General features: G+C 44.4%; 3 long non-coding RNA genes across 4 annotated transcripts; all 3 read right to left on the bottom strand.

Moving 5' to 3' along the window:
* Positions 1-3288: 3288 nt before the first annotated feature.
* LOC129385616 (uncharacterized) lies at positions 3289-70777 on the bottom strand. 2 transcript variants are annotated; one of them, XR_011895535.1, is made up of 5 exons: positions 70583-70777; positions 65240-65311; positions 25913-26024; positions 15809-15937; positions 3289-3565 (listed from the first exon to the last, which is right to left on the bottom strand). It is a non-coding gene; the product is annotated as an uncharacterized lncRNA (long non-coding RNA). The 2 variants fall into 2 exon arrangements; XR_011895534.1 differs by having other exon boundaries at positions 25938-26024; positions 70583-70767.
* Positions 70778-80637: 9860 nt separating this feature from the next.
* LOC126533832 (uncharacterized) lies at positions 80638-95811 on the bottom strand. Its single transcript, XR_011895819.1, has 5 exons — positions 95705-95811; positions 94822-94980; positions 90017-90106; positions 82307-82408; positions 80638-81173 (listed from the first exon to the last, which is right to left on the bottom strand). It is a non-coding gene; the product is annotated as an uncharacterized lncRNA (long non-coding RNA).
* An 8045-nt stretch (positions 95812-103856) lies between these two features.
* On the bottom strand, positions 103857-116897 carry LOC129385367 (uncharacterized). The gene is made up of 5 exons (XR_011895536.1): positions 116809-116897; positions 115940-116098; positions 111742-111831; positions 109644-109745; positions 103857-105539 (listed from the first exon to the last, which is right to left on the bottom strand). It is a non-coding gene; the product is annotated as an uncharacterized lncRNA (long non-coding RNA).
* Positions 116898-139544: the final 22647 nt, after the last annotated feature.

Here is a 139544-nt window from a genome sequence, read left to right on the forward strand (position 1 = left end):
GTAAAATAATTTAATCCTTAAATGTGAAAGAGGGTGTAAATGTGTCTATAACTCATACCCTGAGGGTGTCGGTTATGCAGATCACATTTAAATTATTTTACAGTGTAGACATAGGTAGACAACCAGTGATTGACGTCCTGCTCATCCGTACCGCTGAACACCGCTGCATGACGTTGCGGGACAGAGCCAGAGAAGGCAACGGCGGGTGGCGGCGACGTCGGCTAAGGAGAATCGGCATGACGGAAGGCAGAGTCCGAGACCGGAGTTCCAGGGTGTAGATGGTCTTCAATACCCCGCACCTCCACCAATTGTAATGGGGTGTATTGCACAGTTCAGATGGTAGCGAATGTTCATAACCAAGAAGGCAGGTGACGCAGCGCAGGAACAGCTGGTTGCCCGATCGGCTCACACTCGTGCACCGCACTGGCGATCCGGCTGGCCCACTGGTTGCACTCCAGTCATGGAACAGACGACCTGGCTGGCCTTGTCCTTGTGCTCTTCTTCATTACAAAGGCAATATAAGTGGATGAAAAAGCAACTTGCCGCAGGTGGGTAACAATCCCATGTCTTCGCATTACGCGTGCGATGCTCTAACCTATCATCATCAATCCCTCAAGCAACCGTTCACTCGCCAATACACTTGTGAGCGCCACACATAGACGTCGCTCGGATGCGCTATATGTGCGAGGGTGCGTGCAGGTCTCTTCTCGCACGTCCAACAATGGGGCTTCGAAAGTATCGCATCAATTGGAAGAGGATGACACGCGACAAAATATTTGCAGTACTAACCATAGGAAGCGGTTTGGAGCATGCGCCCTGGGTGTGGTTTACATGATTCCCTTGACTTGCGGAAAGAAATACGTTGTCCAAACAGGCAGGCGTTTAAAATGAGCGATTGAAGGAGCATTTTTACAATGTTTATACCGCCACGCAACGTCATCTTGCCATTCACTGCAGAGAGTGTCATTGTGATCCTGAGTTTGAAAACTGGGTCATCATTTACAAACACCGAGAGCAGATTACACGTCAAATCTTAGAGGCTGACAAGATACAGCGGCTGGGTGGCCTTTGCTTCAGCATGCTGTATATTGCCCTCACACAAAACGAAATCAAGTACCTGGCTGTAATGCAATAGGGTTTCACGTGTGACCTAACAAAAAATTTGGTTTTTCATTGCTTTTGCTCATTAATATAGTTCTTGTAATTTCGCTAATAAAGGTAAGTTGAAGTCAGGGCCTGCGTTGCGTTCTTCTTTCAGTCCTCGTCTTTTGCGCTGTGCAAACATGTCGATATTGAATCACCAACTCGCCCAAGCTTCCACCTTACGATATAATCGTCGTTCCTGCTGAAAATTATTCAGAAGTCTATCATCAAGAAAAGAAATGCCGGGATTTTTTTTCCGTGGCACCGTCGAATGGATTATTTAAAAGACCGGTGAATTATGTTATAATGTGTTGTGCGTTATATGATTAGCTACAAGAAACTCACACGAAGAAAAACCACATGCCTGAAATTTTTGGAGTGTTACAGTTACTACGAATTTTCTGGACATGTCACTGATTGGAATTAAATGTGAGATCTTCAGTTTCTTCCATCTTCTACAACGTATTAAATTTTGCCTGTATGCATAAAATGTAATGCACAGCGCAGAATATTGCTTCTCTGCTCTCAAAAGTTTATGTAAATATTTATTGGCAAATAATACAGTGATCTGGGTGCTGATATGAGTGCTCAGAGTTACTTGCTGTTTTGTCACGCAAGCGCCTGAGTATAGAAGCACGTGGCTCTTTTGTCCCTCTCACTGGTGTCTGTGAGTCACTATGGGTGCTCCGATGCAGCACGGGAAACGTGTTGCAAAGCCTGTATGACGAAATGGAACCTAGTATCTTGATGAAGCAGGGCGTACGCGTGGTGCCACCTCACGCAGACTTTTATTAGGAAGGTACGCGAAATGTAGCGTAGCTTATTTATGAAATGGCTCGCCCAAGAATGATGACTCAAACTTTACAGCCCGGGAACCCTGCTTCAGAGTTTACCTGCTTCCAAGACACACACTGCATGATTTGCAGCGTAGAAGTCCATATTAAGGCCAGTAGAGCAAAACTTGCCACTTGAAGCTGACAGTCGATATTGCATCTACATGTGGTAGAAGACCGTTCTGGCTTATAAGGCTGTAGAAGGTTTTTTGGTGGATTACCTTCACGAATTAGTTCGAACGTATTGCTTTAAGCATTGGCGGCTGCTAGCCTCATTGGTGTGTTTAGAAAAGTTAAACGTGTTGCAAGTTAATCTATAAAGCAGTTTTGTTATAGTAGTGCAAGAATGCTTCAAACTAAACAGTACACAATACTTCCAAAAATATTGTTCATTTTTTTTTGAATAGCGTGCCATAACATGAAAAGGTGAAACTACTAACGGTCTAGAGACGCAAGTGGTCGTTTAGGAGATACATACTTGCCATTACTCCCGAATTTGTTATGAATGTTTATAGATGATGCTTTTTACGATATGGCGAATGTTGCATAACGTTTTACGTTAAGCAAGCTGTTGAAAAGTAAAACCCTGCAATGTTGAAAAGAAATACAAAGGTGCCAATAAATTCTGGCGATACCTGTGCCGCAGTATTGTGGCAGCCCAAGACGCCATTCCCCTAGAAAGGTACTTCGTACGAACTATCTTATTGAGACAAGTTCCTGATGCCAGGCAAATCGGCAACAGCAAAGTCGTTCAAAAAATCACATTATTATTGAAAAAATGATGTATTGCTTGTGATTCTGCTGCTCAAAATTTGATGCTGCCTGCGTGGCGCGTCTAAGTAAGAATCGCCGTGAGGGAGACAGATATACATAAAGCAAGGACAGGGAGGTTAACCAAGGTCTTGCCCGCTTAGTGGCTCTACTTGAAGGGCCGGATGAAAGAACGATAAAATACAGAAGGAGAGTCACTGTGCCTACAACTGCAGATGAATGTTCAATAACGAATATGTTTGCTCATGTTAATTGTTCACTCCATATCGCTATTCTAGTCCGGTTATACTGAATAAAGCAGATTCGAGGTTTGCTGGCCTTGTAATTCTAGATGTCTGCACCTAACGACGCAGCGTTTTACCTACCAGCAGGTCAATTATCAATAAATAAAGTGTTTATTTATTCCGCAGGGAAGTGTGTGCTTAGAATGAAGTTGTCAAAAAACAAAGGTTTGCGTTACCTTCCATCCGCCTCCCTGGCCCTTGTAGCAAATTCGTGATTGGATTGGATAATTTTTATGAAAGAACTTGCAGGACATGCGTCAGTGCGCAGCGGGACCTTTATTAAAACTTTATAAAGATGATAAAGTTCACAGGTTCGCAGGTATAAGCATGCACAGTGTTCACGGACTGCCCTAAATCGTGAGGATATTTTGCCATCGGTAAAGAGAAACGCAGTTTTCTAGTCAGTGAAGATCCCAGGTCTCAATGCAATCTTGAGACCATGTGCCCGCACAGAACTTCAGGGGGAGCCTTAGTCAGTGCCTGGGGTTGCGCACTTGGTTTACCGGCCCGAATACTTTACAGCAGCGAGTGGTTCTGCAAGAGAGCGTGAAAATGTAAGTTTTCTTTTATGAAGAATCAAGAAGCGTTCCAACAGTTTCTTTTTATTTTTACAGTTAGATGTGAACTGAAATACTCCCTCTCACAGCTCCTGCAGAGGTGTCGAAGAGCACGCCACGTGTTTGCATTTTCTTTGTGAGCTACGTCACGTAAACGCCAGAAATTAATGATATGCACCTTACGGCAGTTTAATGGTTACATATAACAACTTAAGATGATGAATCTGAAAAGAATGTTCCTGCAAGTAACATCACTTTGCGGAGGATCCTTGCTCGCATAAAATAAGTACCTTCAACGTTATGCTTGCGAAACGATACTAAACAATTTATCTACAAACCATACTCTGTAAATGGCTTTAGTGTACCTGTAGCAATATTCCAAGGAGCACTCTCATTGAATAGCGTAGTGGTTTCCAACTCACACTGCATATGAATAAGCCTATTCAGTTATTTGAATAACTGGTGCCCCTGCTCTAGTTGCTCAAGGGCTAATAGCTGCTACGGAATGTTAAAATGTAGCTCTAAAGGACAACCCCAATTTGAAACACCTTGGACCAGCTGAAGGTTTGGAATTTTACACGCATCGGACCGACATGCTGTCCGCCTATCCGCCCTGGCACAGTGCTCGTTTTCTGGCTCACATCAAATAGTGCCTAATTCTTGTAAATACACCCCCTCCCCACGCAACTTTCATATGCTTGTTGGATGCGGACCCTTTTCGTGGCATCACTCGAGCGCCCCGACCACATCCAATCGCCGTCGTATTCCAGTTATGGTGTGCAGGAGCGCGTCTACCACGTTCCCGGACCTGTCAGACTAGTTGACGACCCCTGCCTCAGGTGCCGCACATCGAGCTGTTGCCTCCATCCCTGCTTGACTCTTCCCGAAAGTGCAACGGGAGCCTGGCACAGTTCCGGGTAGTTGATCTTGGCCCCGAGCAAAGCTGTTTTGCAGCTCTGAAAGGTCGTTCGAAAACAACCCATCTCCTCCAGCTGAGCGCTTTCAGGCGGGGAGGCAGCACCAAGGCGATGCCGGTGGTAAGTCACCCGTCGGACAGTGGAGCCCTTAGACCGACCCCATGTGCCGAATGTGATAGCTTTTGCACGGGCGCCTACCATTGGAGAAAAATGGCGACACCAGAGCGTACTCGATGATTGGCCGAAAAAGACGTGACCCCGAGCGACAGAAGAGGTTAAAAGCGAGAAACAGTGAGAAGAGACCTGTATTTTTTCATTGATTCATATTTTTTCGTTCTTTTTGCCGCGGACCATAGCGTCCAATTTGCTGCCGGCCGTCGATGACTTTATGACTGTTCATTACTTCGTGCTATTACTGTAAATATTGAAATAAACCTTCAGTTTCATCTCAAGATACTCCTCAATGTCGGCCAACTCCCGCACTGTACGGCAAGACCCGATAACTGGTGGCACCGGTGGGATGAACCTTCGTCCAAAGAAGTCCTGAGGAACTGCGAACAGCAAAGAAAGAGCCTTCGACCCAGGGAGTCCTGAGGAACCGGGCACCGCGGACCAACGAACTAGACGGCGGGCTGCTGCATCAGTGAGTGAGTGCGCGGTTTTTTGCTTTTGATTCGCCAGACTTCAAATTTCGTGGGTTTATTTTGAGGGCTCTAGGAATCGGCAATTTGTTGCATATGTTGTGTTCGCACAAAGTATTTAAGGAAAACAGTTCTAACCAGCAGTCGGGGCAGCCGCCATGGATCTTAAGAGGTTGACGAGGTCAGGCTTGTTATTGTGCGACGTGTTGGGAGTTGAGGCGGACGAAAAGATGAAAAAGCCAGCTATCCAAAAAGCAATTCAAGATAGTGGCAATAATTATGAAAGCATTAGGATTGCTTGGGAGGTCACACAAAAAACACGGGCGCGTGAGCGTCCAGAACGTGAGAGTGCGTGAGCGTGAGCGTCAAGCACATGAGTGTGAGCGAGAACGGTAAAAGTACGATAAATAGATTTCAGCATTGAAAAAAGAGATACAAGATTTGCGGCAGCTAAACGCACAAAGACAACAGCTGCCTGAAAATTCTGTAGGTAGTACAGAGCAATAGAAGGAGGAAGTATCTAGCGGATTTTCGCTAAAAGCCGACGAGAGGAGAAGTACCTGTCAGATTAGCAGCACATTCATAGGTCAACGGAAATGGCTAGTTGCTAACGATGTCTTAGTGTCAACAGAGGCCGTTAAAGGTCGTAGTGAGAGGTACGAAATGACTCCCCAACAGAGCACTGTAGAGACAGCAAGGCCAGTTGGGAAGGAATTGGCACAGTCACCGCGCGTGTGCGTCGCATGTAATGTTGAATGAATGTGTGGTGTTCGGTGGCGCAAGGGCCAGGTACGGCCAAAGAGCGCCAAGCCAGTCGAATGGAATGTTAACGAGTTCGTTAACGAAGTAGAGAGTACCGCTGACCCGTCAGACACGGGCACCCATGTCGAGTCGGATCTCCGTGCTGAAGTGCAGTTGCAGCTGGACAATACAGTTGAGGCAGTTCGCAGGATTGCGAGCTGCGTAGCTCGAGGGAAGACAACTGCATTGTTTAGAGATTGGTGCAGCTGTCCGCCAGTATAGGCAGCCAAGGGAGGATCGTATCATCATCGGAACATATTATGTAACGATATAAAATGCAGTCGTCTGCGAAAATGCGTACGTGTGAGGAAATGTAATTGGGTAAGTCGTTATTGTATATTAGGAATGGTAATGGCCAAAAAACGCTGCCTGTGGTACACTAGAAATAAGGTTCAAATGAGGAGAGCAAAACAAATAACTGCTGTAGACTGCTGATGATTAAAAACGAAATTGCGAATCCATGTTAGTGTAAGAGATTCTAATTTAGGAGCAGATAACTTCAAAATCAAACGACTATGTGCTACGAGGCCAAACGCTTTTGAAAACTCTAGAAAAGCCGAATCAGCTTGTACATCCTCTTTCATTTTAGTAAGCAAATCAGTTGTTAATTCCGATATTGCGTTTCACAATAGAAGTTTGTCCGAAATCCACGTTGGTTAGAAAAGAAAAAGTTGTTGGCTTCCAGGTGACTGTAGAGAGTTCATACAATTACATCTTCTAGCATATTGTAGCATATAGATGTTAATGATATAGGATGGTAGTTTTCTGGTGCGTGTTTATTACCTGACCTAAATATGGGTATGACCTTCGCCATCTTCCAATCTGAGGACAGCACGCCAGTCTCTAAAGATTGCCTGAAGATGTGAGACAGAATTTTACTAGATACTATGACGGTGTTTTTTTAGAATTTGAGAATGTTTGTTGCCAACGCCAGAGGATGTGGTTAGCTTGAGGTTGTTTATCAGGCAAGCGACACGTTCAAGTGTTGTTTGAATTGGTGACATGTATTGGTACTTTACCTCCGATACATTCGGCAGATCAGGCTGATCTGCTGTGTTGAATATGGAAGAAAAAGAAGTATTTAATGTAGATGCACAGTGATTATCTGGAATGGGAATGTTATCATTGTTGCGTAAAGAAATCTTAGAGTGGTCCTGATGTAGGCTTATAATGTGCAAGGACATTCTGTGATTAGATTTTAGAAGAGATGGTAGGACATGAGTGAAGTGTTTATCTTTAGCTTAAGGCAGGGCATAAGATTAATTTTTTTGACGGCGATAGTTTGAAGATGCTGGCTGACGACAAGCGGATAATAAGGCTGGAATGAAGACGATGTTATGACAGTGACCATCACAGTGTGCCACCAGTTCAGGATAACATATCTTTGACGAAAGCCTACTGACGGTGATGACGTAACACTAGCATAATCACGATACAAGGATGGAAGCTTAAATAGAGCAGAATGACCAAGAAAGGATGGTATCTACACAATGACGTCAACAGCTTCACGACAATTGGTTGATCTTACTGAAGTCATGAGGATGGTTAAACGACAACATGACAACGACGACATCATGGCAATGGTATGACGACGACTGTCTAACGATGATGGCGTGATGACGACGACGGCAGTACGAAAGTCGGATGACAAATTTAGAATGGTGACAACGAAATGACCATGACAGCATCAGCATAGTGGTGTGACAGTGCATACATGGCGGCTATAATTATGACAGCGTAAGAATTATGAGATAATTTAGGCTAACAAAGGTGGAATGCTGATGATACAACAGCTACGACGGCACTAGGGCCATGCCAATGCCAATGGCCAATGCCAATGGGCCATACAATGCCAATGATCGTACCTGGCATGCCAATGGCATGCCACGTACGATCATGAAGCCGGAATAACGACGACTGAACGATGACAATAGCTTCACAGTCACGTGATGGTCGTGGCGAAAAACGTTTAATGGCCATATATACGAGGGAGTTGGGGAAGGTCCTGAGGACCAACTCCTAAAAAAGTCTAAGAGGGGTAACTAGTCCGGGACCCCTGTGGCTTCCACGGCGGCCCGGGCCCTAGCCATGAGAGCTCTTTCGCTCCATAGTAGAGCAGCCGAGCAGGGCAGCCTCCCAGCTCTCTCGCGTGGGTGAGGGAAAGGGGGTAAGCAGGGTTCTGAGGGCAGGTCCACACCATGTGGTAAGCGTCCGAGAACCAAAACCCACAGTGTGGGCACTCGCCATTATATGCAGGATTAAAATGTTTGAGTACTGCCTGACCAGAGTACTGTGTTGGTGTAAAAGCAGAGAAGCCAGCGCTCCTCGCTTTTAGATCGCCCTTTCGCGGGGAGGGGGTGAAAACGGCTATGCTGATTTGGTATGGCGGAGTGATTTCTTTAAATGTAATTGCAGGGGTTGGTGAAGAGATATCAGGCGGCGGTTGTCCAGGCGATTCCCATGGTTGAGCACGCGGGTGGAGGCATCGACTGCCTCATTTTCCTCGAGTCGCGCATGTGCTGGGGCCCTGATGACGAGAACCTATGTAGTTGCCCAAGCAGGTAGACAGCCTGGGCCAAGCTGTCGGCGTAAATAGATAGATAGATAGATAGATAGATAGATAGATAGATAGATAGATAGATAGATAGATAGATAGATAGATAGATAGATAGATAGATAGATAGATAGATAGATAGATAGATATGCTCAAAATTCAAAATGTTGGGAACAGGCAAATAGCGTTAATCACGTTGAACACCAATATTGATTATACCACCTCAGAAGTAAATGGAGCTGGTGATAACAAGGAAGGGAAGTGTGGGATAGGATTTGTTTTTGTGATGTACGCAACCTCCTTTGTGTATGCAACAGTAATGGTTTTTTGTGAAAATCGTATTACGTACATGGACAAATTTTACCATTCTGCTATTCCGCTTTACCAAGTAAGGTATATTTATTCAGGTAAAGTGCACCACTTTACGCGACCATTTATTGACTTATGTTTGTAAAATTATGATGCTAAAGTTTTTTTCGTTAGTGACAGCTGCACACTTCATAATTTAAACCCATTCGTCTAGGAAAATCTTGCTACACCTATTTATTTTTGTTTGATTTATGTGGAACACTCACATTTCTTTGTTTTTATAGTCCAGTAGGAAAAAGTAAATGTGCCTACATGCTTGACATAACTGTTGTCTAACATTTCAAATTGCCTTCGATTTTGAAATATTATTGAACCTATTTTGGTTATTGGATTTTGCTGCAATAATATCGAGGATGTTGGTGAGGAGCACAGTTACTCTGATAAAGGCTTTATAATTTTTGGGAATTCGTTGTGGATGTCCGACCTGGAACTTTGAAATAGACTTCAACGCCAAAATTTCTGGATGCAGCGCCATCTTCAATAGCTGAAATTTTTTTTCTAGATTGCCGATACAGGCAACTGGCAGCTGTGAATATTGTTAGCTACTGGAGAAGCTACGTGGCGTGGTTGTTATGTTTACTTTCGACGTTGTTTTTAATCAAGAATCTCATTCTCGGCACACGCTTTATTGTAGGCATGTGCCTTGTTTGAGGCTTATCATCTTCATGGCTCTACATGCCGCTGAACGGTTTTTTTCATGATCATGGCAACCACGAATTTTTCGTGAATCCAACGCCATCTGGTCATGAGCGATTTCAATTTCATGCACATAATGTAATCCCCGTCCAGTAAAGTATTGCTGGTTGTGCCCTCCAAAATATATTCATAGGTGCGACTCCTTTTAGCGTTCGTGTGGAGCGCAATACCTTACCCCAATTCACCAGCAGCGTTGTTGGGCGATAGGTCTGCCAATAGAAAAGATATGTTATGATGATCTGCGAAGGTATTCATTGTTTTAGCCTCATTATCAAGAATGGTAGTGACATACTCTATCTCGAACGCGTGGCTAGGACATGCTGACGTTGATCCACTTGCGCATGTCTTCGCTGCTTTAGCTACAAAATACCTACGAGTACGTGCGCGGCTTGATACATCCCTGTATCCTTTAGTGTGCATTTGTTGTACATCTGCCTTAACGTTATAAATGTCGTCACTGTCATAGTTCTATTGGTAATGAAGCTGCAGCTGAACAGTTTGTCTCGTTGTTGCCATAGATAAGTCAAGAAAAGCGTCATTAGATTTAAAGTGTTTCCATTGCACAAGTTAAAGCAACTAGTCACTCGCTAGATAAAAGCAATACACCTGGGCCTGCCGGCCCAGGCGTTTACAGACTTCAATAGGTAATTTATATACAGACTTCAATAGGTGTTTTTTCCTCTGTTTTAGCTCCTTTCTGCTTAAGGTGTGTAAAGAAGGCTACAGATTAGAGCACCTACAAGCCGCGCTCTATAAACAGTACACCCTACTCATTCTCTGCAACAGGATGAATGGATGGATGAAAAACTTTATTAGGGTCCTTTAGGGTGCGCACTAGCGCGCAGCGGGCCGCTCCCATGTGGGGACAGAGAGGCCTAGCCTCTCCGCCGCGTCGCGGTTCCCTTGGACAGCCCATAACTGTTCTTCGTGGTTGGGGCTGTGTAGGACCACATCCCTGCGTGAAGAAGTGTTGCTTTCATCGCCGCGTAACGCGGGACATCACCAGAGCATGTGAGGTAAGTTCGCGAAGTCATTGCATAGTGCACATGCATTTGTTGTCTGAATATTGGGGTACATCTTGTGAAGAAGTAGGGGGTTGGGTATGCCCCCATCTGTAGAAGCCTTAGTGTCTAAGCCTGAGGTTTATTAGTTTGCAGTGGGGGGGGGGGGGGGGGGGGACGGTAGATCATCTGAGCCAAGTAAAAATGCTTAGTAATTTCGGTGTACGAGGGAGGAGAGTCCCGATTGTCAGTACCCCCAGCTGCCCCGTAGCTACGCGGTTGATGATCACTCGCGCAGCTCCGTGTGCCGACTCATTGAGGTTGCGCGGGGCACCCTCGATCCATGTAGGCTGGAAACCAGATCAATGTGTGGGGCTTGATCTCCTTGCTTCCTAGTATCCCTAGGGCCAGCTCGGATATGGTTCCTATGGCAAATGCACCAACAGCTGATATCGAGTCACTGTAGATTGATCTCCTCTTGTCGTCTAATAAGGCCATCGCTATTGCAGCCTGCTCTGCGATTTCAGAGGACGTCGTCCGAATCGAGATTGCGTTTGTTATTTGCATTTCATGATCTACGCTAACTACAGCGAAGGCCTGTCCGTCGGCGTAGTGCGCTGCGTCTACGAAACTGTTCTCTCAAGCTCGTTCACGAGCCTTTTCCAGGAGAGCCATCGCGCGGGCCCGACGTCTTCTCACGTTGTGTCTTCTCACTGCAGAACTTTGTTTTGATTACTGTGGGGGGAACGCCCAGCTCCTATAAGATGTGTCTTCCAGCTTGTGTGGTAGATAGCCTGACGAACTGGGCCCTCTCCTGTGCTTCCGCTATTTCCTCTAGCGTGTTATGCATGCCAAGTTGCAGTAAGCGTTTGACGAACGGTCGTCTGCGTCCGCGGGCTCAAACGATTGATCCCTGTTTTGTAGACTCTAGGGATGCCATATTCTGTGGGACATTCTCCAAACATAAGTAAAAAAAAAGGATTTAGATGTCTGACCAAACACAATGTTTCCTGCTTTTCAAAAATTCATGTGACGCAGTATATGACATGCTCAGACTTCGCCTGCGTTGTCTTCGATACACCATAATGTGTGTTAGGCATGCTGAATCAACACGCTTCAACCGGTCGTTCAATCGGGAATCTGCTGCTTGCGCTCATATGGTGTATGCCACTGAAGAATAACCGCTAAACTAGATATGTTTATTGGACACTGCAATTTGCTTGCCAGTTATTTTTGTATCGAAGTATTCCTTGCGAAGTTAATCCATTTTGAATTTGTCTATCGAGCCTTCTACGTCATGATGCAATTGTGTTCGTTTCTCGAAGTAGATACATATAAAGATAAGCATGTGGCAGAATGACATCATGCCTACATAGCATACATGACCCGAGAGGATATCAATGGCATGGCTAATTGGTTTTAGCATGTACTTCATGACATAAATGATATGATCATGATGCCGTCGAGGTTCTTTCATCTTGATATATATCAGGATATGCATGGAGCGCAACACCATGCCTGTATGCATAATACGAGTGACATAAGTGGCGTGACTGACGTGATGCAATCACCGTTTTTTCAACTAGATATATATCAAAGTACCTATGGAGCGCCATACCATAATATGAATGGCATGTAACGACATTAATGACATTACATATTTGACAGGGTGTGTATGTTATAACTTAAATGGTGTCAATGTCAGGATTCCGTCATGGTCATTTTTCAGCACAGTGTTTATCAGTATATGAATTACATGAGATGCATACGGGACCTGATATAAATAACATGACATACACGTATTGACATGAATATCGTATATTGCATGACATAACTGTAATCCCTAGACATGCATTAGCATGCCATTCCATGTCATTCTTGTCATATATACACATATCTGGCCACACAAATCTTGATACTTAAGCAGGTAAAGAACTGACCACCACGCCATAACCTCATGTCTCTTACGCCATCCATGACAATCGCATCATGGACTGCATGTCATCCAATTTCAACGAAGTCAGGGATATTCTACTATATAGCTTGATAGAAAACGTAACTGTAATGAATGGCATGCAATGCATGTCATGAGACGAATGTCATAAAGAAGGTGACTATAGTAAATTTACCAAGACATGCATTTTAACTGGATATATTCTGAATATGACGGTCATGACAAGCATGATAAAAATAATGGCATGTCATGTCATGTATGTCATGAATCCCACGAATGTCATGACTTACATAAAATGTATAAGATAAACCATGGCATGTAGACATGCACGGTATGACATTACCATGACAAGAACGTATACCGACCAAGTGGACCAAGTTGTCCGCTATCTTAAGCCGTTGACATCATGCTTGTGCTCGTGATGCCGTGATTGTCGACGCATCGTCATTGCAGCTTCACAATGCGACATTCGGCTCTGATTTTCGCGCGATTTTTGTACTCTAGCCAGGTTGCACGCGTAAGAAGCTTCGGGCATCTAGGCAGCAGAACACCGGTGCGTGGGTGCATCCTTTCAAACAGCGCTTGAAAAGCAATTTATCCACGAGCTTTGATTTCCCAGTATCGCATGACAACGCGCTACCTACTCGTTCCTCCTTAGGCTGGGGCAGGACTTTCATGGCCCTTCTTGCCGTTACCAGTCGCCTAATGAAACATCAAGACGTGGCCTTTTCTAGTCGACATATTTTAGGAGTATGACAATGCTGCGTCAACTTTCATTGTAGCAACGTCATCATGACTCGGCCAAGGCAACCATTTGGACCACTGCAATTGTCTGAATGGCTATAAATAGACGCGCGCTTCAAGTAAGCTTTGCTACCTTTCGACCTTCAAGCGAGCCGTTCATGTCCTCTGGGTGACACCACGTGATGGTCCCAGTGAGCGCCTACTTTCTGCGTTTCTTACTCATTTCACAGCCCTATGCCGCATACTCTCGTCAGTGCGATTGTTGGTAGAAATCTTGCACCGACCGTCGTATCGGTGCTGTCATCACACACACACAATGAAGTTAAATATTGGTTGCTGTAGTCGCGTAGCCTACCCAAATACTGAATTTTCCCGAACGGTCAACCTGGTAACGCTTGTAGAAACTGCAAAGCAGCTGCTGCAAAATGCTTCGTATGACGTCCATTCCTACCGTGCGTGTGATCTGCACAGTTTTTTATGTGTAAGTTTTATGGTCACTTTAAACTTGGGCAGCACTCACCTTTTTATAGGGTGTTTTACTACAATGTAATAAGAAAAAAACCTAGTGCTATAGCGTTGATGTTAGATGGCTCATTTCCAACAGGCACATATTTTCGTTGACTGGGGTTTAAAGCCAGTGGGACCTGTTGTGAGAAAATTCTATTTTTCGCCATGCTGTGGCAGCTTCAATACTGGGAATAATGAAATTGCTTGACGGCGACAAGAAATATTCCTTGTCTTTTCCCAATGGCGAAAGTGGTTGTCATTTGTCTAACAAAAAAAAAATGTCTTCTGAAAGGCGAAGCATTGACTGCGATAGCGAATTAGTAGACAGCTATACGGAGTAAGGATAGTTGTTTCATCTGCGCTATATATTTATAATTATTCTCTTATTCACTCAAATAAGCATGGTGTTAGCGCGCACAAGCAAACATGAAGACATCACACGCGATGAGCGCGGCCACCTGTAGTCAAAACGCCGGTGTCAGCAAGCGTGGCAGCAGCAGCAAGCGAAGGGATTTTCGTGCTGTCTATCGGTTAACCCTAGAGCTGCGTAAGTAACGCGCACAAAGGTATGAGCCCTCTGCAGATCCTTTTCAAGATAATGCGCGGGCGGGCACGCAAAGTGCGTACTTGGCGGAGGCGAAGCCGCGGCGCGTTCCTCCTGCACTGCGTCCCCGCTTTTTTCGCTATCGCACGCGTGATCATCAGTTCCCCTTGCACCCGGGCACGAAATACGCAGTTGCTGCCGCGGCACAACGACGCCCCTCCAGACCCTTTCCCATGGCACTTCGGGCGATGGAAGATGGCGCGTTTGCTCTCCCCTTTCCTCCTTCTCGCGCGCCCGATTCAGCCGCGATTGTCGGCTTCCCTTGCGTGCTTTCACTCGCACGTACAGCATACGACGCGCGGCGACGATGTTATCGCCTTTGGAGTTATTCAGAACATCGCGAGGAGGGTGACGGCGACGGCGAAAATGTGCCTGGAGTATCCACATAATTCTTATCGCAATAAATGGACGCGCGGGCAGGACGAACGGGCAAGGCAAATTCGACTTCGAGTTCCTAATTGCAGTCGCTATATTGTATTAGAGGTACTATTCACCAGTGACGCAGAATGCAAAAAAAAAAAAGATATGGCGCTCCCGCCGATTCAAGAGGCCCTCTATTTAAGCAGATCACTCATCTCATGACACCAAATTCATCTAGATGTGTACGAAGCTCGTGTGCACTCGCCTGTACTGCGCATCCCGTCACATGTTTGTGTCCGGATACACACACATCCGGACACCGAAGTTTGTGCCCTGCGTTACACCTATAATAGGAGCACATGGGCCCAGCGTTGCTGTGGCGTAACATATCATTGTCGCTTTCCAAATGATTTTTTTTTCAGACCAGCTTTCTTATGTGCTGTGTGCTTTAATGCAATGCTTGAGTTTTTATTATTTCATGTTACGCTATAGTAACATATCGTGTATCCAAGGGTGAGCTGCCATGTTTCCTACAAATACAAGCTAACAGGTATTGTTATTTTGCTTCAAAGGTTGCAAAAAAAGTATATAACATAGGCATGTGTAATATTACCTATATTAGCAGTATTTACATATGCATACGCTATTTGGGTCATCCGGTTGAATATTTCTCTGAATACAAATTAAATCATGATACAGATTGTATTGGAATGCTTTTGTATTCATCACCTAAAATGTAAATATTGCAGTGGATAATCTAAATCCTTTTGTACATCGCTTTTTCTTTGTGCCCAGTTGCAAATTCAAGAGGAAGCAACGGACTTCAATCACACATAAAAAAGCTAGTGATTACAAAGGGCATTATTTGACAACGCATCTTTTTATTTGGGACCTATGCTGTTTGTAAAAGTTTTTTGCGTGCAAGTTTGAGCCGTTATGGTCATGCTGACGACACATTTTAAACTAAGTAATTGTAAAGAAACAAATGCTTTCGACAAGGATCATTCATTCTCGCACTTTGGCATACTTCGGTATTGCTTTGATATAATGAGAAAAAAATTGTAATACTTACTGCAGCGGCATGTGCACACAAAATATTCTGCCAGAAATTGCCAACCTTGGCACGTAAGCGAATAACCATTTTCTGGACAACCAGTTGGAAGCTCCGACCTCAAAGGGGGGCAATTGGTCGTTGGCGGAACTAAAGAAATAAAGAAATACATTGAACTTCATAAAGAAATTTCTAAAACTCAGGCGTATTCAAAGTATGTGAACAAGTGCGCAACAGAAAAGAGAAGATTGAAGGGAGTGGCGCTAATAAAATAAAGAAATATTAGAAACAGCCAATGTCTCTTTTCACATGCTCAAGGTATGACACCGGTGTAATTAGATCAATATGAATTTTTTGTCGCCCAAAACCCGCGCTAACGCAGATTAAAATCACAAGTGGCTGCAGATGAAGCTTTGAGTCTGTGAGCTAAGTGCCATTTATTTTGCTCTACTAACCGCTGCAAAACCGGCCACTTTTGTTTTCCTCTTATGAGCTAGATATTTGTTGTGTCATGGACTATGCTGCAAAGCATGACTGGTACGTAATTGTTCGACACTCGTTTATAATCGTCGTGCTAGCAGGCCTCCACAGCGCCTGTCGATAAGGTGTAGTTTCACGTTCCGAAAAATACCAAACACTTTGAATAAAATACACTGAAATATCATCAAACATTCTTTCAACATCAGTGAAATTGATGAGTAGTCAAATGTTGTACGTATACAAAAAAAATTGAAATTGTGCTTAGACTTATTACTTATTACTTAAATAACTTATTAGACTTATTAGACTTAAATTAGACTTATTAGACTTAAAAGACTTATTAGACTTAAATTGTGCTTACCAGTTGATGCACTAAAAAGAACATATACAATTTCGCTAGAAAAGAAGCACTCTTCACTTCATGCTTTGTTCTGCGAGATCGTATATGTCCTACACTGTTTTTTTCTTGGGATTCAAAGGACGACGAACGTATTGCATACACTTGGAAGCTAGAGCAGTTGTGGGAGCGTTACTTACTCTTAACAAAATTATTGTTCATTTTATTAATTTTTCTCTAATACTTGGACAAAGATAGCTAGCCAAATAACAGGGAATGTCTTCTGTTTTGGCCATTCGTAAAAAAAGCACAAGATGAAATGTTGGATCTCGCCTGGGAGGCACTGGGACTCGGCAAGTCTCTGTAAACCTACTTTCTTATGGTGGAGTCGGTGCGCACGTTCCCATCTAGTCCGAAAATTTGAACACAACGCCATTCTGAAGTATCGATATGCAACTTTAAGGTACATGACAGAAGATATCAGTGTTCTATCACATGGCCTAGACGTATCATACTCATTCATTTCCATTCTTTTATTCGAGGAGTTATTTCTTCACCAACCGATCGTTTCCTCTTATTGAAACACTGAAATACTACGTCAATATCTGATTCACGCTTTTTCGCCTAAATATCGTTAATAGGATCTCTGAATTCAGCTCCTTTTCACCGTGAGACAAACATTTTTGTGAGCGGTTTTAGCACAAATTAGTATGTACAAAATCTACCACCAGACTTACGGTTTGTCTTATTGTGTCCAAATAGGTTTATTTCAGTAGCATACATTCACTGTGCCACTGCTGAAATTTTCTAACCAAAAGCTGCTTCAACATCAAGAAACATGCAGACTTTAAGAGGTATACCTCTCTGCTGTTAAATAGAGTTAGCAACTTAGTGACTGCTCTTGCAAAATCGTTAGCTGTTTGATGGCTGCTTTTGCTATAACCTCGATAACTTCTGTCCTACTATAATGCCTAGAAAATACTGGCTAGTGTGCCGTCCGCAGCCTCCCGGGTGGCACCTGATGCAATGAATGCCGCGGCTGCCGCTAGAAGCGCTCCAGTGCAGGTGGGTGCCGCGGCACCACCCCGCCATCCGGCATTCGTAACCCGCCGTGTTTCCACAACATCGGCAGGCGGACTGCTGCGCATGTTGTTATTAAGCCGCACCAGCAGCACAGTTCAAATGTGGGCAGCTGATTATACTAGGGTTTGTTTTGATTACAACAGGCTTCTTTAGCGCTTGTCGCGTGCGTGAAAACCTTGTGCTAGTTCAGCTCAACTTCTAGCGGGGAACCTCACGTGTTTCTACGCTGGCAAAGAGAAAGCGTAATTTTTAAAGCAGATGCCTTAGATTTCCATGTTTCAAGGTCGTGTTGTGAGGTACAGAACGTATCACACGATCCAAGGAAGGCCAGAAGCGAACCAAAGCAGGTCCAGTCATGTACAGGAGATGATTAATGATTAGAAAATTTAATTATTGATTAATGATTGGATTAAGGCGGATTAGGTTGAATTATAGGGATTAAGTTGTATTTATTAGGATTAAGGTGGATGTAGGTGAATTACAGTAGAATTTACAAGACGTTCACATTGGTGTCTCTTAGGCGATAGCTAAGGACGCTTGTTTTTTATTCTAACGATGATGGCAGCGTAATTTTTAAGGGAAGGCTTGAGGTTACATTTTTTATTCTAATAAAGTAAAAGAATTCTAAGGTTACGTTACTGTTCTATTAATGCTATATTAATGCATAACCATTCAAGACCGCTGTAACCGATCATGTTCTGAAATGACTCGAATTTTGCTGTTATTCCTCTTTATGTTATTTGCTGCTGTTTCTGCCTATTTATCTTATTGTTGTCCTAATAGGTTTGAATGTTTTAATTTTTTGTAAACCATGTACCCATCCCCTCATGATGTTCATTGGGCCCGGAGGGTATCATGACGAGGAAATAAATTAGTTTGTAAAATGGACTGTGGTGTTCCGTGTACTATGCGTTCTTATACCTGATAAACACGTGAAGAGTTCTTTTCATGTCTTATATACGTGAACAAAAATAGGAAACCGATCTTTCATTTAGGTGTAACAAAGATTTTATTCAAGTGTAACAATGGTGAAACGCAGGTACAAGACAGCACCAGATGAGATAAGGCACACATACATGAAGAAGATAGATCTAGTGGCAGTGACGCAGTTTTAGGAGTTTCTGCCTTTGCCTTAGCTCTTCCCTCTCTTTGTTGATGGATTTCACAAAAAAAAACGAAACCTCAAGAAAACATAGAACTTTACAACTGCTGTCAAAGCTAGTTTTTCATGCTCCGGGCACCCTAATTGTGGAAAGTCCAGTGTCTGCAGCTGACCTGAAAAATCCGCTAGACTTGCCACATGCAACTTGTTTGTGCTAGAAAACACAGTAAAACCATCTTCCATGGCCTTTACAGCGGTTGACAAGGCCTGACTAAGATAGACAAGGCCTCCATTGTCAAAATGGGTAGTGCATTATGAAGCAGCGTCGGCACTAGCTTCAGCCTTACTTACGCAAAGGAAGACTGCACAGTGTGGTCAAGAATTTTTGGCAAATATCTTTCATGCAACATAAGCTTCAGTATAGTAGATCAAAGCATTACCGCTACTTCTTTCTTGTTTTACTTTTTCCTGGCACCCACATAGGTATGGCGTATGGTTTCAGGCATGGTTTATCGCGGGGAATCTCGTGGACAACGCTGTTCACGGTAATAGAGAACGCGTGCTCGACTAAACTGTTTCCGAAATGTTTTTCACAAATCACAGCAGGTGGTGCCAGCGTTCTGTCTGTTCTCCTGATCATTCTTGCCCATTATGCTACCGCTTCGAGTCAGATAGTGGAGTGAACAAGGATACACGCCCTTTGTTTTAGCGGTAACCGATTCTACGCAACGGCACAAAGTGGGTCCTCCTTGCACTGACTCTTTAGCTTCGGCATTTTTTGACCGCCACCGCATAGTTCTCGTAATGACAAGTACACGAACACAGCAGCCACACACTCACTTTTTGACAAACCAAGAACAAGCAGGCAACACTGTAATAACACTGAAAACGCGAACATAGAAACCATCGCAACCGCAGCGAAACTGATGTGCGGAGCAGACGACACGAGCAGTCTGCACACACCCGTATGGCAGTGACCTCTGCCGGCCAACGTGGGCATTCATTGCAGGCGGCGCCACGGGGGAGGGGGGGGGAGGCACGGCACACTAGCCAGTATATTCGAGGCACTATAGTCTTATTCAAATAATAGAAAACACCACAACTCAGCATTGCATTACAAGCAGTATATATGCGTGAATATAATAACTTTAAATCTACATCGCAGCAATTTATAAAGTTGATCGAGCAGTGCCACTGGTGGTCACACACAGTGTCGGCTGACAAGCACTGGCCAAGTGTGCGCATGTAGAATAAAAATATTGGCAGTGGCTTAGCTCGGTTACACCTGGCTATAAGTAGCCAAAGCTAAGGCATAGCATGGTTAGCCTTGGTTAATCTTGATTGCAAGTCCAGATTAGTCTGGTTGTCTAGCTATGTTGCGGCGTTTATCCAGTCATTCGGCGCGCTGTTCGTCTGTTTCCTGGGCGATTTATTTCGTCTTCATCTCGTTCCGATGTCGATTCCAGGCCTCCTCCTGCTCCTCCAACTGTGGTTGCCGCGCACGCGAGCTCTCCTTTTCAATCCTCTAACATGTTGTCAGGCATGCGACGCAGCTGGGCAAGCGAGCGGAGGCGAGCGCAATGACGGAGAACGCGGTGTGATGTCATACCAAACGGTGTTTGCGGCCAGTAAAGCTTTCGCTTTATTATCCGTGGGGAGGCGCGCGTTGTGACGTCATGTGCCTCCTCAGAGCACCGCCATGGCGAAATCGCAAGTTCGCGGCAAGTAAAGCTTTAGCTTTAAAAGCTACCACGCCAGAATAGGTAGGGGTGGCATCAAGGTCAAAGCCTTCTGCTTTCTGGCCAGTATTGGGAGACGGTCTTCATGCAGCGGAGGTAATGCTCATATCGTAGACTAAACCAAACAACAGGTTGGCGGCTGCTATGGAAAATGTGGTGGGTTCTCAGCCTGATCTGATGCTGTATATTAGCCAGTTGTGATTGTTTTGAAAAGGGACTTTCATATAGAACCTGATTTTGTTGCTTTAAGTGAGACATGAGTAACAATGGATATCAGGGATGCTGAAATCACACCGCCAAACTACGTAATCACATGGAAGGAACCATTACCACGTGGTGGTCACGTTGCCTTATTGATTAAAACGAAATCCCTTATATCGTGTTACCTCATGTTCACAGGAGTGGAAGGAATCTTTTGTAAGCTAACATTTTCTACATGCAATATTGTCGTCGGCATTATTTAGCGTAGTCCCTCATGTGAGGTTGAAGTAATGGAAAGACTGTGTTTGTATGCGCAAAATGTTGTGTTGGGGGCCAGACTACTACTTCTAGCTGATTTAACCCTGCCTAATGTGTACTGGCAAACATATAAACACCACTCACCAAGTGCTGATATGATTTTCGATCTTATGCGTTCATTGAATCTTAGCGAAATCGTAACAAAGCTGACACGTTTTTAAAGAACTACTTCCCGCACCCTTGATTTAGTTTTTTTGAGCCATAATTTCCCGTTAGACGAAACGTATCTTGAATTCATCAATGGCATATCTGATCATAAGATTACTTTATGTGTTGTGAGTGCTCAAAATACTACATTTTCTTCCCAACCACGTATCACTTACCCAGACTTTAGTAGAGCAGACGGTACCAGTATTATTGACTATTTATCTAACAAATTTACCACCTTTGAAGCACTTTCAATGCGTCCGACAAAAAACATCAAAGCGTTGTGGCACAGTTTAAAAAATATGTTTCATTGTGTTTCCAAGTATGTACCTTCTAAAGGTAAAAAAACGAGGAAGCACAATCCATGGATCTCACGTGACATCATTCATGCCAAGCGTCTGAGAAAATCAGTAAAAATCGCACGTTATTCTTCATCTCGAAGTAGTCTTACTCTAGCTATTCAAGGCATGATATCTAAAATAAGGACAGCGAAGTCAAAATTTTACTCAAACACACTTCATGGATTCCTAAGAAATTCATCGAGCAAAATCGGGAACTAGCTTAAACCTAAGGCATCAAGTGATCCCTTGGTGCCACCCGAAACTAACAAAGAAAGCGCTAATTCACTAGATAACTAGTTTTTTCTGGCTTCACAACTGCCGATGGGAATCTACCGCAAATTGACATCACGGTCAATAGCAGATTAACCCTCTTACCATCACGGAGGTCGGAGTACTTAACCTTCTCCTAAACCTGGACACGAAAAAAGGGCCAGGCGCCGAAAGAATACCAAACCCTTTTTTTTTAAACGATGTACCCTTGTATGTAGCAAAGTACCTTTGTATATTATTCGACAAATCGTTATCATCATCTGTTCTTCCAAAGGTTTGGAAATCTGCAAAAGTTGTCGCAATACATAAATCAGGCTGCAAAGACGACTCGTCCAAGTTTCGGCCAATTTCGCTTGCGAGTACCGTGGCTAACTTCTTGAAAACAACATACTCAAACATATAAACGTTTATTTAGGAAAAGAGAGTATCATATTACCATATCAACATGACTTTCCCAGATGCCTCTATACAATCACTCAACTACTGGCATTAACCCAAGACATATCATTCAATATCGAGCAACACAGAAAAACAGGCCTCATCCTACTCGATTTCTAGAAGGCATTTGATCGAGTATCACACAAGAAGATCATAAAGATACATGCGATTACATTAGGCCGAGACCCCATATTTGACTGGATTTACTAACCGTACCCAATTCGTAGAAGTGTACGGACACATTTCCCAGTCAGCCCGGGTAACATCGGGAGTCTCCCGAGTAAGCGTTCTGGCTGCCCCTTTATTTCTAATTTTTGATTTTTCTTAATGACCTAACAGCAAATATTATAGGAAATATTAGACTATTTGTAGACGACTGCATTCTTTATCCAAATATTAACTCACAGGATGACCACATAACATTTAAAAACGACTTGAAAGCTTTGTCTAACTGGTGTGCCGACTGGGAGATGACCATCTATACTAGAAAATCTGCTGTTCTTTCAATCACTAAAGAAAGTAACTCATGCTTCTGTGTATTTTTAACGACGTGCCACTAATATGACTTCATGATCACAAGAACCTCGGATTAACATTCACACATGTCTTCAGACGGAACTCCCATATAAAATGCGTTACAGCGCCTGCATTCAAACGCCTTTTCTTTCTTGGAAGACACCTCCAACTAGCACCAGCCGATACGAAACTTCTGGCTGACCAAACTTCCTCAGGTCAGTCTTTCAGTACGCTAATGTTATCTGGTTCCCATACACTAAACAACTCTACGTCTACGTATATATTCTACGTAGACGTAGAATATATACCTCTACGTTATATATTCAATAAACAGACACTAACAGACTCACCCACCGAACTACTTAACAAAGTCGGAATCTCAACAGTACAAAACCGTGCAGTACTAGCCCATTCTAAAGTTATGCACAAGCTCCTACAAACCAAGCGCAATATTGATACATCTAGATGCATCTAGAGATACATCTCCAGAAATAAAACACGGCCAACGAGGCGTAAACACACACAAACACTCAATAAGTATTCTTCTCATACCGATTACTTCACGAATTCATTCTTTCCTTGAGCGATAAGAGAGTGGAATAAACTGAGGCAATCCATTAGTAACAGCTCCTCATTAGATACATTTGCTAATTGAGTAGGAAAACATCTCGTCGCCTTACAGCTCTGATTTACTTACTGCGGGTTGTTACTGATCTTCATAATTTACCACTTTAATCTATAAGTTTTCTTTTTCTATTATTTGTATGGATATGCATGACTGCCTCCTGTTTACCATATTCATTAGTTGTTTTATATCACATGTGCTTTCAGGTATATTTTTCTTATTTGTTTTCTTCTTTTCTCAGATCCTTCTTGGTTACAGTATATTGTACCCACATATTGCATTTGTGAAGAAGTACTAAATTATTTTGTTTAGCGAAGCAAAAGCATTTGCAATAGCAAACTCGTCATTATATAATGTATTTATATTCTTTGTTCGCAAATACTGCCATTTGTCCCATGCCATTTGTCCATTTATAATTCCATGAGGGATCGACAGTACTTGATATAAGCAAATAAATATTATGCAGGCAGCCGTGTTCTTCTGCAACCGTGTGCAGGTAGATGAGCAGCCGTGTACATTAGCGGAGGCTGTCAGCAGAAGAATGTTACCACTTTAAGTAGACTGACGGTAGTGACTCAGATTTTCTTTAACGAGATCGTTGTACTACAAATGGTATTGAGTAGTCTTAAGGTGGAAACCTTAAGTGGCTCGTTGCGATGGCTCATACCCGAAAAAAGTGACGTCTATTCCTGGACGATAAAAACATCACCATCAGGAATGGCTTATACCCCCTAAGCAGGCGAATGTGCAGTGGCTAAATATCAATAAGAAACGAAAGAATGAAAGAACTCAATCAATAAAGAAATAACAAAGGAACGAAAGAAAGAATGAAAGAATGAAGGAACAAAGAGCAAAAAAAAGACTGAAAGAGGTAACGAAAGAAAAAATAACGAAACTACTTTTGGGTAGTGCATTAGGTGGTCGCATGTGTCGTTGAGGACGTCGGCATACAGCGCCATGCGTTCACTTCAAACTGCAGCTCGTCATATCTTGCAAGAAGTCTGACCCCTTCGAGCTTATAGCTTAATGCATTAACACGTGTTGCAGCAGTGTAACATGCTGCCAAACCTTCTTTTGCTACTACTGTTAGCCACAATGTTGACATAGTTTTCTCTATATTACGCCGTTAACATCGGTCAAGTTGCAAAGATGAGACCGCTGCTCTGCATTAGGCAATTTTATATGAGTACGAAGGAAAACGTGTGGTGTGAAGTGCGATGGGATTTCCGCAATAATATCAGAATGGAAGATGAATATCTTATTGAACGAACCTAGTTAGGCTTGGTTTTCCGTAAACTTGCTTCGTTCCAGTTGTTACTGCCATGAAGACGACATTTAGTACGGCAAGCAACATAATAGCAATAAAAATAGACACATCTGCTTTAAATCCAATATTTAATGCCACTTCGACAATCATGCCGCAGAAAAAAACGCTTAATGATATGCAGCCAAATAAACTATCCCACAACCATACAACACAACAGCGAAGATAGCAACAAGGTACTCTTAATCAAACACACTTTTAGGCTACTTCAAGCATGTGTCTTGATCACAAATACGGCCTGACAATAAGACCACGGACGACAAAAGCAGCGTTGGCAGTTGCACATATAAAAGTGAATCATTGCCGAAGAAACTCGTATTACATCGATCCCGCACTAAAGAGGGCTATCCAACATGATGAAAACAAAGAAAATATTAGAAGTAAGTAAATTCATTATGGTGGAGCACGACAAGTGGCTCACTTAGGGTAAACTAGCTTCCATCTTTATATTCTAGACATCGGGATACTTACGTTCACCTAGTCACGACTTCTGTGTGGAATTTTAGTCGTTAATAGCAACGGTTATTACGTGCAAGTCTTACAACTGTGGGGCAGGTGCGAGAAAGTTCCATTCCTTTATAAAATTGATCACTTAATTTTCAGCGATTTTCCTCCAAACCCAATATACTGAATTTTTTATCTTGTAACAGCGTCTCCTCCCAGAAATATGAACCGCAATATCTTTGAATATTGGAAAGAGCGCGAAAATACCTGCTATTCACATTTTATGTTGAACTGTGTAGCAATTTCGTTTTGAACACTTGGCGCTCCAGCAGCGTTGTTTCGTTACTGCGTCATAGGCGACCAACAGAAATGTTTCAATTCCAGGACATCCGAGTGCATTGCACCCCTTTTGTAATATTTAGTGATGTACAGACACTGAAACCATCGCTTGTTTATCACCACATCTTGGACACGATAATTCTTAATACATTATCATAAAATCAAGCCAGAAACTGCCACATGATGATGGACTTGAGTACGGTATTCATAACCAATTGTTCGTGATATCTTCAAGGGGAAAGAAGTAGAATCACCTTATTTAAACAATTGAGAAGAAGCTGTTATATTAAAAATAAATCTTACTTTGCACACACATCGGTCTTTTTTATAGATATTGCAGGTGTGAGCAACAACATGTAAACTGGGTGTTCAGAAAATTCCCCTCACATTGAAGCATTGGCATAAATAATTTCATGCTCACCAAAATAACGCAGATAAATATTTACCACATGTGCACGTGCAGTTGCCCGTCGGGCCATAGAGGCATAATGGTCGCCTCCGTCCTTCACAGTTCAGCGTACATGAGGTAGCCACTGCATGTTCGAACATAACCAGAGGGTTTGGTTATGGCAGTTGCACCTAGAGGAGCCACTCACCTTCAAGGTGCAAAAGCACCATGAAGGTGAACTTCCAGTTACTCGGCGCGTTATAACATGACCTACGATGTTAGCGCAAGCCTCTACCCGAAACATCGGGCGCGCCAATATTTTCTGTTTTCACAAACTTCATAAAACGGCGGTTTCGTACTTTTATTGGATTCGCGCTCTTTTTCATGATTATGAACGCTTACTATGAGCTGATATTGGGCCGGCAATAAAAGCTCAACCCTTGTTGCTGCACAATCTTCATGGTAAAAAAAATTACGAAATAGCGTGCCAGGTGAAACAAAATAAGTACGTTCTTTTTATTAACTGTAGGCACCCATGAAAGACTAAACCATGAATGACGAGCGACGCTTAACAGAATTTACTTGCCATACATACTTCAAACTTTATCACAGACATTCTAGTAAATATCCGCAACACTTCTAGTAAGCAGATGCCGTTACACTGAAGAATTTTTGGTGCACGTTCTCTGCGGTCCTTACATGATTCCTGCGCCAAGGCAGTTTGCAGATTAGCATATTTTATTGTGAAGTTGGATGGAACTTTGGTTCTACAGTTAATAAACGCGGCCTACAGCGCAGATAAGTAGTCTGCGTTACAGTGATTACGACGAGCGTTACCATAGCTTTCTTTATGGCATCCGATGTCATTAGTGCTACGGTCGTCGGTGCGGTTGGAGTTTGTGGTGGAAGACTGCAGTCAGTGCATATATATATATATATATATATATATATATATATATATATATATATATATATATATGTACACTACATGTACCTTACAGGCCTTCCAGAAAGCATTGTGTAAGGGGGGAAATACGATGACACATTAGTATGGAATCGGGGGAAAAAGGTAAACATCAATACAGTGAAAGGAATATTCACGCAACATGACAATTTAGTACGACAATAGCAAATACAATAGGTAGAGCAATAACAATAAACAATAAACAGTAAACACATTAACATAATAACATTAAAAACGTTTTTGCATGTATACTGTAGTAAGTTTAGTAAAAAATACGATCGCTATAACTATTTGATTAACTTGTAGAAGAATGCTGGAAATAAATGAAAAGAAGGCAAGACCTGTTAAACGGTTGAAATGGCATATTGATCGATTAGATGATGTCGAAATGCACTGTGTTTAGATTGTTAAACGATGTTATGTGGTAGAGCGTTCCATAAAAGGACCGCACAGGTCAAAGCTGAAAAATTAAAAGCATGTGTATTGCCATAAATTCGGGTGTAGCTGAACTGATCGTTCAGTCTTCGTGACTCCGAGTATGCTTTTTCCAGGTTTCATAGGGTTAGGCCAACTGCGTGAATGAATCTATGAAATAATAATAGAATTGCAATCTCACGGCGAGTAGTTAGTGGTTGCAACGAAAGATCAACTGTTACTTGGGATACACTTGAGTGGTTACTATAATTTTTTGAAATGAAACGGCTCGCTCTATTCTGGATGCTCTTCAGGAGTTCGATGAGGTATTTTTGATAAGGAGACCATATACAAGAGGCGTACTCAATTTTTGGCCGTACAATAGTTATCTAAGCTAATTTTCATGGGGGTGAAGGCGAAGTGCTTAAGTTGCAACGCAGAAATCCTAATGATCTGGAGGCGTTAGCGGAAATGGAGATGATGTGATTAGTCCATGAAAGATTGTGCGTAAGGAGCACTCCTAAGTACTTATATTCTGTGTTGCGGTCAGCTATGTTAGAATCCAAATGATAAGAAAAGTGAGAGTTAACAGTTTTTCGAGAAAAGGAACCGACTTTGCACTTCGACGTTTAGGGACATGATCTACGTAGCACGCCAATTACTGATATGTGCAAGATCATTTTGGAGGGCCGTGTTCTCAAAGAACAGTTAATCGAACGGTATAGAATGCAGTCATCAGCAAAGAATCGCACAGAACAGGATATATTGTTCGGTAAGTCGGTAATGTAAAATAAAACGAGAAGAGCTCCGATTGCACTGATTTCAAGTACACCGGAGGTGACGTTAGACAGGGCATAGGAATAGTTGGCAACAACAGTGAACTGTTCGCGATTAGAAAGAAAATTACAAATCCATGGTAGGGTTAGTGAGTCAAGTTTAACTGCAGAGATATTTTATATTGTTACGGTGAAGAGAAGGACGAAGTTGAATTAGACTAGAGGAAGACGAAGTCTGGCAGTTGCCTGAACGCCATATACCTCTGTTGTAAATATACAATATTTTATACTCGTGGGCCTGCTTTCTTCCTGCAATATTTTGGTGGAAGGTGCGGGGTACAGTCACGGAACTTCGCAGCGGACGTCATCAACCTGCCACCACAATGGCAAATCAACCGACACAAGCGACAACGCCTCAGCAGCCCGTGCCAACGGTCATCCTCACTCATCCGCGGGACCCAGGGACATCTTGTGGCACAGACAACGCCGACGTCGAGGACTGGCTTAAGATGTACGAGCGAGTGTGCGACAACAACAGGTGGGATCCAGCAATGATGCTAGCAAATGTCATATTTTATCTAAGAGGAACTGCGAAGCAATGGTACGACACACACGAAGCTGACCTAACGAGCCGGGATGTCTGCAAAGAAAAAATGCGAGACCTGTTTGGCAGACCCGTCGGTCGTCAGCTGGCAGCAAAAAAAGAACTAGCGTGCCGCGCTCAGACGTCCACAGAATCCTATGTCATGTACATACAGGATGTGCTGGCCCTTTGTCGCAACGCTGATAACAACGTGACCGAGGCAGTCAAGATTGGTCACATACTGAAAGGTATTGCAGACGATGCCTGCAATCTCCTGATGTGCAAGAATTGTGCCACTGTGGATGCAATTATAAAGGAGTGCCGGCGCTTCGAACAAGCGAATGGCCGCCGCGTCACTCAAACTTTCGACCGATTGCCCAATACCGCCGCGACAACTTCTTGCGAAGACCCTCCGAGGTTCGTTCAGCCCACAGGACCGGAAGATATCACGCGCATCGTTCGCCGTGAGCTTGAGGCCATGGCTCCGGCTCCAGTTCGTTCCGCCTGTCGGGAAAGCTTGCCCGCTATCTCCCTTATACAAGCGGTCGTTCAGGAGGAAATAGCAAGTTTGGGCATTCCATCTCTCTGCTCGGTCCGCCATACAAACAACTACCAGATTTCTCCGGCCGCTCGCTCCAACACGCAACGCTTTCCGCCACTCCGTCGCAACCCAGCTGACTGGCGCACAGCGGATGATAAACCCATCTGTTTTAATTGCTCCGGTATTGGACACATCGCCCGTCATTGCCGCAACCACCGGTCGCCGCCTCCTCGATGGTCGTCTCCAAGTCACTATCGCCAAGTACCAGACAATCGTACTTTCTCGCCCTATACGCCGACTAGGAACATCAACGCCGACAGTGCTCCACCAAGATCCAGCCGCTCCCCGTCTCCGCAATGTCGTAGGTCTCGTTCGCCTCTCGTTCACCGCTCTTCATCCCCTTCTGCAACCGGTCGCTTCGCTTCGGGAAACTAGGCGGTGCAGCTCCCGGAGGTGAAGCTGCAACTCCGACCCGGCCCACAAATCCTCTGTTAACCCTGCCTACATGTGAAAACCTACTGGACATTGAGTTGATGGCGTTCCTGTTAGATCTCTGGTTGATACAGAAGCGCAGCTTTCAGTTATGAGCGCTGCTCTCCGCCGAAGGCTCAGAAAGGTTCTGACACCCGCCGTACCGGGCAGTGTGCGAGTCGCCGATGGGAGTACTTCACCTGTCCTTGGAATTTGCACAGCACGTGTGACCATTGGGGACCATTATACCGTTGTTCTATTTATCGTTTTTGAACACTGTCCGCACTACCTAATTCTCGGCCTCGACTTCCTTTCGAAACACTCTGCCCAAATTGACTGCTCCGCAGGTGTTGTACAGCTGGATCTGCCACTTCCTGCCGACGCAACAACTTGTGCTTTACACCGCTTATATTCGGCTGAGTTTGCAAGGCTGTCTCCACAAGCGCCTACAGATGTCCTCCTGACGCCCTGGCCTCCCGTACCTGATGGCGAGTACGTCGTGTCGCCACTTACTGACGTGGTTTTTTCGCGCAATATTGCCCTGCCGAGCACCTTAATCCGGATCCGCGAAAACTACACTCGCGTGCCCGTCCTCAATTTTGGATTTTCGTCGCATGTGCTGCCACACGGTATCGCCATAGCGCATATCACTCCTTTGGAAGAATTTGAGGTTTCTTCTCTGCCCTCTAAATCCTTCCTCAGCACCAACGGACCTTTGTCACCCACTCCTGCGTACTCGACGCCTGCGGACGACGTTTCTAAGATGATGGCCCCTGACCTTCCTTCCGAGTAAACAGCAGCTCTTAGTCACCTTCTGTCATGTTATCGGGACATCTTTGACATGGATGACCGTCCACTTGGCCAGACATTTGTTGTCACGCATCGCATCAACACCGGCGACGCCAGCCCCATTCATAGGCGGCCATATCGTGTCTCCGCAACAGAATGGGCCATCATACAAAAAGAGGTAGACAGAATGATCGACAAAAACATCATTGAACCTTCCAGTAGCCCGTGGGCATCACCGGTTGTATTAGTAAAGAAAAAAACAACTGTTGGCGCTTCTGCGTTGACTACCGTCACCTCAACAGGATAACAAAAACGGATGTTTATCCCCTGCCTCGCATTGATGATGCTCTTGACTGGCTTCACGGATCCCAATACTTTTCATCAATTGACCTCTGCTCCGGCTATTGGCAGATTAGCGTCGATGAGATGGACCGCGAGAAAACCGCCTTCGTCACACTGGATGCTCTGTACCAACTTAAAGTAATGCCCTTTGGTTTATGCAATGCTCCAGCTACATTCGAGCGAATGATGGACTCTCTCTTGCGCGGCTTGAAGTGGTCTACATGCCTCTGTTACCTCGACGATGTGATTGTGTTTTCGCCGAACTTTGAGAGCCACCTGCGGCGCCTCACAACCATACTCTCCGTGTTTCGCAGGGCTGGCCTTCAGCTAAACTCCTCCAAGTGCCATTTTGGTCGCCGTGAAATTAACATGCTCGGCCATCTCGTAAACGCCGCCGGAATCCAACCTGGTCCACAGAAAGTTCACGCCGTGCGAAATTTTCCTGTACCTTGTTCAACAAACGATGTCCGTAGTTTTCTGGGCTTATGCTCTTATTTCCGGCTATTTGTGAAAAATTTTGCCGACATCACTCACCCTCTCACTGACCTTCTTAAGAAAGACGCCTCTTTCTCTTGGGGACCACTGCAGGAGAAAGCCTTCTCTACTCTGACTGAGCGGCTTACAACTTCACCAATTCTGTCACACTTTGATCCTTCTGCGCCCACTGAAGTACGAAGTGACGTGAGTGGTCATGGCAACGGCGCTGTCCTCGCTCAGCGTCAACAGGGCCAAGACCGTGTCATCGCTTACGCTAGCCGCCTTCTTCCCACGGCCGAGCGAAATTACTCCATTACTGAGAGAGAATGTCTCGCGCTCGTATGGGCGGTCGCGAAGTTTCGGCCGTACACTGTAAACACAAATGAGCCCATATGGGCGTTTTAACAGTTGATATGCCATTTTTCCCCCCTAGCTTAAAATGAGTACGCCCACGAGAAGAAGTAAAATAAGCTAGAACCATTATTATACCCCCGACCCCATTTGAAGGGGCATTGCGGTTGTAAAATGGGGGTTTTCAAGGAATAACGGTGGCGTAGGGGAAATTGAGACGAGCCAAACAGAGAAAAGAATAACTCAGCCATGACCAACAAGGCAGTCAGCCGCAGCGACAATTTCAGTAGGATTATTTCTGCAGTCAGATTCGAAATATCCCGCGCAATGTGTGTCGGCGCTGTTTTTCTGTTCGGAGTAGCCGCGCCTTGGTGCTGCAGAGGACGCCGAAGTCGGAACTACGCGCGGAGGAACACCAGCCTTCGGAGCGCGCGCGCGCGCGTTGAAGCAGCTTTCAGCGACGGCAATTCGACCAGCGACGGCACATTCTTCTACCGTGGTTGATGTTTCTCACTGCTTTGAACCCCCAAGACTCCACGGTAAGTGACTTTGAACGATTATTACATGTTCTATGAGTGTGCATGTGTTCTAAGTGAGGAGACGCGCTGATATGACTTGTTGAAGGTCTCGATACAACATGGCGCGACAGTTGACCGTCCAGAACCATTTTGCACGATCACTGTGTTTCTTCGAGCTTTGTCGTAATCGAGGCGACTTGAGTGCTCAGAGTCAAGCGAGTGTACTTAAAAATGAGGATTTTATATAATGAGGGACTTTGCCGCGTCTTTAATTGGGCGGATGTGAGCATTCGACATGATCCCCGAAGCGCAAGCCACTACCATAATAGTTACGTGCAGTGCGAGGTGAGCTAAGCTTCGCCGCCTAACCGCGGCCTGAAAATGTGGCGGCTCGTTAAGGGCTTACTGCGGTGCGCGTGTGTGAGTGTTTGTACAGCGATCATTTGAGCGAGAACCGGCGGCGCTTCTTTGTGCGCGGTATCTGCTAGCTGGCGCGTACGTGGCGCCAATCCCCTAGCTCGTGCGATTGTGTGCAGTAGGTCGCCCACTTAGCGCGCATTGTGCAGATTTGCCAGTACGCTCCTTTCTATCGTCTGTGTCTCTTCGCGCCCACGTCGTTGATTGTGCAGACAGTGCGCGACTGCGGCACGTAGCATGTAGAGCCTGCGCCCGTCGACTTTGATCTACGGGCGTGAAATGTCGGCGGCGCGTTTGTGGTATTAAAAGCGTGTGGTGAGCTTCCAACGGCACTACGGGTCGACGCCGCATGAGCTGCCGGTCAGAGTATAAGAACCTCTTTATTGTTAGCGTACTGCTTGGCGGTAACATGTGTCCTGCTTGGGTTCAGATTACTGGATACGCCGTCACTTGAACCTCGGCGGCCGGAGCAGGTGAGTACCAGTGGCGCCGGCACCTCGGCCGGCAGAAAACGGTGCCCGTGCCGTGACGAGATATATCAATTTACGCGATAGCATTGCCGGTGATAGGTCATACGGGCGCGTCGCTCCATGCCTGTGTTCTTTTCTGAGGCCGCCACTACGCCTGCGGTGCACTTACTACGTTATATCTATATAGTCGATGCTTGTGCAATGTTGTTATTCAACAGCTGGCGCTGTGCTCTGGATACCTGAACTTGTTTAATGTTTAATTACTTTGCTGCTGTGCCATTGCCTATTGGGTACAGATATTTAGTATTGAATTCTAGGTGCCAAATAAACACAAAGAAGTTGCGCTTTTCAACTCAGGATCATATCACACATCACAGCGTCATCCTATATTGCACGAGTATTAATAACAAGATTTCTGTTGCTGGTGAAAAAAAAAAAGGGCAGACCGATCAACCTGTAACCTGTATCTGTGAGAAAAATGTGCTTCAAGTCCGCGATTGTCTATAAAAAAAGGTACTACCTTGGTATTCAATGTCAGTAACACTCATAAGTTATGCATCCTTTTGTGTGAAATAATTTGTCTTAGAAGCCATTCATTGTAAGGGATCAGTAAACATCTCATAGCTTAAGTAGTGCATATGTGCATGAGTTGGGCAAAGGTATTGGTTTGTAAAGAGCAAAGCCATTAAGATATGAAATATTGGCAAGCTTAGTTTAACAATAAGCTGACGAATATACAAAACCTAATGTAGCAGCAGATGTTCTCCAAGATAAGCTTGTGACCAGCTTTTTTGTGTTCTGTGTGATCACTGTAGTGTCAAATTTTTCATTTTTATTTCAGGACTGCGGCTGCGGTCGTTTCATTGCCAACTGTGAGGATGAAGCAGCTTCATGGCCGGAGATCGGGCGCCTCCCATCAGTTTCCCTTTTCAGCAATAGAGGCCTTGGTATGCTCTTACCTAGAGTTTGCTTTTTTACCCTGTATGTTTTGAGCGCAATGGCTAGTTTAGCGGCATTACTTAGAGTGATTGGTGTGACACCTGTTCCATAGGAGGTATGCAGGTTATCCCACGTAACTCTAGCAAACTTTTAAAAATATGAATATGCCATCTAGCTGCACAGAACCTATGTAATGTTGTTTCCTGTCTCTTGGAAATACTTGGATTTGCTGCATTTTGCCTAATTACCTAATTAGTCTTAATCAATTAATCAACTTCTCAAATGTAATTAGATAAAAAGTCTCAATTATAAAATTGTAGAGCAACGTGAAAATTTCCCAGTACAGCTATCTGTGGCTCAATATGTGCTACATAATGTGTTTTTAGAGCATGAAAGAAGCCTGAGAATCTCGCAAAGTGCCTTGAGTATGTTTCTGTGTGACAGCGCCTGTGTTGTGTTCTTCCTTCAGTCCTCGTCTTTTGCGCTGTACTAACAGTCGACCTCGAGTGGCCATTCCCGTGGCAGTCTTGGATGTATTGAGTGCTTGCCCTGTATAGGCATGTGTGTTTCCAGTAAGCAAAAAATACTGAAGGAGCCCAACGTGATGTATTTCAGGACAAGTGTATGGTGTAAATTACTATGTGACAATAAAATAAACTGAAACAAGACTTCACAGTAGAGGTATGCAGGTGTGTGCATCAGCATAATGATGAAAACCTCATGCAAGTTTAGAAAAATATTCATTAAGTTAGTTTCTGTCATTCTTCTCTGTCACATTATTATTGCAAAAATGTGCTCTCTAGTATTGCACGATTAAAAACACAGTTCAAACACATCATTTGCTGGAACCTTGACATTCATAGCAACATAGAGAGGAATGGTTAAAAATTTGCTTTGCTTCTCTGACCTTCATTTTAGGTCTTTCTCATGTTTGCTAAGCTTCTTAAACTATCATAAACCCCTTCCAGGGTTTACAGGCAGCTTGAGCACATTGTGCCAGATTGTGGAGAAGCTGCAGAGGTCGCAGTGTGTATAATGGTGTGCGGTAAATGCAAGTTTATTGCAAGATGCATTATGCTCAGTACCAATTATATTAAGTTATAATTTTAACAAAAATCTGTTTTCCAGATATATATCAATGTGTCTCCAAAGAACTGCACTTTTTAAAAGAGTTGCTCATTCTCTGTCTACTGTTCGGTGTTGTTAAATGCATGTATGTTGGACAGCATAGTGCTTGACCTTCAGCTAAAGGTAGTAGTGTAGGTAGTAGGTAGTAGTGTAGAAAGTGGTAGCAGTAGTAGCTTTATGCATGTGCATAAAGCTGCAGTAAGCCAAATGTGAAAAGATAAGGGCTAATACGATACAGCCATGTAGCAAAATTTACACAAGCAAACTGTTTGATGCAATCCCTAGGAAACTAAGCAAAAATATAAGAATGTGCTTATATGATAAACAGTACCTATGTTTCAGGCGCATGGCCTTCTACCGCCATATTCCATAACAGTTCATTATTTAACACTTTAAAACTACTTGCCCTGTTTATGTCTAACTGCTCTAAATTCGAAAATTTTCATTGATTGCACTATGAAGGTTTTGGCCGTGGTTTAAGTTACTGCCAGAATTAAATTTATAGTTGTGGCCGTCCTATGTGTGATAACAAAAAGCCATTTTGGAACCAGGTGACTGTTATGCAGTATGCTGAGTGTGCGTATTAGAACAGCCACTTATATTTTCATTGTAACCATGTATAAAGTATGTATGTACACATCTCGAAGCCATAGACTGTGTACTGTTAATTGGAGGTGTTATTGTGTGGAGTAGGTTTTTTTGTAAGCATTGTCTAGAATTTGCACTACATTAAGGTGTAGTGAAGCCAAGCGAAAAATATTGACAAAATGGCTAAAGTACATTCTTAAGAGTATTAAGCGCACTTAGATGACTTTACAGCATGTAGTAAAACAAGAATGGGAACTGAAGTGCTTAATTTTTGTTCATTATTACCATATGGCACAAACATGCAATGAAGACAAAAGAGGAAGAGAAGTGAAGTGCACTAAAGGGCAACTCGCTCCTGATGAGAGCTGCATTCACATCTACATGATGCATGCAATCTTTGAGTTATAGCAGCAGCTAACCACCTGTTCACATTGTTGCACATTTGTATTGTTTATGTACTAAGTCTGGCCCTGGAAGTGTTAAGCAGTGCCACTTGTGGCATTGGTGCTGCATGCAAGACATCCTTCTAACCACAGGTGTTATGTATTATGTAAACCTAAGTTCTTTTAAATTCATGTAACCCACAAAAGTTCCATTTGAAAGGATGTGCCATATTTGCCACTATTGCCATGAGTAGCATTGGCTGACAGTCACAGGGCGAGACGTTAACCTTGCTCAGCTATTATGCAAAACTATTTTACATACAAATGTGGTAATTAGTATACATGCCGAAAGCCTCACAGAATAAAATTTTTTATTCGCATCTTACAACGATTGTTATTTTGCTTTAACTCAGGAGGCCTTTCTACCTGCGTTGCATCCTGTGGCTGGACCACTCCCACGATCTCGGCAGAATCGTTACACAGGTGTGTTCTTTTGTGATTCTCAGTACTGATATTTTCTAGTTTACGTTCAATGTAAATGCACAGATCAAATGAAAAACAGGTTAAAAGATGAGCTCACAGGCACTGTATCCAAATGTTTGTTAGGAAGGAAAATCTTTTTTACAAGTTGTCGTTATAGCAACACAAGAGAGTGTGCACATCACACCACCAGTACCTAGCAAGCAACAGCATTATACCGTAGAAGAAGCCAAAACATCAGGCGAAAACCTGTACTAAACTAGGGACTGTATTAAGACCTTTTCGAGGCTTGAACTATTTCTTGGGTTACTCTGTCTAATTGCTTGAACTGAACTGACATGTCCTGCAAAACAATTTGCATTCGCATTTGATACAATCTGCAGCAAAATATGAACAAAGGGCTGCAATACTCTAAGGGCCTACTATTGAAGTTGCAACCAGTCTTCCCAGTGTACTGCAGCCTCAGGAACATGAAATGTGGTACACTGTACCACATGCACACACAACAAATTTTAATCCATGGGCATCTGTACACTGTGCTTGTGCAGGACTGCGCAACTGGCTGTTTATTCGTGACTGAAACAGCTACGTACATCAAGACTGTATTGGGAAGCCACCATCTTTTTCAGTCAGTGTAACAGTCCATAAACATATGGATTTCCATGAGCATTTTGTCTGCCACACTTTTCTTTGTCGTTTTTTTTGCACTCCAGCTTTGATGGCTGCAAGACACTTCAGGCTGGCTGAAGAGACAGTGGTAGCCTAGTCGGTGGCCTCACAAAGTTGTTATTTTGATTTTTAAGAGCCGACTTGCTTTGGACAATGCTGAATAACACATCAAAAGGCACGGGATTATTGACAAGGTTAGAATGACTTTGAAAGAAGTTTAAGGCTTCTTTTAAACTCTGATCTGTCTGCTGAGACCAAATCATGTCAGCTTTTAATGAAGCAATGTTCAGGTTCGAAAGCTGCAAGGCTGTGTGGGTACTCAAACACCATCATTGCTTCATATAGCTGAAGTTGCTGTGACATCAAGGCAGAAGGAAATGACATGGCAAAGGAAAGGCTGGTCGACAAAGGACTCATTGGCAATTATGTAGGTTCAAGGGCTATTGCACTGAGTAAGAAAATGTGTTCCTGATACAGCGTGAACAGTGTTAATGCTGAAGAACAAACTGGCACCATCTCCCCATTCCTACACAAGCACGTGCATAGAAAGGGATGCCTGTTGGCCTTGAGGGCCACCACTGGAGGGATCACCTGCTATCGCTATGACATAGAATGTGACAACAGATGACTATAGTTCACACCTTTGCTGCAGCTCGCTGGCTGGGCAATTGAAGCCTTGATTGTAAGGATGAAAAGTTCCAATCACAAGGTGGCAATTTAGTTGCCAACTCTTACAGCATGGTTCACTACTCAGTGCTGCAGTGCTGGACGTATTTGACCAAGCCTGGTGCGAGTTCTCATGAGTACCCATGTTCAAGCTGCCGCTAGATACTTAGTTGATAAAGTCACTGAAAATGAAATTTGGTCATCGAAAGAGTCATGAAAACGATGCACACAAGGCTTGTAGCGTGCTTACTTGGTATGACCTCAGTCAAGACACCCTGTGTAGAGATGCTGGCAAAAGTGCAGCAGAAGTGTGGATCGAGGAGACAAAAATATAAGCTGTTCAAGTTCCACATATAACAAACTGATAATAAATCGCCGTTCAGCAAGAACTCCGGCAAAAGGGGCAAGCCGCACTCCCCACAACGAATGCTATAAAAACAGTACTGTTATTGCAGCAAAATTGCCTATAGCTCTTTTGATAGCTTGATAGCTGGTAGCTACTTCATGGTAGCACTTGATAGCTGGTATCACACAATGTTTTCTATGCCACGGAAATATTCCAGCATGTGGGGGCCACAATTCTCCTAGAGGCCAATACAGACACAGGTTGCCAGCAAGCATGGACTAAAGATTTTTCCGTTTGCATTGATGTAGTCTACCACATTTTGTTTTCTTGGGTGCACAGTCACACTGGGGTAACAATTTTCTGCCTGAATATTCATCGCAGGGAGCACTGCAGCCAGCTAAAGCGAGTTTTTTGTTCACACCTTGCCACAGATGCGGCAAGATGTAGACTTGACCCATTTTTCTAGGCACATTTGTTGGGTTCAAGAAAGAACACAGAGTAGCTTAAGAACTTTATTCCTTCTAGATTTAAGGCGTGGGGCCAGGTATTAACCATTGTTTTAAGAATTTTCCCAAACCGGGAAAGATTCTTTCTTGAAAGTCTTCTCATATCAGCTTGATACAGTCCCTGGCTTAGTATGGGTGCATGTGCTGTGGCTTTGTTTTAGTCTGTTTAAAAGGTTGTTTTCCTTTTGAGTGTTCCAGTCGCAAAGAAATCACAAATATATTTTGATTTCAGGAACCCTTGTGACATTACATAATTCCTTTACATGTTGCAACCAAGCTTATTTTTTAAACGCATGCCTTTCTTTCAGCATGAAAAAAACATCTTAGATGAAACAAGGCAAAAATGGCTGCTTATGCATTTGTACGATATTCCAACTGAGAGGGGTGAAAAGTAATAAAATGTTCTACTTTCATAATTTTTCTACCATGTGTACAACATTTCTTAATAGGCATGAAGCAAATTCACTTTTATCACTAGCCTATTACAGAAACAAAAAATGACAAACTGAGCTTTTAAGGGGGCCCTCAGAAGGGCCCAGTCCGTGCGTCTTCTTTTCTAGCGCCATAGCTGTGAGCGCAGCTGAGCACATCTGCAGCCTGCACACCCTGTTCTAGAGGTGATCTGCTGCGTGTGGAAAGACTAGACGTGCTGATATGGCGTGGTATTATGTGCACAGTCTTCCCCCGTGTTTAGTACACGGGGTCGCATAATCTGTAGTTTCAGAGATGCATTGAAGTTTGATACAGACAAAGCATTCACCTCCACTGCCAGCACTTTTCATGATGGTGTCGTTCCACTGTGTGTGGCAGTATCAAAGAGGACAGGGTGGATGCGAAAGCAAGGCTGGGTTTGCTTCATGCTACCTATGTGAAGGTATCGTTAACACACCGTGAAACCGTATCTTTGGTCGCTGACTCTCAAATTCAAAATTTTTTTCTCATTCAGATTTGTGTTTTCTGACTGCGGCCCTTTCCGTGGGAAAACAATCCATTTGCAAATGTACTTATTTGACTAAACGGTCGAATCTGAGTACAACAAACCAAATTGCTGATTTTAGTGCATTCATTATGTTGGAGTTCCTTTGTATATGACTCCAGAAAAAGCCGACCATTGTCTGCTCACACTCTGCCGCGCCCACCCATGTAGGAATAAACTTAATTTTGGTTGGCCACGATGCTTATCGGTGTAGTAGCTGTCGTGTGTCCACCCATACACATTTTGTTGGCTTCCCGAAAACCTCAAAGAACAGCGGTATTTTGCTTATGTGCATTCACTAATCAAATAAGTACATGTTTGCTAGAATCCCCATAATATTGAGTCAGCTGGTCTGCTTGAAAATGTTCAAAATATGGCAGTTAGATTTGTAATAGGAAGTCATACTAAAAGGCTTTGTATTACTGAGAGTAAGGGTAAGCTGCAATGGCAGGATTTAAAAGACTGGGAAATCTCTTCAGTTAAGATTATTTCAAGCATATACTGTTCCAAACATGTAGAGATAGAGAAATTCATATCAGGCTATCATCATACCTCACAAGAAAGAGATTACACTAAAAAGGTTTATTAATTTCCTTTACTTATAGGTGATGCCTCACATTGTTTTTTCCTTGGACCAAAGGGACTGCAAGGTTTTTCAGCCTGCAATTGTTTGCATAGTTTTCAAAGATAATTCCCTCCCTGCTTTGTGTGCGTGATTTGAATGTAAGTTACATTACACAGAATGTATACCCCCCCCCTGCAATGCCAGTACAGGCGAAGCAGGTACTAAATGAATAACCACGAAAGGATTTTGGAGCAAGCAAAAATGGCATGTGCAATAGATATGCGTAGATGTCCCGTTGGTGTTGCTGTCAAACAAGAAATTGGGATATCGAGGAACTGAGCAAAGTAACTACATGTGTGCTTGCCAAACTATAGCTGTCATTTACACCCTGATTGTGACTTAGCTGCCAAAAGAAGTTTTTTTGTCTTGTTCTTTTTCTGTTAAAATGTACTTTTTTCTTTGTCTACTTTCGTTTGGGTTTTTGTAGCTATATCGTGCACATGTGACCAATAATGCCGTGTGGAAGTTAGTGGTTGTTGGTATTTCTCACTGCCTGTCGTTTGTTCAATGTGTGTACTAAACTCAATAGAGCACCAACCAGTATAAACTAGTGTGTTGAATTTGTTTTCTTGTTTTAGTACAAATGATCTGACTGGTTATGTGCCCAAATAAACAATTAGATTATGAAAACAAAGTTCATCAGAACATGTCATGCATTTTACTTATAATTACCCTATTTCAACTGCAGAACCCACATATTAAGGCATGTAGATTTAAGTGGAACAAGTCTTTTTGCAATCCTTAGTTCTGAATAGGTGAGAGCAGTGCTAAGGGCACAAAGTGAGTCCACATAGATAAATGGCATGGTGCACTGTGCACTGACTAATAATTGATGTGTTTTTGCAACAGACAAGCAAATAAATATCCAGTAATGCCTTGTCAGAGGCACGAAAGCACATAAAGAGGCAGGGGGTGGTCAGATACAAATGTGCTGTGGTTTCAGGTTTGTTAACAAGCATAACACTTTTCTGTAACTTCAGAGAACAGGTGCTGTGCTGACACATTAATCTTTTTTTTTCTTGTTGTTATTTTGTGGGATTTGATTAGTTTCTGGGTTAATGGTTGCTGCTTTCGCTAACATGTTGCACTTATGAAATTTGGGCTGTCATCTGCACTGTTTACAGTGTATGTACTCTTATGGTCACATTATAGTGGTGCTTAATCGTGAAGGCTCTCATTCAAATATAAGCTTGTCTGGTCTACATATGCTTTCCTTCATGCCAAAGGAATAAGATATACTATGTTTATGTCAGAAGGAAAGAAATTGAGACTGGTGTCTATTATTGCACATAAATCTATGCTTAGTTGCGTTAACATTTTTGCATAATTTCAACAACTTATTTAGTGCATTTCTGTAACATTCACACTCTTTCTTATCCACTTAGGTGTAAGGAATAAAGGCAAAAAAGTAAAGCATTGCAGTGGATTTAACTTAATGCTCTTGATTCTTGTTACCTTCTTGATAGCTTTTCTATTTGGAAGAGCATATGTACAAAAGCATGTTTTGACCAAATAGGCTGCTGTTTGGGAGGCTTTGCAAGCACCACTATAACGTGACAAAAGCAGTGTGTGGCCATTTGGTTATATAAATTCTGGTGTAATGACACCACAAAAAGTAAACAAAGATATGTACGCACATGACACAAGCACCGGATCTCACTTCAAGCTTTAAAATAAGGAAACAGGCAATATTTAATAACAGGTGGAGACATGATGTGATGATATCTGTTAAAAGAAATTCTTTATGCAGTGCAACTAATGGATCACTGATACATTCGTCATACTTTTTAAATGTTGCAAGCCACAATTACCTTGCATGTTGTCAGGTCGTAATACCTGGCTACAACGCAAGTTTTGTGGAACACAGGACCGCAGTCACATTCTTTGCAGTATTTAACATTGTGTGATGGAGGATTGTTTCACACGGATGACTCATACTCCCTCAATTTCCCTGATTTCGCATTAATATAGCATCCCATCTGTCCAATGTAGGCACGGCCTTATGATGGCAGTAGACTACACAACGCTTGCGGCCTAGCTCATTAGATGCATATTGTGCTTCAACCACAACCAACCTTTTCCTTTTTTTGGCTTCTGCCTTTTATTACAGCACAAAACTCTCCTAACAAGGGCCTGAGAAAACAATGATTTGCGCAACTAAATTAGGCATGAATATGGAATATAATGAATGAGATGAAGTAAAAAAGTGGTTGCAGTTGTTTCGTATGCATTTGTAATTTTCATGGGTGATTGTGTAGCTGGTCTCTACGGGCAAAAATTTTTTTTCTGTATGAAACATGTGATGAGAGATTTGCTCTGATGAGAAAAAAAAGACAAGCCAGGAAAACAAATTAATTTGTTGCGTGCAGCACAATTTGCAGGCGGTGCACTGTGCAACGGAGGTTATGTACAGTCAGCCATTCCCATCCAGTCATGCTTGCATTGCATACACACATTGTATTAATTTGAGATTGCGGCTAATGAAGTTTGTGTGGAATAACTCTCATTCGCACATAGTGATGCACTGCAAAATAGATTGGTTCGTTCCTGTGTTCATCAAAACTTGTAGCCAAAAATTATGAGCAGATGTACATAAGATAATTAAGCTTTGGCAGATTAGCACGAAAAGGACAAATGCATCAGTCATTCTCAGCTACATTGCACAAAGAACTTGTTTTTGAATTAATGACATCACTTCCTGTCACTATGTGATGTATATGATGTCTGTTTTCTTATTAAAGCGAGAGTTGAGGTTAGGCACTTGTGTCCTGCATGTCTTTGTCTTCGTTTGCTTCTGTGGTGCCATTACACCAGAATAAGTCCATGACAGGAGCTGCCAGGAATGCAGTTATACTACATTGGGCTCAGTACGCCTGGCGGCCTGAATGTGACGAGTGCGAAGTAGCAGTAAGAACTTCAGAAGGGTAGAATTTTGTGTCGGTGGTGCATATTACAGTATGGTGAAGCGCTATAGATGGAACAGTGTGAGGCGAGACAGATGGGAAAGTGCTACAGACAACTGTGAATGTTTACTGGAAAGTTTCGCTGCAGCGGGACAATGCATGCGTTATCCTGGTGCAGCAAAATTTGCCAATGTTCATAGTTGTCAGTAGTACTTGCCCATCTACATTACACTTCACCGTACACTAGTAGCAGTAACAACATAAACCAACTGACCCGAGCAATAATGAAAGCCCACAGAATTGCCAAATTGTAGGAGAAATGTTTCAGTGTAACACGTGTTTTGTTAACTGACAAGCAAATGGCATACATGTCTGCGAACCGATGATCAGATGCATTTTTCATGCACATACATTATTTTGTACAACTGCTTCCTGCTTTGGTTTTTTATGGCTTTTAGGAAGCATTCCAAAGTACTTAACTGTTTGTCTGTTCTAAAATTGAATCTGTTCTCAGCCAGCACTATGTGGCATTACTGCATAAGCCCTTACTTCGTCAGTGTCCTTCGCACTGTTCCCAACTAAATATGAATAACCAAATAACCATGTTTTTAAATTTTCAGATTATGAAGAAATACTCTTAATATGTATTTCATTAGAAAAATTTTCTCAATTTTAGGAAGAAGTCTGGCTGGCCCCAAGCCTGGTGCAAAATGAAGAAATGGCACTCCACATCAATTCATGTTTACTTGTCGTCATAACCAGTCTGTTAGCTTAATTTTTGGTTCTTCCTATTGAATTCTCAAGAAACGTACCAACTCTGTCATTCACTCTGCAAACAAATTTTTGCACTTGGGGATGCAGCCATGCACAAAGCCTTTGAGCTCATTAATATCTTTATTTTTTAAAGAAAGTGCAGCTGCTGCGTGGAGCAATAGGTTGAATAAGACAAGGGTAAATGAAAAGATGGCGAAATTAGTCATCAACAGTTGTCCAACAAAGGAAGTCTCAAGCTGGAGGCAACATCTTTGCAAGAGAACCAAATGGCTCCAGCCTGAGACATTCGTTGTTCAACCTGGCAAGTCTCCTCTAAATATTTCCTCTAGCCTGAGACCTATATCCATTCCACCACCCTTGACCAACAATACACCTATACATTTGGCAACCCATGGAAAGGTAGCAAATTCACATTCAAGGAAAGGGAATGTAGTGTGCACCCTGGAAGGTAGCATGAACAGTATTTTATTTACTTAATGAAATGCAGATGTGCTATCCAATTACTTTATTTTGATCCCCGTTTTATATTTGGACAGCATGGTTCCTCAGAGAGAATAATAATTCGAAGCTCACACAATTTTGCTCCTTTATGTCCGTTAAATCTGTCCTGGTTGCTACACTATCAGCCCTGTCTGCGATTGCGTAGCAGTGTTTTGAGCATGCATCCAAATTCAAAAGAATAGTTAGGCTTCTACCTCAGAATGTTTGCTACTGTGTTGCAGCTCGAATTCTATGTCTAGGTGGTCACTGTGATGCCATGTTCTTTTTAAATAAGACCAATATGCTATTTGAAGGGCAATTAAATGCAATCTCAAATGACCTCAGCTCGGGGAATGACACAATTGGAGGTCAATGTGATAAGGAGGATTTGATTTCTGAAAACAAGGCACTTAAACGGGAGAAAGCATGACTAATTTCATATAAAGATGCTGCTTTTGGATATGATCAGGGAAGGTACTTGTTCGTGACTGCATTTGCAACATGTTACATTGCTGGCTTTATATATTGCACTGGGTACAGTGAAATGTTGCTGCTTGCACAATATTCAACTAAACATGGTAGCCATGCTAATGTGTCCATGCAGAACACAACTCATCCACTATTATGGACTACAGTGGAATCTCGATAAACGAAAATCGCTTCGAAACTGCCGCTTAAATAGGACACTATCCTGATAATTGGTTGGCTCTCTGCAATGTCTCTCAGGAAATATAATGCCTGGTAAATGGAACCAATTTCCCTGGCACCTTGAGGCTCCATTTAAAGAGCACCCACTGTAAAAATATAGGGGGGATCGTGTTTGGAACTTTCGTAAATGTAGTCTTAAACAAAACCGCATTTCAGTGGGAGCGAAATGCAAAAGCACCTGTGTACTTAGACAGGTGCATGTTAAAGAACCCCAGGTTGTCCAAATTAATTCGGGTTACTCGCTATGGCATGTGTCATAATCAGAAGGTGGGTTCTGGTTCATAAAATACAATAATTTTTAATAGCTTGCTCAGAAATCCAGCACTAAATTATGTAGCTTGTTTGTGTGATGAGTCCCAATTTCTTAATTTAGTACTTTGACATTTATCATATTTGTGTGCTAGTCCATGCAAAATACCACTGATCGGCCTCATTATACCAGCCACTGTTAATTAGGAATGGCTTAGTCAAGCAACTTAAGCTTACAGCACAAACACCTAAGACGAACCACAAAAGGAAGATACGACACACACTGGTGCTAACTTCTTTATTTCTTCGTCGTCGATGCAATATAAACCCTAGGCCACACTACCGCGCAGGCACTCAGATTACATTACAGAGATCTGCCAAATTATCACATACGCAAGCGTAGGAAGTCAAATTCAGATGGATGCAGGGACAAAGATATCTTACTAATGCAATTATCGCCCTGCCTTTCTTGTGGTAAGCCTCTAAGGCAAGCCGCACATGCTCATTCTTGCTTTTGCCAAGAATCGACGTCCCATCAAGTTGTGCCTCACAATTGTTGCAAGAGTTTATATGCGCACCAAGGTGCGCTCCTCTATCTACATTTTTGTTTACTTGTTGCGCATGTTCCCTGAGTCGCTCATTGATGCAATGCCCTATCTAGCCAAGCTATGTCTTAGCACATGAGAGTGAATTGTATAAACCACGCCGACCGCGCACAACACGTATGAAGCATCATGCCGAATTCGGCGTCCTCCTCTGCCCTCTCCGCAGGTGCGGGAGCATAGCTAGGAACACTATGCCTGCAAGCAATTTTCTTGAGTTGATAGATGACCTTATGTGTTTAAGGGACCGCGCAGGGAACATGCACAAAAAGTAAACAAAAATGTAGATAGAAGAGTGCACATTGTTGCGCATATAAACTCTTGCAAAAATTGTGAGGCATGACTTGATGGGACGGTCGATTCTTGGCAAAAGCATGAATGAGCTTGCGCGGCTTGCCTTAGAGGCCTACGACATAAAAAGGCAAAATGATAATTGCATCAGTGACATAGCTTTGTCCCTGCACCCATCTGAATTTGAGTTCCTACGTTTGCATATGTGATAATTTGGGAGATCTCTGTAATGTAATGTGTGCGCCTGTGCAGTTGTGTGGCCTAGGGCATATATATGCATCGACGACGAAGAAATAAAGAAGTTGTCAGTTAGTGCCAGCGTGTGTCGTATCTGCCTTTTGCGGTTCGTCTTAGGTGTTTGCGCTGTAAGTTTTAAGTTCAGAATTATGTGCCAACTAGGCCAAATGAAGTTTTACTCTTAGTCAAGCGAGCTCAATATATAGTCTGTGCAAAAGTGTGGAGCGTCAGTACAAAGTAACAGTTCAAACACATGGCTCTGTAGTTACAGTTCAGTATGAAACGAGATAAGATTTCTTAGCATTTCTTTCATTTACTAATTTCATTGTATTAGGGCATGTAGAATACTAGCAACTGGCATGCTTACAATGTACAGTGCTCTTTTTTAAAATCCAGACAATTGTTTTACTGGGGCAGAAATGTGCTTTCTTTTGGGCCCGGATGTGAACATATTATATTTCTTACATTTGGTGTAAAATAAATTTTCTTCACTGTCAGTGTGTGTCTCGTGCATTTTTCCTTTCAGCAAGTAGCAACTGCTCTCGAAGGCGTTTGCTGGCCTCGGAGGCACTGCCGATAAGCTAGGACGACTGTATAAAAGCTTTGCAAAGAGGGGCTCTGTGATCAGCGAAAGGGAAAAAAAATGAAGACGTGCGGTGACGGGTTCATTCGCCATTGGACCACGTGTGCGCGTGACTTGGTCGATTCAGCGGTGGCCCTGTGCCGTCGATTGGACCACGTGTGGCGAGCCCGCGGCGAAATGCTTCGTGGCGGTACGCCGCGCCTATGCAGCAGCAGACGGAACACCGCAGGCCAAGGTGTCGGACGCCGGCGTTCGCTCCGAGCAGGTGCGACGCCTGCTCGGGTGGCAGCTCACGGACGGCCGAGTTCCCTTGAGCCTTGATCGCCGGCGTTCGACATTTCGGCCTGCGGTGTTCCGTCTGGTACTGCGTAAGCGCGTGACCCGCGCCACCATGCATTTCGCTACGAGCTTGCCGCACCTAAACTAAAATGCCTTTAATTCCTTCACAATACTCCCATTGTACCTCCCAGTCAAATAGGGGGGGGGGGGGTGAAGTGGGCGTATACGGTACCCCCGTTGTGTGCCCAATTAATGCCCACGTCAATGGGAGTTTTATCGTACGCCCTTTCAATGGGAGCAAAAAGATGTACAAAAGGGAATGCGCTAGAGGACAAGCAAAAAACGCCCATCTGGGTGTTTTTTTGTTTACAGTGTACCTTTTCGGTCGGAGCTTCTGCGTCGTAACCGATCATCACGCCCTCTGCTGGCTCTCCTCTTTGAAGGACCCAACTGGACGGCTTGCACGTTGGGCATTGCGTCTACAAGAATATCCATTTTCTATTATCTATAAGTCAGGGCGCCTGCATAAAGACGCTGACTGCCTGTCCCGCAATACCGTGGATCAACCGGACGATACGGATGCAGACTCGGACATCAGTGTTCTATCCCTCTCCGGCTTCCTCCATATTGGTGACGAGCAGCGCAAAGATCCTGTTTTTCGAGCACTTATGGAACGCCTAAGCTCCTCGCCCAATGACCCGTCCCTCCGGATGTTCGCCTTGCGCGATGGAACTTTACACCGTCGTAGCGTTCGCCCTGACGACCCGGAGCTCCTACTAGTCGTTCCCAAGCACCTTCGACTCGCCGTGCTCCAGCAATTTCACGACGCTCCTACTGCTGGACATCTGGCCATGACTCCTACATACGACCGCCTGCGGCGCCGCTTCTTCTGGCCCGGCATTTATCGCTCTGTGCGCCGTTATGTCGCTTCTTGCGACCTGTGTCAGCGCCGGAAGATGCCTGCTATGCCTCCCGCTGGTTTGCTGCAACCAATAAATATCCCTACGGAGCCCTTCTTCCGTGTGGGCCTAGACCTCCTGGGCCCCTTTCCAATTTCCATCAAAGGAAACAAATGGATTGCTGTAGCAACAGATTATGCCCCGAAATATGCCATCGCACGAGCGCTACCAACCAGCTGCGCTACAAATGTCGCCGCCTTCTTACTATACGACGTCATCCTGCACCACGGCGCCCCTCGCCAGTTGCTTACGGATCGCGGCCGCTACTTTCTATCGAAGGTCGTCGATGATCTTCTCCGCTCCTGTTCTACAGAACACCAGATTGCTGCCGCGTACCACCCTCAAACGAACGGCCTCACCGAGCGACTCAACCACACGCTAACTGAAATGCTGGCCATGTACGTTTCCGACGATCACCGCGACTGGGACGTCGCTTTACCGTACATCACTTTCGCATACAACTCGCCCCGTCATGACACTGCCGGATTTTCACCATTTTACCTGTTGTATGACCGCGACCCCACCTTGCCCTTTGACACGTTGCTACCTTCTGCAGTGCAATCACCCAGCACTGGTTACGCTCGCGATGCTATTGACTTAGCCACCCAGGCCCGAGAAGTCGCCCGTCATCGCCTCACAGTCTCGCAAGCTTCTCAAAAGCGACGCTACGACCTTCGGCACCGAGACACCCATTTTTCACCTGGTTCCCTTGTCCTTCTCTGGATGCCTTCACGTCGCGTCGGCTTGTCGGAAAAACTACTTTCGCTTTATTCTGGTCCGTACCAGATCTTACGCCAACTGTCCGACGTGACATACGAGATCGCCCCAGTCGGTCAGCCTTCAGTGCCTCCCAACGTCACTAGCGATGTTGTTCACGTCGTCAGGCTCAAGCCCTATGTCCCCCCATTAAGTGAGGCTCTATAACTTGCACCGGGACGGAGCTACTCCGCCGGGAGGGTGATGTTACGGTGAAGAGAAGGACGAAGTTGAATTAGACTAGAGGAAGACGAAGTCTGGCAGTTGCCTGAACGACACATACCTCTGTTGTAAATATACATTATTTTATACTCGTGGGCCTGCTTTCTTCCTGCAACAATATCAGGCGACTATGGGCTACACAACCGAATGCGTTCGAGAAGTCTAAAAAGATGCAGTCAGTTTGTTTATTACTGTTCTTATCAAAGTTCAAGTCTGGCGTAAATTCTAGTAGTTGGGTTTTGCAAGAAAATCTTTTTCGGAAACCATGCTGTTTCGGGTAAAATGTTATTATAATCAGGATGAGAGTATAAATGGGATGTGATAATGGTGTTCAAACATTTGCCAGAAAATGCACGTTAGTGATATAGGACGGTAATCTTAACTAGAACCCTTGTTACCTTTCTTAAAGACAGGCACTACTTTTGTTATTTTCCAGTCTGCCAGAGCTATCTTCCAGTCTGCCATCTATGCCAGAGGATGAAGACATCTTAAGGTTATCTATAAGATCGACTACGCATCTTAAAGTGATAGGTAGGATTTGAATGCTGTTCGACGTTGAGTGTCAGTAATAGGTGAGTTGTTTTTATCCTGCAATGAAATATTACCGCACTTATTACTATTGTTATCGATCTTCTTGAATTTTCTTGGATTCCTTGTCAGAATTCATGGTAGGTCTTTTGAGAAATATTTATCCTTGGCGACCAATGAAGCTGTACAGTACCCTTTTAGATAGCTTTTGTATTTATCCCAAGGCAATGTTGTTTGTATGCGCTTCGCGAGTTCATATAGGCTTTTTTTTTGTTTGTAATTCTGCGGAGAGTTTAGTAAACCATAGGTTTGAATTATCGTTAGTTATAGTAACATGATGAATGTGCTTTTCAATTATTGCAGGCAACTTATCTCTGAATAGAATGCAATTTTCGATGACAGATCTGCTGTAAAAGGATGACTCCAATGCAACAATAAAGAGGTTGTCTAGTTTTAAGTTGATGTTACTATAATTACTTTCAATGTAGTCTTTATTTGATTTGTTGTGAAACCGGTGGACGCGCACGGATTATCGATGGTCACTTGGAGTAGCTGGTGATCACTGAATCCATCTAAGTAAGGTATATGTGTGACAGTGTCTGGCGCTGTTGTTAAAATGAGGTCCGAAAGATTGGAATTCCGAGTTGGTTGATTAACTACTTGAAAGAGGTTCGTCTAGTTTTAAGGAAATAAAGCTTGTGCATATATGACAGGATGAACGTTAGGATTAGGAAATGAGGATGTAGGATTCTGATTAGAAAACTGGTATATATATATTGACACGTGTACTTATATTTAACGGGCAACCACGTTTCGCCGCCTAACAAATGTTATCGCACAGCGCGGGACGCGTCTGCATGTATCCGAAGTTTCTGGAAAGTTATCGATGCTTCTATCCGCTGTCTGTTGTCGCCGAACCTTGTATTATCTGATTTCATCGCGTGACTCGAATGTTGTAGAACTTTGTGGAAGGCATGCGGGTCCCAACGATTAGTCTGGAACATTCGACGACTGTTGTATAAAAGCCGACGCGCTCGAACCGCTGATCAGATTTTCGACGATCGCCGACTGTGTTCGCCGCTATCGTTGTGCTTTAAGTGTAGCCTGTTTTGTGGGCACAGGTTCGCCCAATAAAAGCTAGTTTTGTCTTTCACAGTACTGCTACTGTGTTCTTTGGCGTCACTACCACGTGACATCTGGTGGAGGTGCTTTTTGTCCATGTACCGGACGCCCCCGACAAGCCGTGATCCAAGCCCGGACTGCAAAAAGGACACCAACGTAGTCCCGGACCATCGAGCAAGCCGCCGTCTTCAACAGCTACCCCCGGAGCACGGACTTCTACTTGAGAAGACCAAGAAGATTGTGGCCAAAGCAACCCCAATGGCAGCCCCAGCGTCCCCCATCGTGCTGCAGCAGCCCAGGGAACCACCGACGTTCCGCGGTTCCACATTTGAGGATCCGGAAAGCTGGCTGGAAACATATGAGAGGGTCGCTACGTTTAATAGCTGGAACAATGACGACAAACTGCGATATGTCTTCTTCGCATTGGAAGACGCTGCCAGGACGTGGTTCGAGAACCGCGAAGCCACCTTGACGACCTGGGACCTGTTCCGAAGCGGCTTCCTGCAGACATTCGCAAACGTCGTACGCCGAGAACGAGCCCAAGCGCTATTAGAATCCCGGGTGCAGCTACCTAATGAGACAACCGCAATCTTCACGGAGGAAATGAGCCGTCTATTCCGTCACGCTGACCCCGAAATGCCCGAAGAGAAGAAAGTCCGCCTACTCATGCGTGGTGTGAAAGAGGAACTTTTTGCCGGAATGGTACGAAGCCCACCGAAGACCGTCGACGAGTTTCTTCGCGAGGCCACCAGCATCGAGAAGACACTCGAGATGCGAAACCGACAATTCGATCGCCGCACGAACTCTACAACCTACGCCGGGGTTCAATCACTGGCTACCGACGATCTACGAGAGACTATCAGAGCGGTCGTACGGGAGGAGCTGCAGAAGTTCTACCCAAGGTCGCAGTCCCAAGTGGATCCAATCACTGAAATTGTCAAAGAGGTTCAGCGATCGCTTCGAGTGCCTGAGGTGCAACCACGATCACCGCAACCTCAGCCAGAAGCAATGACCTACGCCGCCGTCGCCCGCCGTCAAGGTCCCCCTCCACGACCGCGCCAGGGCCCTGTAACGCCGCAGTTCCGTCGACCACCGCCGCCGCCGCCAGCACGCCCACCCGTCGCGCAGCGCAGCTACCCGAGGAAGACAGACGTTTGGCGCGCTCCTGACCACCGCCCGCTCTGCTACCACTGCGGGGAAGCCGGCCATGTGTACCGTCGTTGCCCATACCGCGACCTGGGATTGCGAGGGTTCGCCGTCAACGCACCGCGGCCTCGGGAAGGTGAACGTCCTCGTGACATCGCCGACTACCTCGCCGCTACTCAGTGGAGCCCTCGACGACCGTCCCGTTCGCCGTCACCAGGCCGCTACCTGTCGCCGCAGCGCCGTCCATACACTGGCCCAGCCCGGGGCCGGTCAGCGAGCCCGTATCCGGAAAACTAAAAGCAGCAACCGATGGAGGTGCGGTTGCTGTTCGTCGAACTGACGAAGATCCTCCGCCGCCGACGAAGATGCCGAAACAACTACCTCGACGACATAACGACACGCCGCCGTCCCGACGAAGTGTGAAAGCAAAAAATACGACGACGAAAAACGACCTGCCGACGCCCCATATCAGCCACAGGTCAACGCGACACAGCCGTGATCCGACGCCACGACCTAACTGTAACGCAAGACAAAGAACCACCGACCTCGACGTGTTTCTCGACGGCCACGCAGTCACCGCCTTAGTGGCGGTGACTGCCACTAAGGCCACACAGGGGCCGATTACTCCGTCATGAGTGGACACATCGCCACCCAGTTGAAGAAGGTTAAGACTGCATGGGAAGGCCCTCAAATTCGGACCGCTGGAGGACACCTGATTACGCCGACTGGAATCTGCACGGCAAGAATTACCGTTCATGACCGGACTTACCCTGCCACTTTCGTTATTCTCCAACAATGTTCACGCGACGTCATTCTCGGCATGGATTTCCTAAACCAACACGGCGCAGTCATCGACCTGAAGTCGAAGTCGATAACCCTGTCTGAAGATCAAGCGATACCGCCGGAGAGCTCTCGCAGTCATCATGCCTTAAGCGTGCTCGAAAGTCAAGTCAGCATCCCGCCTCGCTCCAGCATTGTCATTTCCGTCGGCGCCAAAACAACTGCCGACGTAGAAGGCGTCATCGAGGGTGACCAACGTCTACTACTAGACCGTGAAATTTGCGTCGCAAGAGGCATCGCTCGACTGCATGGAGGGAAAACTGAAGTGTTGCTGACAAACTTCAGCCAGGAGTTCAAGCACATCAACAAGGGCACGACGATCGCATACATCGAGGAAATTCTGGAAACCAGCAATGCGTTTGTCCTCTCGGATTCTGCCGCATCTACCCCGATGACCGCAGTCCCCGAACCAGACTTCGACATTAATCCAAGCCTCCCCACGCTTAAGCAACAACAGCTCAGAAGTCTACTTCTACGATACAAAGAGTGCTTCTCGACGTCATCAAGGAAGCGACAAACACCAGTCGCAAAGCATCGCATTATAACCGAAGAGTGTGCTCGACCACTCCGCCAGAGCCCTTATCGAGTTTCTACGCGAGAACGTGAAGCTATACGGCACCAAGTCGACGAAATGCTGCGCGACGACATCATCCAGCCGTCAAAAAGCCCATGGGCATCTCCTGTAGTCTTGGTAAAGAAAAAGGACGGAACCCTACGTTTTTGCGTTGATTATCGTCGTCTGAACAAGATCACGAAGAAGGACGTATACCCCCTCCCACGGATAGACGACGCATTGGATCGGCTCTGCAACGCTAAATACTTCTCGTCGATGGACCTCAAGTCTGGCTATTGGCAAATAGAAGTCGACGAAAGAGATCGCGAAAAGACCGCCTTTATCACCCCAGACGGCCTCTACGAGTTCAAGGTTATGCCATTCGGACTGTGCTCGGCGCCTGCAACGTTTCAGCGCGTCATGGACACGGTGTTAGCCGGACTGAAGTGGCAGACGTGCCTTGTTTACCTGGATGACGTCGTTGTCTTCGCCGGAAATTTCGACGATCACCTTAGGCGGCTTGCGACATTGTTAGAAGCCATCAAGTCATCAGGGCTCACTCTGAAGCCGGAAAAGTGCCGCTTCGCTTACGATGAGCTTTTGTTCCTAGGCCACGTGATCAGCAAATCAGGAGTACGCCCCGACCCACAGAAGACAGCTGCCATCGCAAAGTTCCCGCAGCCCATCGACAAGAAGGCAGTGCGTAGATTCCTTGGCATGTGTGCCTACTACAGGCGCTTTGTCAAGGATTTTTCACGCATCGCGGAGCCGCTTACGCATCTAACCAAAGGTGATGTCGAGTTCAAGTGGGAAACGCCGCAGGCCGATGCATTTCAAGAACTCAAACGACGCATGCAGTCGCCGCCGGTACTTGCACACTTCGACGAGAACGCCGATACCGAAATCCACACTGACGCCAGTAGCCTAGGCCTCGGTGCCGTCCTAGTCCAGAGGAAAGACGGACTTGAACGGGTGATATCCTATGCTAGCCGGTCGCTGTCAAAAGCGGAAGGCAATTATTCTACGACTGAAAAGGAATGCCTCGCCATCATTTGGGCTACAGGAAAGTTCCGCCCTTACCTATATGGGAGACCATTCAAAGTCGTCAGCGACCATCACGCGTTGTGTTGGCTAGCTAACTTAAAGGACCCTTCAGGACGGCTGGCGCGGTGGAGCCTCAGACTGCAGGAATATGACGTCACCGTAATATACAAGTCCGGAAAAAAAACACTCTGACGCCGACTGCCTGTCACGCGCCCCCATCGATCCCCCGCCGCAAGACGACGAGGACGACGACGCCTTCCTTGGAATAATAAGCGCGGAAGACTTCGCCGAACAGCAACGAGCAGACCCGGAGCTAAAAGGCCTCATCGAGTATTTGGAAGGGAACACCGACGTTGCCCCTAAGGCATTTCGGCGTGGGTTGTCTTCGTTCACACTACAAAACAACCTGCTCGTGAAGAAGAACTTCTCACCAGTCCGCGCCAGTTACCTTCTTGTTGTACCGTCAGCGCTGCGTCCAGAAGTACTGCACGCCCTACACGACGATCCAACCGCTGGGCACCTCGGATTCTCCCGGACGCTGTCGAGGATACAGGAAAGGTATTACTGGCCGCGTCTGACCGCCGACGTTGCCCGTTACGTCAAGACATGTCGAGACTGTCAGCGACGCAAGACACCACCAACAAGGCCAGCAGGATTACTACAGCCAATCGAACCTCCTCGCCGACCATTCCAGCAGATTGGGATGGATTTGTTGGGGCCGTTTCCGACGTCAACATCCGGGAATAAGTGGATCGTCGTCGCGACGGACTATCTCACCCGCTTCGCTGAAACTAAAGCTCTACCAAAAGGCAGCGCAGCCGAAGTGGCGAAATTTTTTGTCGAGACCATCCTGCTGCGACATGGTGCCCCAGAAGTCCTCATCACTGATAGAGGAACGGCTTTTACAGCAGAACTCACACAAGCCATTCTGCAATACAGCCAGACAAGCCACAGGAGGACAACTGCCTACCATCCGCAAACGAATGGTCTCACAGAGCGCCTGAACAAGACCCTCGCCGACATGCTAGCAATGTACGTCGACGTCGAGCACAAGACGTGGGACGCGGTCCTGCCGTATGTAACCTTCGCTTACAACACGGCGGTGCAAGAAACGACACAGCTCACGCCGTTTAAGCTGGTTTACGGCAGGAACCCGACGACGACGCTCGACGCCATGCTGCCGCACGTCACTGACGAGGAAAATCTTGACGTCGCTACCTATCTCCAGCGCGCCGAAGAAGCCCGACAGCTCGCCCGCCTACGGATCAAGAACCAGCAGAGGACCGACAGCCGACACTACAACCTCCGACGACGCTTCGTCGAGTACCAGCCCGGCGACCGTGTTTGGGTGTGGACCCCGATACGCCGACGAGGACTCAGTGAAAAACTACTGCGACGATATTTCGGACCCTACAAGGTCATCCGACGTATTGGCGCGCTGGACTATGAGGTCGTGCCAGACGGCATTTCGCATTCACAGCGGCGCCGCACACGATCTGAAGTGGTCCACGTGGTGCGTCTGAAACCCTTTTACGGACGCTGACGAACTTCCTTATTTTTGTTTTCTTTGCTACGGGTGTTTTTCTTTATTGCTTTCGTTTGTATGCAGCATCGGGTCGATGCTTTTTTTTAAGAGGGGGGTATTGACACGTGTACTTATATTTAACGGGCAACCACGTTTCGCCGCCTAACAAATGTTATCGCACAGCGCGGGACGCGTCTGCATGTATCCGAAGTTTCTGGAAAGTTATCGATGCTTCTATCCGCTGTCTGTTGTCGCCGAACCTTGTATTATCTGATTTCATCGCGTGACTCGAATGTTGTAGAACTTTGTGGAAGGCATGCGGGTCCCAACGATTAGTCTGGAACATTCGACGACTGTTGTATAAAAGCCGACGCGCTCGAACCGCTGATCAGATTTTCGACGATCGCCGACTGTGTTCGCCGCTATCGTTGTGCTTTAAGTGTAGCCTGTTTTGTGGGCACAGGTTCGCCCAATAAAAGCTAGTTTTGTCTTTCCCAGTACTGCTACTGTGTTCTTTGGCGTCACTACCACGTGACAATATATATATATATATATATATATATATATATATATATATATATATATATATATATATTCTAAGAAACCAAAAGAACGAAGACACCAAAAAGCGAACAGGGGCAATGACATATACTTATAATTAAAAAGGAAGGAATGATAAGTTAATTGAGATGAAATTGGATTAAAACTGACTGCTGGCGAGGCACAAACACATGTCTACCCAATACGTGTGCGATGCTTTTAACAGATGAGCTACCACGGTCCCGTTTCTCCCTCTGCTTTCAAGGGTATTTTTGTTTACCTATTGGGGCAAAATCTGGGACTGTTAGGCAGCGCCATACCTCACGACCTTGACAGCGAATGTGGAACACCCTTCTCTGTCGCAGGCGTCACATGTAGAGGATCATATATGGATGAAGGCAACTGGTCAATACATAGTATACATATGCATAAACTTTTGTTTACTTTAAGTTGTAGTCCAATAGCATCGAGGAGATGACCCAGCAGAGTAATTTCGCAGTGGCTCGAGTGACATTTCATTAGGTTGTGTAATAGCCTCACCTTGTAAAAAATATCAAGTGTAGCAGAAACACGCTCAAGTTTGGGTGTACAACGTCATCTAGAAGATAATGACGACGTCGAGGTAGCCTAGAGATGTTCATTTAAAGTGCTGCAGCAAAATGTCTATCACGCGCTCGCACATGGTGGGAGCATTGCATATCCTACATTAAACGTTACATTAAACTGGTAAATGAAATTGTGAGTTATAAGCACGGTAGTCCTTGTACAGCAATATCCAGCAAGACACTCGACATCAATCTACTACTATCGAAGGAGAACATCAATTGCGTAGAAGTAACTGACACCGTAGAAGAAGCCAAGGGCATCGTTTGTAGTGACAGCACCTACACTTCTTTCTTAGTAAGTTGGCCTTACTTCACCAGCCAGTCTCACATTCCGTCCTTCTTTACAGCCAACACCACCCGCTATGCCATAGGACTGGAAGAAGGCTCCATTATGCTTTAATGCGCAGCATTTTTCTCCGAGTCAAGCGTGTTGTCCCCTGTACCTCAACTTTTTCTTTCAGCCCATCCTGAAGACATGGCAGGCTAAAAGAAATTCTCGGGCAGTTGCCTAAACTTGCGTAAGCATTGTGTCACTTAATCATCTCCACGCAGCCGAGGTGTCATTGCCGATGTTATGAAACTTGATACAACTAATATAAACCACAACGCTATGGCAACACGTACTGATGCGGGCGACGACGCATGGGGAATCGATGAGGCAAGCGAACTACTGCAGGTGGCAGCACTAGGTGCGCTGATGACATTTTGATTAGTATAAGCTGGTATCGCTTTTTAGTGCAGTCGCGAACTCAGGGGTTGCAGTGGAGTGCCAGAACTAGAATACTTGCGTAGCAGCCTCTTAGAACGCACTAGCGCGTGCCGTGCTTGTGCCGCGAGTACGCGCCGCCCAACTTTGTTTTCGTGCCAAGCGTAGCGCCGGGCTTTACTGTCTGCGCCTATCGGCGTCGGGGGGCGTTACAATGCACCCGCCCAGACGGAACTGCGAAATACACTTGTCTACGAAGTGGAGCTGTTGCTTTCTTAGTTACATGCGGATCGACGGCTACGCCGAAGACATCCGTAGGGAAGCGTCTCAAGGTAGGCTGGTTTGAGGTGGTCTAATGAGACTACCTCTCCACGACCATTCAATAGGATGGCGGCAGACTTCGCCGTAATCTGGAGGACACGGCATGGCCCATCACAGGAGGGTGTAAGAGTTGCCTTTACAGCGTTCTTCTAAGAAAAACGTGGGTCGAAGAAGCAAGGTACGGATGCACAAAGATGCTGTGGGCCGAAGATTGAGGCGGGGCGGGGCACAGTCGCTGAATGCAGTGCTGTAGGCATGGAAGGTACTGCAGCGGCTTGCGCGAGGGGTCAGAAGGAACGAACAAGTCTCCAGGAAGCCACAGTGTTGCGCAATAGAGGAGTTCAGCTGGAGAGCAGACACGATCGCGACGAAGGACAGCGCGTACGCATAGAAGGATCATAGGAACGGGGTCGACCCAGTGCTCCCGATCCAGGTGCGCAGTAGGGCGAGCCTTGAGCTGGCGGTGGTACCGCTCTGGGATGATATGCCGAACTGGGATGATATGCAGTGTTGTGGCAGTGTTTAGCGACCACCAGGCAGTTGAGGGAAGTGAAGAGAGTACAGTCAACCGCGCGGCCGCGATGGATTTGCGCATGGGTTTCAGCGGGAAACCCATGCTGAAACAGTGGCTTTGGTGAGCGTTTCCGCCGTGATGTGCGGATTGGGCACGATTTCGGGCCAACAGGTGAAGCAGTCGATCATCGTTGGAAAGTACCGACAATCGTGAGAGGGAGAAAGTAGGCCAGCGAAATCAAGATGGGCGGTGTCAAAACGACCGCCAGATGGCAAGACAGACTGCAGGGGAGTCTTCGTGTGACGAGTGACTTTGACAGACTGGCATGAGAGGCCCGAACGTGCTCACTGGCAAAGATTGGTGTTAATGCTTGGTCACACGTAGCGCTGTGTAACGAAGCGCTGCGTCGATCGGATGCGGAGATGGCAGATTTCATGAAGGAATTGAAACACCGCATGACGGAAGACAAGCAGAATGAAGGGGCGAGCTGAAGCCGCTTACATGTGGCACCAGAATGCACAGGGTACAAACGGGTGAGGAACTAGTCGTAGACAGAAGGAACGGGTATGGTCACGCCATGCTTGCAGCTCACGGTCTTCCATCTGCACCCGAGAATGGCCACATGGTACAAACGGGTGAGGAACTAGTCGTAGACAGAAGGAACGGGTATAGTCACGCCATGCTTGCAGCTCACGGTCTTCTATCTGCACCCGAGCTAGACGTTCCTAGCTAGCAGTTGATGTAGAAGTACTGAGGGAGGATATGAGAGAGAGGGCCTGAGCTGCCTCGTTGTAAAGGATAAAGGTTATGTAAAGGATATCCGCAGTGAACTCCAATGGATATAGACCACGTGACGAAGTTCACGTGCACAGTACCTGGAATAGTTTGGACTGAAGACATACACCAAAGGCGTATGATCCGTTAGAACACAAGATGGCTGGCTCTCCAAGAAGTGCCGGAAGTGTTGGATAGCGGAGTAGAGAGCAAGAAGCTAGCGGCCAAAAACGCTGTAGCCAGTCTAGGCGTGTTGGAGTTTAATGGAGAAGCCCAGTGGACGCCACTCGTAGTTGATTTCCTGCTGGATAACAGCGCCGATGGCCACACTGAAAGCATTCACCATGATACGAGTAGCATATTAGTTTTAATGTAGATGAGAAGCACCGAATTGGCGACGGCTTGTTTAGCAGCCTTGAAAGCAGGTTGAGCTTCGGGAGACCGGGAAATCGCGTATGAGGACCCCTCGGTCGTGAGAAGGTAAGCAAATGGGTGCAGAAGGTCAGCGCAGTACGGAATAATGCTTCGCGAAAAATTAGTCTTCGGGAAAACCATCTTTGGTATATCGGCAGGCTCAATGGGAATTTGATGACAGGCCTTTGATAGGCCTCCACTTTATTAGACTTTGCATCCTTCCATTCGGCCTGTGAAATCTTTATTGTTTAAAAGGGGATAGCTATCGTGGACCGTGTGAGCATTGAGCACCCGGTAGTATGCGCACATACGCCAGTGACCCATTCCTTTCTTGGGCATCAGATGGAGTGGGGAGGCCCAGCTGCTGGACGAAGGGCGAATAATACGTACCTGCAGCATGAGCTCGAATTCCCGTTTGTCAATAGTCAGACGCTCACCGAAAAGGCGGCATGAGCGAGCTGCGATGGGTGGACCACGAGTGACAATGTGGTGGGCTACGTTGTGCTTCGGTGGCTGATTTCAATTGCAGGGTCTAGTTACCTCAGGAAAGTCTTAGAGGATGCGAGCGTACAGATATGGTCGAGTCCGCGTGCGAATGCCAGTGGGAGCGATAGCCGATAGAACTCCAGGAGTAGAGAGCGTCTTGCTGCCAATCAGGCAATGGTGGCACATGCAGATGCTGAGGTCGAAATGAGTCAGGAATCCGGAGCCGCGGATAGGGTAATTGACGTCGGCTGCGATAAACACTCCATGGAACGTGCGCCGCATACCAAGATTGAGATGCCGGGACCGTAGACCATACTTGCCGATGGACGTACAGTTCGCCGCGGGAAGCCCCGGGCCAGGTAACTCGTAAGCGCCGTCATGCTTGAAGGACTGCAGTAAGAAGACCTCAGAATCGGAAGCGCAGGTCGTAAATGCAACCCATGACGATGAAAAGGCGGTCTAGTTGTGAGGCAACGTAAGCTGCCGCCCTCAGTGATGTCGCACTGCATTACCGGACCACTGGTATGGGGACTTGCACTGGCGGGAGCCGTGCTGGAAAGTGCGATGACACCAGCAAATAGGCGAGCTTCGAGGACTGCGCGAGCGGGGAGTGCTCAGGGAATAGGGACGGAGGCTGGGGCGGGAGGACGAGCCGCTATGCTCATGAGAGGACGTACGAAGGGCGTTGATGGAGACGGCGAGCTAGTAGATCCGGGTCCGTAAGCGGGCCATGATAGACAACTCTGGTGTTGAAGAGAGAGCGGCGCCTGATGGAGAAGTCATGTCGTCGGCTCGATCACCGAGTTGGGCGAAGCGGTGGAGGGTCAAGTCTCCTACAGTAGCCAAGCCAAAGCGGGTGGACGGCAAGCGCTGCAGGAAGACCTCTTTCAACATTTCACCGTTAACGTCGACATTTTTGCTTGAGCCAAGCAGCAGTCGCATGCTGTTGAGCAGATTTGAAGGGCGGCGATCTCCGAGCTCCTCGGAGTTGAGCAGGTGTGGAAGGCGCTCGCTCTCAGGGAGGGAGAAAGAAGGAAGATACAAAAAAAAAAACAGAAATTCCTCGAACAGATGTCATTACTGCGCTTTTCTTCTTCCCCAGTTCCCGCCTTTCGAGCACTCAGGAAGTCAACGAGCCCCATCCACCTGAGAAGTTTTGTTACGCATGGGCACGCTGCTACTTGGGTAAAACTCTTGCTTGGGCTAGTTCGTTCATGATTGAATGAGTAAAGGCAAGGCGCCGAAGACCAGGACTGAAGAAGGGCACAACCGACAGGACCTGCTACTTGGGACAGGGAGCTGCCGATGATATCTGTGGTGGCAATATTGGTAGTTTAAGAATGGCCCCAGCTATCAGAGACAATATTTTTGTCTGATAGATACTGACAGGCAAGTTGGTGATCCATGATATGGAAGCAGCGCACTTAAATGTGATACGTTCACGCAAATATAAAAACACATGTGCATGAACGTGTCGCATTTAAGTGCACTGACTCCATATCATAATTTTTTTGCCTTTGATGAAACCTGGCAGGAGGTCCTGCGCACTGAACCGCTTTGTGTAACACTGAACGTGGTCGCTAACAGAACATCCGAGTTGTCTGCAAGGTTCTACAACCAGCAAGTTTGCGTTTTGGTGTATGGCGCAACTTGAGGCTCCACAGCATTGTAGCTGTCAGAGGAAGGCTAGTTGCGGATCTCAGACAAGCATATCTTGACTAAATGTCACCTACCAGAAACACCAAACCGTCCGTGCAAGGAGTACTGCCACCGACAGAAGGTGAGTGCTTGCGTTGTACAGTGTGAAAGGCGAAGATGTTTGCTGGGATGGTCTCTTCTGTCCTTCTCATCACGACAATGGTAAAGCGATGAACTTGAATGTTTGAAGCGTTGCGGCCCTGATTGCTGTTCCTTGGAGCAACATTCTCCTCCTGGATACCACTGCGGAAACCACCACGTCCACCGCTTTGCGCGGTGCCGGTGCGTACCCGTCGTCCACCACGCCATCGGCAGTTCCCAGTGATTCTGGCCCAGCAGAGGCTTCTGCCTACACCGCATCAGCAGGTTCCATTCCGGAGATTCATTTAAAGGTCGCACCATACTATTTTAGGACTGTTACAATGGCTACATACCGTTGGTCATTCTTTCGCCCGTCGCGATTACGCATAGTCGACTGCCATTTAAATACAGGTAGACCTCATCTGCGACATGGCTTCTAATATATTTGTTCAAGCATAATCTTTGGTTTGGCAAGTTGGTTCATGTTTGAACGCTTAGCATAGGATCGCTAAAAACGCAGTGGGAGAGCCGCCTAGTATAGCGCCCGTCATGTGCACTATGTGTCTCTGTACCGGTGTTTTTCAGGGCTTCTTTCTCAACCGTCCATACATACCATTGAAATATTAATGACTGCCGATTACGAGGGCAACTTTCACACTTGGCCAGAAACAGTGAGTATACTCGTTGAGAGTGGCCACAACGCGATGCTACTAATGTGTGGAACACTTACGAGAGATACATATGCAGGTGATGTTATGAATGGAGTAGGCTTTCTTCGCTACTTCCAGACCTTCCAAACCTGCTTATGACAATTGCTTTATGCAAATACAATCCCCTTTAAGTTGCCTAATGTAGAGATTGCTGTCTTCGTATAGCACACGTTGAAGCTCCTGGACAAATTCAACATGACCTGGAGTGTCCGGCTCCTCGACACAAATGTGTTGAAATAGCACAGTATGAAAACTGCTTAAGTCATGTGATAAACAACTTGAGCAGCCGTCATACCGCATCCACTACCAGGAGTATCCATTTCTGCTGCTGCTAGTTCGAGTGGAAGACATTGTTCATCTGTCCGCAGTCTTCGTAAGTGGCAATGAACGAACATGTCTTTTTGAGCGCCCCGCTCTGGCGACTGTGCAGCCATGAACATAGTCGCCATTGCGGGGTGTAGAGAGGAGTGCGGTACCAGCGATTATGCTAGACATGTACATGCACCAAGATCCTTCAAGGTGCAGATAGAAAGCTCCTTCAAGTGGTTATGATGCTCGAGGACATCCTTGCGGTCTTCGTTCACTTGGTGTGGGAACATGTATGTCTCATTTATAAGGGCGACATTGAGCGACCAAACCAATCAAAGATATGTTTTTTCACAATGTATGAGGTCATGCACTTGTTCCTGGGAGGCACCTATTTTTCTTATGGTATAAGGACTGCTACTAAAGGCTCTCGCTGCACCACAGATATCTTAATAACTGTAGAAGTCATAGCTCGTAACCGTTACCTCGCAGAACGTGGGTCATTCTTGGAGCGTCTTCTGACAGCATGACCTGTCACAAACCCCTCCGCCCTCGAAACGAAACGGCAAGCACGTGGGAGTAGCTGTTGCATCTGTCGACGGCATCGGCAGAAATTTCAAAGTCATATTGCGTGCAGGCACGCTCAGTCGGTGTCACAGGGGCGACCAGCAGGAATACTTACATCTTAGACCAGTTTATCGCCTCAAATATCCAAACCCCACACTACATTGGGGTTTTGAAAACCATACACAGGAGGACACATTGGTCAACGATGTGCCTCGATCGTTGCAGTACATTTCACACTCGAGAATTCAATATCGGGGCCAGGATAGAGGAGAAGATGAAAGGACGTGCTCTCATCTGCCGCCTCCCTCGCACCCGCTTCATTACCCCCGCCCACTTGCCCCATTCGCGCACTTTAACGTGGGGCCTCCAACATTGGGCGCGCGGAAGGACATCGCATAAAGACACCATCGTTCTCAGCTCGTCCTCAAATGGCTTTCCTCTCACCTACAGCATTAGGCGCACGTGGTGAGATCTTATTGCACTTGGGCTTTCCACAGAACCTCATGATCAGATCGAGTCGGATAATGTTGATAAGCACCGAGGAGTGTTAATGAGGGTCGAATGATGTCTGATAAGGTAGATCAAGACAGATAAGAGTTCATAAGGATCGTATCTATTGTGCTAGCGTGGAGAACGACCGATGAGGGGCTGATCTATTCCGATAAGGTTGATAACGACCCATATTGGTTCATAATTTTCCATACTAGTCAGATCGAACTTGATAATAATGATAACGACACCAGGCTACATGGAGATGAGCAAGTGGCATAATACTTATGCATACCTAAACAACTCCAGTGGAATTTATGCGCTAATTGTCTCTCCCCGTCTCTCCCTATCGGAAAGCAAGTACATTTTCGCTAGCATAATTAGTTTTTTGTATAACATGACATAATATTTGCAAAATAATAAAGAGGATTCACATTGGTGATGTTTCTTAACATTTGGAAGAATTGGCAGGTATGAGTTCAGCAAACTTCCCAGATAGTTTCGTTTATGAAATAACTGCCACCTATGTCCAGGATCCGCTAATTTTTGGCGGCGTTAGACAGTTCTTTTTTCACTTGTTATGTTGCCTAAACCTGAAATCTTGCAATTAAATTTCATTTTAGACGCCCTACTGATTCTGCATGAAGGCTCAAGGACACACGCGTAAAACAAGGGGGAAATCATTTTGAAACATTGAAGGCAAAATAAAAAACACTAACACTTATAAATAATCTGAAAAAGCAAATTAAAATATTCTCCTGGACTCAACCAGCTAGACACAAGCTGGACAAACCTTGCTTGTGTTTATTTTCTGAGCTGCAGACATTGATCTGACCCCCTGACCACCTCTATCATGCAGTAATACTCTATCAGGAATACTCTGTCATATAGTAACACCCTTGAGGGTATAATAAATGTAATGTACGTACGTGGTATAACGGTAAGCAGGATGGCAGCCTGGACGAACAAAGAAGTGAGGCACGCTCGATTCATCAGTGGCTCTACAGAGAGCAGATGAATTTGAGCATAATGTCTTATTGAAACCATTCTGTATCCTATATAAAGGATTCTATGAGGAAAAGTTATAAAGTCATCAAGATAGAGCAGCGTAAATGAAAAGTAAATGGCTGATTTACTTTTCTACTTTAGAATGTAATTTGAGGGGTCTCTTGATTGACGGGTTCCTTTATTTTATCCTGCAAAGCAAATGTACCCTATAAATTATTCTTAGGGCGTTTATTGAGCTCAGTGTGTGCGCTCAAGTACAAACATTATAGCAAGGTTCTCTGGAGCTGTATTAATCACATATTTTAGGTTAACCGTAGGAAAGCGCTTGATCTATCTTGAAATAAATTATATTTAGAGTGAGAAGCGGTAAGCTGGGGGGGGGCGGCTATTATTATATGTTTAGCATAATCAAGTGAGCCCGTAAGCAGTGTATGCTGTTTGGGGACCTTGCAAGCAAATAAAATCTGCGTTTAGCGAGCTCATCTCAAAAATTAATGTATAAGTTACCTATGTAATTGAAGAGCTGGGCAGAAATAAAATAACACATAATTAGGCTTTCGTCGATGGGTGGTAAGAATACCTTAATCTTAACAATAACATTTCATCCTAAGTCGCTTTCCTCTCTTGGCGACAACAACTTGATTTTTACCAGACTTAGTAGCGAAATACAATTTGATAGATATATGAGCGGTTTGCAGAACATTTTAGAGGATTGTTTAGTCTTGACCTTCTTCACACAGGCACGACAATAAAGTATGGGTTACGTGGACTCTTTTCTTGGTACATTCCAAAATTTCGACTTCAATAATGCGACTCCGCGATACTCTCAATGAGAATAACCATTATTTAGGGGTGGGTGAATATCACATTTTTTAGATAGGAATCAGCTATAAATATTAAAGTTCGAACATCGAATCGAATAGGGTACAGTGAAACACAAACATGTAGAAGGATACCAGGAATACTTATTTGGGTATAATTGGGCACCACAATTTCATTGGCTATTCAAAAAAGATGGCCACTCATTCTGGACTATTGGGATCAGTTTTAAACGCACGATCACTAAATGTCCATAAACTAACTGCACTAATGCACTCGCAAGAATTTCATAGCGTGGTTTCAAAGACGATCTTTCCAGTGAATAGCTGACGCATCACAACCATTTCCGAAAAGATACATAAAGTTTTGCAGAGAAAGATCACCGGTTGTTGAACCATAGAATTAAAATGTTCCTTAAGGATTTGTGTGCTCCAGAAAAATGTAGCAGGGCCTGTTTCGAGCGAGGAATCCCTGGTGGTAGCTTAGTAGATTGCTAATGGATGACTAGAATGCAATAAACACTAAATCAGAGACTACAGTAAAAAATGGCACCTTGTCATCTGGGCTTCCACCATGAAACAAAAAAAAACCTTCGAATATCGATTTTGTTTCTGCATTGCTTCGAGAACTTTTTTCTTTGTTTCATCTCTGAAATCCGCGATACTTTCTTTAAAAGGCGGATAATATTTATCCTACTATAACAGTCGGTTCTTGCATAAATATTTGTTTCGTTTTGATATTCGAAAACACGAAAGCGTTAATTTTTAAATAGGAATACAAATAATTCGTGTGTAATGTTCGATTTATATTGGGAAGTGCGGCTATTTGCCCACGCCGTTTCAATTCGTATCTGCAGGTTAATTGTCTTTCACTGTGCCTAGATTAACCCCTACAAAAATGTGAGTTAATCCCGGACGGCGTGCTGTCTAAAATTGCTGCCTGATATGAAAATGTGCAACTGAGCCTATACCCATCTTTAATCATCATCATCATCATCATCAGCCTGGTTACGCCCACTGCAGGGCAAAGGCCTCTCCCATACTCCCCCAACTGCCCCGGTCATGTACTAATTGTGGCCATTTTGACCCTCCAAACTTGCTGATCTCATCTGCCCACCTAACTTTCGGTCGCCCCCTGCTACGCTTCCCTTCCCTCGGAATCCAGTCCATAACCCTTAATGACCATCGGTTATCTTCCCTCCTCATTACATGTCCTGCCCATGTCCATTTCTTTTTCTTGATTTCAACTAAGATGTCATTAACGCGCGTTTGTTCCCTCACTCAATCTGCTCTTTTCTTGTCCCTTAACGTTACACCTATCATTCTTCTTTCCATAGCTCGTTGCGTCGTCCACAATTTAAGTAGAACCCTTTTCGTAAGCCTCCAGGTTTCTGCCCCGTACGTGAGTACTGGTAAGACACAGCTGTTATACACTTTTCTCTTGAGGGATAATGGCAACCTGCTGTTCATGATCTGTGAATGCTTGCCAAACGCACCCCAGCCCATTCTTATTCTTCTGATCCGGATCCGGATCATGATCTCATGATCCGGATCAGCAGTCGCTACCTGTCCTAGGTAGATGTATTCCCTTACCACTTCGAGTGCCTCGCTACCTATCGTAAACTGCTGTTCCCGTCCGAGACTGTTAAACATTACTTTAGTTTTCTGCAGATTAAGTATTTGTCCCACCCTTCTGCTCTGCCTCTCCAGGTCAGTGAGCATGCATTGCAGTTGCTCCCCTGAGTTACTAAGCAAGGCAATATCATCAGCGAAGCGCAAGTTACTAAGGTATTCTCCATTTACTCTTATCCCCAATTCTTCCCAATCCAGGTATCTGAATACCTCCTGTAAACACGCTGTGAATAGCATTGGAGAGATCGTATCTCCCTGCCTGACGTCTTTCTTTATTGGGATTTTGTTGCTTTCTTCATGGAGGACTACAGTGGCTGTGGAGCCGCTATAGATATCTTTCAGTATTTTTACATACGGCTCGTCTACACCCTGATTCCGCAATGCCTCCATGACTGCTGAGGTTTCGACTGAATCAAACGCTTTCTCGTAATCAATGAAAGCTATATATATAGGTTAGTTATATTCCGCACATTTCTCTATCACCTGATTGATAGTGTGAATATGATCTATCGTTGAGTAGCCTTTACGGAATCCTGCCTGGTCCTTTGGTTGACAGAAGTCTAAGGTGTTCCTGATTCTATTTACAATTACCTTAGTAAATACTTTGTAGGCAACGGACAGTAAACTGATCGGTCTATAATTTTTCAAGTCTTTGCCATCCCCTTTCTTATGGATTAGGATTATGTTAGCGTTCTTCCAAGATTCCGGTACGCTCGAGGTCATGAGGCATTGTGTATACAGGGTGGCCAGTTTTTCTAGGACAATCTGCCCACCGTCCTTCAACAAATCTGCTTTTACCTGATCCTCCCCAGCTGCCTTCCCCCTTTGCATAGCTCCCAAGGCTTTCCTTACTTCTTCCGGCGTTACTTGTGGGATTTCGAATTCCTCTACACTATTCTCTCTTCCATTATCATTGTGGGTGCCACTCGTGCTGTATAAATCTCTATAGAACTCCTCAGCCACTTCAACTATGTCATCCATATTAGTAATGGTATTGCCGGCTTTGTCTCTTAACGCATACATCTGATTCTTGCCAATTCCTAGTTTCTTCTTCACTGCTTTTAGGCTTCCTCCGTTCCTGAGAGCTTGTTCAATTCTATCCATATTATACTTCCTTATGTCAGCTGTCTTACGCTTGTTGATTAACTTCGAAAGTTCTGCCAGTTCTATTCTAGCTGTAGGGTTAGAGGCTTTCATACATTGGCGTTTCTTGATACCCATCTTTAATGATCCCCACTGACGCAAACTTGGGTGCGTGCCCCCGAGGTAGCTGCCCCTGTGTTCACTGGCGATGCGCCACTGGATGAACGCCTTTCAATGAACATCTTAGACGCCAAAGCCTATAATGTGTATGTGCAGCTGGGTATGGGTGAACTTCACAGTGGCTAATTGTACACTTAGGAAGCAATTATCTATCAATGTGCCGTAATTTCTCCATTCGGAATCATCTTGCACGGCCTTTCAGCAATACTGTTGCAAGTGCCGATGATACTTCGTTCAAGCTTATCGTGTGAACTTTACTACAAGACAAGCATTACCTTTTTGACTACATCTATTTGCGAGTAATCACTGAGCATCAGGTGAGGTTGCAAGTTTCGCAAAACCGAACTCATCACAAATGAAGTTCTTCTGCCAGCTGCCTTCTAGCTTTCTTTGGGTTTCTTTCAGAACGATACTTTGTTGCGTATTCAACCCACTCTGTGGGTGCTGGTTGCGGGTTGATGACTCTTTTTTACCCATCATATAACTTTCGCAACTCTATAGGTGCGCGTATAGAGAACTTAGGTCTCTAAGCCTGTATCATTCGTACGTGCACGAATTGAAACTTAGATCAGTGGTTATTTGCAACACGCATATGGCACTAGTTTAGTTAAAATTGTTGACTGATTCCCCTAAACAAGTACGTGGAATCATATCTGCCAATCAGAACAAGATGCGCGCAGTTAAGAAATCTGGGAGACAGAGAAGTGAAGAAAACGGTATCGAAAGCAGCCGAGTGCGGAGAAAGAAGTAAACATAGGAAAATGGGACCAGAACATGTATTGTTCGAGGAGCGTTAAAGTAGAGAGAACTGATGCCCGGAACGAGATTGTGGAGAAAGAGATTAAATGAATGAAATCGGGCAACATAGATATATCGAGGAATATTTAGCTACGCAGAACTAAAACAGAAGGCAGGAGATTCTCGGAAACATCCAAGAAAACTTAGCAAGAAAACTCCGCATGCTCCCGGGATGTGCGGATCTTACATAACCCCTTATTTATGGAAGTTGGCTGAATCTGTCATAATGATCTCCCTGCGCATCTGCGAGCTGCGAGTCGCGAAGTATTGTTCTATGTTGAAATAGTGACTTTAGTTTATATCAAGATGTCTGTAAGAGCATGAAAACGCTATTGCTATAGCAGAATTAACGTTCCCATATTTCTTTTTCTCGTGCGACCTACCATGATGGCGTAGCCCCTTTGCTCTTTCGTTGCGAGGCCCAAAAAGGGCTGGATTGATACCCGGAGGCGCCTGCCGCAATTTGGTGGGGTCAAAATGCAGAAAAAAAAGAAAGAAAAAAAAACGCCTGTCTACTGTGACTTGAGTACACTTTAATGAACCCCAGGTGCACAAAATTATTCTGGGGTACTCAACCACTGTCTGACTCCTAATAGTGTTCTTGTATTGCCTCGCAAACCCCGGAATGCTGACTATTTAAAATTTATAGGTGGTAAAACAAACGTATCAATTAGTCTGGAGTGGAACCCCCTTCAGCGAGCCTCAGAGAAAACTACAGCATGCAATGCATATGAAGTACTTTTGCAGGAATACCTTTCGCTTGCATTCTAGCAGCGCTGGAACGATGTGTAGGTCATAGGCTGTGCAGCTGTGGGAGAAAGTTTGCAGCAACACCGCACAGGTGATGTGGAGAGGAAGCTTTGCAACAGCTGTTTTATTTTAGAAAGCCGTAGCTTTTGAGAATCGCCATAGCTTTTGAGAATCTCATGAGCTTTTCTTATTGCGCCGCGCATCCTAACAAAACACCTGCATTTACATTTGCCGTGTTTTTCTCGCTTGCTACGCGGTAGGCTAGAGATGAGTACGATGTACCTACACAGGCGTTGTCACTGAGATAACTGTGCAGGAAAACATACCGTACCGTAAACGTGTGCTCATAAACAACACTATCTCATGGGGGGTACGAGAAAGCTAAAATGCGGTATGGTTAATAGCATTTTAACTAGTAATCACTTAGGCGACCGCGAACACAAAATGGATGGTATGTAACTCGCACATAACTGTGCCGAATTTATCGCAAAGTTTATAAATGTGGTCTCATTTTAAGATTTTACTACTATTTCGCCAAATTAAAGAAAATAATGTTTGAAAAATGTATCACACTTTGGTCTCTATATCTTCCTATGCAATTCTTTAAAGGTGAAAGCATGAAAAAAGCACTTATATCGAGCAAATATATGCTAACTAGCTTGAAGCAGGTGAAATTCCAAAGCTAAGTCACTCAAAAGGTCGCTGTGATCCAGAAAGAATTTGTTGCCTGTAATAAAATTTCTTTTAAGTGGTCGTTGTTACTCGACGTTCCTTGTTACCCTATGCTAGGTATACTTGAAAAGACGTGTGCTAACGGTGAACTTAGACAAAAAATATTCTCAGTGCCTTACACTTTCTGAACAAGGAGCACCAGCGAAGCTGTGTATCTGGGCCCCCTTAATGGCGAACTGCACCTCAGTCGCGGGTGGCCCGGCATTGGAGTATCTTAGGGATCGGCCCACGTATGAGGAGTGCTTCCCACCTTTTACAGCTCCACCATAGATCGGCACCGCATTGCATTATTTTCGGGATCAGCCCACATACGGGGAGTGCTTAACGGCCGCTTCACCTCCGTCGCGTGTCGGCCCGGAATCGCACAATCTTAGGGATCGGCCCTCGTAGCTCCACGCCTGCTTCACATCCACCACTGGTCGGCGCCGGCAAGTGCGCGTGAAGAGGATCCCCTCTTAAAGCACACTTGCAGTCTCCGATAAGGAGGGAGGCTCAGTTAATGGCGACCGGAGTGGTTTGATGCCTAGCAGAAGCAACTTGCTCTTCCAGTGAACTTTGTGCGCATGCGCTACAACTGTTACAACTGTCGTTACCCGGCCCTGACCGGCCGGCCAGTCGACGCTGGCGCGGTACTGGGAATGTGAGCTGTAGTGTTCTACGCAGATGTGTAAGTTGGTTTTCCGGCGGTGCGTTTTGGGCGCTCACGGACGAATTAGTGAGACATAGAAAGCTTCGTTTTAGAAGTGTTTTTGCGAGCGTGAAAGAAGCCCGCAAATGCAAGTAAAATTGCCGTATTCCGTATTCCAGATTTGCCGTATTGCGTGTATTCGGGGGCATCTTTGACGCTGAGAAAAAACACTCTTATGTAGCACGTATTGAGGAATGAAAGGTGTATCGGGTGTTTTTCATGTCGCTCTACAATTTTCTTATTGAGACTTTTCATATACCTATAATATTACAGAAATTTATTAATTTATTAAGGCTAATTATCTAATTAGGCGGAACGAAAAAAAAATGTTTGAGTATCTGCACGCAGCAGCAAACAATATTATTTTTGTTCCGTGCAGCTACGTCCATTTGCATATTTTTTTACCTTGGGCTAAACTAACAGGGACACCTTGTCAATTCATAAGCTTTAAAAACAAATATTTTACCAATAAAGTGTGGTAAAGTCCACTATAACATTTGCTTATAGCAGGTGACATGCGTCTCCCTACCTCCTTAAAAATGACATAACGCTGGAACTTAACTCTAAATTCCACAGTTGGCAAAGTATGTCTAACCTTTTTACTTGTCATTGCAAAACTAAGTGTTATTTCAGATTTTTACAGTTTTGATGGATGTATATTTCATTTCCATCGTCAATAGACTAAATAAACTATATATAAAATTAAGTTCTTAGGCAATCAAATTAAAAAAAACTTTTTTATTAACACGTAGCACTGTTTATGTCTGGTTTCTTGCTTGGAACCTCTGTATTCTTAGTAGTGATTAGTATATTATTTGCATACTCGTAATTTGCAATACAATATCGCAATTTCCTTACACCTGCTTGTTATTTTTCTTCTTTTCTTGTTATTATTCGCGCATCTTATCTAAGTTTCCGGATCGTTTTCTTGATATCGGATAGGTGTGCTTGCAATAACAACAGGAGCACCTTCTGGCAGTTAAACCTGTAGGACCTGCTGCTGCTGGAGGAATTATTTATGCTGCACCAAAAAACAGGTATTGCAGTTCTATAAACACTTCATCGCTTCATCATCATCATCATCATCGGCAGCAGAAGCAGCCTATTTTATATCCAGTACAGGACAAAGACCTCTCCCTGCGACGTCCAATTACCCCTGTCCTGCGCCAACCAATTCCAACTAGCCGCCTGAGAATTTCTTAGTTTCATCCTTCCACCCTGTTTTCTGCCGTCCCCGTTTGCGCTTCCTTTCTCTTGGCCCCCAATCTGTAACCCTACTGCTCTACCGGTTCTCTGACCTACGCATTGCATCGCATTTCTTTCTCTCCATTTCTACACCGCTCTATTCCTGTCTCTTAACGTTACGCCTAACATTCTTCGTTCCATCGCTCATTGCGTGTGGTTAACATGTTTTTGACCTCTATGGTGAGTCTTGAAGTTTCTGCCCCATATTTCAGCACCGGTAGAATGCATTGATTGTACACTTTTCTTTTTAATGTTAATGATAAGCTTCCGGTCATGATCTCACAATATCTGCAGAACGCGCTCCAACCCAGGTTTATTCTTCTGTAAATTTTTTTCTCATGATCTGGGTCCCCTATGCATTGACCTAATAAACAGACTCCTTCAAAGACACTAAAAGCTGACTGGTGATCTAGAAATCTTGTTCGCTTTCCCGGCCATTGATCATTACCTTTGTCTTCCACATATTAATCTTCAACCCCACTTTTACAATTTCTCTGTTAAGGTCCTATATAAGTTGTTCTTACTTGTACCCAGTGTTGCTGAACAGAACAATATCATCTGCAAACTGAAGGTTGCTAAGGTATTCGCTGTTAATCCTCACTCTTAACACTTCGCAGTTTAATAGCTTGAATATTTCTTCCAAGCACGCGGTGAATAGCATTTAAGATATTGCGTGTCCATGTTTTATCCCTTTCTTTATAGGCATCTTTCTAGTTTGCTTGTGGAGGATTCAGGTAGCTGTGGAATGTCTCTAGATATTTTACAAGATATTTACGTAAGCCTCCTGTAATGCTTGATAACGTAATGCGTCTATGAATGCTGATATCTCTACTGAATAAAATGCCTTTTCATAATCTGTAAGGGCGATGTAGAGAGGCTAATTGCACTCTGCGTGTTTTTCGATTACCTGATTGATGGCATGGATGTTATGTTTTGTAGAGTATCCATTCCTGAAGCCAGCCTGCTCACTTGATTAATTGAAGTTTAGTGTTGCCCTTATTCTATTGGAATTTATCTTGGTGAATCTTTTATATATTACTTGCTTGTAAGCTAATGGGCATATAATTTTTCAATTTTTTACCGTTTCCCCTTTTGTGAATTAGTATATTCTTGACATTCTTCCAGTTCTCTGGGAGCCTTGAAGTAGTGAGACATTTCGTATAAGCTGCCGCCAGTTTTCAGGCATATTCAGGAAGGCTCGACGTACCGTCCACTGCGAAGCTCCTTGACGAGGTACAGGGAACGTCCACCTCCACCAGATATGTTACGTAGGAAGACACCGACGAAAAGCTATTTACAAGTATATTTACAAAGCAATACGCCGCAGTTGGCCAAGAGGCAACAGCCCGCGCTAGCTTCCAATCGTCGTCGTCGTCTTCTTACTGCTCGGCTCTTCGTCATTGTAAATACTATGCCGTAGCAATATCTCTTCCGTCTTTCATGAAATCGGCTGGTATTTGATCTTCTCCTGCCGATTTTCCCCGTTTCATGTACTGCAAGGCCCTTCTCACCTCATCACTTGTTATCGAAAGAATGTCTGTGACCTATTTATTACTACTTGGAATGGAGGTATTGTGGCTGCTCTGGGTACTGTACAGGTAAGTATAAAATTCTTCCACTGCTTTTACTATATCTTGGAGACTGCCGATTATATTACCCTGCTTATCTTTCAGTGCATATATCTTGGTTTGTATTATGCAGTCTCATTCTCACTGATTTCATTTTGCGTTCATTTTTGACTGCTTTTTCAGCTTTGTTACGTAAAAATTTCGAATATCCGATATTATCTCCTTGTTGATCAGTTTTGACAGTTCCGCGAATTTTATCTGATCTCTTGAGTTGGACACTTTCATTTTCTGTCGTTTCTTTATTAGGTCCCTTTTTACTTGGAAGAGTTTGCCTATTGGTTGCATTGGCGCTTTGCCTCACACTTCGATTGCTGGTTCTGAAGCCAGCATATTTACAGTGTCATTCATTACATCTATGTCATCTTCATCTTTCTCTTGAAAAGCTGCATATTTGTTTGCAAGTTCTAGCCTGAACCGGTCTGCTTTAACCCTTACTGAATCTAGGTTGGCCTGTTTCTTCCTGACCAATTTTACTCATTCTCTCATTAAATTGAGGAGAATACTAGACCTAGCTATCCTATTATCACTGCACTTTATACTACCTAAGACTTCTACATCGTGCACTATGCTGGCATCGGCAGAAAGTATGAAACTATTTCATTTCTCGTGTCCCCATATGGCTTTTCCAGGTCTACTTTGTGTTGCTACGCTTCCTGAAGAAGGTGTTGATTAATCGCAGCTTATTCCTTTCTGCCAATTCCACCAGTATTTCCTTCTCTATTGTTCCTGGAATTGACGCCGTAGTTGCCAACTGGTCGTTCACTAGCCTGCTTTTCCTCCACTTTTGCATTGAAGTCACCCATGACTACAGTGTACTCAGTTTGCACTTTTCTCATGGCTAATTCAATATCTTCATAAAAATTATGTACTTTCTCATTATCATGGCTGGCGGTTGGAACGTAGGCTTGTAGTACCTTCATTATATACCTTTTAATAAGTTCTATTACGACTACTGCTACGTGCTGAATAATACTGTAGAATTCGTCAATGTTGTCCGTTATATCATTATGGATTAGGAATGCTACCCCGTATTGCTTCTTAAGTGGGAGTCCTCTATAGCAGAAAACGTTGCCGTTATTCAGCACTGTATAAACCTTACCAGTCCTTTTAACCTCAATAATTCCAATGATATACCATACAATGCCTGATAGTTCCTTAAGTAGTCCTGCTAAGCTAGCCTTCACTCGAAAGAGTAATTGACAGTAGAGACGCTATATGGGTGCTTGTTAGCGCTTTGCAACGAATGGCCCACCTGTCTCGCAAAAATCTAGGAGCATCATTGACGGCACTTTTGAAACCTAACTTCAAATTTTCTTATGATCCTACAACCCAAACTCACGTATACGCGTATGCATGTGATGATCAACAGGTAAAGCTATTCATCAGCGAATATAATTTGACTGGACTCGATTTGCCTTTTTTCTAACAAACAAGTACACCAATGTACATCTGAAAACAGCAGGAAAAATAGCTGCATTGAGAGGCATGTTGACACGCACTGGCTTGCCTTGCAAATTTTGCCAAACAGTCTGCTTACAACTCAACAGACTTAAACACATTTGATATGCATCAGCATGAATAGTTCATAGAACATAGAGACACCTGATCCCATACGGCCTATTTAAAGCACATAAAAATTAAATAATGTTATATAATGACAGCGTGACCTAATTACTAGTAAAACCCGGCCTTGTCTATATAGGTTACTTCTGATGAATAACAAAGATTGGTTTACTTGAAATTGGAATATTTGATTCAGTTGCGCATTTCAAACAGAAATTTTTTGGAGAAAAGTTACAATTGTACCTTCAGGGCAAAGCATTGAAGCCGACACTAATGCTTAGCGTTGCACCCAAATTTGTCCTATATTCTTCTAAGAACAAGCCACACTTGAGAGCACGTGATGCGATAGCCGCTGAAGCGTTAGTCAGTCTAAAGCTTCCCTAAACCCGGCGACAACTTTCTGTGGTAACCGATTGAAAGCTAGGGAGTCGAAACACACTTTTCTGTTTGCTACACATGCAGTACGTGAAAGTATGCGACTGGAAGCTACGCAGCTTCAAACAAACAGTAGCCAAAATTATTTTAGTTTTTTGTTGAAGATTTATTTCATAATACATAAAAACCTTGATTGGTAAGATGATCTTCTTTTCTTGCTGTTCCTTGTTTTATGGCTTTTCAGTGTCCATGTGGGGTCTTCCTGGCCCTGTAAGCTGCGAGCAAAACGTCGGCACTACTTGGCGTAGTAACACAAGAGCAGTAGCTTCTCACGTGTTAGCGCGTCCTCGTTGCTTTGGCTTTGCTACGGTGGCTGGATGGATAGGTGCGCCGAGTAGCTTCTCCGGCCCGGCTAGCCACCGTAACCAGTAGGGCCCTGGAAGAGGGGCTCCACCCTACACTCTACAAAATTATACTATACAAAACAACCTATAGCACGATAAACGTTTACTCTCTCTCTCTCTCTCTCTCTCCGCGGCAGGAGTGGCGCTGTGGTTGGAGGCCTGTCGTGAAGTGCGCGCCGTCTGCTACTCGATCGGTTGAAATAGCGCGTCTGTTTTAGTTAGCACAATTAGTCTTTATTGTCGAACACAGACGAAACAAAATGGTTACATGTTCTCAGAGTGCACAGAAGAGTGATAATTCTTACAGCAATGAGTCATCTTCAAAAACAGTCATGCATATCATCTCATAACGCGTAGGCGACACGGTGCGCAGCGCCCACCGTCACAATAGTTCTACATCTTCCAGTAATTAACTTAGAATATTAAGTAGCGAACTGAATACTGTGTAAGATGCCCGTGAATACCAACCGTTTTAGTCTTCGAGACAGTGTGAAAGTGTTTCTGCACTGAAGTGAACTGGCTAGAGGAGCACCACCTGCTTTGCACCGAATCGTAAGTCGGCTGCTATAACAGAAGCCACGGGCTAATTATCGCTGATTTCGATGCCCTGAAACCCATTGCTCTCCGAGAAACCTGAGCTTGCTCTTCACTGTGCTGAGACTTTTGAACCGCATCAGTGATGTGCGACCGCAACTCCTAGGAGCATTTCATTAGGCGTATTGTGCAGATTCCGAAGGTGTATCTGCGGCCAATGACTGACACTGTTCCTTCGAATCTACTGGGCGCCCCGGCTTACATATCCTTGAAAATTCCGGGAAGAAGGACAAGCTAGACCAGGACAGGATGCCGGCCACTGAAATCGTAATGCCACAGTGAGCCAAACTTACACACATTTCACGCAACTAGAAAGCGATTGAAAAAGACGGTTGTTCAATAAGTATTTGTACTCGAGTGAAGAAGGGAACCTCTTGAAAGACGTTCGTCCAGCTGATTCTTTGTGAGAAGCTTGCAAATGTTTTGTGCACTATTGTCACAGATATCAACAGACTCACTGCACCAGAAAATTCAGCTTCATGTGGCACAGCCCCGGTTCACAAGAAAACGATTGCTGTGTGCACTGTCCCTGGCAGGTTTTTCTTCCTTTCTTCAACTCATGCTTTCTGGACCCGCGCTTTCGAAAAAAAAAACACGAGCTTACGAACACCATCATCATGCTAATACATTACTCACCTGCGCTGCCATGTGAAGAGCAAGAACATGCCTCCTGAGCCTCAGCAGTAACTAAAAACCACCTGACGCTACGACATGTCATGAGCGATGTAATACTGTGTAATACTTCATTTAAAGCTGTAGTGTAGTGCCTAGAATAGCTATAGGTCGCTCTTGAAATATGGCGATTCTCATTTACGCGTGCGATCAAAAAATTACCCTATTTCATTCCAACATACCTATACTATCATCATTAGTCTCAACTATTATTTTGCATGCTACAAGGTACTCTTCTCTGGAGTTAATCACAGTTACCAGAACAATGTAAGAAACGAAGGTTGCATTTATATTGCAAAGGTGGAGAGCTTCACACAAATTAACATACGCCTTGGTAATAATTGAAGAGATTCGCGCAAGGAAATACAGCCACAGCGTTAATTTTTAAGAATGTCAATATTTATTCTATCGTAATTTCGATTCCTTCAAGCCAACTCATTTGGATAGTGCGTTTCGGAGCATAAGCGCACTCAGGCCCTGCAACAAATACGTTCGGGTGAAGCACCTACATGCCATTTCGCAAAAAAAATTTGACTCGCTGTACACGAGCTGAAAAGGCGCTGTTTCGTCCGTGCGGTATTTGTGCTCCTCCTTGCAGACTCAATTTTACATGTTTACCAAACTAAACCCCATTACAAGTTTCTTTATATTTTCGCCTCCCACCTGTAAAACAAACCGCTGACGGAGAAAGCGATATTTTACTTTCGGGAGTGACAGATCTCCGCCGCATTCAGAAATCTGTAACTGTCTATGGCGTCAATGCGAAGACGGTTTTCTGTTTAAAGACAATGATTAATACGCCACATTTCAACTGTAATACGGCCGCCTAGCACCAGACACGCGCCGCTTGAGACAGGCCTCTGACCGCCGCGCCTAGTTTGTCCTCATGAAGCGGAGAAGCGCCGAACTACCCAGTCGGAAGAAGGCGCACCCACTCACCGTGCCACCATAGCTTTGCAGCCACACAATGTTGTTGTCGGCCATAGCTTCCTACCAGAGGAAGCGCTCCGGCACTCACCAGGTATCTCGCAACGTTGGCGTAATGAGGTATGTTAGTGTGTAACGTTAATTTGGAGCCTAACTTCAGTTTTTTGAAGCGAAGCATTCTTTGCCTCTTCCTTCGAGTTTCCCACCGCTGCTACTGTTGATGCTGCTGCTGTGGGCTGATGTCGCGCACACCGCATCGGGGAGAAAAAGCGACGGGAGAAGGTGGTTTTCACACCACCACGTCGAATGTGAACAATGCCCTCTGGAGTTCCCTGGCTGTCGCCACATTGGCCGCTTCACAGCTGCATTTATTCGTGACTGCCAAGATTGTGGTGCTTTAGCCTCGCTCGAACACATGCTCTGGTCTTGCGAAAGAATTGAAGACTCGGCGATCAAGGATGCGTCCAGGTGGGAGGCTGCACTTCGCAGCCCGGACCTGGATGAACAATTCTGGGCTGTCCAGCAGGCTCACGATGTGGCCGTGAGGCTTGGCCTTCCGGTCCCAACGTGGGAGCGGCCCGCTTAGTGATTAATTATGACTACTTGCAGGACCACATAAAGTTTTCCTTCCTTCCTTCCTTCCCCTCAGAAGTATTGTACAAACTGCAGTGCTTCCCTTTCTACTAACGTGCGAGGCCCGAGGGGACGCATATGGAACGGTAGAGAGCAGAAGGAGAGGGAGAAGAGGGAGTTCTAATATAAGATAGGGGGGAGGTGACGTGAGAAGGCAAGAGAACCACGCTACTATACGACAGAAGTTGCGTGGAAACAGTTTAAGCTTAAGTTCAAGTAACGGTACAGTACGCTGCTGCTATTTCTGAAAAATAAACGCCTTGCTAATATGTCAAGTGGGCAAACATAACCTGGGCGTGCAGAAGCAGAGCCGCAATAATTAAACGCACCTCAGGGTCCAGGAGACACTATGGAAGCGGTCGACGTTCGAATCAACACTTCTGTGGCCGTCGCGTTAGCTTTGCGGCTATGGCATTGCTGATGGTCGTAGATTTGATCCCAATCGCAGCAGCCGCATTTAGACGGGGGCGAAATAGAAAACGCACGTGCACCTAAATTTTGAGACATGTAAAAGCATCACGGTGTAAAAATTAATCCGGAGTCCGCCACTGCGGCTTGCCTCATAATCCGAGTGCGGTTTTGGAACGTACAGCCCCATAATCCAATTCAAGTTTATTCCTTCTACCACAATGCAATGTGCCATGCGAGGAAATGACAACGCTCAACCCTCTAAGAAGTTATAAAATATGGCGCACAACAATGCCTCAAACAAGTACTTCTCCCTGTGTGTTCTGTGTGTTACGGAAACAAACATCAACTCACGGCTCTCGTGTTAGCCAAAACGTTGAAGAAATTAAGCTTTTGCAGTCAACATCACCGCTAATTATCTTTTATCGAAGCATCCAGCACGAGAAGCTTCCCTTACATCGATTGCCACGTGCATGGGATCTGCATAATTTTTTTTCCAACATTTCATTTCAGTAACTTGCCTTGTAATCGCAAACATGTGCTATGTAGAAAGAGCCCTTGGATATAAACAGCCTACAAAATTTCTGAATTTTGAAGTTTGTTGAGCGCACATAGCTGATAATGGTATTACGTAGGATTTTGAATCACTGGTGTGCTGACGGCTCAGGTATATATGTGTGAAAGGATCCCAGGTCAGCCTAATCCAGCCTTGACTCCATTGCTTTCTGTAAAAAGACAATAATAGGTTCAGTTTTCGCAAGAATCGAGCTGTCTTCAACAATGTTTCATATTGCACATATGAATATATGTTTATTCAAAGTCTACTGAGCGCTCGACTATACAAATTTATTTCTAGCGGAGGAAGGCAAGCACAGCAATGCCACACATGACCTAATGTCACCGCCATCTTGCATTTCACGCTATTTAAATCGCGCTAACAGGCCTGTCGGCAGTGCATGTGCTCTTTATTGCATATACCTTCTTGTGTTTCTGCATGATTGCAGTGACTGGTGCCATTGATTTAGAGCATCGGGGTGGTTGTTTTTGATGTGGTGCGAGATCTCGCCCCATGCGTGTTCCATACAGGCTCGGGCACTTCATATCTATGCACAGATTCGTAACCGTGTTTCTTTTATTGCGTATTACCATGCTCACGATATTGATGGCGCATGTTCGGTGGACATCACATTTATTTCTGGAAACTACAGCAAATTACAGTGCATACCGGAACAAAAATACGGAAGTAGATAAGCAAGTAGATAAGCAAGTGGATACCACATACTAGTATTTCCATCTTCATCTCGAATGCTTCTCGAAACTTTAATGCCACACGCATAATTATGGGCGTAAACAAGCACCGGCCCCTTATTCCATGACAACCGACCACACTTGCAATGACTGCTCCTGACGTATATCTTATATTCGAAGGCACAATTGCGCTCGTTATCTTGTTTAAAGATTATTCTCGGCACGCTTGTGCGCACTCGTACCCATTGGAAAACACAATGTTGCTAGGGAGTTTTTCACGGGAATCTTCGTTCTACTTCTCAACTAGTGCTCGACACATAAATTTGTGTGATATCTTGATATGACCACTCTCCTGCATTAACATGTGACATGTGCTCCAGTATCATGTTTTTCTGTAGTTCTCCACTGCATTTTAAATATCACTTGTTAATTAAATATCCATCTTTCTGCCAAACGCTATATTTGGATGTTCTACAAACGATGGAGACCCGCAAAGTAAATATTTGTTTAAACATCATCGAATTATTTTGTTTCAACGCCATCGATTAAGAACGCGCAATTGTGTAGCATAGTCTATTTGTATCTGCAGGTGAGTCAGTCCCACACTTACCACATGTGCAAAGGCACATAGCCGAGCTAGATGTCGATTTGAAGTGGACGCCAGTCGCACACGCATTCCTTCCGACAGGAGGGCATGGATCATTGGGCGGCACTGCAAGAATAGGCTCGATCGTTTTAGAACGACAAAAGTGCGTTTCTTACCCACTATATTCAACCACAAATTGTACATTTCCTGCCTCAGAATGAATGGCAAACATGAACTTCATTTATTTCAAACATCTGAGAAACATCATTTATAATAGGTACATGTGTGGCATGAATTCACGTGGCAGAATTCAGTATGCCGCCTGAATTGGGCACTATTCAGCAGAAATTTTTGTCTCAAGTTTAATTTTTGGCTCTATCTCCTGAAAGTAGCGCGTAAAAGTACTGCCGCGAAATCACACAGCTGCAACAGAATTTAGCACAAGCTTTTTATATACATTGGGGTAGGCATTTCTTATGTAGAATAAATTTTCATATACATATGTGCTGTTTTTTGAAACAAATTTTCCCGAAGAAAGCCCACATACGGGCCTTCGTGTTAAGACAAACAGTCCTACTCGCGTTCATATTTTCAAATAACATCTTTTGTGATTATTTATTTCTATAAATCTTACTCCTTAACCAGTACTTTTTTTCAGATAAGAAGCAGCATATTTTTAACAAGCCTGCTAAATGTACGTTCCCGCAAAGTAAAGTGTTGTACTGAGCACCCTCTGGCAAGCGGACTGACCTTGTCACGGATGCCTTTGTACAAACGTTTAAGGGCGTTTGGGAGTGTGTATAATGTGTGGAATAGTGTGACTCATCAGAAATTCAGTTATATAGCTGCAAAATGATCAGTGTGGTCAACGCCAGCTCGAACGAACACTTTAGCAGTATTATGCAGAGAACTTTAGTCATATTTCATCAGTTTCGTGTTACCTTTAGCGCCAGGGGAGACTACGCCCATATAGGTACAAGTAGAGCCTAAATAGATCGCCGATTTCACAGAAGGCGCTTTTTAATAAAGAGGTTTGTTTTTCTTACTTTCCCACTGCTCAAAGTTACCAATATCAATTTCGGAGTACTTCTACATTCCTTGTTGCGGTAACCACTGCCTTTACTTGCAGTGTTATCTGGAGATCATTGCTATTGGAAACATATAAGAAAGGCGTCACTTTCAGTTACGTAGCTATTTCACTAGGAAAATGATGTAGCAAAAGTTTAGAGCCTCCATCAGCTGAGAGCTAAATGGACGCTTCAGTTTTCGACCCTGTGGCAGCAGTCTAATTTTTCTGCTAAAAAAGGCTGCGGTACCAGGATTTATGCTTAACTTCAACAACTCTCGCTGTGGTGCCTTTCACTACCCTTCGGTTATTTAAGATGGTAAGTTTAGAATATATTTTTACTTTTTTTTGCTAAATGTCGCTGTCCATTGAATTTAGGCAGAAATAGGTGTTTCTAGGCTAACGCAACATTTAAGGTTCAGATCAAGAATTGAAAAACTTTCAAACAAGGTTGTTTTGATTATGCACAAAAGATGTTCTGCAAACTTGAAGAGCAACTTATTGTTGTCCTTGGAAAGTATGAAATCGTCGCACCCTACCTCAAGAAACAGCTGAAAGTAAGGATAACGAAAAGCTAAACACGATCACAGAATGCACTTAGATCAACCCAGTGGCATCACCTGGGCGTTATTATTTGGAAAAGCTATCATGACGTTGTGTTTTGGTGTCGGTTCGCAGGAAACGTTTATATGTTAAGAGGATTGCAGAGAATTATGTGACCGCTGCTGAAGGAGGAAGGGGTGGAACAATGTATAGATTTAAAGCTTCTTATGATCAAAGTTCATAGGGGGACTTAGGTTAGCCCCATACTTTGAGCTCAATATTTGGGCCAGGAAATTATCAGTGGCGCAACATTTTAGTCACGCAAATTGATTTGATACGACTAGGTGTTAATCGAAGGCAGTGCATAACAAGGTAGCTACGTGGTCATTGCTGTGTAGAGAACGTTCGTGATGGGGAATGTCTAACTTTGCAGCTGCTCAGTATGCCTCTAATAAATATTGTGACAGGCCGGTAATTTCCGAGCTGTGCCTTTTCACAGCCATCTGACCTAAGCAAGTGGGCTACAAAGCCCACTAATACAAGCAGGGAATGTATTTGCCGTGGAGCACATCGTATTCTTCACAAAAAAAGTTGTGCAAGAAAGAACAGCATTTTCTTAGCTTTCGGAACTGACGCATACCTCTCAGGGGACAATGAAAACAGTTTTTCGTGAAGACTATGCTCTGCTAAGTTATCACGCAGGGCTTGTGTAGAAAACCTGCATGCCACCTTCGTCCAGAAAAACCGGCCAAAAATATTCACATAGCCCAAGCAGCGATTTGACAAGGATGCCGAAAGCAGTACTAGAAGGAAAACTCATCTGCTACAAAATGTTGCGTCAATATATAACGCCATATTTCGAAAAAGATAACTTCGGTTGAGCTCAGACACAAGAACTCCGCATCATCGAAGTATCTAGTGGCTTAGTAATCTGAGAAACTCATGGTGACCATTGTTCGTTGGACGAGCGTGGCATCATTTCTGCGTTTCCTCTCCAGCAGTGAAACCATCAACATCAAATGCTCCATCGGGCTCTGCTATCTTTTTTTACTCAGCCCTCGGAAAAGATCGGTCTCCTATGATCAGTATGGCCGTTTTGCTACCGCACATCATACGCCCCACCCCCCACTCAATGAGCAATTCGCGATATCTTGGCTGAGAGCTATCGCTGAAAACACAGTACAATCCAAAACTCGCTTCAAGGTGACCATCTCCTGTTGGACCACAGAAAGAGTTCCTGGAGGCCGCCAATTTTTGAGCAACGATAAGGCCAAGCAGGCTGTTATTTATAGTCATGTTGCAAGTAGCGATTTCGCTATACTGCTAGAAATCGCCTAGACAAATAAGCAGTCTGGGTTTCACATGAATGCGACTCTATGATCCAGCAACGAATGCGAGTATGAAAGCTAGCAGCTGCAACTTCAGGAAAGAGGTAGACGGCAAGCAAAAAAATGACCTCAAAATGAAGGCGCAAACAATGTTAGAAATACATGTACGGACAAACTCTCAAGTAAAACTGGCAGTTGGTATTCTAGATCAGAATTAAAGGAAATACTTGAATGAAAAATGACGTTCCACTTTATCATGTCGACAAGCAGATTCATAATCCAAACAAAAAATTATTCCTGCCTAGCAAAATGTAGGGGCTGAAGTTTTTAAAATACGGATAGGCTTGTGTACAGGAACCTGTTTGGGGCTTGAAACATCGGGTGTTGTTTGGCTACAGGAATCGGTTAAATAAATCTTGCTAAGACCATAGGGACAGTATTCATTATCGTGTTCTGACGACTTTCTTTTTTCGAGCCATAATATATTACAAATATTCGACGCGATGGCTTAGTCGCTGACTAGCACGAATAGTGGGTTTGATGGCTGTCGGTGGGTGCCCAAATTGCGGTGCACTTTGTAGAAGGTTTTCATTTAAACAATTGTGGTTTTACTGAAGCAATATCTACTCCTTTATTTGTGCTCTCCCTATTCCTCTCCTAATTATTGCAGGATTTCCTCAGAAACCTGGTTTTATACAAAAGTGGCGTGCACTAGAATGACCTTGAATGGTAGTACATGTTACTACCGGAATGATTATTTATATTCAGGTTGTGTTCATGTGCGCTTTTATTGTCATATGCGTATGATAGTGCAAAGAAAGGATAATTACTACACTACGCTATTCTTGCACTAGGCATATTGTACCTTCAACTCCTAGGGCAGGGTATTTTCCCTCCTGGTTAGTCAATTTACACGAAATCCCTAAAACTTGGGTAGACACAGAATAAAATACATATTTACCCGCCGTGGTTGCTCAGTGGCTATGGTGTTAGGCTGCTGAGCACGAGGTCGCGGGATCGAATCCCGGCCATGGCGGCCGCATTTCGATGGGGGCGAAATGCGAAAACACCCGTGTACTTAGATTTAGGTGCACGTTAAAGAACCCCAGGTGGTCGAAACTTCCGGAGTCTCCCACTACGGCGTGCCTCATAATCAGAAAGTGGTTTTGGCACGTAAAACCCCATCATTTAATTTAATTTAATTAAAATACATATTTATCACACAAGCAGGTGAGGTTTCTGACGTTCGTGTGACATCTTATGCATATTATCTATTACTTGTAGCTTTTTCATTTCGGGGCTCGTCATCTATAATTATCTTTTTAATGCCGTTGTATATTCTTTCGCACACACGTGTTATAAAAGAAAGCAAAGAACCTGGATTGCATACACCTCTCAAGCTGATTTTCAACGCTGACTAAACACCACTTTTTATTAGCAGCCTGAATGCTATTTTTTCCGGTTTGGAATAATGAACTTGAAGTGAGAGTTGGCAAAAGGCCACAAGTTCTTTGCGATTCTAGGAGTATATTTACTAGACAAATGACTTTCATAAGAAGTTTTGTTGGGATCGCGCAATACAATATTCGTGTTGTACTGTAGGTTCACTTTTGATCAATGCTCGGAATGTTGCCTAGAATATAGGGATCACTTTCGTGCTATGACCAAGTTCTCGAAAGAGGTATTAACGACTTTTTATAGGTCGTCATCGATTGATCAAGCCGCACATGTATATTGAATAAATGAATAGTTTGATATAGCATATCAGCTTGTAAGATCGAGATATCCATGCGCCTTCATTTTTTGTCATTTTCGCGCTAAGTAGCACCAGCCGCCGAGAGCACCGATTCTCGCTAGCAGAGAAAGTCTCATCAGTTAGTAATGTATCGCCCTGTATGCTTGACCGGTTTACAAGGGTCACATTGTATCTAACAAGGGTCACGATGTCACATTGTATCTAACGCACCTGCAAAGGCACTTTGCCGCGTTAACCGCCATAGCGTTGAGAAAAAGAACACAAAATGATGTTCATGTTGTGTGGTAGCTAAGCGTCTCTTACTACGTCGTCGAGAAAGTAGGATATAAATTAGGTGTTATTGTAGCTCACTAGAATACCAAAAAAGCTGGTTACACTTGATGCGCTATTGCCAGACGCTCCTCAAGAAACAAATAAAAAACACGGTGCTCTTACTAAGAGTCTAACGGTTCCATGTTTTGAAATTAGCTTTACCAAGAAGCCAGGAAAGTCAATAACATCTTGCCACTCAAATTGAATTTCCTAGGGCAAGGCGTCGTTTGCGGTTTTACATGAAAAATAAACAATATTGTCTCATCAGTAGTGCAGGATAAAACGTTGTCTTGGCAAGCTTATAGCCGCTGTTATAATTCTAGCTTTCTATATATTTTTATAGTTTTGCAGCAAGTTTCTCAGTTTTGAGGAGTTAACGTCTAAACATTCCGATATGAAGCTGCATTTTGCGTATGTTTAATCTATGTCGCTTATTAAACTTCACCCTTTAAAACTATGTTTTTATTTCTACGTATTGTATACGTTCCTTTAACAGAGCTTTTGAATGCGTAAAGCACGCAGAAAAAGAAGTCTGCGGACATAGGAAGGAGAGGGAGGTAGAAGGGTACACAATTTGAAAGTGGGGACATGACGCTTGTTTCATTTATTTGATATTCGCGGGCTTGTTAGATGTCTTCGCGCTATCGACGAGCGAACGGAGATGGGGGTGAATTCCTTCGTCGAGAGGTATAACGAATGCAGCTATAAAATTAAAAACTAACAACAATAAGATGAGTTTTCCGTCGGCCTCCCTGTGTACACAAAGCCAGGTTAGCTCCTTGATCTTGTCCTAGATCGAGATTCTGGGCAGCCCTATCTATCTATCTATCTATCTATCTATCTATCTATCTATCTATCTATCTATCTATCTATCTATCTATCTATCTATCTATCTATCTATCTATCTATCTATCTGTCTGTCTGTCTGTCTGTCTGTCTGTCTGTCTATCTATCTATCTATCTGTCTGTCTGTCTGTCTGTCTGTCTGTCTGTCTGTCTGTCTGTCTGTCTGTCTGTCTGTCTGTCTGTCTGTCTGTCTGTCTGTCTGTCTGTCTGTCTGTCTGTCTGTCTGTCTGTCTGTCTGTCTGTCTGTCTGTCTGTCTGTCTGTCTGTCTGTCTGTCTGTCTGTCTGTCTGTCTGTCTGTCTGTCTGTCTGTCTGTCTGTCTGTCTGTCTGTCTGTCTGTCTGTCTGTCTGTCTGTCTGTCTGTCTGTCTGTCTGTCTGTCTGTCTGTCTGTCTGTCTGTCTGTCTGTCTGTCTGTCTGTCTGTCTGTCTGTCTGTCTGTCTGTCTGTCTGTCTGTCTGTCTGTCTGTCTGTCTGTCTGTCTGTCTGTCTGTCTGTCTGTCTGTCTGTCTGTCTGTCTGTCTGTCTGTCTGTCTGTCTGTCTGTCTGTCTGTCTGTCTGTCTGTCTGTCTGTCTGTCTGTCTGTCTGTCTGTCTGTCTGTCTGTCTGTCTGTCTGTCTGTCTGTCTGTCTGTCTGTCTGTCTGTCCGTCTGTCCGTCCGTCCGTCCGTCCGTCCGTCCGTCCGTCCGTCCGTCCGTCCGTCCGTCCGTCCGTCCGTCCGTCCGTCCGTCCGTCCGTCCGTCCGTCCGTCCGTCCGTCCGTCCGTCCGTCCGTCCGTCCGTCCGTCCGTCCGTCCGTCCGTCCGTCCGTCCGTCCGTCCGTCCGTCCGTCCGTCCGTCCGTCCGTCCGTCCGTCCGTCCGTCCGTCCGTCCGTCCGTCCGTCCGTCCGTCCGTCCGTCCGTCCGTCCGTCCGTCCGTCCGTCCGTCCGTCCGTCCGTCCGTCCGTCCGTCCGTCCGTCCGTCCGTCCGTCCGTCCGTCCGTCCGTCCGTCCGTCCGTCCGTCCGTCCGTCCGTCCGTCCGTCCGTCCGTCCGTCCGTCCGTCCGTCCGTCCGTCCGTCCGTCCGTCCGTCCGTCCGTCCGTCCGTCCGTCCGTCCGTCCGTCCGTCCGTCCGTCCGTCCGTCCGTCCGTCCGTCCGTCCGTCCGTCCGTCCGTCCGTCCGTCCGTCCGTCTGTCTGTCTGTCTGTCTGTCTGTCTGTCTGTCTGTCTGTCTGTCTGTCTGTCTGTCTGTCTGTCTGTCTGTCTGTCTGTCTGTCTGTCTGTCTGTCTGTCTGTCTGTCTGTCTGTCTGTCTGTCTGTCTGTCTGTCTGTCTGTCTGTCTGTCTGTCTGTCTGTCTGTCTGTCTGTCTGTCTGTCTGTCTGTCTGTCTGTCTGTCTGTCTGTCTGTCTGTCTGTCTGTCTGTCTGTCTGTCTGTCTGTCTGTCTGTCTGTCTGTCTGTCTGTCTGTCTGTCTGTCTGTCTGTCTGTCTGTCTGTCTGTCTGTCTGTCTAACCGTTTTCTCGCCATCTTGGGTGACTGCGTGTTACCACACCATCAGGTGCGTGCCACTCTACAATGATAAAGAAGGTGCTTTAAACTAACCCAATCCTGGGAGCAATGCAACCGGTGTCACACAGTTTCCTCAAAGACAGCAACCCCATCCTTTAACACGATAGCCACAAATCAATGGATATGTGCCGTTTTGAAGTAAATCTCTCACCAACTTGAGTTACTGTGTATGTGCCACTGAATTTTCGGCAATTGAGGAAACACTTCTAAGTGTCGCTGTATTATTTCAATGCTAAGCGCATTCCCGTTGACAGTCATCGTGAGAAGGGTTCTGGAGAAATTTTTTTCAGCAATCCCGTGAAGAAGTTGATATCGTGAAATACTTCGTGAAATACTTACCGCAGGCGCACATGCAAGCCTTCCATCCTGGGCTAGTAAAACAAAGAGGTTTTCTCCCTTTTCGACATTCCTTCGTGCAACTTGGAGACACTAAATTCAGTAATAACAACAAGAAAAATTTGATTGGAATTGGTTGACCAACAAAAATTTATGTGCGATCAGTTCATTCTTGAAAAATACCTTGAAACAGCACTTTTTACATTTCATCTAAAATAAAACGACAATTCATAAACGTTGTGGAACATGCAAGAAAAAGCTTAATTTCTGGTTCTTCGATTAACTCATCATTAGCTATTGCTTCGTTCCGAATTTACACGCTTCTTGGAAACATAATGATCATTATAAAACTGGTGAGGGCAATGTGACGCTTCCAATCCAACTTTATAGTCTAATTTACAATTAAGCAACACCACTTTATAAATTTTTTACGGCATAAAGAAAACAGTAAAGCTCAATGATGACCACTTCCCGTAACAACATAATGTGTCGCTCGAATATCTCTCCTTGGCGTAGTTGGCTAGGAATACTAGAGCAGTCTTGATAGTTGGGGGAGATTGTAAGTGTCATTGTGAAATTTGCAGTGCGCACAATAGACAAGGACGCAGAGAAGGTTCGCTTACTCACAACTATTACTTACAACACTACAATAAATGAGTAAGCTCATGTACAGCAGCAACTGAATTTTTTTTTCTGATTTGCGACATAGAGTGCCACGTTCTACATAACACTGGAGTAATAGGTTTGTGTTGAGAGAGAAGTTCTCCAGTGTCACCTTGCTATTATTGTTACACTCTATGTTGCAATCAGGACCATGTAGGCACGACTCTATCAACCGTTTCGTAAACGCATATTTGCTCGTAGACAACACATTATACATACCCTAAAGTTTTGTTACTGATATTGAGAACTTATCTATTTTCATTTAAAAGTTACTACGAACAATTGGCAGGCGGAATAACACTGTTTTGAAAACGGAGGCATAATAATGGTATACTCAAATTACGAGTGGACATTTAGTGAAGTCTAAAGATTCAAGTAGGTTGGAGGCGTGCAATCGGCCATTATAACGTCATAATCGTTCCCTCGTTGCCTCCTCCATGTCTAATGCCAATTGAAGCGAACCTAATGACTGTCATATTTTAGATAAAAAACGTGCCACCGCTCTTCTTTCCGTACGGAATGGTCACGCGATATACGACATATAAGCATGAGGGTACCCCTAATTGGCGTAATTTGCTACATATACCATTCGTCAGTCTAATTTATAACAACTATACGGATAATTGCTGCTCACAGCCCTCAGCCAAGAAAGAAAAGGAAAGCAAAATTGATGTTTCTGTTACAAAATCGGCAATAGATCAATGTAGCAGGCAGCGCTACCAATGATTCACCTACCCAAGGTGCCGCAGCGATAGGAATATGAATCTCGGCGAAGCTACCTGACCTGGAGGAATGCGAAACATTGAACAGCAAAAATTTTTGCCGTTTGGGCTAGCACAAATAGATAAACTTGTATGCGCGCTTGCTTGTGTGTGTTTTAATAGAAAATCGCATGTGACCTGCACGGTTGGCTTGGCAAACCAATACTGCTTTGTGCATTTTTTTTACTATTTTGCTTAGGAACTGGGGGAACATTGATTTTGTGCCCATTTCAGTAACATTATTCCTCGCAAAAAGAAAAGTTTAGCTTCCTAGGATACAACATGGGGTTCTACTCCTGTCTTGTATCCTCAAGCAGGGGTCTTGGAGCCTAAACAAAGAATCAGTGGAATTATCTATTGTGAAAGGAGAACGCATATATATCTGTTGTAATGCCTAACATATCGACTATCAGAGAATCTGAAAACACGATTTGTCCCTTATCTAAAGGAGGGAAAAGTCCACTTGACGCCGACAAAAACTCTACGAAGATTTTGCCGAACATGCGTACAGCACTAACTATAGGGGATATTGCGCTGTGAATGTCTTCCAATCATGCCTCAATATCGATGGCATTTAAGTACTACTTGTAGAAAACTATAGTACGCACGTAGATATAAATATTTACTCATTTAAAGGGTACGTTTAAAGCAGGCTACGAGCATCTGACGTTGCCCTAACAGCCGGACACTTAGTGCACGTTGATTCCTCGACTGGAAACTTCACCGGTTTGGCCACAGACAATAAATGTACATCAAATTTCTGCAGTTTCTGCACGATAGCGTTTCATTTCATGTTTTATTTTTATTTATTCCACACACTATGTGCCTCAGTTCCTCGAGAAATAACAAAATGTAGTTTTGCAAAGATTTGGTTCGCGTTAATAACAGTCATCCTTTTCAGCCTACCACTTCTTGTTTCTGTTGATCTAGAGAGCATGTCTTCGAGTTATAGCGAGGAATGCGGGAGAAACTGCAATCAAAATTTACAACTGCCTGCTGCCATCACTTCTGCTTTCATAACAATGAAGTAAAACATTTCTAGCTCTACTATAATCGAGGTTAGATGTAAGCATGAAATAGTAACGGCAAAGCAAAATGGTTGCAGATGATATTAGCCACAAACTTTAAGTGAGTGTAGGAATATGTTCGGAACGACAAACACCACCACAGCACGACATACTGTGCGCTAGTAAGAACGCTGCCCAGCTAGACGAAGAAAACCAGCTGAAGGCCGCAGGACAGAGCGCACTGCAGAGATTGAAGAAGAAAATCGAGTGTAGGAGGCGCCACCCAGCGTTGCACTATCTTCCAACGCGACGCAAAACCCACACCGCGGAACTTTCGGACCGCCGGCGTCCAAAGGCAACCCTGTTTTATCGCCAAAAGATGACGATGAAGTGTATGGTGCCCTGTATCTGCCTTCTGAACGTCGCCCATTGTAAATGATAAATAAAACTTGAGCGTACTAGAAGTTACAGCGTCAGTGATATTGTGGGACCCTTGAACAAATTTGTTGGACCCCAATAGTGTGTACTTTGCAATTGTATACGTTATTTATAGCAAATAAACTTTCACACCCTAAACATCAGCAAGAACTCTAAAGCAATGTTCTTTTGTAATTTGCTTGCGCAGTACCTAGCGTGTGTTATGTGGTACTCTACAAAGGCTAGTGGACCAGAGACCGCACGTTCTTAGCTTTTGGCGGCTTGGTCGCGTAATCGTTTGTTGTTCTTGCAACTTGCCCGGGTGTTCTCATTTGAACGCCCGGAGAATGGGTGTGGCTTTAGCTTCAATGCGAGCTAAAAGCATTTCAGCCTTAATATAAAGGTTGCATCTAGAGTGAAGGACCGCGGTCTACCCGATTGTCTAAATTTCATTCCTTGGTATGCTGCAGTGTTTTACAGTATATAGCGAAGATCCTCAAAATCCATTTTACCTTTAGGTTTTTTTCAGGCAGTACATTCATGGAGTTATCAAAAAGTAACTGCCAGTCGTTAGTACTTTATACCTGCAGTTGCATAAACACCTGTGTTCACCAAACAGGTCGTGATTACGACGATAAAAAGCTGAAGTTGCCTTTGAAATATGCATTTCAGTTCTTGGTGATTATAGTCAAGAATGAAGACGCAAAACTGTGCTTTTTCTCATGCACGCACGCAAGTTCGCATTTGATGTACAATCAAGAACTAGTTACAAATAGGGAAACACAGTTTGTTGCTTGTCAGACACCTACCAGAGACCAGGATTCAAATAAAATAAGATATTACTCCATTTTTTTTATATTGCATGTGCACGAAATGGTGAAAATAAATGAACCAAATGCAAAAAGTGCTCATTTGTTAATTAAATGATCATTGACAGCAAAGAACGCTGAAATATGCGCTGCTGAATAGTTTGAATTATTGTATGCAAGTCTCTCGTTTTATTTTCAGCGCCTCTTTCTACGTAATATTTTTGTGGAAACCTGCGAGGGGGACAGAAGTAATTAAGGGAAATGAGACATCCGCTAATTAGTAGCAATTGCTAGAAAGGAAACCCATGCGATTTCCTCAAAAGAAAAGCCTCACGGATGAAGAAAAATTCGTCCTGGTCTGGGACTCTAACCTGAGACCACAGCCTTTGCGGGGCAGCCGCTCTAGCATCTGAGCTAACCATGCGGCTATCAGAAGGCAGGGCGAAGTCGAATTTGTCAAAAACTTGAAGCAAAGGCAGGAGTTTGACGTAATAGTACTGTGCAAACTCGCAAGGTGGAGAGAAGGAATTAATTAGGAGAAATGAGACATCCGCTCATTCGTAGCAATTGTTAGAAAGGAAACCCATACGGGTTCCTCGAAAGAAAAGCTTCGCAGTTGAAAAAAAATTCGTCCTGGTCCTGGACTCGAACCCCGGAACACCGCCTTTCCGGGGCAGCCGCTCTACCATCTAATCGGAGGTATCGGAAATTTTCTTCAACCACGACGCTATTCTTTCGAGGAACCCGTGTCGGTTTTCTTTGTAGCAAATACTAAGAATGGGTGGATGCCTCATTTCCCCTAAATAATTACTTCTCTCCACCTTGCGGGTTTTCGTAGAACTATTACGTCAAGCGCTTAGCTTCACTTCGAGCTGTTGACAAGTTCGACTTCTCCCTGCCATCTGCTAGTCGCCTTGTTTACTAAGATGGTAGAGCGGCTGCGCCGGAAAGGCGGTGCTCCCGGGTTCGACTCCCGGACCAGGACGAATTTTTCTTCAATATCGAGGCTTTTCTTTCGAGGCACCCGTACGGGTTTCTTTTGTAGCATATGCTACGAATAGATGGATGAGTCATTTCTCTTATTCGTTCACATCTTTCTACAAAAATTTAAATATGATTGAAGACAAGGGTACATTAAAAATTGCTCGTACCTCCGGGTGTACCGTGATGCCATCGCCGATTACTTCGAAATGGCGATAAAGCCATGCGGGACTGAATTATGGCTGTCGAATCATGCCACGTGCTTATAAAACCACGCAGAGTTTCTTTTGGCGAGTATACCTTCGATTCCAGCACGTGCGATGACCATACTGGAAAAAGTAAAATGGCATGGGTTTGGTATTTTCTGCTTGCGTACCCTCCTGTACCCTAAGTTTGCCAATCGTGCTGTAGAATGTTTTCAGTAAAAAGATCCTATTGCCGTTAGAAACACAACTCTTCACATCTAGGTGTGGAAGGCCAGTGTTCTTATACTAAATTAGTTAGTTAAAAGGGAGGAATTATTTAGCGTTTGTATATTAAGCGCACTACTTTGTATATCCATTCCACATATAAGTCAACCACCTGCAGCGCCTCAGATGCTCAGGGTATTGATTACGGAACTCGAAATGGGTAATTATAGAAAGATGTGCACCTGAAAAATAATGGCTTCGATAGATCCCATTGACATTATACATAAGATGCCTGCTGATACCTAAGTTTCATATATAGATCACTGATCAGTAGTGTCACTTATTTGGCAGCGCAATCTACAAATACTTAGAGGGAGGGACATCAGTGGAGCAGAAAGATTACAGACAAAGGTATCGGTATTTTACCTGGCCATACATCTGGCATCATGCGAGGAAAAATTACTGTACTCAAACTTCAATACCGAAAAAGTGTTTTCTTTGTCATTAGAGCAAAGCAAATTTAAGACACAGCCTTCCTGATATCCGTACTCCACCATTTCTAAACATTTTTTGGTACCCTGCAGCTTCCAGCCCCCAAAGTTCTAATTCGTAAAATCTTCAAAATGGCAGATATTTCACTTACTTGATGTGAGCACAACAAGCTCTGCAAGGATGTGGAAGGAGGCAAACGGTCTCGTAGTCATAGTTGGCTGTAAAGAATACCAGATGGCTCTTCGGCTTTTAGTATTGAATAGATAGCGCAATACGTAAACAATGGACAGCGCAGCAAAACGCGCAGGTAAAAAATGACTTCAGCATGTAGTCCTATTGTTCATGTGCACCTGTGGTTAAAACACTCTTAGTGCTAAAACGAAGCTGCACAATATTTATATCTGGTACTCCAACTTAGTTTCTTGGTTATTATTGAGCATTGAACCTACTCAAAGGGCGTTATCTACTGATTGCTTCACGTGGAGAATATGTACAAATGTAGAAAGTTAAAAACCTTATGCGCCACTAAAAGGATGAAAGTTCAGTCTTTAAAATAAGAATTCACTCACTGTAGGGTGTTTTAATCTTGGAAGCCTCTGGATTGGAGTTTTTGTATTACTAGTTTACCTTACTGGAATAGCAAATATGCGAGATATTGAGCCGCCTTCGCGCCGTTGCCGTGGAGTCCGGCGACGTTATCGTGGTGCTACCCTGGTATGAACGATGGACGGACCCATCGGGTTCGGAAGGTTAGTGGGCATAAAAAAGTAATGATTGCGTTTTATTTATTTGTTTATTTATTTATTTATTTATTTATTTATTTATTTATTTATTTATTTATTTATTTATTTATTTATTTATTTATTTATTTATTTATTTACTTATTCCTTCCGCGGCGCATTAAGGGCTATAGCAGGAGATTACACACACAAAAGTACGATACAACGATGAGGGTAATGTGCTAGGACCATTCATCGGAGATGGCAGATACAAAACTTCGGGGTGAGCATGGGCCATTAGAGCCAGGTAAGGAATTCCATTCTTCTGGCGAATGTGGGACAAAGTTGTACCTAAACATATAGGGCGTGCAAAGTCAGGCGTCAAGTTAAAGTTGTGATGTCGTTTCGTCGATGACTCTCGTGCGAGCTTAGTATAGGTGTTTTTTTTTAAGTGTAACGGAAGAACTGATGATGCTGTGCAAAGAATTTAACGATGCTATGAGGCGACGCGAATAGAGCGAAGTTAAATTCAAGGAATGAAGTGCGGAAGGGGGTGAAAAGTCCCGATCATAATGGCGACATATAAATCACATTTTTTCTGAATTGCTTCTAGCCTGTTAACGTCACACAGTTTAAAATAGTTGCAAATTACAGATGCGTAGTCGGCAACAAGACAGATTAGCGATTTTTATAACAGTAGCTTATTATGTTTTGGAGAGTAGGGTAGTGTACGAAGTACGTAGCCAAACTTCTTTAGTGCTTTGTTACAAATGTAATCAATGTGATTGGACCATGACATGTTAGGCAAAAATGACACCGAGGTATTTATACTCAGATACCCTACACACAGCGCTGTTATTGAAGGAGTAATAAAAAAGAGGAGAAGATTTTTTACAGAAGGTCATCAGGACGGTTTTACAAACGTTAATGTTCATTTGCCGGGTGTTGCAGCAAGTGCAAAACCGAGCAAATGAATGTGGGAGGTGGTAATGATAACCAGAAGAGTCACTTTGCTTCGCTGCGAAAAACAGGGAACCAAAATGGATGCTCTACAGACCACCTAAATATTCACCCTGAAAGAGAAATTAGGCAAGAATGTAACGTGTGCGATGGCATCAATGAAATCAGACCCATGCTGCCGTGCTGTCCTGCTACTCTCGCCGGCTCGGAAGACAAATGACTTTACTGCCACAAGATGGTATGAAGCTCTTCATATCAAGATCAACTACGGGGTGTCCAGAGGGTCCACGATGGTGTCATAAGACTCGGCCTGACGGTGCCGACGTGGATGCGGGCCGTCTCGGTCTGAAAAGGCCGGCCTTTAGGACTTTAACAAAGTTTTGCGAATGAATGAATGAATCACGTAGAGGCTCCGTCCTCTGTGACTGTCACACCACAAGCGCCCGCATTCCATAAGCAAACTAGAGTTCACACTGAGCTGCAGCGTCTATACACTGGTAAGAGTGGCATATATGCGCAGTGAACGCAAACCTAACGTTGCCGCATATTTCACTGGGTGTTAATTAACGCTGACAGTTTGGCATCCGTCTCATCAGTTTCATCTAATTTCACTCTAAGATAATCGGCTCAAGTGTCTCGCAGGAACCGCAGGAAGCAAAGGACGAACTGTTTGCATGCCCTTGCCTCTATAAACGTTCAGACACCAGGACACAGCAAACACTTACCTTGAGCATAACAGCTCTCGCATAACTAGGCAAGCCTCGACAAGGAAAGCGGGGAGAAAATGATCGTTTTATTGCACGCTAGTGTAGGTGCTGTTCGAGTACGTATCTTTGGATCAACAGACGAGCATCGTCAAGCCTGCACAAACTTTCCGCACACACATTTGTTGGGAACGCAAGAGCAAGCGAGTTGATCGGCCTTTTTCTTTCGGGCGATCATTATGTTTGAAGGCATGCACTGTCCTGCGAATGATACTCCACGACATGCAATTCTGCTGGCAGACGCAATAATGCTGCGCACTACTGGGCAATCAGCGTCACTTTTCTGTAGTCTGGTGAGAGCAGCGAGGGAGCCTGTAAGGATGACTACATTCAATGTCTTTAACTTGTATTGCATGTACTTGAGAGTAACACCTATCGCGGCAAGCTCCTCAGTTGTTGATGAGGCTGGGTGCGGTATGCGAAACACCTGTCGGACGTAGGACGAAGGGCAAAAGGAAGCTGAAGAGGCGCCTTGGCCATCGCTATGCACAGAGGCGTCCGTAAGCACTTTAATATAATGACCAAATATTTGGAATTAGTTTCACTGGACCAATTATAACATCGTCGGGAGAGGCAGTGCACACGTTTTTTGTATTTCAGGAATTGCAAGATAAACGGGCAGTAAATATTTGGTGAATCGTTCCGGAAATGTAAGTGAAATAGCATCTTCCAAACTTGCAGCAATGGTTTCATACAATGCCGCCCTTTCTTCCCATGTGACAGAATGGGCACTGCATCAGTCTCTGAAGAGGTGCTTAGCCATCCGATGCGCGGTGCAGACGTTCGATGTGGTATGGTGCTCAGTGGCTAGCTTGTAGCCTCAGGGGCAAGTGATGTGCTTCAGTAAGTAATGGGAGTGATTGTGCCTCGCGAAGTATGGCAAGCATGGCTCGGAGGGCAACGCGATGGAGGGTATTTCTTTTCTACACAAATGGCATCGATCAAGCGAATATCACATCTTGCACTTCTTTTTCCCCAGAGTCCCATACTTCAGGCCAAATCCCCCTTGTTTCCCAATAACATGGCCAGTACAGCCAAATGAGTACGGGAATTAAAACTAACGCGCGCCAAAACATACCCTCCTGTCCTTCTTTCCAGCCATCATCATGCTTGGTTCAGTGCGATTCAAGCTGATAAGACAATTGCGAAAGCTGCGTGCTGGCTCCTCCATGTTACCGAGGTCGAGGTTGTTGGAAGTGCAGTATGGCCGTCGGTACTTGTTGGCAGTCACGTTTACAAAAGGGCCATTCGCTTGGACTCCTTAATAATTACGCAGAGAAGAATGCGAGGCTGCTTTTGTCACTCTTACTACTTGCATTAAAGCATACCCTAGCACCTTGTCGCTTCCAAATCTTTCAAGCAGCTTCTGTTCACATCGCTTTCATTTGTCTACATCGTCAAAATGAATGACACTTGCGGGGAGTTAGGAGAGCTTTCATCTTAGGAGAGAACAGTGAAAACAAACCCAACGTGTCGTCAACTGGTTGTTAGCAAGAGGGTCAGAAGACACCGCTACAATGAGGACGATTCGCTCAAAAAACAGAAGGCATGGTGGGCAGCTCGTCATCAGATTGGAAAATTTGTCGAGAAGGATGCGTTTCCGTACGTGTTGGGGACAGGTTATTCCTACTCGTATACAGCTTAAGTTTCGACAACGCGCAGCTGCTGACAAGGTATCGCTAGCTTGGCTCTAGTTCTCCCGATGTGGGTACCCACTTCTGTATCTTTTACCCCACTTTGATATCTTAAGTTCAGTGCTTACAAACATTTACATGTGTGTGCGAACAACGCGCTGTCTTTAAATGTGAAAAGTTTAACTTTTCACATTTCCTTCACTTTTCGTGACGTCGATAGGCTCGCGGAAAGCTTCGGGCCTAAATGATCAAACTATCAAAACAGGGGAGGTAGACAAAGAAAGATATCGCTTACTAACGGTGTTTTGTAGATAACCTAACAAAATTCCTTTAAAACAAGACTCGTACCTAGCTACCACTAAGATACTGACTGCCGGCATTAGAAATTGCTAACTGCCACATGTCTTACCAATAAAAAAAAATAAATTATGGGGTTTTACGTGCCAAAACCACTTTCTGATTATGAGGCACGCCGTAGTGGAGGACGCCGGAAATTTCGACCACCTGGGGTTCGTTAACGTGCACCTAAATCTAAGTACACGGGTGTTTTCGCATTTCGCCCCCATCGAAATGCGGCCGCCGTGGCCGGGATTCGATCGCGCGACCTCGTGCTCAGCAGCCCAACACCATAGCCACTGAGAAACCACGGTGGGTTGTCGTACAAATAGCTGCTATATAAACCCCTTGAAAATTATAACAAGTTGGAACACTAATAACCTTCTTCCTAATTTTCTAAAGAGATATCCAGTTTATTTATTGAATAAAAGAAAGGAAACCTTATAGGAAAAAATATTCATCTTCCTCCTTCTTTGTTTGCGAGATGAGAACTTCATTTGCAGCGCATAGGGAAGAAGCAGTGCTCTTTCAGGGCGCATATTTGCTAACAAAACTTCCTGAAACAGAAGGCGCGCTTGAAGAAGTAGGCATGCTTCTGGTGTCATCCTTTCGTACACGGGCTTTTCCTCAGCGCTGTAAGTAGAATACACAATCTGACTAGACTTCGCCACACTAATGTTTCCTCAAGAAATCTTCTGAGATTCACGACTAACTGCACAAAGTGAAAATCCCAGACAAATTTCTCCATGAGGCAGAGAAGCATCAATTGGAGACCACAAGGATTGCATGAGCCCTTAATTCTCGCTTACAAGTTTTTGAAGGTACCTGAATCCAAATGAACACAAATAATAAGTACAAAGGAATGCGCGAAAATGCAGGGACGTCATGATATGCTATCACTCATTGCAGGCGCCGAAGGCTAAATATCACCCGCTTAGTCATCAATCATGTTTTTGTATTGTCTGAGGTGAGACCAGAATTCTAACATATTGGTAATACAACATGCATTATGCATTTTGTTGGCAATTACCTTTTTCTCATTTTTACCTTTACATAGAAAATAAATCTTAAATTTACACACCGTGCTACATACCTGTATCCTAACGAAAATCTTCACTCTCATATAACAGCATTCTATTTCAAGTTTAACGTTCTAGAAATAAAAGCCTAACAATATCTAAATACTAACTTTGACGCTTTTTTTCTTGATGAGTAAAGTGTTAATCTTCAAGGAAATATACATTGAGTATATGTTTTGCCTGGGATGACACCATTCCATGGTGTAAGTAATATTCCGTCAGTGTGAAAACATCTTTTAAAGTAACATTTGCTTAAAAATTGAACAATACATGCTACAGCATAATTACAAAGCCAGCGACAACTATACAAACTTTGGTGAGACAAACTGTGCATATGAATTGTTCGATATTTTTTGTTCTTCCTGCAATTCCTGCCTTTGCCCCCGTCATTTCTAATGCATTTTGGGTGCATAAGTGCTACTTGTAGCCAGTGTGCTATATCTTCAGTGTGTTGGATGATATTACTGTGTTTCACAACATAACAGGCATCGCTCGCGCTACTTTCTGTGTTACTTTATATTTTAAACTTAAGGAAACGACATGTCCCGAAATGCAGAATATAGAACGCGTCAAGTGCTGCCGCACTCTTTCGGTGGGCGTTCGCTCTCGGTAGCGTAAACGAATGTACATCGCAGCCTAAAAATTGAATACTTACAGAACATGCGCATTTCACACTGAGTGTGGCATCGCTTATTCAGACGTATAGTCTGAGTAAACCATCCTACACAATCCTTGCACCATTATCTCTTTCGTGCGTATTCCTGGCTCCGCGAAATGTAGTGTTAAAATGCTCCCGTGTGTGCAATACTATAGTAATTCTTCTTTTTTGTGGAAAGAGAGAGAGAAAAATTTTTAGAAAGAGGATCAGTGACGTCTAAAGGGACTGAACGAGCAACATTCGAACTTGTTTATTCTGAAATATTGCCTGTTTTGATGAAATATTGAGGATCTCGTACCTGCACAATGTGTGAATGCACGTCTTCTAATATATTGTAGATTAACAGGTTGTTGAAAGTCTATTAAGGAAAACTGGTCTTAGCTACCATCTTAAAATCTGATGCATTGTGAGTTTAAAGGAAAAAGATATTCATATTCCTAATAGCCTACACTGACAACCACAAACATGTAAAAATACATTTGCGAATCATGAAATCTGATATCCTTCTATTTGCATACAAGAAAGACGCTGCGATGTTTACTAAAGACAATCTGCCCATGCGACTACCATATGACCAGCAGGGAAATATAACACTTTCAAAGAAATATTAGCATGAAGTAGAGAAAAAAATAATGTTCACCATCTTGGCGCTGGAAAGACAAAATCACAAGCTTTCTTTTTCAGAGCTTCTGTATATAACGCAAGTCTACGGTTGATGTATATACAGGATGACGTAAAACTCCTCAGATTCTATAATTTTGCTCCAACTTAGGCATTTCTCGCGTCTATAATGCAGGAAATATTGTACATAGCGTGGTTCTTATTGAAATAAAACACGATAAAGCAGTAACACTAGGAAATGTAAAAGCAGTAGTTTCATTTAACGGTGGAAACTACTTATTTACATTCATAATAGTGTCAGAAGGGGGGAGGGAATAGGTGACTTGGAAAGCTTTATCTGGTCGGCAGCACGTTAGAGAAACATAAACGACACAGAATAGCGACGAAATCAGTCTACACTGTAATGTTGTGTGCTTTAGAAGTCTCAGGGGCTTTGCATTTAACCGTCAAAGTACTTATCACTGCAGAAGCACCCGTGGTGCGATGGGGTGCACCAGAGTCTATAAACAGACGTACAACGAGAATTGCGCAGGGACTTGCATGAAAGTACATCCATCACTGGATGCAATTAAACAAACAGTTAGTGACGAGCTAGATTTCACAAACAATAGACAGCTATTATTACACGAACATATGGCGTTTCAAGATCTTGCCCTAACCACTAGATTGTACAGACCAATACTTGAAAGCGAAGAGAAATAAATATGCACCACGGAGTTAATTTATTTGAGACGTAAGGAGATTATTTGCACAGATTTTAAGCTCTATGCTCCCAATGGAGCGTTCTTCAATGCATATATATGAAAGTATCTAGCAGGTATGAGCGGCTCTTTTTATTTGTACTCATAGGTAAAATTTAGAGGAAGGTGCGTTCGAACAATAATTTGATGACAACACTGCCACAATTACCTAGATGTTGCACTGGTTAATAGTTAATTGCTTCTTTTGTAACATTTTTCAAGGTGCAAAGGCGGAAAGTGAAGACTAGACATTCCGTTACTAATGGGGCGTCCATCAAGAGCTTATATGCGGGTTCAAATTTATTCTGCTTTATTCTAACTTTCGCTAAGCTGCCCGTCTTGACTCCTTTCAGTGAAGTAGTTGCCTTTCTTTAACGACACACTTCTAAATTAACCTGGCATTCACTGCCCTGGAATGCTATATGAATGGAGAATAGTGCATTTTTGTTTCAAATTGTCGTTGTCTGAACCCTCTGAGAAACACATTTACATGATTGAACGTGAAATTATGTAGGTCCAAGTTTTTTATTTTTGAACTAGGAACTCGACCAGCCGCTGGACAATAATATTTCCATACCATCTTCTAAGAATACGTGGCATTCCGCGGCACGTGATGCAACCTATGCTGTAGCGTGTCTGTATAATGGTTCCCTATACCTGGCGAGAACATTCTGTTGCTGTGGTGGACCGAAATCTAGTGAGTTGAAACGCACTTTTTTATGCGCATGCACATGCAGTAAGCGAACGTCAGCAACTGGAAGCTACGCAGCTTAAAACAAACAGCAGCAAAAATTATTTTTTTGTTCATGATTTATTTCATAACGAATAAAAATCTTGATTAGAAAAATGACCTCCTTTTCTTGCTGCTCCTAGATTTATGGCTTTTGGGTGTCCACGTGTGGTCTTTCTGGTCCTGTAAGCTGCCAGCAAAACGTCGGCACTACTTGGCGTTGTAAAACAGGAGCAGAGCAGTAGCTCCACACGTGTTAGCGAGTCCTCGTAGCTTTGCCTTTGCTATGGTGGCTAGATGGGTAGTTGTTCCGAGTGGCGTAATTGCTTCTCCGCGTCACTACACTACGTGGCTACAATACATCCTACGTCGCGATGTGCGCGCCATCTGCTACTCGGTCTGTTGTCATTGCGCGTCGTTATATTTAGCATAATTAGTCTATAGTGTAGCATATAGACGAAAAAAAATGGTTACATTATGTTGTGACAGTGCACATAAGTGTAATAATTCTTACTACAATGAATCATTTTCAAGAACGGTTATGCATATCGCGTGGTGGCACGGTGCGCTGCACTCACAGTCACGATATTTCTCCGTGTTCCTGTAATTCACTAAGAAGTTTAAGTAGCGAACTGAATACTGTGTTTGATGTTCGTGATTACTAAAAATTTTAGTCTTCCATGCGCAGTGAAACTGCTCCTGCACAGAAGAAAACTAGCCATAGGGGCACCACTTGCTTTGCGCCAAATCGTAAGTCGGCTGCAAATACGGAAGCCACTGGGTGATCATCACTGTTTTCGATGTTGCGAAACCCATAGCTCTCCGAGAAATGTGAGCTTGAACCTCGCTGTGCTGAGACGTTTCAACCGCATGAGTGACGTGCGAGCGCCACTTCTAGGAGCATTTCATTAGGCGTATTGCTAGCATTCTAAGGGTGTATCTGCGGCCAGTGAGTGACACTGTTCCTTCGAATCTACCCGGCGCTCCGGCTTACATATCCTTGAAAATTCCGGCAAGAAGAACAAGCTAGACCAGGACCGGATGGTGGCCGCTAAAATATTCCTGAAGCTGCAGTGAGCCAAACTTGCACGCGCTTCTCGCAAATGGAAAATGATTGAAAATGACGAATGTTCAGCAAGTATTTGTACACGAGTGACGAAGTGATGCGTTTTAAAGACGATCGTCTAAATGATTCCTTCTTAAATACAGTGATAAATACGCCGCATTTCCGCTGCAATACGGCCACCTCAGCACGCGACAAGCGGTCCTTGAGACAGGTATCTGACTGCAGCGCCAAATTTGTCCTCATGAGGCGGAGAAGCGCTTAACTACCCAGCCAGAAGACGGCACACTCACTCATCTAGCCACCGTAGCTATGCCGCCAAACAAGGTCGTTCCCGGCCATCGCTTCCTGCCAGAGGCAGTACTCCGGCACTCCCCAGGTACCTCGCAACGTTGGCACAATGACGTATGTTAGTGTGTAAAGTTGATTAGGAGCCTAACTTCAATTTTTTTTTCCAACAACTCATTTCAGTACCTTGTCTTCTAATAGTCAACGTGTGTTATGTAGAAAGAGCCCTAGGAGATAAAAAGCCTGTAAAACTTCTGAATTTTAAATTGAGCTGAGCGCACATAGTTGATAAATTTATCAGTTAAGATTTCAATTAGTGGTGCCCTGACGACTCAGGTATGTAGGTGTAAAAGTGCTCCAGGTCAGCCTGATCCAGTTGTGACTCCACTGCTTGCTGTAAAAAGAAAGAATCTGTTTTCACAAGATTCAAAATGTCTTCTAGGATTTTCAGAATTGAACATATGCGAATGGATTTATTCATAGTGCTCACAATAATTTAATTACCTAAGCTACAGTTAAGACTATACCAACGCTACCCGTTGACAACAAAATGCATGAGACGATATTTGCCAATCAGCAACGTTATTACGTTAGGTGATGCAATAGGGAAATATACGTGACATAACCTACGCTGCGTTCATTCTCTATTAGCATCCCTTTCCCCACTTCCAGTTTTCAGCAAAGCATTAAGTGAAGCTGCTAATGTGCGCAGACGCGCTAAAACTGTGATGTGTAGCTTTTTCACAGTGCTGCCACAAACTGTATTATTCACCTAGCTTTAATTTAAGGGCAACTAGCGAGCCACGTGAGGTTTGATCGGCAGCAAGATCTTGAATCATTTAGGTTGATTAGTGGGACAAATACATATTGCTAAACTCGTTTTCTGGCATCGTGGAGGTGTTAATTGAAGCGTCTATAAAGTTTCACCGCTACGCTGGAACAACAGAAATGTGAAAGCCATGTTATCAATTAATAGAATGACGGTAATCTTGCCAGTGATGTCTGCCAATCGTTTGAAGTAACAAGTTTATTTGTGCGATTTCAAAAAATAATATGCGAATATGATATGTTCCTGTCTTCTTTTAAAGGAGCGGCAAAAATGATGTGGCACGTACCCAATAATCGAAGTTGTAGTCAAAGAGGTTCATTCATTGACGACACATGCCCATCTACACACAGTGACCATAGTTGGCATGAAACAAGTTGACTGCAGAGCAGCCCATATCTCCTTGCCCATAACCAAGCTCTTTGTATTTGGGCTAATTGAAGAGTGCCACATACATAGTTGTACGTACGCTGTGGACTAAATTCACATAGAATAAATTTGCTGAAGAGTGAGTGGCACATGTCTAGTTTCACACACGTATTGATCCAAGTTTTAATGAACACGTTTTGTGGAGGGGCAGCGCATAAAGAGTGGCACATACGCACGAACACAAGTTAGTGTGAAACCGGTTAACTTATGGGCGGCACTTAGTCAGCGTCACGTCCACGTGACCCAACTTAGTGCGATGATAAGTGTTGAGCCCGGCTCCCTCACGATACACAGTCCTGTGATCTAATCTTTACATCGTGGTTGCCCTGTGACTTATGTTGACGGGAAAGCGGTTCGAGACACTGACAGACCCGCAGTCAGACAGACAGCTCCAACAAGTGCGTGAAGGTACCCAAAGAATGGTAATAGCTGTAAAATGCTCGCGTTTTGTGCATTGGGCTATCGGACAATAAAGTCTAATACAATGCTTCCTTGCTGTTGACCCCAAGTATTCAAAATTATTTCGAACTCCCGAACAACACTGTGCCTCATAATCATTTCGTTGATTTGACACTCACATGCGCATAATTTTAATGCTAATAGTGGTATTTGTTACCTTCTCTTGCTTTTGAGGGACCATGGGCTGGCAATCTAAACGTCTGTACGCCAACTTTGGTTGCGCGGTGGTCGTTTTAGTCAAGAAAACCTTTAATTCGAAAACGTAGACCAGGCAAAATATCTTGGGGTTTTCTTTTCTTCAGTGCTTTCGTGGAATAAACATGTGTACTACATCACCTTAAAAGCCGGAAGTGTTCATAATTTCATTAAAAAGAATTTAGAAAAAGCCCCTCAATATGTCATACAACTTCTGTACACTTCTAATGTCCGGTCAATTCTACAGTACGCTACAATGGTCTTGGACCCAAACACTAAAATTCTGTTAAACAAGCTGGAGGCAATACAGAATCATGCTGTGCGGCTTGTTACTAACAAGTATAGTCATTAGGTTAACATTACGAGTCTAAAGCATACTCTCTCGTGGGAAACTCTAAAACTCCGGCGAACCTTTTCTAGGTGTTTATCTTTAAAACATAGCGTGCGAACAGGTGACATTAAATCAATATGTGTATCTTCAGAATCCCACGTACATATCCAGACGAAAGGACAACAGCAAAAAAATTCGCGAATATTCATGCCGTACATCTGCGTTTGAAGCGTCAGTTTTTCCCCAAACTATCAAAGAGTGGAACGCCCTTCCCGACACTGTTGTAACCGCCCCTACTGGAATGCTTTCTGCTGCGCTATGGCGGCATTTGCGCATGAGTGCAACATGACTTCAACTGTTTTCATTGAGTGTGTGGCTGTCACCTGCCGGTTCTACTGTAATCTGTGTCCACTGCTGTAATCATGCCAAACATATTTTTATGCCGTGCGTGCAACTTTTTGCGTTTACTCATGTATAACACCCCCCTACAACAATGCCTCAGAGCGAATGTAGGCATGTTAATAAATAAATAAATAAATAAATAAATAAATAAATAAATAAATAAATAAATAAATAAATAAATAAATAAATAAATGGTTAAATGAGTAAAGCTGCTCTGTTGACGGAATATGGCTCGGAAGGAACAGTCGGACCACATTGGTTCATTAGTGCATGTCATTGGGTATGCGCTGCTCGTCAAAGAACTTCTTTCACGCCAACTTCGGTCATTTGCAACATGATACTGCGTGTGCGTTGCTTTCAAATGAATCATCTTAAGATCAACCTAGTTAACTGAGTATCCGGCACTGGATACGTGCAGATGTTCAATGCCAAAAAATAATTCAGTTATTTAGTCTATTCGTGGCCAGGCGAAAGTGAAGCGGAAAATACTCAGAACGTGTTATCTGAATATGCATCGACATACACTCCACGCGCGTAATTTTTGGCGGCGCCACTAGATGGCGCCGCGTGCTCAGTGGGAAGCTCACCAGGGGAATCTGGCGGCAGACGCGGCTCATGCTTAATGCGTTTCCTCGTAGGCGATAGGGTGTGTCACTATATTCCTTCAACGCTAAACGTAGTTAGGTTCATATTCAACGTAAGACGGATTCCGTTGAATTTTTATTTCGTGGCATCGAGAATAAAAAAGTGCACGTCCAGCGAGCTTGTATAGCACTGGACACTTTTTTACAGGCGTAGACTGGGAAGGAAGCTGCTCCATTGCTGTTTTAAACAACACAACCTAGTGTGGCGAATCGGAGCGCTCGGCTAGACAAATATATTTCTAGTGGAGGGAGGCAATCACAACAACGTAAGCATGACGTAATGTCGTCCCCATATTGTATTTGAAGCTATTTCAATTGAATTATCAGGCATGTGGGCAGTGCAGGTGTTCTTTCTTTCATATACTACCTTCTTGTGTGTCTACATCATTGCAGTTGCTGCTGCCCTTTACTTAGAGCATCGGGACGATGGATTTTGATGTAGTTCTGGAGGTCCTGCCATGCGTATTATATTCAGGTTCGGCCATTCCATATCAATACACCCATTTGCAACCATGTTTCTATTATCGCGTATTAACATGATCACGATGTTGATAGAGCATGTTTCGAGGACAGTACATTTCTTTTTTGAAACTGCAGTAAAATGTAGTGTATCCTGGTACAAAAGTAAGGAAGTAGATATAGTAATAGGTGGCGGTACCACGTTTGAAAATTTGCATCGTCACCTGAAGCGCTTCTCGAAACTTCAATGCCAAATGCATTATTACGGGCATAAACAAGCGCCAGCCCGTGATTAGATTACCGCGGCCCTCACTTGGTATCGCTGCCCCCGACGTATATCTTATATTCGAAGGCACAATGGCGCTCATTATCTTGTTTAAAGATTATTCTCTTCGCGCTTGTGCGAAGTCGCACCCACTTGACAGCGCAATGTTACTTACCAGTTTGTCACGCGAATCCTTGTTCTACTCCTCAAACTAGTGCTCAACCTCGAAATTTGTGAGATATCATGAAATGACCGCTCGCCTGCATCGTTCGAACTTCTTTTATGTCCCATGCCCCCCAGTATCATACTTTCCTACAGGCCTCCACAGCATTCTAAATCACTTGTTAATGAAATCGCCATCATTTTGCACAACGCTCTCTTTACGTTGTACAAGTGGCGACCCGTAAAGTAAATATTTGTTCAAACACCATCGATTAAGAATGCCCAGCTGTGCACTACAATGCATCTATGTCCTCTTACACACTTACCACATGTGCAAAGGCACATAGTAGTGCTATTTGTCCATATACAGGGAACGCCATGCGCACACGCATTCCTTCCCTCTGGTGGGCATGGATCACTGGCCGGCTCTGCAAGAATAGGCTCGATCCTTTTAGAACGACAGAAGAAAATTTCGTAGCCATCATATCAGACTACAAATTATAGATTCGTTGCCCCAGAATGAACAGCGAAAATGAATTTCAGTAATTCAACCTCCTGCAAAACATCCTTTATAATTCGTACATACGTGCGATAGTTCCTCTTTTATTTCACGTGCGAGAATTTGGAATGCCTCCTGAAAATGGTGGGTTTTGAACAGAAATCTTTATCTCAAGTTTCAGTTTATGCTCGATCTGTTTAAGCTAGCGCCTAGAAGTACTCCTGAGACATTACAAAGCTCAAACAAAGGCTACTCAACAATAGACCATATTCACACTATCAATCAAGTGATAGAGAAATGTGCGGAATATAACCAACTCTTATATATAGCTTTCATTGAATGCGAGAACACGTTTAATTCAGTCGAAACCTTAGCAGTCGTGCATGCATTACGGAATCAGGGTGTACACGAGCCGTATGTAAAAAATACTGGAAGATATCTATAGCGGCTCCACAGCCACCGTAGTCCTCCATAAAGAAAGCAACAAAATCACAGTAAAGAAAGACGTCAGGCAGGGAGATACGATTTCTCCAATGCTATTCAAAACGTATTTACAGGAGGTATTGAGAGACCTGGTTTGGGAAGAATTGGGGATAAGAGTTAATGGAGAATACCTTAGTAACTTGCGATTCGCTGATGATATTGCCTTGCTTAGTAACTCAGCGTACGAATTGCAATGCATGCTCACTGACCTGGAGAGGCAAAGCAGAAGTGTAGGTCTAAAAATTAATCTGCAGAAAACTAAAGTAATGTTTAACACTCTCGGAATAGAACAGCAATTTACGATAGGTAGGGAGGCACTGGAAGTGGTAAGGAAATACATCCACTTAGGGTAAGTAGTGACCGCGAATCCGGATCATGAGACTGAAATAATCATAAGAATAAGAATGGGCTGTGGTGCGTTTGGCAGTCACTCTCAGATCATGAACAGCAGGTTGCCATTATCCCTCAAGAGAAAAGTATATAATAGCTGTGTCTTACCAGTACTCATGGATTGGGGAGATACCTAGAGGCTTACGAAAAGGGTTCTGCTTAAATTGAGGAGGACGCAACGAGCTATAGGAAGAAGAATGATGGGAGTAACGATAAGGGATAAGAAAAGAACAGATTGGGTGAGGGAACAAATGCGAGCTAAGTTAGTTAAAATCAAGAAAACGAAATGGGCATGGGCAGGACATGTAATGAGGAGGGAAGATGACCGATGGTCATTAAGGGTTACGGACTGGATTCCAAGGGAGGGGAAGCGTAGCAGGGGGTGGCAGAAAGTTAGGTGGGTGGATGAGATTAAGTTTGCAGTGACAACATGGCCACAATTAATACGTGACCAAGGTAGCTGGAGAAGTATTGGAAAGGCCTTTGCCCTGCCGTGGGCGTAACCAGGCTGATGATGATGATGATGATGTTTAGATATTGTGCGCACTTTTCTAGGGGCATCTATCTATCTATCTATCTATCTATCTATCTATCTATCTATCTATCTATCTATCTATCTATCTATCTATCTATCTATCTATCTATCTATCTATCCAACTAACTAACTAACCGTTTTCTCGCCAACCTGGATGACTGCGTGTTAACACACGAATAAGTACGTGTGTTCTACAATGACACGAAAAGGTGCTTTAAACTTATCTAGTGCTGGGAGTAATGGAAACGGTGTCACACAGTTTCCTCAAAGACAGGAACCCCATCTTTTAACAGGATAGCGACAAATCAAAGGATATATGCCGTTATTCAGTGAACCTCTCGCCAACTTTGGTTAGTGTGTATGTGCCACTGGATTTGCGGCAATTGAGCAAACTGTTCTAAGTGTTGCAATGTTGATTCAATGCTAAACTCATTCCCGTTGACAGTCATCGTGAAATGGGTTCTCATAAAAATTTTTTAGCAATTCAGCCAAGAAGTTGATATCGTGAAATCCTTACCGCAGGCACACAGGCAAGTCAACCATCCAGGGCCAGTAAAACAAAGAGCTTTTTTCTCTTTTCCACATTTTATGTTGCAACTTGGAGTCACTAAATTCAGTAAAAATAACAATAAAAAATTGATTGAATTGATTGACCAGCAAATATTTATGTGCGATCAGGTAATTATTTCCAAAGACTTCGATTAGACTTTTTATATTTCATCTAAAATAATACACATATTTAAAAGGCTTGTGCGAACGCGCAAGAAAGAACCTAATTTCTCGTTTATCGACGAACTCATCATTAGCTATTCCTTCGTTCCGAATCTACACGCTTCTTGGACACATGATGCATATATAATTGATGACGGCAATGTGACGCTTCGAATCTCACAATAGAATCTATTTCAGAATAAAGCAACAATTGTTTAGTTTGGAAAATTATTCACGGCACAAGGAACACGGTATACTTCAACAGTGACCCTTTCATGTCGTATCATAATGTGTAGCTAGAATATCTCTCCTTGGCCTAATTTACTAGGGACACTACAGCAGAACTGATAGTTGGGTGAGTCGGTAAGTGTTCATGGTGAATATTGTAGTGCGCACAATAGACAAGGACGCAGAGAACGTGAACACACGAACGCTTACTCACAACTATTGCTCACAGCACTACATTGAATAGGTAAGCTGAAGTACAGCAGTAATATAATTTTGCCTGGTATTCGACATAGCGTGCCACGCTCGAGCCCGCACTGGAGTAAGAAGTTTAGGTTGAGAGAAATGTTCTGCGGTGTAACCTTGTTATTATTGTTACACTATGTATTGCAATCGAAACTATGCAGGCGCGACTGTATCAACCTTGTCGTAAACGCATATTTGCTTATAGACAACACAATTTAGACACCCTAAATTTTTGTTACTGATATTGTGGACTTACTTAAGTTCATTTAAAAGTCACTAAGAACAATAGGCGGGCGAAATAATACTGGTTTGCAAAGGGAGGCATTTGATAAGATAATGGTATATTCAAATTACGACTGGACATTTAGTGAAGCCGAAAGATTCATGTAGATTGGAGGCGTGCAAGAGACGATTATAACATGATAATCGTTCCATCATCGCCTCCTCCATGACTTATGCCAATCGAAGCAAATCTTTACTGACTGCCGTATTTTAGATACAAACATGCTACTGCTCTTGTTCACGTACAGAACGGCCCCGCGATGTATGACACATAGGCATGACGGTACCCATAACTGACATAATTTGCTACTTATACCACTAGTCATGAGAATTTATACCTCATATACAGACAGTTGCTGCTCACAGCCTTCAGCCAAGAAACAAAAGGAGCGCGAAATCGCCGTTTCTGTTACAGAGCCGGCTATTCTGCAATATAGCAGAGCCGCGCTACAATTGATTCACCCATATAAGCTGCCGCAGCGATAGTTATATGTATCTCGGCGAAGCTATCTGCCTGGAGGAATGCTAAACACCCCATGGCAACATATTGTGCATTCCTGGGCTAACACCAGTTGGCAAACTTGTATGCACGCTTGCTTGTGTGTGTGTTTTAATATAAAGTCACATGTCTCCGGCATGGTTGGCTTGGCAAGCCAACATAGCTGTTTGTACTTTTTTTACTACTTTGGCTAGCAGCTGGGAGAATATTGATTTTGTGCCAATTTCGGTAAGATTATTCCTACGCAAAAAAAAAATTATCTTCCTGGGATACAGCATGGGGTTATACTCCTGTCTTGTATCCTCAAGCAGAGAAGTATTCGATCCTAAACATCACAATCAGCGAAATTATCTATACTGACTGGGGAACACTTATATATTGGTTGTAATTCCTAACATATCGGCTATCAAACAAACTGAAAATATGATTTACCCCTTATCTAATGGAAGAAGAAGTGTACTTGACGCGAACAAAATTTCTGCGAAGATTTTACCAAACATGCGTACAGCACGGACTATACCGGATTTTGCGCTGTGAATGTCTTCCAATGATGCCTCAATATCAATGTCATATTTTAAGTGCTATTTGTGGATCACTATCGTAAGCACATAGATATAAATATTTAATGGGATGTAAATCTAATCATCCGCTTGTCAAGGCTACAATTTAATGCATGTAACGGCCATCTGACGTTGCCCCAACCACCGGACACTTAGTGCAGGGTCCGTGGTCGATTGCAAACTTCACCTGTTTGGCCACAGACAATAAACTGACGTGACATTTCGGCATTTTTTGCACGATATCGTTACATACCCTGCTTTATTATCTTTTTCTCCATACACTATGTGCCTCAAATCCTCGAGGAATAAAAAAGTAGTGTCGCAAAAGCTCTGCTGCACTTGAGTAACATTCAGCCTTGCCAGCAGTTGCAGATACTCTTTTGCAGCTAAATAGACCTACCACTTTTGGTTTCTGTTGATCTAGAAGCATGTCCTCGAGTTAATGCGAGCTGTGCGGGAGAAAGCGGAAATGCTTTCGCTTTCACTCCTGCTTTCGCCCCACTCCTGCTTTCGTAACAATGAAGTATAAGATTTTCTGGCTCTACTGTAGTCGAGAGTAGATGTAAGCATGAATTGGCAACCGGCAAAGCAGAATGGTTGGAGATGATGTTAGCCACAATCTCGTAACCGGTGTTCTGTCAGCTCGGAACGGCACACACTCCTCCACCACGCCATACTGTGCGCTAGCTCATATGGGCGCTGCCTAGGAAGGTGAAGAAAAGCAGCTGAAGGCCCCATGACAGAGCGCACTGCAGAGCTTGAAGAATAAAATCGACTGAAGGAGGCTTTACGTAGCGTAGCGCCGCCTTTCAAGGCGACGCAAAACACGTGCCGCGGAACTCACGGACCACTGGCGTTCAAAAGGTAACATGTTCTTGCCAGCAAAAGATGACGATGAAATGTATGTGGTCCTGTGTCTGCGTTTTGAACGTCGCCCATTGGAAATGACAAATGAAACTTCAGCGTAGTAGAAGTTACAGCTTCAGGGTTAATGTGGGGCCCTTTAATTTTTTTGTGTCCCAAAAGTGTGTGATTTGCAATTGTATACGTTATTTATGTTAAACAAACTTTAAAACCCCTTCCAAACCCTAGACATCAACAAGAGCTCGCAAGCAATTTCTTTAGCAACTAGCTTGGGCAGTAGCTAGCGTATTCAATGCAGCCCTATAATAAGGCTTGTGGGCCAGAGACCGCATATTCGTAGCTTTTTACGGCTTGCCCGGATGATCTCGTCTTGTTCTCGCAACCTGCCCGGATGTTCTCGTTTGAGCGCCTGGATAATAGCTCTGGCTTTTGCTTCAAGGTCAGCTGAAGGTCGCTGACAACGGGAGCTAAAAGCATTTCATGCTTAATAATAAAGGTGGCAGCTAGAGTGAAGAAATAGCGGTCGACCCGTTTGGCTAAATTTAATTTCTTGCTGTGCTGAAGCGTTTTGCAGCATGTAGCGAAGTTCCGCAATACCAATTTTACCTTTAGGTTTCTTTTCATGTGGTACATTCATACAGTTGTCGAAAAGTAACTGCCTGTCGTCAATACGTCATACCTGTCATTGCATGAACACCTGTATTCAGCAAACAGGTCGTAATTTCGACGATAAAAAGCAGAAGTTGTCTTTGAAATATGAATTTGAGTTGTTTTTGATTATAGTCAAGAAGGAAGACGTAAAAGTGTGGTTTTACTAATGAACGCAATTCGTATTTCATGCATCATTTATGACTAGCTACAAATTGTGAAACACATTTTGTTTCACTAATCAGAGACCAGGATTTGATTAAAATGCGATACCTCTCGAATTTTTTTGATGTTGTGTTTCAATAAACATAGCGAATATAAAAAAAGTGCGCATTTGTTAATTAGAGGACCACTGACAGCAAAGAACACATTAAAATGTGCTGCTGGAATAAAGCAGAAAGCATATTTAGCGCCAGCAAACAAGGACGGAAGGGAGACGACAACACAATGCGCTAACTTCACCAACTTGATTTTTAGGAAATACACCTTCCGTCGTCTCCCTTCCGTCCTTGTTTGCTGGCGCTAAATATGCTTTCAGTTTACCAACACGCCCAACAAATGGCAATGCTGCGGGAATAGTTTGGATTATTGCATGAAGCTACTCATTTGATGTTCAGCACCTCTTTCTACAAGACTGTAAATGATATTGAAGACAAGGGTACATTAAATATTGCTCGTACCTCCAGGTGTACCATGAGGACTTCGCCATCGAATTGGAGAAGTCCATAATGCCATACGGGGCTCAATTATGTCCGTCAATCCATGCCACCTGCTTATTGAACCACGCAGAGTTTCCTTTGGCGGGTATACCTTCGATTCCAGCACGTGCGATGACCATACTGGAAAAAGTATAATTGCGTGTGTTTGGCATTTTCTCCTTGCGCACTCTCTTGCGCTTTCACTTTGTCAATATCACGTAGAATGCTTTCATTAAAAAAGGTGTTATTGTTCAAAGATTATCTCATTACTTGTCCACCTTCGGTGTGGAATACCATTTCTCTGATATTTAGTAATTTAGTGAGAAGGAGAAAATATTTAGCCTTCGTATACTAAGCGCACTACTTTACATATCCACTCCATATTTAAGCCAACCACTTGCAGCATCTCGGATGCTCAGGGCTATATTTACGGAACTCCAAATGGGTAATTATAGAAACATATGCATCTGAACAATAATGGCTTCGATTGCTCACATTGACATAATACAACAGATACCTGCCGATAGCTAAGTTTCATTTATAGATTAGTGCTCACTAAATGCCTCTTATTTTGCATCTCAATCTACGACAACGTAGAGGGGCATCGGTACAGGTATACGTATGGGTATTTCAACTGCCTATACATATGGCATTATGCGCGACAAAATTACCGTACATAAGCCTGAAAACCCAAATATTGTTTTAGTTTTCATTAGAGCAAAGCAAAATTAAGACACTGACTTCCTGAAATCCGTACCACACACTTCCTTAAATATTTTCGTGACCCTGCGGCTTCCAGCCCAAATGCTTGTATTTAGTAAAATTTTCACACGTGCAAATGTTTCACTTACTCGATGTGAGCATAACAAGCTCTACAAGGATGTGGAAGGAGGCAAAGGATGTCGAAGTCATAGTTGGCTGTAAAGAATACCGGCTGGGCCTTCCTCTTCTAGTATTGAATAGATGCTGCAATAAGTAGATGCTTGACAGCGTCGCGCACAGTTCAGGTAAAAAAATTGGCCTCAGCCTATAGTCCTATTGTTCATGTGCACCTGTTTTTGAAACACTCCTTGTGCTAACACCAAGCTGCAGAATGCTTGTAACATGCACTCAAACTTATTCGCAGGGTTATTGTTGAGCACTCAGCCTACTCGAAGGCTGTTACTTGCTAACTCCATGTAGAGAATACGTTCACACGTAGGAAATCCAAACCTTCTGCGCCACGAAGAGAATCAAAATTAAGTCTTTAGAAAAGAGAATTCACTTCATTGTAGGGTGCTTTAATCTTGGCAAAGTTGACGATGGTAGTTTTCGTATTACTAGTTTCTCTTACTATAATATGCGAGATATCGAGGTGCCTTCGCACCGTTTCCGTGTGGTCCGGCGCCGTTAATGTTGTGTTATCCCGGTATTAGCAGTACGTCGAGCGCTCGACCTCGAAAAGTTAGAGGGCCTTCAAAAATAGTGACTGCGTTTCGCTTCGAAAACCAGCGAAGCAAAGCGGATGCTTGACAGACCGCCTAATTGACACGGTGGTGAAGCAAGCTAAGCGCTCCGTTTACCGCGGCAGTCGTATCATAAGACCACTAGAGTTTATACCGAGCTGCAGCGTCTGTAGACAGGTAAGGGTGGTATATGCGCAATAAACACCAACCTAATGTCGACGCATATTTCCCTGGGTGCTGACTAACGCCGACAGTTTCGCATCCATCTAATCAGTTGCATCATCGAGATTCTAGGCCGCCAAAATAACCTTGGCCGCAAACCTGTTCACGCTAGTGTTGTGAGAATTCTTGTAGTGTGCCTTGTGTTAAACAAACGTTTGCTTGTGCGCTCCCACACGCCTGAATGTTGCACCCACGCACATGGAAGGCCACATGAGGACTTGGAGCGCTAGTTAATTGTAAATTGCTATCAATGCCTGTGCTCGGCCGTTCAGTTGAAACAAAGTCTTTTATTGTGATTACCACTTTTTCAAAACATCACGCAGTTTGCGGTAAATTTGTTTGTCTATCGGTATCTAACCTATTTTAGTCCAACTTCCATCACGGGCTAGTCCATGGCATAATGAGTAGAGCATCTCCATGGTTTCTTCAAGAAACCGTGTTTGAAGTCAACAGCTGGACCAAATGAGGGTACTGGGTATAGGAAGCTGGGTATGTGCCACCCTTCAATGAACATTTTTCGCGCCAACTTGTGCTATTGTTGTGGGCCCCTGGGCATGTGTACACTTCAATGAACTTCTTAGTCACTAAATTGGGTTACTGGTTGTGTTATAGTCCCTATTCCAGAAAAACTGTTTGAAATTGTGTTTGTCTTTGTTTAAATGGCTTTGGCGGTTGTGCAGAATTAACTGCTTTGATTGTGTATTTTTCTGAGATCATGCTGGGTTGCCTCTTGCAGGTAAGCCCAAAGTATTTATTATTGGGATTTATCCCTCTACTTCCCTCTATTTTGTTCTTTCTACCTCTAACTCGTAAATGATGTCACGTGGACGTGCAATCAGACCCGGTTTGTTACGTGATGTCATCAGAATAGTAAAAAAAGATTTGGCTTTTAAGTGAAAAAAATACACAGCCTGATTAAGACGCGCTCCTTAGGGAGAAAGCCAAAGATCATTTTGAAAAACTCTTCATCTTTAATATGCACCGAATATGCACACTGGCCTTTTGGAATTTCTCCCTCATCGGAAGTTGACTGAAGCAGCCGGAGACGCTGTAAAGTAAAAATACTCCAAACTGTTTCTATCTTAATGCTGCAATAAGCCCGCCACGAATGCTCAAATATTTTTTCGGGGCACTACCACTTCGCCCATTCGTCACGCGACGTCACAAAAACTGCGAAAACTGCCCGTCTTATATGACATGTACGCACTGATTATTCATGACTGGACCGAAAGAAAGAGAGATGATCATTTCCGGTTCTAGAATTATTTTTCGCAATTAGACCTCGGCTATTTGTGAAACGTTCTCGGGCTGCGGCCATATTTCCTGTGTTTGATGCGACTTCTCAAAACTGGGAAAAATCAACACGTTATTGTGACGTGTACGTATTAACAATGAATGCATATGGCAACCAAAAAGCTTTTTTTTTTTTTAAATAGCATGATGCTGCCCCATTCCGAAAAGAATAGAAGATGTCTGCCAACTGATGATTCGTACATCAGCTACCCTGAGCTGCCGGGAACCATGAACCAGCATGTACTAAACATTTTCGCACTACAGTATTACGTGTGAAGCCCTTTCGGCACCTTTGGACATTGTTCTAAAAACCTGCCTTTGTTGAGGATCTACGTTAGAGACATTTTTTTTACATTCCACTGCACGCCACCAAAATTTTCGTCAAGACGCCGCAGGCTAAGCAAGGCGAAGCCTGCAAATCGCACACGCTCGCAACTCCCTCCGGTTAAGGTTATAAACTTTCACTGCTCTAGCTCTGTCTTACCAAAACCGTCGGCGCGGCTGCGTGCTCCTCGCCTCGGTTGCGTTCTCCTCACCTCTTGTCAGCCAGTTATATCAAAAAGTGTCAAGACAGGCATTGCTATTCATTTTGAAACCAAACAAGAGGGACCTCCTATAAAGGAGGAGAGCTTTTGATTGGTTGATTCCAGCAAGGCTGCGGGTCACCGACCGATGCTTGCGTCGGTGGTTGCGCACATTTGACATCAGGAGTTTGAGAAAAAAAGTAATTGCAATATTTTTTTGCTATATAGAGCTTAATTGCTTCACCCCACATATTTGTGCTAAGCAGCGCAATGCTATGGCCGCGTTTGATAGCACGGTGGGTATCGATATATTTCGAACTAGCTGATCCCGATGAATAAAGGTAGATGTACACATATTTAGATCAAAAGTATGCAAACAAAACTTGGCACAAAACATTTCTCTTAAAAATAAAACGCCTCAGCACCAGGACGTTGATCGTCTGCTGCAACCGTCTTCACACCAGCATTTTGTTCGCGAGTTGAATAAACATTGAATGAAGCATCCTTTATTAGAGAAGCTAGGCACTATTCTGGTCTTCTGAGGCGACACGACTGAAGCGGAGAATTTGTGAAGACAGCGATCAATTTGAGCGATGGTGGAGTAGTAACTAGTGAATGTGGCACGCGACATCAAACAGCACCAGTGCATGTATTGGGCTGCAGATAGTGAACTGCCGTGGCTGTACGCTGTAAATGATTCGTGCGTTGCATGTAAACTATATTTTATGCCAATCGAATAAATCTGCGTCGGAAAGACAATGGTCTACAATGATCTAAAAGGCAAGGAAGACTCCCTGCATATGGAGTTGCGCGCACGGAGGCGGTACTTAGCCATGGCAGCGTGGAATTCGTGTCGAGGGGCTACGCCGCGGCTTTAGTAATGGGCGGTGCTCAAACACTTGGAGCTATTCTAACAGAGCATGCAGGCAAAAGCGACTACGAAAAGCATTCTCTGAGGAATACCTTCTATGTTTAGGCAGTAGTCTTTGAGACAGAGAAAACAGGTTCAATAATTTCTAAAGACGCAGCTTTTGTTCACAACATATCCGCTGCAGCGTGTTAACTCTGGAACGAGAACACGGAAAGTTGATGGGCATTTGAAGGTGATGTGCATACTATGGTTAGTTATAAATTCTGGGGCTTATAGAGGGAAGAACAGGGAGTAGAGTTAGCAAGGCTAACGAAGTGCGGCGGGGGGGGGGGGGGGGGGGGGCTGCGATGTGATGTGATATATAAAGATAAAGCTCCGATAAGAGCATTTATACATTCCGTCCTCGTAAGAATGCTCCAATCACTTCCAAGAATTGAATCGACGACCTCACGCTCAGCCAAAGAACACCAGAGCCACTGATTCAGAACGGCTTAGAATCTGAAGCAATACGTCAGAGTAACAAGTGCACTATCGGATGACGACAGGCATGACACCCAGACGCAAGCATCTGACCTAGTGTCTTTGCAATAAAAAGAGCAAAACAACAGCCAACATAGCAAAGCAGCAATTATATTGTCCTACATTTACTCTTATGTTGAGTGTTTTATGTAACCTGTTTATGAGAGTGCTATTTGGACAAGTCGTGGAACGTATCACTCTCGTAGATGTAAGTGTAGCGCGCGTTTCAATTACACAGTTGCTGCACGCCAACTCTAATCAAAGCAGAACATTGATCGTTCAAGCATTCGGAATCAACAGTAAGACAACTTTCTTTAAAGTGATGAATGAGAACCCCAATCTCTTTTTCTTTTTGAGAGTGGGGTTTTCCAGTGGTGAAGTTGTCATCCGTCTCTGTATGTTGTAGACGTGGCTCTCCAGGCACAGCCACAGATTCACCCAAATTCAGCTAAGTCAGTTTCTGCGCTTACAAAGTTTTGCTTCAACTAAGAACGATTGATCAAGAGCCTCTGAACTTTAAATACACAAACATCAGCCTTCACCAGCCGATCATGTTGAGTGAGAGCTTTTGTTTGTTATTCAAGCTAATGTTTAGGCCTAACGCACTGGCGTAGTAAACACAGAAAACATTGACTCTTGTTTGGTCTGGCTGTTGTAGTAGGATGACCTATAGCGGGGTCTTCTGCCTCTTGGTATTGAATCACTTGGTATTGAATAGACAATATTGTGAAAAACAAATGTACGTGTCATCACACGAACGGCCATACCCGCGCCCTTAGAGCCCTTGGCGATGGCTCGGCGATCAGCCAGGTTCTTGACGTATCCCACAGGTCTCTGGTGCCGTAATGATCACTCTTCCTCATGCAAGCTGCTGCACTCACCATGTACGATTACCTAACTGCAATACATGCACGTGTTGGTTTCAAGCTACCTCTTCCTAACGAGAATACTCCATACCCTCACCCAAAAGGCCATGTACGGGACATTAACTGAACAGTAATAAACGCTCAATTTAATACTCGGTTCCGTACACTCAACAGAAGCATTTGATGCTTTGCTGTGCTACTAATTCGAGTGTAATTTTCTCGTTAATGTTTATGCGTAGCCACATAATATTGAAGCACGAATGCATATCTAAATACTAGATATAAGAAATTTTAAGAGAATAGGTATTTATTACGCGCCTAAACTATAGGTAATATTATCGGGATGTGAAGATTTTGTATCAAATGCCGGAAAAGCACACGTAGTGGTTCCAGCTGTCAGCAGTAACTTCTTGAGAAACTTGTAGCACTTTTCATAACCATTACCTAGTAGTTTCATGACTGTATCGGGGTTATTTTGCTATTTCTACGAAGCTTAACACCTGTTCAGACGCACAGCTGTGTTATGACAAGGAATATTTATCTGTGTAACTGTAGATCGAAACTTAAGAGCATGATAGCCAGGGATCACACCTAGGAGGCTGTGTTGATGACAATAAATCTGCTGACAACTACATACCTTGCCTCATACAGCTGCATTTTGTGCTTAAACAAAAATAAACGTACCGGTCTAAACAGATGCCGTGTGGAGGTTTCACCTCAACAACAAACACGTCAGATAAGTTGAGCGAATGGTCGGACTCAGCAAGGAAGCGTGAGAGGTTCCTCTTTTCCAAATCAAGTAACGCCTGGTCAAGCACGGTTGTCTAATCTCTTCCAAGAATATCTTCCTCAGCCACTTGCACTAAATCTTCTTTGAGAATGAGGGCTGATGTATTTACCCTGTACATCAAAGCTTTCATGAAGCATTGCCTGCTTGTTCATGCTTTAAGTAATATTCTGTTAGCGTGAAGCCATTTTTGAAAGTAACATCTGCCTAAATATTTAGCAGTACTTGCTACAGCATGATTGCACTACCACCGACAGCTATATACACTTTAGTGGGACAAACTGTGCTTATGAATTGTTCAATATATTTTGTCCTTTTCTGTAATTCCTGCCGTCCTACCCATCACTTTTACTGCATCTTAGGGGGCATATGTTCTACTTGTAGCGGGTATCCTATATCTTTATTGTGTTGAGTAATATTACTGTGTTTCACAACATAACCGACATCGCTCGCGCTACTTTCTGTATTATATTATATGGTAAACATAAAGAAAAATGCATCTCTCAAAATGCAGAAAACAGAACGCGTCAAGTGCTGCCGCATTCCTTCGGTGGGTGTTCGCTGTCGGTGGTGTAAATGAATGCACATCGCAGCTAAAAATGGAATCCCTACAAAACATGCACATTTCACAATGAGTGTGGCATTGCTTACTGAGCCGTATAGTCTGAGTAAACAATCCAACACAATCGTTACACCATTATTTCTTTCATGCACTTTCCTGGCTGCGCGAAAAGCAGTGCTAACATGCTCCCCGGTGTGCAATACTATAGTGATTTTTGTTGGAAAGGGAAAGAGAGACAACTTGGTGAAGAGAGGATCACTGACGTCTAAAGGGGCTGAAGGAACAACTTTCGGATTTGCTTAGTTTGAAATATTACCTCTTTTTATGAAATATAGAGGTTCTCGTAACTGCACAAAGTGCAAATGCACGTCTTCTAATACATTGTAGAGTACTGGGTTTTTCAACACTCCTTATAGAAAACTGGTCCTAGCCTCCATCTAAAAATATGATGCATGGTGAGCGTAAAGGAAAAAAAAATTTATTCCGAATAGCCGACAATGACTACTGCAAACTTGTAAAAAGTATATTTACTCTATTCCTCGCAACTCATAGTGCCGTTGGCTCCATGGAAGACGGATCATCAAATTTGACGTCCTTCCTTTTTGTATACAAAATAGAAAATGTGATGTTTACTCTATACAATCTGCCCATGCGACACCATATCACCGGCGGGAAAATGTATCACTTTGAAGTAAATACTAACATGAGGTAGGGAAAAAATAGTGTTGACAAACTTGGGTTTGGAAAGTAGAAATTACAAGCTTCTTCTTTCAGAGCCCCGCAAATACCGCAAGTATCCGATTGATTTATATACAGGATTACGTAAAATTCATCAGATTCCTCTATTCAACTCGAATTTAGGCATTTGTAACACCTATAATGCAGGCAATATTGTAAAAAGCGTGATTCTTATTGGAAGAAAACGCATTAAAGCAGTAACACTAGGAAATGCCAAAGCAGTAGTTTTCTTTAGAGGTGAAAACATAGTTATTTATATTCATGAGAGCCTCAAAGGGGGGGGGGGGGGGGGGTCAAAAGAGATCACTCGGAACGTTTATCTTGTCAGCAGCACGTTAGAGAAACATAAATGACGTAGAATAGTGATTAAATCAATCCACACTGTAATATTGTGTGCGCTGGTAGTCCCCAGGGCTGTGTGGTTTACCGTCAAAGTATTTACAACAACTCCAGAAGCACACATGGTGCGATGGGGTGCACCATAATCTATAAGTAGACGCACAACGAGAATTCCGGAGGGACTTCCATGAAAGTTCTTCCATGACTGGGTACAATTAAGCAAACAGTAAGTGGCGAGATTAAGCTCGAGAACATCGGGCAGCTGTTATTGTACGAACATACAGTGTTTCAAAATCTTGCCCTGACCGCCAGTTTGTACGATGAGAAATAAATCTGCACAGCGAAATTAATTTATTTAAGACGTAAGTAGCTTCTCTGACACAGATTTTAAGCTTTATGCTCCGAATGGAGCATTCCGGAATACATATTGTTACGTGACGAAAGTTACACACGAAAGAGGCTACTTACAGGCTATTCACACTGGAGCCAGATGGCCAGGCGGACACTCGCTGACGCCAATAGCAACGACGAACTTCATCGTCGTTCTCGCGGCGGCTCGTCCCTTGAGTATCGCTCGATGATGATGTCACGTGGTGGTGACGTAGAAGAACACAGTAGCAATACTGTGAACGAGAAAACTAACTTTTATTGGGCGAACTTGTGCCCACAAAACAGGCTACACTTATAGCACAACGAAAGCGGCGAACACAGTCGGCGATCGTCGGAAATCTGATGAGCGGGTCAAGCGCGTCGGCTTTTATACAGGATCGTCGAATGTTCCAGACTAATCGTTGGGACCCGCGTGCCTTCCACAAAGTTCTACACCATTCGAGTCAGGCGAATAAATCAGATAACAGAAGGTTCGTCGACAACAGACTGTGGATAGAAGCATCGATAACTTTCCAGAAACTTCGGATACATGCAAGCGCGTCCCGCGCTGTGCGATAAGATTTGTTAGGCGGCGAAACGTGGTCGCCCGATAAATATAAGTACACGTGTCAATACCCCCCTCTTAAAAAGCATCGTCCCGATGCTACAAATATAAGAGAGCGAAACACAAAAGGACACTTATTAAACATAAGTAACAAAACAACGAAAAGAAATCAAGTCTAAAAGTCAGTTACGCGAAGTCCCAAAGTTCGTCAACGCTGGTGGTACGGCTTGAGTCGCACAACGTGGACAATTTCTGGTCGTGAGCGACGCCGCTGTGACAGCGAAATGCCGTCTGGCACGACCTCATAGTCCAGTACGCCAATACGTCGGATGATCTTGTACGGTCCGAAATAGCGACGCAAGAGCTTCTCGCTAAGTCCTCGTCGGCGTATAGGGGTCCAAACCCAAACACGGTCACCGGGCTGGTACTCGATAAAGCGTCGTCGGAGGTTGTAGCGTCGGCTGTCGGTCCTCTGCTGGCTCTTGATCCGGAGGCGGGCGAGCTGTCGGGCTTCTTCGGCGCGCTGGAGATAGCTAGCGACGTCAACATTCTCTTCGTCAATGACGTGGGGCAGCATGGCGTCGAGCGTGGTCGTCGGGTTCCTGCCGTAAACCAGCTTAAACGGCGTGATCTGTGTTGTTTCTTGCACCGCCGTGTTGTAAGCGAAGGTTACGTACGGCAGGACCGCGTCCCACGTCTTGTGCTCAACGTCGACGTACATCGCTAGCATGTCGGCGAGGGTCTTATTCAGGCGCTCCGTGAGACCATTAGTTTGCGGATGGTAGGCAGTTGTCCTCCTGTGGCTTGTCTGGCTATATTGCAGAATGGCTTGGGTGAGCTCTGCTGTAAAAGCCGTTCCTCTGTCGGTGATGAGGACTTCTGGGGCGCCATGTCGCAGCAGGATGTTCTCGACGAAAAATTTCGCCACCTCGGCTGCGCTGCCTTTCGGTAGAGCTTTTGTTTCAGCGAATCGGGTGAGATAGTCCGTCGCCACGACGATCCACTTATTCCCGGATGTTGACGTCGGAAACGGCCCCAACAAATCCATCCCAATCTGCTCGAATGGTCGACGAGGTGGTTCAATCGGCTGTAGTAACCCTGCTGGCCTTGTCGGTGGTGTCTTGCGTCGTTGACAGTCTCGGCATGTCTTGACGTAACGGGCGACGTCGGCGGTAAGACGCGGCCAGTAATACCTTTCATGTATCCTCGACAGCGTCCGGGAGAATCCGAGGTGCCCAGCAGTGGGATCGTCGTGTAAGGCGTGCAGTACTTCTGGACGCAGCGCCGACGGAACAACAAGAAGGTAGTTGGCGCGGACTGGTGAAAAGTTTTTCTTCACGAGTAGGTTGTTTTGAAGCGTGAACGAAGATAATCCACGCTTAAATGCCCTAGGGACAACGTCGGTGTGCCCTTCCAAATACTCGACAAGGGCTTTTAGCTCCGGGTCCCCTCGTTGTTGATCAGCGAAGTCTTCCGCGCTTATTATTCCAAGGAAGGCGTCGTCGTCCTCGTTATCTTGCGGCGGCGGGTCAATGGGGGCGCGTGATAGGCAATCGGCATCTGAGTGTTTTCGACCGGACTTGTATGTTACAGTGATGTCGTATTCTTGTAGTCTGAGGCTCCACCGTGCCAGCCGTCCTGAAGGGTCCTTTAAGTTAGCTAGCCAACACAACGCGTGATGGTCGCTGACCACTCTGAATGGCCTGCCATATAGGTAGGGGCGAAATTTCGCTGTAGCCCAAACGATGGCTAGGCATTCCTTTTCCGTTGTGGAATAATTGCCTTCCGCTTTTGACAACGACCGGCTAGCGTAAGCTATCACGTGTTCATGTCCATCTTTTCTCTGGACTAGGACGGCACCGAGGCCTAGGCTACTGGCGTCAGTGTGGATTTCGGTATCGGCGAGCTCGTCGAAGTGCGCAAGTACGGGCGGCGACTGCATGCGTTGTTTGAGTTCTTCAAATGCGTCGGCCTGCGGCGTTTCCCACTTGAACTCGATGTCACATTTAGTTAGCTGTGTCAGCGGCTCAGCGATGCGTGAAAAGTCCTTGACAAATCGCCTGTAGTAGGCACACATGCCAAGAAATCTACGCACTGCCTTTTTGTCGGTGGGCTGCGGGAACTTTGCGATGGCAGCTGTCTTCTGCGGGTCGGGGCGGACTCCAGACTTGCTGATGACGTGGCCTAGGAACAGAAGCTCATCGTAGGCGAAGCGGCACTTTTCTGGCTTCAGAGTGAGCCCTGATGACTTGATGGCCTCGAGTACTGTTGCGAGCCGCCTAAGGTGTTCGTCGAAATTTTCGGCGAAGACAACGACGTCATCCAAGTAAACGAGACAGGTCTGCCACTTCAATCCTGCTAAAACCGTGTCCATCACGCGCTGGAACGTTGCAGGCGCCGAGCACAGTCCAAATGGCATAACCTTGAACTCGTAGAGGCCGTCTGGGGTGATGAAGGCGGTCTTTTCGCGATCTCTTTCGTCGACTTCAATTTGCCAATAGCCAGACTTGAGGTCCATCGACGAGAAGTATTTAGCGTTGCAGAGCCGATCTAATGCGTCGTCTATCCGTGGGAGGGGGTATACATCCTTCTTCGTGATTTTGTTCAGTCGACGATAATCGACACAGAAACGTAGGGTTCCGTCCTTTTTCTTTACCAGGACAACAGGGGATGCCCACGGGCTTTTCGACGGCTGGATGATGTCGTCGCGCAGCATTTCGTCGACTTGTTCTCTTATAGCTTCACGTTCCCGCGTCGAAACTCGGTAAGGGCTCTGGCGTAGTGGTCGAGCGCATTCTTCGGTTATTATGCGATGCTTTGCGACTGGTGTTTGTCGAATCCTCGATGACGTCGAAAAGCAGCCTTTGTATCGTCGAAGCAGACTTCTGAGCTGTTGCTGCTTAATCACGGGGAGACTTGGACTTATGTCGAAGTCTGGCTCGGGAACTACGGTTGTCGGGGTAGATGCGATAGAATCCGAGAGGACAAAGGCATCGCTGGTTTCCACAATTTCCTCGATGTATGCGATCGTCGTGCCCTTGTTGATGTGCTTGAACTCCTTGCTGAAGTTTGTCAGCAACACTTTCGTGTTTCCTCCGTGCAGTCGAGTGATCCCTCTTGCGACGCAAATTTCACGGTCGAGCAGTAGACGTTGGTCGCCTTCGATGACGCCTTCTACGTCAGCGGGTGTTTCGGTGCCGACCAAAATAACAATGCTGGAGCGAGGCGGGATGCTCACTTGATCTTCAAGCACACTCAAGGCGTGGTGACTACGAGGGCTCTCCGGCGGTATTGCATGATCTTCCGACAGCGTTATTGACTTCGACTTCAGGTCGATGACTGCGCCGTGTTGGTTGAGGAAGTCCATGCCGAGAATGACGTCTCGTGAACACTGTTGGAGGATAACGAAGGTGACAGGGTAAGTCCGGTCATGAATGGTAATTCTTGCCGTGCAGATACCACTCGGCGTGATTAGGTGTCCTCCAGCGGTCCGAATTAACGGGCCTTCCCATGCAGTCTTAACTTTCTTCAATTGGGCTGCGATGGGTCCACTCATGACAGAGTAATCGGCTCCGGTGTCTACTAAGGCGGTGACTGCGTGGCCGTCGAGAAGCACGTCGAGGTCGGTGGTTCTTTGTCTTGCGTTGCAGTTACGCCTCGGCGTCGGATCACGGCTGCGTCGCGTTGACCTGTGGTTGGTACGTGGCGTCGTTAGGTGGTCTTTCGTCAGCGTGTTCTTTCCTGCTAGACTTCGTCGGGACGGCGGTGTGTCGTCGTGAAGTCGTCGAGATGGTTTCTTCGTCGTTTTCGTCGGCGGCGGAGGATCTTCGTCAGTTCGACGAACAGCAACCGCACCTCCATCGGTTGCTGCTTTTAGTTTTCCGGATATGGGCTGACGGACCGGCCCCGGGCTGGGCCAGTGTATGCTCGGCGCTGCGGCGACAGGTAGCGGCCTGGTGACGGCGAACGGGAAGCTCGTCGAGGGCTCCACTGAGTGGCGGCGAGGTAGTCGGCGATATCGCGAGGTCGTTCGCCAATCTGTGGCCGCGGCGCGTTAACGGCGAAACCTCGCAGTCCCATCTCCCGGTATGGGCATCGGCGGTAGATGTGCCCCGCTTCTCCGCAGTGGTAGCAGAGCGGGCGGTGGTCAGGAGCGCGCCAAATGTCCGTCTTCCTAGCGTAGGTGCGCTGGGCGACGGGTGGTCTTGCTGGCGGCGGCGGCGGTGGACGACGGAACTGCGGCGTGACAGGGCCCTGGCGCGGTCGCGGAGGGGGACCTTGACGGCGTGCGACGGCGGCGTAGGTCATCGCTTGCGGCTCAGGCTGGGGCGATACAGGGGCTACTCCAAGTTGTTGTTGGAGCTCTTCACGCACGGCGTCGGCAATCGAAGCCACTTGAGGCTGTGATGGTGGGAACAGCTTTTGTAGCTCCTCCCGCACGACCGCTCGAATAGCCTCGCGCAGGTCGTCGGTGGCCAGTGATTGAACTCCGGCGTAGTTCGTCGAGTTTATGCGGCGGTCGAATTGCCGGTTTCGGATCTCGAGTGTCTTCTCGATGCTGGTGGCCTCGCGAAGAAACTCGTCCACGGTCTTCGGTGGGCTTCGTACCATTCCGGCAAAAAGTTCCTCCTTCACACCACGCATCAGCAGGCGGACTTTCTTCTCCTCGGGCATTTCAGGGTCGGCGTGGCGGAAGAGACGGCTCATTTCTTCCGTGTAGATCGCGGTCGTCTCATTAGGTAGCTGCACCCGGGTTTCTAATAGCGCTTGGGCTCGTTCTCGGCGTACGACGCTTGCGAACGTCTGCAGGAAGCCGCTTCGGAAAAGTTCCCAGGTCGTTAAGGTGGCTTCTCGGTTCTCGAACCACGTCCTGGCCGCGTCTTCCAAAGCGAAGAAGACATATCGCAGTTTGTCGTCGCTGTTCCAGTTGTTAAAGGTAGCGACTCTCTCGTACGTCTCGAGCCAGCTTTCCGGGTCCTCGAAAGTTGAACCGCGGAACGTCGGAGGCTCCCTGGGCTGCTGCAGCACGACGGGTGACGCTGGGGCTGCCATTGGGGTTGACGTGGTGGCCATCTTCCTAGTCGTCTCAGGCAAAAGTCCGTGCTCCGGGGGCAGTCCTTGCAGCCTGCGGCTACCTCGCTGGTTCTTGGCGACGTTGATGTCTTCCGAGTGAGGGCTTGGGTCACGGCTTTGTGGGGGCGTCCGGTACATGAACGCAAAGCACCTCCACCAGATGTCACGTGGTGGTGACGTAGAAGAACACAGTAGCAATACTGTGAACGAGAAAACTAACTTTTATTGGGCGAACTTGTGCCCACAAAACAGGCTACACTTATAGCACAACGAAAGCGGCGAACACAGTCGGCGATCGTCGGAAATCTGATGAGCGGGTCAAGCGCGTCGGCTTTTATACAGGATCGTCGAATGTTCCAGACTAATCGTTGGGACCCGCGTGCCTTCCACAAAGTTCTACACCATTCGAGTCAGGCGAATAAATCAGATAACAGAAGGTTCGTCGACAACAGACTGTGGATAGAAGCATCGATAACTTTCCAGAAACTTCGGATACATGCAAGCGCGTCCCGCGCTGTGCGATAAGATTTGTTAGGCGGCGAAACGTGGTCGCCCGATAAATATAAGTACACGTGTCAATATCGTAATACTAACCCCCTGCGGCAAAAGTGCCGCCACGGTGCTGTTAAATATCCAAGGCGCGTGGAGGAGTTGTAGGACTTGAGCTGGGGGAAGTGGACAATGTCACTGGTTGTCACAGCGGAGGACGTAGTGGGCGTGGCTTGAACAATTTCACAGGTGACATCGGTCACTTGGCGGAGCACGCCATATGCGCCTGTGTAACAGGAAAGCAGATTTTCACAAAGGCCAACTTTACGCGATGGTGGCAAAAGCAACACGAGGTTGCCAGGCACAAAATGGAAATCACGGTGACGGAGGTCGTAGCGTTGCTGCTGTTTGTCTTGAGTCACTTGTAGACGAGCGCTCGCAAGACGGGGAGCATAGTCAGCATAGGCGACTGCATCACGGGCATAATCGCTAGTTGAAGCTGGTGCGGACGGAATCACAGGGCCCAGTGGTAGCGTCGGTTCTCCGCCATACAACAAGTAAAACGGGGAAAAACCACCATTTTCCAGACGGGAAGAGCTGTACGCAAAGTAATGGAAGGTAGTGCCAGGGTCCCCGTCGCGGTGGTCGTCTGAAACGCATTTGGATAGCATGTCTGTAAGGGTGCGGTTCAAACGCTCAGTGAGGCCGTTCGTTTGGGGGTGGTGGGAGGTGGTAAACTTATGCTGTACTGAGCAGGCACGCATGATGTCGTCGATGACTTTGGCCAAGAACGTACGGCCATGGTCTGTTAGCAATTGACGCGGAGCACCATGCATCCAAATTATATCATGTTGGAGGAAGTCCGCAACATCAGTTGCGCAACTGATCGGAAGAGCGCGGGTTACGGCGTAGCGGGTCGCGTAGTCCGCCGCGATTGCAACACACTTGTTTCATGATGTAGATTACGCATTCTTTTATGATGTCGTCCATAGTCGAGACGTTGCCAAAAACAACCAAATTGAAAGCGTCGTCGTCGATGCCTTTTAGCACATGTGCTACTTTACCTGCTTCGGACATATCGTCAGCTTTGCGGCATAGAGCGAAGACGTCGAGGATGTATGAAACGTAGGGCTCTGTAAATGACTGAACACGAGACGCAAGAGCCGTCCTTGCGGCAACTTTGCGCCCAGTGGTTTCCCCGAACAGTTCCCTTAGCTTTTCTTTCAAAGTGCCCCAACTGGTTAGCTCGTCGTCATGCGTTCGGTGCCACACGCGTGGGATGCCGCCGAAATAAAAGATGACATTGGCGAGCATAATCGTTGGGTCCCATGTGCTATTAGCACTGGCGTGTTCATACAGCGTGATCCCTTCCTCAAAGTCCTGTCCCTCCAGGTCAGAGAACACACCAGGGTCAGGATGTGGGGAAACCATGACGATTGGAGCAGTCGGACAAGCTGAAGTCTTTGCAGAGGCGGGCTTGTCACCGGGAGGCATGGTGACAAGCTCGATGTGCCGGCCAGTTCGGAGCTCCGTGGCGAGGACGGGGATCGCTAACCTCCACCAGAATGTTACGTGTGGAAAGACACAGACAAAACAGGCTATTTACAGGCTATTTACGCTGGAGCCAGACATTCAGGCCGACACTCGCTCGCGCCCAGGGCACCGACCAACTTCATCGTCGTTCTCGCGGTAGCTCGTCTCCTGATAAGCGCTCGGTGATATCATAATAATACAAATAATGCAGTTAGCAGGTGTAAGCGACTCCTTTTATTGCTACCACTTAGGTAAAACATAAAAGAAGCTGCGCTAGGTCAATAAGTTGGCCACAATACTGCCACAATTACTGACATGTGGCACTAGTTAATAGCTAATTGCCTCAATAATATTTGAAACGTGAAAGGGCAAAATATGAAGACTAGACATTCCGCTACCAAGGAGCATTAATTGAGAATGCTGAAGGATAGAAAGTTGGGTGAGTTGATACGGTAACATGATCTTGAATTGTAGCACGAAGTCACACGGACCCAGACTAAAAGCAGACAGGACAAGCGCTCACTCTCAACTAAGTTTTATTTAAACGAGGAACACACATATATATATATATATATATATATATATATATATATATATATATATATATATATATATATATATATATATATATATATATATATATATTTACAGGTGATTGCAAAAACCGCAGCATAAAATCATGACAAGGACTAAATACATCAGTTATCTTTCAAGACACAAATGCCAAACCGCACGGGAAATAATCGAAGTATTCCACATCAAAAGATTAGGAGAGACTTGCGTTAGCCATGAGTTTTCTCTCAGTTAGAATGAGAATTTCAGTATCTTCACAACACGTGTGTTCATCTGAAGTAGTCTATTTTTGTTGTTTCTTTTTTGACTTCCCTACCTCCTGACATGTTTAACTGATATCTTTATACTTTGTCATGTTTTTATGCTGCGGTTTTTGCAATACCATATATATATATATATATATATACATATTTATATATATATATATATATCTGTGTCCGTGTCACTTCGCGCTACAATCCAAGATCATACATTGGGAGCCTATATGCCGGCTAAAATTGCTTGAGAATTATTCTAACTTTCTCTAGGTGGCCCGTCTGGAGGCCTTTACCTGTAGTAGTTGTCTTTTGTTAATGACACAGTTCTAAATTAACATAGCATTCACTATACCAAAAACACACTCACACACACATATATATATATATGTGCCTATGTACCTATGCATTCGCTTTGATTGAAAGTGAAATTATGGCCTTCTTTAGGTCCATTTGTTTTCATTTTGGTATTGAGAACTCTACCAGCTCGCAAGACAGCGACATTCTCATACCATTTATTCTACACTTTAGTGTGACGGCTGGCAATGCATAGCGGGACGCGCCTAATGCATCACAGATATTATAGTTTGGATAGCGTGGCGTTTGACCATCTTTCGTTAAATAAGCGACAGATTTTTTTTCCCAGATCCTTAGAGGGACCCCTGTTCACACGCACGTGCTGTCTACGATAAGCAGGGAGGCTTAGTTAATGGTGACAGTGGTGGTGTCATGCCTAGCAAATGCAACTTGTGCTTCCAGTGAACTTTGTGCACCCGCCATGGTTGCTCAGTGGCTATGGTGTTGGGCTGCTGAGCACTATGTCACGGGAATGAATCCCGGCCACGGCGGCCGCATTTCGACGGGGGCGCCATGCATAAACAACCGTCTACTTAGATTTTGGTGCACGGTAAAGAACCCTAGGTGGTCTAAAGTTCCGGAGGCCTCCACTACGGCGTTCTTCATAATCAGAAAGTGGTTTTAGCACGTAAAATGCCATAAATGTTTCTAAACAAATCTATGTGGGCATGCGCTAGTATTGCTGAGATCGTCCCTTCGTATATCGTATATTGAATATCCCTCCTAATTAGAACAAATATACTATATGTAAAATTAGGTTCTTAAGAAACAAAATTATAGATCTTTTTATTAACACGTAGCACTCAGTGTTTGTCTGGTTCCTTGCCTGGAACCTCTGTCTTCTTAGTATTGATTATTATATTTTTTACACATTCGGAATTTGCGTTTCAATATCGCAGTTCTCGCACACCTCCTTGTTAGTTTTCTTTTTATTGTTATTATTGGCGCACATTATGTAAGTTCCAGTATAGCTTTCTTTATATTGGATATTTATGCTTGCAATGCCATTAGGAGCTCCCGCTGGCAGTAATAAATTTAGGACCTGCTGCTGCAGGAGGAAGCATGTACGCTACACCAAAAACAGGTATTGCAATTCTATAAACACTTCATCAGCCTATCATCATCATCACTATCAGCCTATTTTATATTCACTGCAGGAAGAACGCCTCTCCCTACGATATCCGATTGCCCCTGTCCTGCGCCAACCAATTCCAACAAGCGCCTGCTAATTTCTTAGTTTCTTCGCCCGCCCACTCTTCAGCCGTCCCAGAGTGCGCTTCCTTTCTCTTGGCATCCGTTCTGTAACCCTACTGGTCTACCCGTTATCTGGCCTATGCAGAACGTGACTTGCCCAGCTCCATTTCTTTCTCTCAATTTCCACACCGCTCTTTTGCTGTCTCTTAACGCTACGCCTTACATTCTTCGTTCCATCGCTCTTTGCGCAGTCCTTAACATATTTTTGAGCTTATTTGTGAGTCTCCAAGTTTCTGTCCCATGAATCAGTACCGGTAGAGTGCATTGATTGCACAGCTTTCTTTTTACTGATACTGGTAAGCTTCCAGTCAGGATCTGGCAATATCTGCACAATGCGCTCCAACCCATTTTTATTATTCTGTAAATTTCCTTTTTATCATCAGGGTCCCCTGTGATTCTAAAGGCTGACTGGCGATCCCGAAATCTTGTTCTCTTTCCCGGTCATTGATAATTATCTTTGTATTTAGCATATTAATCTTCAACCCCACTATTACAATTTCTCTGTTAAGGTCCTTAATAACTCGTTCTAACTAGTCCCCAGTGTTGCTGAAGAGAACAATGTCATCTGCAAACTGAAGATTTCTCAGACATTTGCAATTGATCCTCAGTCCTTAACCTCCCCAGTGAAATATATCTATCGTTTAGTATTCCGCGAAAGTGTGCTTTATCCAAAGTATGTTATCAGGACCATGTTGTTCTGTCATACCTTGGCTCCCTGCGCATGAGAGGAAGTTGTCTTTTCTTCTGTACGTTTTTTTCAGACTGTCAATAAACAGTTGGTAGTTTGGCGCTTCACTGTCTTCCTTTGTTTTGTCCCTTTTCAAGAATGTATTTTGCGCCACAAAGTGTACCTAGGAAATCTAAGCACGAACTTGCCCAAGAAAAAGTCCTTTTGTTTCCAAGTACCAGCCTGAATTGGTTTGCTTTCATTCTTACTGCGTCTAGGTTGGCCTGTTTCTTTCTAACCAATTTTACTCTTTCACTGTTTAAATTGAGGTGAATCCTAAACCCCACTATCCTATGATCAGTGCACTTTACACTACTTCACACTTCTACATCTTGCCATATATGCTGCGATGGGCAGAAAATATGAAATCTATTTGATTGTTTCTTTGACCATAGGACTTTTCCAGGTCGACTATTTTGTTGCTATGCTTCCTGAAGAAGGTGTTCATTACTTCTAGCGTATTCGTTTCCACCAATTCTACCAGCGCTCTCCTCTAGCCTTCCTAGAATTGACGCCGTAGTTGTCCACTGCTTATTCACTAGCCTGCTTTTCCCCACGTTTTCATTGAAGTCACCAATGACTACAGTATACTAAGTTCGCACTTTCTTCATGGCTAATTAAATAAACATCTGTATAAAAATGGTATACTTTATCATCTTCATGACTGGTGGTTGGAACAAAGGCTTGTAGCACCTTTATTATATACATCTTATCAGGTTTTATTACGGCTACTGCCACCTGCTGATTATTGCTGTAGAATTCGTCAGTGTTGCCCGCCATGTCTTCATGGATTAGGATCGAATGCTACATCGCATTGCTTCTTATCTGGAAGTCTTCTATAGCAGAAGACATGGCCTTCATTCAGTACTCTATAAGCCTCACCAGTTCTTTTAACCTCACTAAGGCCAATGATATCCCATACAATGCCTGATAGTTCCTTAAACAGTCCTGCTACGCTAGCTTTATTCGAGAGGATAATTCACATTAAAGACACTATACGAGTGCTTCTTAGCGCTTTGAAAAGAATGGACCATCTGACTCGCTAAAACAAGGAGCATGACTGACGGAACTTTTGAAACCTAACTTTAAATTGTTATATGACCCTACGGCTCAAAATCACGTATACGTATATACATGTGATTCAACAGGTGAGGCGATTCATCAGGTAATATAATTTGACTGGGCTCGATTTGAATCTTTTCCAACAAACACGTACACTAATGTAAATGATATGAAGAAAACAGCAGGACAAATAGCTGCATTGAGAAGCATATTGACACGCCCTGCCTTGGCTAACAAATTTGGCCGAATGGTCTGCGTACAACTGAAGTGACTGAAACATTTGATATGCATCAGCATGAATAGTGCATAGAACATAGAAACGCCTTATCGTATACGACCTATTTAATGTACACAAAAAGCAAATAATGAGTTATAGTGACAGCGTGACCTAATTACTAGTATAATGGGCCTTGTCCAAGTAGGTTACTTCTGATCAATACTAAAGATTGGTTTACTTGAAATTGGAATATTTAATTCAGTTGCACATTTGATGCAGACTTCTTTTGGAGAAAAGCTACAATTTTACCTTCAGGACAAAGCATTGAAGCCGACAACAACGCTTAGCGTTCCACCTAAATTTGTTCTATATTCTTCTAACGATATGCGACACTCCACCGCCCGTGATGCAATAGCCGCTGAAGCGTAAGTCTGTATAAAGGTTCCTTATACCCGCCGACACCTTCCTTAGCTTAAAACAAACAACAGCAAATTTTTTAAGGCTCATGATTTATTTTATAAGAGATGAAAAGCTTGATTAGTAAAACGATCTCCTTTTCTTGGTGCTCCTTGTTTGATGGCTTTTCGGTGTCCATGTGTGGTCTTCTTTGTCCTGCAAGCTGCCAGCAAAATGTCGGCACTACTTGGCGTAGTAACATAAGAGCAGTAGCCGCGTACGTGTTAGCGCGTCTTCGTAGCTTTGGCTGTGCTACGGTGGCTATATCGGTAGGTGTGCCGGGTGGCGTAATTAAATGCTTCTCCACGTCATGACACAGGAGTGGCGCTGTGGTCGGAGGCCGGTGGCGATGTGCGCGCCGTCTGCAACTCGATCTGTTGTTTTGCGCGTCTGTTATATTTAATATAATTAGTCTTTTGTGTAGCATAAAGACGAAACAAAATTACTACATCATGCTGTGAGAGTGCCCAGGAGTTTGAGAATTATTACTTCAATCAGTCAGTTTCAAAAACTGACATGCAAATCGTCTCTAAACACGTAGGTGTGCTGCGCTCACAGTCGCAACAGTTCTCCATGTTCCTGTAATTCACTTAAAAGTTTAAGTAGCGAACTGAATGCTGCGTGTGATGTTCGTCAATACCAACCATTTTAGTCTTCGAGACAGAGTGAATGTGTTCCTGCACAGATTAAAACTAGCCAGACTGACAACGTTCCTTTGCGCCGAATCGTAAGTCGGCTGCAAATACAGAAGCCACGGGTTAATTATCACTGATGTTGATTCCGCGAAATCCACAGCTGTCCGAGAAACCGGAGCTTGCACTTCGCTGTGCTGTGACGTTTCATCCGGCTTAGCAATGTGCGAGTGCCGCTACGAGGAGCATTTCCTTAGGCGTATTGCGCAGATTACCAGGGTGTATCGACGGCCAACGACTGACACTGTTCATTCGAATCGAGCGGGCATCCCGGCTTACATATCCTTGAAAATTCCTGGAAGAAGAACAAGCTAGACCATGACAGGCTGCTGGCCGCTGAAATAATAGTGAAGCCACAGTGAGCCAAATTTACACACGTGGCACGCAAAGAAATATTTATTGAAAATGACGGGTGTTCAAGTATTTGTACTAGAGTGAAGAAGTGATCCTCTTGAAAGACGTTCGTCTGAATGTCTGAATGATTCTGTGTGAGAAGCTTGAAGATGTCTTGTGAACTACTGTGACAGATATCAATAGCCTCATAGGAGCTGAAAAGTGAGCTTCATGTAGCGCAGCTGTGGTTCACAAGAATACGATCGCTGTAGACTGCCCCTGGCAGGTCTTTCTTCCTTTCTTCACCTCAAGTGTCCTGGACCCGTCACTTCCGAAAAAAAAAATCTCAAGTTTGCGAACACCATCACCAAGTCAATTCATTACTCGCCCGCGCTCCCATGTGAAGAGCAAGAACACGCCTCCTGAGCGTCACCAGAAACGAAAAACCACCTTACGCTGCAACGTGTCATGAGCGATGTGATACTGTGCAATATTTCATTTAAAGCTGTGGTTTAGCGCCTAGAGTTGCTATAGGTTGCACCTTAAACATGGCGTTCCTGATTTACGCATGTGACCAAAAATTACCCTATTTTATTCAAATATACGTGTACAATCATTATTAGTCTCAACTAATATTTTGCATGCTACAAGCTACTCCTCTCCGGAGCTAACCATACTTCATCGAACAACGTAAGAAACAAAGGTTGTACTTATATAGCAAAGGTGGAGAGCTTCACACAAATTAACACACATCTTCTTTACAATTGAAGAGATACGCGCAACAAAATAGAGCCACGGAGTTCATTTTTATGAATGTCAATAATTTTTCGATTGTATTTTAGATTACTTCAAGCCAAGTCATCTGGAAAATACATTTCGGATCATAAGCGTACTCCGGCCCTGCGCGAAATACGTTCGCCTACAGCACCTGCATGCCATTTCGTAAGACAAATTTTCACTTGGTGTGCACGAGCTGAAGAAGGGCTGTTTCGTCCGTGTGGTAGTTGTGCTCCTCCTGGCAGACTCAATTTTACATGCTTACCAAACTAAACCCCATTAGAAGTTTCTTCATATTTTTGCCTCCCACCTGTACGGCAAACAGTTTACAGAGAAAGCAACATGTTGCCTTCACGAGTAACAGATCTCCGCTACATTCATAAATGTGTGACAGTCTATAGCGTCACTGTGAAGACGGTTTCCTGTTTAAATACAGTGATAAATACGCCGCCTTTCCACTATAATACGGCCTACTCAGAACACAACATGCGCCGCTTGAGACAGGCCTCTGACCGCAGCGCCAAGTTTGTCCGCATGAAGCGGAGAAGCGCCGAACTACCCAGCCGGACCACGGCACAACCACGTTGGCATACTGAGATATGTTGATATGTAGTGTTGATTTGGAGCCTCGCGTCTGTTTTTTGAAGCGCAGCGCTCTTTCCCTCTTCCTTTGACTTTCCCACTGCTGAT

This window comes from Dermacentor andersoni, chromosome 7 (assembly GCF_023375885.2).
Source record: "Dermacentor andersoni chromosome 7, qqDerAnde1_hic_scaffold, whole genome shotgun sequence".
NCBI lineage: Eukaryota > Metazoa > Arthropoda > Arachnida > Ixodida > Ixodidae > Dermacentor > Dermacentor andersoni.